We start from the raw sequence: 144179 nt of genomic DNA on the forward strand, positions 1-144179 counted from the left end.
ACAGCAGCAGAAAATGGTATAACAGGTGTAGGATTCGTTATGAATAGGAACGTAGGGCAGAGGCTGTGTTACTGTGAACAGTTCAGTGACCGGGTGGTTCTAATGAGAATCGACAGCAGACCAACACCGACAACGATAGTTCAGGTATACATGCCGACGTCGCAAGCTGAAGATGAACGGATAGAGAAAGTGTATGAGGATATTGAAAGGGCAATGCAGTATGTAAAGGGGGACGAAAATCTAATAGTCATGGGCGACTGGAATGCAGTTGTGGGGGAAGGAGTAGAAGAAAAGGTTACAGGAGAATATGGGCTTGGGACAACGAATGAAAGAGGAGAAAGATTAATTGAGTTCTGTAACACGTTTCAGCTGGTAATAGCGAATACCCTGTTCAAGAATCACAAGAGGAGGAGGTGTACTTGGAAAAGGCCGGGAGATACGGGAAGATTTCAATTAGATTACATCATGGTCAGACAGAGATTCCGAAATCAGATACTGGATTGTAAGGCGTACCCAGGAGCTGATATAGACTCAGATCACAATATAGTAGTGTTGAAGAGCAGGCTGAAGTTCAAGACATTAGTCAGGAAGAATCAATACGCAAAGAAGTGGGATACGGAAGTACTAAGGAATGACAAGATACGTCTGAAGTTCTCTAACGCTATAGATACAGCAATAATGAATAGCGCAGTATGCAGTACAGTGAACAGGAATGGACATCTCTAAACAGGGCCATCACAGAAGTTGGGAAGGAAAACATAGGTACAAAGAAGGTAGCTGCGAAGAAACCATGGGTAACAGAAGAAATACTTCAGTTGATTGATGAAAGGAGGAAGTACAAACATGTTCCGGGAAAATCAGGAATACAGAAATACAAGTCGCTGAGGATGAAATAAATAGGAAGTGCAGGGAAGCTAAGACGAAATGGCTGCAGGAAAAATGTGAAGACATCGAAAAAGATACGATTGCCGGAAGGACAGACTCAGCATACAGGAAAGTCAAAACAACCTTTGGTGACATTAAAAGCAACGGTGGTAACATTAAGAGTGCAACGGGAATTCCACTGTTAAATGCAGAGGAGAGAGCAGATAGGTGGAAAGAATACATTGAAAGCCTCTATGAGGGTGAAGATTTGTCTGATGTGATAGAAGAAGAAACAGGAGTCGATTTAGAAGAGATAGGGGATCCAGTATTAGAATCGGAATTTAAAAGAGCTTTGGAGGACTTACGGTCAAATAAGGCAGAAGGGATAGATAACATTCCATCAGAATTTCTAAAATCATTGGGGGAAGTGGCAACAAAACGACTATTCACGTTGGTGTGTAGAATATATGAGTCTGGCGATATATCATCTGACTTTCGGAAAGGCATCATCTACACAATTCCGAAGACGGCAAGAGCTGACAAGTGCGAGAATTATCGCACAATCAGCTTAACAGCTCATGCATCGAAGCTGCTTACAAGAATAACATACAGAAGAATGGAAAAGAAAATTGAGAATGTGCTAGGTGACGATCAGTTTGGCTTTATGAAAAGTAAAGTGACGAGAGAGGCAATTCTGACGTTACGGCTAATAATGGAAGCAAGGCTAAAGAAAAATCAAGACACTTTCATAGGATTTGTCGACCTGGAAAAAGCGTTCGACAATATAAAATGGTGCAAGCTGTTCGAGATTCTGAAAAAAGTAGGGGTAAGCCATAGGGAGAGACGGGTCATATACAATATGTACAACAACCAAGAGGGAATAATAACAGTGGACGATCAAGAACGAAGTGCTCGTATTAAGAAGGGTGTAAGACAAGGCTGTAGCCTTTCGCTCCTACGGTCGGTTAGTAAATAATGAGTAAAGCACGGCACCGTACTTTCTAAATAATATTCTGCATTCGGGGTCGGTAGGAGGAAGTGCAGAGAAGTTAGTCTTTCGAACTGCGCCGGACGCCTTTTCCTGTTTCCTTTTCTCTGGAATGTCGCAGAAGCGTCATCAGGGCCTCATCAAAGAATCTCTTTCACATTCCGCAGTAATTAAAAGTGTCTCGATTCGCACATTCAAACACAAGGAACGGGAAAGCTGCGCAGGGGAAAAACAGCTGCACTCCCGGCAGCCCAGCATGTTTCTGCGGCGGCGCCTTACTGCCGTGTCGCTCCGGCGCTGTATCGCACCCCGCTTCTCCGCTCACTTGTTGTGCAACCGAAGCGGCTTATGAAGCTTTTTAACAGATGCATATTTCAGCACTCTGGCAGAGAGGTGCTCCCGTCCCAGGCAAGAAAAGGGGCGGGAGGGAGGGAGGAGGAGGTGGGGGAGAGGAGAGAGAGCGGGCGGCGGAGAGGGAGGGGTGGGAGTCATGGAAGTGGAGGGGGGGAGGGAGTTAAGAATGTACGAAGAGAGAGGTGCTGTGTGGTGGCGGAGCGACGACGTGGGTAGCGGAGAGACGACAGCGGCGCCAACTAAGAAATTAATCTTAATGAGTGTGTCTCTGCTTCGCGCGCGGCTAAGACGGCAAATGCGGAGCAAAAATAAGGAACCTTCGGCAAGGGAAGCGTACGACAGAGAGAGAGAGGAGAGTGAGGGGGGTAGACGGAAAAAAATGGAGTGGGGCTTGTATAACGGGATGTATGTATTCAGGGGCACGCAGCGCCGCGCGGCGCCGTGCCACGGAGGGCGGTCGCTAACGAATACCCTAACAACCAGCCCGGCGGCTTTATAATAAAACACAAATATATTTGTGCAAGACGAGCGGGGCGGCTAATGAATTCCACGCCGGCTTCCGACCTCTCCAATTACGCAGCAAAATCACAAGGCGGCCGCCTGGGCGGATCCTGACGGCGTCGAGGGCGTCCTTTAAGGCGCTGCTGGAGGCGTGAGACTCCAGGCGGTCGCTGGAGCCCTGGCCTGGCGCCGGCAGGCGCACACCTGCGGCCCACCGTTGCAGTTACTCCCTCCACCAGCAGAAATGAAATTCTCCACAGCGTAGCGTGTGACAACGATGACACTCTCTCAGAGGATGCAGAAATCGTAAAGGCTAACTACACAGGTTAAAATTTAGAAATTTTTAATATTTTTTTTTTTTTTTTTTTTTTTTTTGTCGATCATAATCTACAAGATTTCCTCTTTCCAACGATATACAAAACACTGCTGACCATTAAAACTGCTACACCAAGAAAGAATGCAGATGATAAACGGGTAATCACTGGACAAATATATTATACTAGAACTGACATGCGATTACATTTCCACGCAATTTGGGTGCATAGATCCTGAGAAATCAGTACCCTGAACAACCACCTCTGGCCGTAATAACGGCCTTGATACGCCTGGCCATTGACTCAAACAGAGCTTGGATGGCGTGTACAGGTACAGCTTCCCAAGCAGCTTCAACACGATACCACAGTTCATCAAGAGTAGTGACTGGCGTATTGTGACGAGCCAGTTGCTCGGCCGCCATTGACCAGACGGTTTCAGTTGGTGAGTGATCTGGAGAATGGGCTGGCCAGGGCAGTAGTCGAACATTTTCTGTATCCAGAAAGACCCGTACAGGACCTGCAACATGCAGTCGTGCATTGTCCTGCTGAAATGCAGGGTTATGCAGGGTTTTGCAGGGAACGAATGAAGGGTAGAGCCACGGGTCGTAACACATCTGAAATGTTGCGTCCACTGCTCAAATTGCCGTCAGTGACCGAGACGTGTAACCAATGGCACCCCACGCCATCACACCGGGTGATACGCCAGTATGGCGATGACGAACACACGCTTCCAACGTGAATTCACCGCGATGTCGCCAAACACGCATGTGACCATCATAATGCTGTAAACAGAACCTGGATTCATCCGAAAAAATGACATTTTTCCATTCGTGCAACCAGGTTCGTCGTTGAGTACACCATCGCAGGTGCTCCTGCCTGTGATGCAGCGTCATGGGTAACCGCAGCCGTGGTCTCCGAGCTGATAGTCCATGCTGCTGCAAACGTCGTCGAACTGTTCTTTCAGATGGTTGTTGTCTTGCAGACGTCCCCATCTGTTGACTCAGGGATCGAGACGTGGCTGCATGATCCGTTACAGCCATGCGGATAAGATGCCTGTCATCTTGACTGCTAGTGATACGAGTTCGTTGGGATCCAGCACGACGTTCCGTATTACACTCCCGAACCCACCGATTCCATATTCTGCTAACAGTCATTGGATCTCGGCCAACGCGAGCAGCAATGCCGCGATACGATAACCGCAATCGCAATAGGCTACAATCCGACCTTTAACAAAGTCGGAAACGTGATGGTACGCATTTCTCCTCCTTACACGAGGCATCACAACAACGTTTCACCAGGCAACGCTGGTCAACTGCTGTTTGTGTATGAGAAATCGGTTGGAAACTTTCCTCATGTCAGCCCGTTGTAGGTGTCGCCACCGGCGCCAATCTTGTATGAATGCTCTGAAAAGCTAATCATTTGCATATCACAGCATCTTCTTTCTGTCGGTTTAATATCGCGTCTGTAGCACGTCATCTTCGTGGTGTAGCAATTTTAATGGCCGGTAGTGTACTTATATACCATTACCTTGTTTTTGGTTTATTCATTCATTTAAACCAAGCACTGTGCGGGCATAACCATGTACATTTGACAGTTCCCAGACAGAAAATTGAGTTTTTAAATCTCCAGCCTTCGAGAGAAATTACTTAGGAGGTGAACATTCGAAAGCTTTCAAAGCAGTTAAGGAGTAGAAACCATATGGAGAAAATATAACTATTGCTAACCAGCAGCGCGTAGGTCGTGTACAAAATCGGCTGTAATGACTGAAAACTGCATACCAGGGAAAGAAATCGGAAGATGTCAGAGGATTCGATGGTAAGAAAACGCATAAAATATGTCATAGAAAAAAACTGAAAATTATTATGCCATGGCCATCAGGCAAAATGTTAGTAGCATGGAAGACATGAGAAAAGCTGTGTGGGCAGGTTTGTTTCACCTCTCTTCAACAGGCAATTAATTGGCCTATTACGTCCATAAAGTCATTCATGATGCAAATACTTTAGATCATAGCAAAACAGCGAGGAATGTATTCACGAACACGCTATTTCTCTGGCCATAGAGGAAATCTTGAAATAAACTTTAAAGAATTTGTGATATGTTAGTCTATTGAAGAAATGTCTTCATCGCCCACCCAGCATCGTAAAGACTCCATCAACAGCATAATCTGGGCCAGAACTCCCAAGCCAGCGCTTGTGGTGATTAGAACACTACATTGCAGCGTTCTTTTAACAAATAAAGAGGAAACTTTAGGATTACGTTAAATGAATGTATGAACCGTTGAATGGATACAGAACTCAAACTATTGGGTAGCGTGCTGTAACTGCAAGTCGCATACTTACTCTGTGTTATTGTTGGCAAAACTTTATACGAATTGATTGGGCAATGCAATTCCCAATACCAATAAGAAATACAGTCACAACAAAATACATTCAGCCTCTTAGGCACTGAATCCTCTGGCCCTGTTCAAAACTAATAGCTTTGGTCCTTGTGCACATAAGAAATTAAATTGTCTTACCTCAAAAGCAGCAACGGAGTAACGCGATATAATCTGGTCTCTCATGACTAACAAAAATATGCTAGCTACAGGCTCAGCAGTGTGCAATGCTTGACATAATACTTTCAAACGCACATGAAACTCTTTTGGCTGATAACCGAGGGCATTTCAAAAAATTCAGCTTGTTTCAAAAATATATGACATGGACAGGGAGGCAGTACTGATTATGGTGAATTTCTAACATCGAGTCTTTTTTTCTTTAAACAAAATTATACTGCAAGTTAACATTGTCTTGTCAAAAACATCAGAAAACTGAAGTTACATTACTCACAATTGATTCACAAAGAATGAGATTTAAACAGCAAGTATTATCTAAACTCACTAATTCAACATAAATGCAGATCACGAACTTACATATAGCTCTGTTAACAAATCTTAGAAGCATTACAAAAACGAAATATGTAACCAGCCTTTTTATCAAAACCGTTTACCTACATTCAGCAATTACAAATTATCAGCCAACTCATCTATGCTAACGTGCTGGCAAAAACAAAAATGATAATTATCGAACATCTTTATCTTACTTGCATGAAGACTGCTGCCGCCAAATTCATCAATACTGACATACCTAAATTAATCTAACACTTGGTGGCTTCACACAGCACACCACAAAAACTGCCTACTCCATCTTCTTTCCCTCACAGACAGCTACCTACAGCTGTGCGCCCAGCGCTCTCTTATGCCAACACTGCTCTCTCAGACCAGAACCAGTATCTTTGGATCTTCGGTCGTGCACAGTCTGCGATCCGCATTGTAGAGACTATCAGAGACATACATCGTTAATAGTACACTAGTTTCATTTTTAATTTATATTAATGTTTTCATCATATTCTGGTGCCACATGCAAGTGTGCTCCAGTAAACTCCTCTCAACATTTCGTTGTCTCTGAAGCAATGGCAAAGCACAATGAAGGAAAAGTTAAAAGGTGTGAAGCCCTGGAAAGATGCTACAAACTGTTTGTCGGTTCACAGTGAAACAAGACTTATGGCATCAGAGAGAGCCGTTAGAGAACTTAAAGCATGGCCAAGACAGCGCAGACAAACAGGAAACAGGATATTGCAAGATGAGAGGGAAGAGGATGCAGACAATCCATCATTTGGAGCTGGGATGCAATGGCAACTTAAATGGCTGTTTCCCGTAAGCTGTATTTTTTAAGGATAAAATATACTTTTTCTCGGTTTCTATGTGCCATAATTTGTTCAAAATTACAAAATATACTCATCGTAGAATCGAGCATAGTTTACCGCAGGAATTTTCTTATCTTGTAAATTTCAAAGACGTTAGAGCATTACATTCATAGAAAAGTGCTGAAAATTTTTAAATTTCAGATCCACTTTTAACAAAAATAAGTATAGTCTTAAAACTATTAATTATTTTTAGGAGTACCTCTGGTAATGTGGTTATAACTATGTAACCCAAAAGTCACAATTTTTTTTAATTTTTTATTCCCAATAGTTTTTGAGGAAAGGTACCTTTTATAGGAATAAATTTTACTTTGCTTAAGACAGGGGTTTTCCAAGCAGTTCGGAGCAGTAACATACAGGAGATGGAGAAAAATACGGTAATTCCAAAAACACAAGACCTTACTATGCATAATGTGGAGCAGCAAAATCGTTGGCGTTCAGAACTGCTTCTAGTCGTATTGTAATGGATAAATATAGGTATCAAGGGAATCTATACCAAACAGTGGCAAGTACAGATAGCGAAGATGGAGGTGGAAAGCCGTCACGAGCCCTTCTTTCGAAAGTAAACCACAGATGGACGATCATGTTGAGGCCCAGTGACTGGCGGCCAGGGTAGATGCGGTAATTCATCCTCGTGCACACAAAAGTAGTCCTGGACGAAGCGAGCTCTGTGAACAGGGGCGTGATCGTCTTCGAACATAACATCAGCACTGGGGAACATTGTACCATAGTAGACCCATTCAGCCAGAATGATCACATAATCCTTGGATGTAATGCAGCCTTGCAGAGAGATCATGGGGCGTATGGAATACGGCGGTATGGATGCCCAAACGATCACCGTACCCCCGCCATTTTTCACTCTTGGGGCGTAAAAATCTGCCAGAATTTGGGAACAGTGTGAAGCAATACTCTCTTCGGTTGCTCCATAATCCAGATTTTAGGGCTTCGACACCAAATTCTCATGTCAGCCATTTGCGTCATTGATGAGTGATTTTGGAATTGGAGCTCGCCCTGCAATTTCTCCCTTATGGAGCATCATTCATGTTGTTTTGGTGCTTGCAGGAGTGCGACATTCAGTTCTGCACAAACTTTTGCAGCTGTCGTCCTCTTATTTTTCGTCATAATCAAGTTCAATGACCTCTTGTCACTATCACTCAACAAACACTTTGGTCTGCGTTGTGACTTAGCGGATAATATTTGTCACCTTTCCCTGTGTGCTGTATAAATCTTCGTTACGGTAACTCCCCAAACACGGAACATTTTGGCGACCTTGTTTACCGATACCCCCTCTGTAAGACATCAACGATTTGCCCATGTTCGAAATTACTTAACTCCAACTGTACAGTTCTGACCGCGACTGAGACTTGCAACGTTTTGAGGACAATGCAGGGGCGCCACTCGTGATGAAATGCAACAAAGCAACCGGCAGGCTTATCTGTCATCTGCATTTATGTTCAAGCATGTATTTCTCGTACTGTTTCCCTATTTTTATCCAATACCCGCCAGTTTAACCGAGAGCACTTATGCGCTGCTTCCTGTACTCGGGTAGACGCACTGGCCCCGGATCGAATCCGCCCAGCGGATTAACGTCGAGGGTCGGTGTGCCAGCCAGCCAGGATGTGGTTTTTAGGTGGTTTTCCACATCCCACTGCGTGAATTCCGAGCTGGCCCCCACGTCCCGCCTCAGCTACACGACTCGCAGACATCTGAAAAAGTTCACACTATTCACGGTTTACACTAGACACAGACAGCTGGGATAGACTACTTCCGTCCCACGGGGTGAGGGGTGGCGATAGGAAGGACATCCGGCCAGCCTCTGACACAAACATCGCCAAATCTATAGTAACAAGGCTGATCCCGCGTTGACGCGGGACAAAGCCCCGAAGAAAATGATGATGTTTCCATATTTTTATCCAGCCTCTCTACCGTCAACAATTACTCGCTTCACACAACTTCGTGGCTTCTCAGCTGTCAGAAATGCATTCTCAGAGAATTTGTAATGATTTATATTACCAGAGCGGTATAGGGTCTTTAGGTATACACCTACATCAGACCAACGTCTTACACATAAAAAAGTTTGGTTTTTCATTTAGATTAGAAGATGATAATTTCGTTTTTTATGGTTTTTCAGTCTGAAAACTGGGCTCTTGCAGCACCGCACGCAAGTCTACCTGTGCAAGTGTTCCTGTCTTTGCTTAACTTCTGGAAGCTTCATCTACTTGAAGTTCAAAAAATGGCTCTGAGCACTAAGGGACTTAACTGCTGAGGTCATCAGTTCCCTAGAACTTAGAACCACTTAAACCTAACTAACCTAAGGACATTACACACATCCACGCCCGAGGCAGGATTCGAACCTGCGACCGTAGCGGTCGCGCGGTTCCAGACTGTAGCGCCTAGAACAGCTCGGCCACCCTGGCCGGCTACTTGAAGTTGCTTACTGTGTCTAAACTTTCGCCTGCCTCAACAATTTTTACTCCCACACATGTCCATCGATTACCAAGCTAATTAGTATTTCAAGTCTTAGGATAGGTCCTGTCTAGAGATGAGTCAGTGGTTTTAAAACGCTTCATTAATATTGGTTAGAAACAAAAAATTGTTTTAAAAATTACAATTGGATGGACTAGAGACAATGTAATATCACAAGAAAAATTACTTCTAGAGATTTCATTGTGTTTTTCGGGCTGAGAATCTACTGTTATCAAGTAAACATTTTAAATCCAAAAGAATTTATTCATGGCAGCACTATTACGTTCGAACTAGAAGAGACATCTGCAACAAATAGTAGATAATACATCTTCCTCGGAGCTTGAACAGAGATCACTAGAGATGTAAAAAAAATCACACATCTATTTCCTCAGTTTGCAGTACATAGACCGCCATACCACTCAGCAGACATCCGGTGGAAGCAAAGTATTTTATGGATAATCTTGTGTATCTTCTCGATTAGAATTGTATCTGATGTTCCGTTGCACTGTCCGTGTTAGAGGCAACCGGTTTCCGACTTCTGTGGGAATCCAACAATGAATGGACCAGTTCCGTTCTTTCGCCCTGATGTTGGTCGTACCTTTCTTAGCCGGGAAGACCACATCGACAAATGTTTCTTCAGAAAAATCATTTTGATGCGTAGGATGCATTTATTTTTTAAATATATACTGTATTTCACGCTTAAGCTATTAGGTAATTTCGCTCCCTTGTGCATTTTCAAGTTCCCTCTCTTATTTGTGTCATAGGCATAAACTGTAGTCACGTAATATCTTAAAGGGTGGAGAAAGCTCCATATAACGGTACCCTAGGAGAAGAAATTAGCTAATAGTAAAATCGTGAAATAGTGTTCATTTCAAAAATGAAACCAGAATACACAGAAAAATAACTTCCCTCAAGAAACTTGTAACCTTCCTGTATAAATAAAAAAATTCTATAATGATGTGTAACCTTCCCGAACTGAATATAAAAAATAAAAATAATTAAATTTCGATAGTTAAATTCTGACGTATGAAAACTGATAAATCTTAACTCATGACACCCTGAAAAATTTTGACGTAAGCAGCGCTACGCCATGGAGCTGTGAAATCAATCTCGATTTGTCCATGAGAAATAAACTGAAAAATTCTTACCTCGTGATGGTGTCGCCAGATAACGCTGTCTATATATCTTCTTGTAAATGGCACAGCTTAGTGCAATGCTGGCCTATCTACTAATACTGGATAACATTTGTCTGAGATCTGAATTACTAGCAAAACTGACTTTACTTAGTGACACAGCTGCACAGCTGGTCGTCTGATTACTAAAGAGCGCATGACTATGATCTGACGAAAATTCTGGAATATTTTAATTTAGATAAATGACTGGAACGGGACTGGAAATGACTTAAGGGGATATTATAATTTTATAGTTGACTAGTAAAAACGATTATATTCTGAAAATTTTTTACGTTATTGATAAAAATCTACAATCCATTACACGGGAAAATTGAATATATTAGAAATCTGGGTCAACTGGTGCTGACGAACGACAAAAGAAAAGATTGAAACAAATTAATATTAACATGGACAAGTGACTTAACTACGCGCATCCCAAAAATAAATAAATAAATAAAAAATAATAATAAAATTTGGTTTACAATAGATGGTTGACTTAATTACACTGTTGATTTTTCATTATATTCCATGGTATCATTTAGCTCTGTGGCTGATCATAATTATTATTCAGTTCCATATAATAAAATTTTACAATTTGTTCTGCACTGTGACTTTAGCAACTACTAACTGGGCTGTACCAGCGACAGACTACACCTACACTGTAGCAGCGAGCGACTGCAACTTCCGCAGAGACTGCTCCGACCTGCGACTCAACGCAGCTCTCTTTTAACAGGGGCAAAGATATTTTGTGTCTCAGTCAGTGCCTGTGAATTGTTGTTCTAGCAAGTGAGCAATACACCGAGATTACATCTGCTTCAGCAGGTTGGTGAACCCCTTACAAACTCGGAGCAGCTGTGGACCCACGTACACCAAAGACTGTTGACACATAAAGACAGTTTACTGCCCCGCTCCAGACGTAAATTCTCAGAAATTTCTTCCTCATATTATTTGATACTAGCAGGCTTCTCTTGGTAAGACACGGTCTCTTTGCCTGTACTAATCTGCTTTTTATGTGCTCCTTGCTCCAAACGCACAGTCACAAAATTTCTTCCTGCGATTAATGACGGTGTTTGATACTATCCGACTTCTCTTGGCCAGAAACGCCTGCCTTTCATATCCTCCTTGCTTCGTTTCTCGTCGCTTCTTTTGCTACCAAAGTAACAAAACTCCTTAACTTCCTCTCCTCTCCTTATCGATTTCAGGCTGACTCGCCCATTCTCAAGCCACACACGTAAACTTACAAAGTACATATTGAACAGAAAATATTTACATACAGTATGGATGTCCACATTACAAATGATTATCTGATTATAAACATACCCTGTTATTAACTGCAACTAGGTGCATGACATGGTGCCACAAGGCAGCAACTGATTCATGCAAGAAAGTCAGACTTCGAGCAACAACGAAGCTCACTGAATGACAGTCGATGTGTCTACTGTTTCACTAGACCAACATAACAAAACTGATAAATGTAATATTTACTGGTTAGCAGCACATCTTATTATAACACTGCCACACCAACTGTAATTTACTGACAGCATTTTCATAAGACTGAAAATAACAGTTTTATATTGCAAGAAACGTTAACTTTTTAAATAACGTATCATCTAAATTAAACATACAAAGCCAGGAGGCGACGACAAGCGCGCCCTCCCATATACAACCCTCCTTCGTCATTATGAAGTAAAATATTACCGTCATATCTCTTGAAATAATAATGCGGTACTAGAATTGTTATGGTCCATACAGAAAGTCAATTACGAAATCCAAAATCTGTTTTTTTGTCACATGTCATTCATATACTGTCTGAAAAAATAACATAAAATGCAAGACATAAAAAAGTTATAGCTCTTTATTTACATTAGTTATTCAGTCTTCGATAACAAACCTCCAGTTGCACACTATCATTATCGATGGTGTGAAGGCCACATTCGAAGCCAAATCTCTATATGTATATTGATCTTACATATGTGAAATTGTAGGAAAAAGAATTAGATAAAATTGACATTAACACAATATTTCTTATGGCCTATATTGCTATAAAACTTGTTACAAACAGCATGTGTTATCACAGCATAAACAGATCAAATGATCGTACACATTTGAAATTATGTATCAAGCGAATACACTTGCACGCAATGTACACATGCTAGATAGATAACAACATTGGCCTTTGAGTTTCGAAGGGAATTACCATAACTATCATTAAAACATTACAGCACAAAGAATTTTATGACCAATGCATACCATATTCCTGTTTTATCACTTTACATATCGCTTGCTAAGTGTTTATTACTAAGCGTAACAAAAATTTAATAATGCTTACAAAAATATAAACGTATTATAGAAGAAAGGTGCACATACATGCATTATGCCAACAAATATCACAATGTGTGACGCCTTTCTAAATTTTAAGGTGTAAACAATTTTTATGTATCCCAATTTATATGGATAAAACTAGTGATATAACGTCACATAAGGGGCGTTCCAAAAGGAAAGATGCATAATTACAGAAACCAGTACCTGTATGTTAGAAGAATTGACCCTGGCTTTTGAGACACTTGTCCCACTGTGACACAAGGCGGTGAATGGCTGTCTCATAAAATTCCCGGGGCTGCGGTGTTAACCATTTCCGCACGTACAGCTGGACGTCGTCGTCCGAGGTGAATCGTTTGCCCCTCAGAGCCTTTTTAAGGGGACCAAAGGTGGCTTAATCACAAGGACAACAGTATACGCCCAGTGTTGCTCGCAAATCTTGCCCACCCTTCGCCAGACGATCACATCAAAACGAATAGGCAATCTCACCCGCGGGGTCATTCTGCTCCACGACAATGGAAAGCCTCATACGGCCAACACAGTCGCGGCACTCTGCAGGAACTCAAAGGGGAGGTTCTCGGCCACCCTCTATACAGTCCGGACATCTCTCCCTGTGATTACGCCATTTTTGCTCCCCTTATAAAGGCTCTGAGGAGCAAACGATTCACCTCTGACGACGACGTCTAGCTGTACGTGCGGAACTGGTTAACATCGCAGCCCAGGGAATTTTAGGAGGCAGCCATTCACCGCCATGTGTCACAATGGGACAAGTGTCTCAACAGCCAGGGTCAGTATTTGTAACATACAGGTACTGATTTCTGTAATTTGGCTCCAGCTCGTTTCTTTTTGAACGCCCCTTATATATTACAGTAAATCACCTTGAAATAAATTATCCGTGTCATTCATAGTATAGTACTGTCTACCGTTTAGTGATCCTGTATCATACGCACCCCTCTCGGTTTGTGTACTCAAACCCCTAACTACATTGTATTTCTGGTACTAGTTACTATGTACCAGGAATATTAGAGGTCACCTGCTGCTAACAAGCCATTGTGAATGAATGTTCTATTGAAAATGGCTGCTGTATTTATTTACCACAACCAAGCAAGAAAAACTGCCTAAATTTATCGTATCTAATCCAGACAATATATATGTGTAAAGCCAAGGGGACAACTAAAAGTTCTAGTGGTGTACTAAGGGCATGAATCTTTCACTCAGGCTAGTCATGTCCATGAGCCCCATGTCACATGAGCATGGTACCTACACAAAAACATCGCATTTATCTTTACCTATCAAGTGAAATGTGCGTACACTATTGTATTGGCAGCCTCACAGTTTTCTATGATGCAGAAATGCGTACGCGTATGGCTGTAACAAACTCTATATTTAACTTAGTGCTAGGCGATTCAAAGAAGTTGACATTTCTTGTAACGTAAAACTGATTTTTCCTATATTACAAAAATGTGATCAATAAATGACCGTGGGTGCAGCAGCACCATAACAAACTAATAGGCAGTCATATGTGGCGCATCTATACGTGAGGGCGACACCTACCAAGATGTCTTAATGACTAATGAATATTATACCATCTTTATTGTGTAGGTCAGGTGAAACAGTAGACATATAGGCTGTCATATCAATGAGTGTAATTGTTGCTCACAAGTTGACTTTCTTTTATGAAGCTTTCGCCACCACATTGTGTATCTAGTTATGGTTAATAACATGATATGGCTGCAATCACATAATCACTAGTAATATGGACTTGCATACTGATACAAGTACTTTCCGTTCAGCACGTACTTTGTAATTTTAGGTGTGTGGTGGGTGAGTCAGCCAGAAATCGGTAACCAATGCAGCAAAAAATTCTACATTCGCGCAACTGAGGCGGACAAAAATAAAATTTATCATGTTTTCCTTAATTACGATCACGATGGGCGTATTTTGAGGGTGCAGCGTAAGTTCAATTCAACCGCTTACCATAATGAGATTCAATGGTGTAAGGTACAGGCTAGATCTGCTGATGTACGTCGGTGGCACTGAACGTTACCTACGTAATACAAGCAACAGGAACGGTTTCTAGCCATGTAAGCGTGAATGATAACGTTTCCTCTCATATGGGTATCGCACGCCCATGCAGTTATAATCAAATTTTTAACGACCAGTTGTCTGTCTGCACGGGGTCTGTTACGTCATTTGCGAATGTTGACCCGCGTTGTTATTCTTTCACTGTTTACTCCGTGTGATAAACACTTTTATTTTGGTGCATTATTTCAAACAGTTGTCTCTTCTACAACTGAAAATGTTACAGAGAAGACGACTATATAAGATGAGGAGGTAAGGGAATTGTTGGAGCAGTTTCCTGATTCTGAAAACCCACCTAGCCGATGTGGATCTTCCAGTGATGGTGATAATGAGATAGATGTCGCTGAAAACTTAGAACTAAACGAAGATGGTGATCATGAAGAATCCCTTTATGAAGCTGGAGAGGAACAATTTAGTGCAAATTCTGTTGAGCGTGATTTATTGTTGTGTCGTAATGGGAACGAAATATGGGCTACATCTCCTCAAGCTGGAATATCTGGTAGGCAGAGCAAAAAGGATGTATTGAAAGAAGACAGGGGACCTACAAGTTATTCGACTAGTAACTGCGATAACGAACCATCTTTCGTGTAGCCCTCAGAGTCTTGGTTTTTGTTGTTCTTTCTTGAACCACTCATTGACGAAGTGTGTACTCGTATGCGGACCAACAAGGGGGGGGGGGGGGGGGGCGTCGAGTCGTTTACGAGGACTGGGTGGATAAAGATGTGCATGAAATGAAAAAGATTCTTGGTATTCTTATCCTGACTGGAACTTACAAGTAAAGAAACGAAAATATCGACCACATTTGGAGTGCTGAGAATGGCCGACCACAGTTCAATGAAATTATGGCTCGCGACCGTTTCCATGCTATTTGGATCGTGTTGCGCTTTGATAATGCAGCAGCCCGACGTGAACATAGGTCAGGTGACAAATTGGAAACAATCAGAACGTTTTTGACAAGTGGGAAGTTACCCTTCGGCGTGGCTACTTTCCAGGATGGTGAAACACCGTGGATGAACAGTCGGTCGTATTAGAGGTCGCTGTCCATTTCTGCAATACATCCCATCAAAACCCGACAGATACAAAATAAAGTTCTGGGCAATTTGTGACAAGGCAACAAGCTAGTGTTGGAAGATAAAGTGTATTTGGGGAAGGAGGAGGAATGCAGAGCTGTGCGACTTGGAGAGATTGTTGTGAAAACCCTGGTGATTGAACTTGAAAAGTGTAGACGTAATACGTCTGTGGAAGATCTGACACTAGTCGGTACTATCCAAAAAACAAAGGTGAACTGCCTGCCGATTTTATTACAAATAAAGGACATGAAGTGTACTCTACATCGTTTGGTTGAACAACCAGATGTGATGAAAGCCTCCTATGTTCCTAAGCAAAGTTTTTACCGTCCATAGTTCTCTTCATGACCAACCAACAGTGACACCATCGCAAGTAAAGAAGCCTGATGTTATAATACCAAAAAGTCAAATTTCGTGTTATAAGTGCATCACACCTATATGCTTGGAAGGTTCTGCTATTATCTGTAGACCCAGCACAAATTTGCAATAAGAATAAAACCCACCAGGAAAAGTATAAAATTTTGTTTTTCAAAACATTAACTTTAAATAAATAGAATCATTTTAAAACAACTGACACCTCAAAAGTCATTCCCATCATAAGTAGTCAAAATAGTGTCATTTTATATCAATTTAAAGAACAGCTGCCTGAGAGGCCCAACTAGTAGGCAATGCTTTATAGATTTTCTGGAAAGCAGAGGGATAAATAGTGATCTGTTGCACGGTCAACTCGGTTTGCTATTCATCCATTCACAGATTAACGCTGACTACTGATGTACCTTGAAAGAGTACACTGCATAGCACAGTTTTGTATTAACGATATATTTTATGTTACGATCTGAGAACAGTGACAAATTCATGCTTGTGTTATCTGACGCCAACGATTTTATTTTTGCCCAATATGCGTGGTGTCACATGAGTAATGCTTCGAACATCAATTCACTCTTCTAGGGAAAGGCAATTCAATCTCAATGTAGACAAGTGTAATGTGCTGCCAATAAATAGAAATAAAGATCGTTTATCATTTAGCTACAATACAGCAGGTCAACAAGTTTAAGCAGTTAACTGCATAAATTATCTCGGGGCAGGCATTAGGAGTGATTTGAAATGGAATGACTATATAAAACTGATCGTCAGTAAAGCAGATGCCAGACAGATTCATTGGAAGAATCCTAAGGCAAAGCAGGACGAAAACAAAGGAAGTAGGTTACAGTACACTTGTTCGCCCGCTGCTTGAATACTGCTCAGCAGTGTGGGATCCGTACCAGATAGGGTTGATAGAAGAGACAGAGAAGATCCAACGGAGAGCAGCGCGCTTCGTTACAGGATCATTTAGTAATCGCGAAAGCGTTACGAAGATGATAGATTAACTCCAGCGGAAGACTCTGCACGAGAGACGCTCTGTAGCTCGGTACGGGTTTTTATTGAAGTTTCGAGAACATACCTTCACCGAAGAGTCAAGCAGTATATTGATCCCTCCTACGTATATTTCGCGAGGAGACCATGAGGATAAAATCAAAGAGATTAGAGCCCAGACAGAGGCATATCGACAATATTTCTTTCCACGAACAATACGAGACTGGAATAGAAGGGAGAATCGACAGAGGTACTCAAGGTACCCTCCGCCACACACCGCCACACACCGTCAGATGTAGATGTAGGTGAAGTAGAAAATTCATGAGTAATGTTTTGAATATCGATTCACTCTTCAGGTAGGGGATTCATGTTTTGAAAATATCACACATCGATATCATTCCATGGGCGTCGCGAAGTTGGCAATGGAACGGCAAGTTTCCGTCTGACGCCAATAGCGATCGCGCCGGATCTGGAGGACCCAGTGATGCGCACCCGCTGGCTACGCATCCAGCAGTTCTAGACTATGAGGGCTCTCTGCCACCTCTATATAGGATGTCCAGCAGCAGCTGGTCAACGCATTTGCACTTGCAGCCTCTTTGCTACGACACTAACTTTTGTGTTGGGTATAGAGAGCCTCATCGTTGTTGCTGTTGTAATAGCTGGACTTATTTCTTGCCGTATCATTTGTAATGAGTCTTTGTACTCTTGGAGAAATGCCAGTTATGTAAATCTCCTGTTTACTGTATTAACTTGTTCGCCAAGCATTTCTTCTCCTGTTCAGCTTTCTTATGACAGCAGGTGCTGCACCTCTCTGTAGCACACCTCATCTTGTCGTTGTGTACAACGATATCATGCTGCAAATTCTTTTAAAAACATGATGATGTCCAGCGGACCGAAACTGGTTGTCGAAATAAAGATATTACGAGCAGCTCAAGGCAGTAATCATGATATCTGTCAGAGAATACCTTATTATAGGTAACTGCATTATCTGCAAAATTTCTAAGATTAATGTTAATATTAGGTGCAGCAGCTGCCGTAGCGTTTTTGGTTTGCATGTTGATATTCCGGTTTCTGCCGGCTTATTTATCGATTGTCAATTATTACTTGCACTTCGCTGTTGCTGTCTGAGTTTACGTACTGTCATTTTGCCGTTTTGACTGGAGCTGCGGACGCTAATCGGTGAAGTGCTAAGAGGAGAATCGTAACATGTACGACATACACCTCTGTTTGAGTTCAATTGAGGGGTGACAGCAATGGAGGCAGCCGGAAACATTTGCGCTGTGTACTGGGATGATGTCATTGGACATGGCATGGCAAGAAAATGGTTTTCTCGTTTTGAGGAGGATCGATTTGACATTAGTGATTCTCCACGTTCAGGAAGACCTTCGAGGTTTGGTGAAGACCGTTTAAGCGCGATAATCCTCAATGATCCACGTCATTGCACGCGAGAACTGGCAAATGTGATGAACTGTGATCATTCCACCTTAGTGCGACATTTGCATGCAGTGGGGAAGTTCAAAAGTAGGGCGTATGGATACCGCATGCTCTAAGCCAAAATCAGGAAAATCAGCCTTATGTGCATCTCTGCTTTCTCGTCCTATCCCGTATCGTTACTGATGACGAGAAATAGTGTCTTTTTGCTAACATAAGGAAAAAAAAGCTATAGTTCAACACAAACAAAGAAGCGATTCCCCGTACAAATACCTGCGCGCATCCACAAAAGATAATGTTATGGATCTGATGAAAGAGCGACGGTGTGGTGTACTAAGAATTGCTTTCCCGAGGTGTAACCGTCACTGCTGGTATTTATTGTCGACAACTGAGACGTCTTACAGATGCAGTCCAAGAACAACGACCAGGAGGAATGTGTGAAATGAGGCTACTCCCCGATAACGCCCGCCAGCATATTGCTACACTGACAGAAAACAGTTGGGTTGGGAAGTCATTACGCACCCACCTTATTTGTCTGATTTTGCGCCCTCAGAGTTTCACTTTTTCCGCTCTCTGTCGAACAACCTTCAAGGAGCTTCATTTCCAGATAAAAATGCCTTCCGAACATGGCTGACGAGTTCTTCGCCTCAAAACTTCGTAATTTCTAGTCGCGAAAACGAAACGTTGCCGCAGCGTCGGCAGACTGTTGTAAATAATGAAGAAGAATATATTATTGATGACTAAAGTTGCTGTTATTTGTATCTGTTGTGTTCGTTAAACTTACGGAAAAACTCTAGGAACTTATCCGCCAAACCAATATTATCTTCCAGGTCCTTAAGGCTTTCAGACCGTCTAGCTACAATTATGTGCATTAAATTTTACTGTGTCTTAGCTGCAACACAAGTATTTTTTCCCATTGTAAATCTGAGTTATACGCTTTTGAATGTTCAACCGTTTCATTATGCGCAAGTGCAACCAACCGTTGAGCATTACTATTAAAATATCAGAGTGTCAGTGTACCAGTGCGCAGCAGCTCGTGGCCGTCAGAATACATGGATGTGGTTGGTTCACCGTGTTCAACTGTTCGGCGAGATATTGTTATTGTTATTTTGTATGATGATTATTTAATGACCATTTAACTATTTATTAAAATAGAGATAATATAGTAATTACTTATTTTAGTCCATAAAATGAAACCTAATGTACAAAAAATGTTTTGAAAATGGGTGTGCATTTTTACATAATTTTTGAGTGTAAAGTCATTAAAAAATCACGTAAGAGCATTACTGTATGGAGAAAAATTTTCCTTTCTCCAGAAAAGTTTCAGGTCTGAAACAGTTAATATAAGTGACCCACTACACTTACCTAGGGCACAGCAGAAGTTATGTCTACTTCTGTCTATGTCCGACCGGCAAAAATAACAAGCTACATTCTGTCTGCGAAGAAATCCTCAGTAAAGTTAAAGAATATGTTTGATAACTAGTGTGATAGTACTGGTTGTTAATAAAATTTGGCATAATAGCGAGTGAAATGCTTCCCGGACGTATAGAAATAATGCATCTACAAGACTACTTTGCTCCGTGGCGTACAGGATGTCATGTGAGAAAATCGCAGATTGGTTTCTGCTTCACTGACGTTTTTGGAATCCAGGCTGGTTATTATCGAAGTGGCCATTGTATTCGTGATACGTACTTATTTTTCAGTTCAGAATATTTGTAGAAACAACAGACGGACGTGATTAAGAAACAAAAAGGTTGTTTTGTGGACCACTTCCGCTACAGTTCTTGTAGACTGATGTGACCTTTGCTTTCTTCCAATCACTGGGTTCAATTGTTTATTCAAGGAATCTACGGCATAGCAAATTCTGTAAAGGTTCTGCACATATCTCGGAGGGGCTTCATCGTGGTCTGGAATCCAGTTTTATTCTAGTTGTTATCCACGTTGTTTCCCAACGCCACTGACCCCCATACCTATATCACTCACTTTTCCAATGATTTGACCATTAAACAGGTCAGTATTTCTCTATCTGCCTTCGTGATTTTGCTTTCCAACGTCAATTGCCATCAATGAGTATCTAGAATGGTTCAAATGGCTCTGAGCACTATGGGACTTACCAGTTGAGGTCATCAGTCCCCTAGAACTTAGAACTACTTAAACCTAACTAACATAAGGACATCACACACATCCATGCCCGAGGCAGGATTCGAACCTGCGATCGTAGCGGTCGCGCGGTTCCAGACTGTAGAACCTAGAACCGCTCGACCACTCCGGCCGGCACTGTCTGGAAAACACGTTTTGTTCCATTTTGAGCCCCTACAGATTACCAGAGTTACTTTAGATTTAGCGAAAGAAGTTTCAATAGAGTGATTGGCTTTATGTGATCCACAGTTGACTGTCAAACACAGAGTGACGAGGTGCAGTGGGTAGCACACTGAATTCCCATTTAAGAAAAGACGGTTTAAATCCCCGACAGCTCATCCAGATTTCGGTTTTCCGTATTTTCCCTAAATCGCTCCAGGAAAATGCTGAGAAAGCTCCTTTGAAAAGGGCACAGCCAATTTCCTTCCTCATCATTTCGTAATCCGAGCTTGTGTTCTGTCTCTAATAACCTCGCTGTCGACAGGGCGTTAAATTCTGGTCATCCTATTTTCCTTCTTGAGTAACGCGTTTTATTCAGCATCTACATGTAGCCACGTCCTTTGTCTCACAGCTATTACGCAATTACGCAGCAGCAGTTTCTTCACAAAGACTATATACCATGGCGAATCACTCCTATCGTGAATGCTATACTATGTATCTGTCCAGTGCTTGGTCAACATTGTCTTAATTGCTCCAGAAAAGGATTAAATGTTTGGAGCTATTCTTTGAGATATGAAACGACTGTCTCATTATTCAATTTACAGAGCATATAAATCATACAACATGTTCGTTTGTACGTTGGTAATCGTTATTACTACTGTTGTTTCATGGTAAGTGATACCAGTATCAATATGAATATTCCGAAAGAGGCCAGGTCTACTTGTTACTATTAGAACTCATATATTTCTAATACATTTGATTCTAATAATTTCCAGAGAATGCATTCAGAATTAGTTCACCGTATGTCGTGTAAAGGCATCGCTCACAAAACTATAAGTATCATAATCGACTGTTGGATGATTAAAGTTTATTTTTGAAACATACGTAATAGCGAATGGTCTTTTCTATCCTTTTGGTTTGCGTCTCGGGTTAGTCTCCTGGTAGGCGGAAAGACACCATTGGAGGTAAGTCTATGGTCAGATTTTGTAGTGAGTGCTGCCCAAACAATTTCGCACTCAGTTTCAATTTCAGCCTCGGTGGATCTGAGTGTCTTGTCTCCTCTAACAAATTACCTTCTCCAGTTAAACTACCCTTTCCAGGTACACTTAGATTAAGCTGAACTACCAATTTCCATTTTTAATCAGCTTTCTGCACCTAGTATTACATAAGATCCGCTGCTTTCTCGGATTGCTTCAGATTACGGAAGAATGTTGCGAGTGCTTCGGAAGTTGATCACCAGATTTTTAATAGTTTCATCCATGGAAGATGCTTGTTTGGGTCTCACACAAATACTTCGGAATTGTATGACTTGTGTGATTACTGCACTAACCATAGAAGCACCTATATTGAACTAAACAAACAGTTATTTGAAAAGATTTTTCTGCCAAAGATTTGCAAAATATACAACTGTAATTCACAATGTACTACGAAATGATTCACTCATATCGCTTGTTAGCGTCGGAAATTCTGAAAGAAATAGCTTTTACCACGTAATATAGAATTAAATTTTGGGAAACGACTAAACGAGGATACTATTATCAACATTTCTATCAAACACAAATATACTGCAGTTTACAATTGACGGTATGCTACGAATTTCGCGCAGCACTCACAAACATTCACAAATACTCAGTATATCGCAATAGTTGCAATCCTTAAGGAAATCAATTGGAGATTACGGTAAAATGACAGAAACAGTAAGGCATTAGTACCTCGAATTCCAGGGTGGACCTATGTAGGACTCGCAGCGTCACGTGAAGGCAGAAACTGGATCCATCTTATACAGGGTGTTACAAAAAGGTACGGCCAAATTTTCAGGAAACATTCCTCACACACAAATAAAGAAAAGATGTTATGTGGACATATCTCCGGAAACGCTTAATTTCCATGTTAGAGCTCATTTTAGTTTCGTCAGTATGTACTGTACTTCCTCGATTCACCGCCAGTTGGCCCAGTTGGAGGAAGGTAATGTTGACTTCGGTGCTTGTGTTGACACGCGACTCATTGCTCTACAGTACTAGCATCAAGCACATCAGTACGTAGCATCAACAGGTTAGTGTTCATCACGAATGTGGATTTGCAGTCAGTGCAATGTTTACAAATTAGAAGTTGGCAGATGCCCAGTTGATGTACGGATTAGCACGGGGCAATAGCCGTGGCGTGGTACGTTTGTATCGAGACAGATTTCCAGAACGAAGGTGTCCCGACAGGAAGACGTTCGAAACAATTGATCAGCGTCTTAGGGAGCACGGAACATTCCAGCCTATGACTCGCGACGCGAGTGGGGAAGACCTAGAACGACAAGGACACCTGCAAAGGACGAGGCAATTCTTCGTGCAGTTGACGATAACCCTAATGTCAGCGTCAGTGAAGTTGCTGCTGTACAAGGTAACGTTGACCTCGTCAATGTATGGAGAGTGCTACGGGAGAACCAGTTGTTTCCGTACCATGTACAGCGTGTGCAGGCACTGTCAGCAGCTCATTGGCCTCCACGGGTACACTTCCGCGAATGGTTCATCCAATAATGTGTCAATCCTCATTTCAGTGCAAATATTCTCTTTACGGATGAGGGTTCATTCCAACGTGATCAAATTGTAAATTTTCACAATCAACATGTGTGAGCTACCGAGAATCCGCACGCAATTGTGCAATCACTTCATCAACACAGATTTTCTGTGAACGTTTGGGCAGGCATTGTTGGTGATGTCTTGATTGGGCCCCATGTTCTACCACCTAAGCTCAATGGAGCACGTTATCATGATTTCATACGGGTTACTCTACCTGTGCTGCTAGAACATGAGCCTTTACAAGTACGACACAATATGTGGTTCATGCACGATGGAGCTCCTGCACATTTCCGTCGAAGTGTTCGTACGCTTCTCAACAACAGATTCGGTGACCGATGGATTGGTAGAGGCGGACCAATTCCATGACCTCCACGCTCTCCTGACCTCAACCCTCTTGACTTTCATTTATGGGGGCATTTGAAAGCTCTTGTCTACGCAACCCCGATACCAAATGTAGAGACTCGTCGTGCTCGTATTGTGGACGGCTACGATACAATACGCCATTCTCCAGGGCTGCATCAGCGCATCAGGGATTCCATGCGACGGAGGGTGGATGCATGTATCCTCGCTAACGGAGGACATTTTGAACATTTCCTGTAACAAAGTGTTTGAAGTCACGCTGGTACGTTCTGTTGCTGTGTGTTTCCATTCCATGATTAATTTGATTTGAAGAGAAGTAATAAAATGAGCTCTAACATGGAAAGTAAGCGTTTCCGGACACATGTCCACATAACATATTTTCTTTCTTTGAGTGTGAGGAATGTTTCCTGAAAGTTTGGCCGTACCTTTTTGTAACACCCTGTATATGTAAATAAACGTCTGAAACAGGGATTTTTTACTTACCCGTTTTTGTGACCCCTTCGACTCTATTTAATGTCCCTACACTCTCATGGTTCATTCACTTGACCATGTGGTCACGTACCTATGGATTTCAGTTCCAAATACTGCCGAATCCAAGTGAGAAAATGTATACAACCCAATGTCGAAAAGGTAATGACAACCTACTCACCTACAATATTTTCAAATGAAGTTTGACAGTTCTCGTGGTCAGTGATCGCTTACCGTAGACGTTGGAGACGACAGGAACACATGAATCGTCCACTAAATACGAGGGCAGTTCAATAAGTAATGCAACACATTTTTTTTCTGAAACAGGGGTTGTTTTATTCAGCATTGAAACACACCAGGTTATTCCCCAATCTTTTAGCTACACAACACTATTTTTCAACGTAATCTCCATTCAATGCTACGGCCTTACGCCACCTTGAAATGAGGGCCTGTATGCCTACACGGTACCATTCCACTGGTCGATGTCGGAACCAACGTCGTACTGCATCAATAACTTCTTCATCATCCGCGTAGTGCCTCCCACGGATTGCGTCCTTCATTGTGCCACACATATGGAAATCCGACGGTGCGAGATCGGGGCTGTAGGGTGCATGAGGAAGAACAGTCCACTGAAGTTTTGTGAGCTCCTCTCGGGTGCGAAGACTTGTGTGAGGTCTTGCGTTGTCATGAAGAAGGAGAAGTTCGTTCAGATTTTTGTGCCTACGAACACGCTGAAGTCGTTTCTTCAATTTCTGAAGAGTAGCACAATACACTTCAGAGTTGATCGTTTGACCATGGGGGAGGACATCGAACAGAATAAGCCCTTCAGCGTCCCAGAAGACTGTAACCATGACTTTACCGGCTGAGGGTATGGCTTTAAACTTTTTCTTGGTAGGGGAGTGGGTGTGGCGCCACTCCATTGATTGCCGCTTTGTTTCAGGTTCGAAGTGATGAACCCATGTTTCATCGCCTGTAACAATCTTTGACAAGAAATTGTCACCCTCAGCCACATGACGAGCAAGCAATTCCGCACAGATGGTTCTCCTTTGCTCTTTATGGTGTTCGGTTAGACAACGAGGGACCCAGCGGGAACAAACCTTTGAATATCCCAACTGGTGAACAATTGTGACAGCAGTACCAACAGAGATGTCAAGTTGAGCACTGAGTTGTTTGATGGTGATTCGTCGATCATCTCGAACGAGTGTGTTCGCACGCTCTGCCATTGCAGGAGTCACAGCTGTGCGCGGCCGGCCCGCACGCGGGAGATCAGACAGTCTTGCTTGACCTTGCGGCGATGATGACACACGCTTTGCCCAACGACTCACCGTGCTTTTGTCCACCGCCAGATCACCGTAGAAATTCTGCAAGCGCCTATGAATATCTGAGATGCCCTGATTTTCCGCCAAAAGAAACTCGATCACTGCCCGTTGTTTGCAACGCACATCCGTTACAGACGCCATTTTAACAGCTCCGTACAGCGCTGCCACCCGTCGGAAGTCAATGAAACTATACGAGACGAAGCGGGAATGTTTGAAAATATTCCACAAGAAATTTCCGGTTTTTTCAACCAAAATTGGCCGAGAAAAAAAAAGTGTTGCATTACTTATTGAACTGCCCTCGTAAGTTCCGTACGGAGGTGTGATAAGCGTCAGCGAAGTTCCGTGTGATTACACCTGGAACTTCTTTGATGACCTCCAAACTGGATTCTCATCATGTAATTCAGGCTTTCACGACTGGTATTTGGGTTCTTGTGATAACTGTTTTATGGGCAGTTGGGTGTGATCCAAGGCATAAATCTCTGCTTAACGTTTCGTCTTCCAATGCTAGAAACGTCATCAGAGGCCAGTTAAAATCTCAAACAGGCTGAGCAAACCCAACTGCTGATCCGTATCTGGGCAACGGACAGTTCGTGTCGTCCTTAGACCACTGCTTGTTGTGAGATTGTACTGCTTCCTGAGTTATTATAGCCCACGATTACGTCTCCAGTACTGGGCGGCGAGCAGGGGAGCACGCCTTGGACCACGCCCCAATGCCCATAACACAAACATCATCGAAAATGTATTGATTCTGGTAAAGCGTACAAGTAAAACGTGATTTTTCTTGATCCACTGAGTGTAGGGCTTCTAGCTGTGTCAGCATTGTGACGATAACCAACACGGAAGCGTGGATTAATCGACTTTTGTCTATGTGGAAACGAGCTATGATTCAACAGCGGAGTTTCCCGACTGTTATTATTCGCTTAGTCCTACATGAAAATTACATTTGTCTATTCTTGGTACTAGTAAACAACAATTATCGCGTAGCACATTCCTATTAACACTTGAAATATTCAGGTAAGACTAGTCTCCATGTCACAAAAACGTTAAATATGAACGTCAATAAATGAATAAACGTTAACTAAAACATGAGCGCAGAGCAGATAAATTGACGTCAAGAATAGAATAAGTGAATCAGTAGATTTTTATAACTATTATCTAATAATACTAATTTTAAACTGTAATTTTTCATCACAACTCAAAAAGTATTCCTTTTTGGGACTTCGTGTGTATCACACCTCACACTTGTTTTGGTAAGACAGAACTACCGCAGATCTGTAAATGTTGTCCCAACGGTGTCAATGATTACTTACGACAGGCTATTATTGTTGTTGCCTGTCAGAATCACCCGAATTATTTCTCCAAAGCTTTCTTATTTTCAATTTTTAATTTTCTGTACTAAACTAACATTATTAGTGGATAAATAAAATATCCTTTATGAAATCCTTCCTTTCTTATTTCCTAGCCTTTTGGTCATTTTGTTAGATACTGACTAATTTTAGTCACTTGTGAGTATAATTTTAGCTGGCCGGTGTAGCCAGGCGTTTCTAGGCGCTTCAGTCTGGATCTGCGCTACCGCTATGGTCGCAGGTTCGAATCCTGCCTCGGGCATGGATGTGTGTCATTTCCTTAGGTTAGTTATGTTTAAGTAGTTTTGACTTCTAGGGGACCGATGACTTCAGATGTTAAGTCCCATAGTGATCAGAGCCATTTGAACCATTTATAATTTTAGTTCAAGAAATTAAGAAAAGGATCATAAATGATCATATTATTATTGAAAAATGGTGCTCTTCGTATAAACTAGACACTATATGTACCATTTAGATATCATAGTAATATACCGACTAAATTCTACGAGGGCAGTTCAATAAGTAATGCAACACATTTTTTTTTCTGAAACAGGGGTTGTTTTATTCAGCATTGAAGTACACCAGGTTATTCCCAAATCTTTTAGCTACACAACACTATTTTTCAACGTAATCTCCATTCAATGCTACAGCCTTACGCCACCTTGAAATGAGGGCCTGTATGCCTGCACGGTACCATTCCACTGGTCGATGTCGGAGCCAACGTCGTACTGCATCAATAACTTGTTCATCATCCGCGTAGTGCCTCCCACGGATTGCGTCCTTCATTGGGCCAAACATACGGAAATCCGACGGTGCGAGATCGGGGCTGTAGGGTGCATGAGGAGAACAGTCCACTGAAGTTTTGTGAGCTCCTCTCGGGTGCGAAGATTTGTGTGAGGTCTTGCGTTGTCATGAAGAAGGAGAAGTTCGTTCAGATTTTTGTGCCTACGAACACGCTGAAGTCGTTTCTTCAATTTCTGAAGAGTAGCACAATACACTTCAGAGTTGATCGTTTGACCATGGGGAAGGACATCGAACAGAATAAGCCCTTCAGCGTCCCAGAAGACTGTAACCATGACTTTACCGGCTGAGGGTATGGCTTTAAACTTTTTCTTGGTAGGGGAGTGTGGCGCCACTCCATTGATTGCCGTTTTGTTTCAGGTTCGAAGTGATGAACCCATGTTTCATCGCCTGTAACAATCTTTGACAAGAAATTGTCACCCTCAGCCACATGACGAGCAAGCAATTCCGCACAGATGGTTCTCCTTTGCTCTTTATGGTGTTGGGTTAGACAACGAGGGACCCAGCGGGAACAAACCTTTGAATATCCCAACTGGTGAACAATTGTGACAGCACTACCAACAGAGATGTCAAGTTGAGCACTGAGTTGTTTGATGGTGATCCGTCGATCATCTCGAACGAGTGTGTTCGCACGCTCCGCCATTGCAGGAGTCACAGCTGTGCACGCGGGAGATCAGACAGTCTTGCTTGACCTTGCGGCGATGATGACACACGCTTTGCCCAACGACTCACCGTGCTTTTGTCCACTGCCAGATCACCGTAGACATTCTGCAAGCGCCTATGAATATCTGAGATGCCCTGGTTTTCCGCCAAAAGAAACTTGATCACTGCCCGTTGTTTGCAACGCACATCCGTTACAGACGCCATTTTAACAGCTCCGTACAGCGCTGCCACCTGTCGGAAGTCAATGAAACTATACGAGACGAAGCGGGAATGTTTGAAAATATTCCACAAGAAATTTCCGGTTTTTTCAACCAAACTTGGCCGAGAAAATAAATTTTGTTGCATTACTTATTGAACTGCCCTCGTATGTGCATAATTCTCAATCTTTTGGGATATAATAAATATTTCATAGGTGTCCTTGAAATTTAGGTTTAGGGCGTGAAACTTCTACAAGCCCATCAACTCGGTTTTATTGAGAAAACTGTATCTCATCCATCCCCTTCGATAAATTTTTGCTGATACCGATGTGTACAAGGCAGATTATACTAACATTTCCTGGAAGACAAAAGGAGGATGGGGCCGCTTTAATATGTTACAGATCAAATATGATTTCAGGTGATTTGCGTACATCATATTACATTACTTTGATTATATCACGTATCACAGTGCTGGTGCTATTATAGGTGACTCAGTGTGCCTAATTACTTTAAATAAGACAGAACCGAGAAGCTGTGTTTTAATTAGTAATGCATAATTAATATAGCTACTTGTTTTCAAATATGGCAGGTGAATGGTGTGCATCCACAATCTTTTGGAGATAATAGCTTTTATTTTTAAGTCACCTCACTGCCGTCTTCATACTAGCTCAGCTAAATGAATATGTAGTCATTCCATATAAAAACAAGTGGACAGTGTGAGAGGGACGCTATTTAAATGTGTAGTTTACTTTAAAATATCTGAATCTACGAGGGTTGGAACTTCAATAGGGGCAACTAGTTATTTACAGGTCGTACAAAATAGATAAGTGTTTCAAAGTATTACTGACCTTCAAAGTATTCGCCAGCATTGTGCATAACACGCTGCCAGCGATTTGGAAGTCGTAGGATACTCTTAGCAGTGCCAGTTGTGTTGACAGTTCGAGCGGCGCGGTCTGTTGCCCGACGAATTTTTAGCAGTTCTGAAGCGAATGCCGTGAAGTGTTTCCTTCGGTTTAGAAACTGAGTTGAACTCACGAGGGCTTAAGTCAGGGGAGTGCAATAGCTGGTATAGCAGTTAGAGGCCCCATCAGTCAAACAAATCAGTAACAGTTTGCACTGTACGTGCTTGAGCATTGTCCTGCAAAATGGTGGTCAGGTCCTGCAGAAAGTGTCATCACTTCTGTCTCTAAGCTGGTCGTAGGCTGTGTTCCAAAAATGAGTAGCATAGAGACAGAAGTGATGACACTTTCTGCAGGACCTGACCATCATTTTGCAGGACAATGCTCAAGCACGTACAGTGCAAACTGTTACTGATTTGTTTGACTGATGGGGCCTCTAACTGCTATACCAGCTATTGCACTCCCCTGACTTAAGCCCTCGTGAGTTCAACTCGATTTCTAAACTGAAGGAAACACTTCACGGCATTCGCTTCAGAACTGCTACAAATTCGTCCGGCAATAGACCGCGTCGCTCGAACTATCAACAAACTAGCACTGCTAAGAGTATTCTACGACTTCCACATCGCTGGCAAACGGGTTATACACAATACTGGTGACTTCTTTGAAAGCTAGTAAAACTTTGAAACACATCCATTTTGTAAGAGCTATAAATAAATAGCAGCCACTAATAACGTTCCAACCCTCGTATCGTCATCAGAGTAGAAAATTACTTAAACCATCTTTTCAGAAATTTCATCACGCTGTTGTTGCCTTTTTAAAGAGTCGGCCTCCCAGAAGCAAATATTTACTTGCACAATGTGTCAGAAGTGTCTGTTCAATTATAAGATGCATTCAAAAAGAAACTATTCGGATGCTGTAAAATAAAAACCACTGAAATGATCATAATGACTTTTCCCTATAGTAGCGCTGGGGCCACAAATTAACTGCTAGAGCGTCGTGGTCGCCCACGTACGTGACTACAGAGTGAGTACACACACGAGTCGCCGGCCACTGCAATCAATAGTGCTGAAAACAGAAAAAATAGAGGCTTCAACAGAGGAGCAAAGGGATGTGGTTTGTCCTCTGACAGCATAAGGAGTACGGGAACGAAAAATAACCAAAGAATGGTACAAGCATGGCCGGCCGGTATGACAGAGTGGTTCTAGGCGCTTCAATCTGGCACCGCGCTACTGCTACGGTCGCAGGTTCGAATACTGCCTCGGGCATGGATTTGTGTGATGTCCTTACATTAGTTAGGTTTAAGTAGTTCTAAGTTCTAGGGGATTGATGACCTCAGATGTTAAGTGCTATAGTGCTCAGAGCCATTTGAACCATTTGGCACAAGCATACAAAAAGCTCCATATATAGGTTGCATGAGTCAAGGCGTGGTATAAGCGATTCAAGGAAGGATGGATGTTGTTGCCCGATGACTCACGATCTGGAACACGAAACAACATTACAGATACTCTTGCCTACAACTTTGTACAGAAGGGTAAGGAGAGGTGGGTTACAGAGTGGTGCGACAACTGTCGTCGTAGGCAAGCTCGACAGGAGCAGAAATGATTAGTGACCAAGTTAAGACAACAAACGGAAGAGTTATTTCACTTGTGTTTCTCCAAGTGCAAGAAGATTCATTACCAGTAGTGTAGCAAGAGTCAGGAGTCCAGCTCAGCCAGTGGTAACTAGGATGAGACTCGCTCTAGTAAGCGTGATTGATGCTGTCGCAGCAATGAGGCTCCAAGCGAAAATGGGCTGAGTGACTGCTGCAGACCGTCCTATATTGTGGCGACAGAGGGCGCTCATAGTATGGAGGCGCTGGAGCCGTGTCTCAGTACGCGCTCACCATTGGGTCCGCCAGATTCTGCATGGCCGCTATCGGCGTCTGACGGAAACTTGAAATTTCGTTGCTGTGACGCCCGTTAGGTTGTATCGATACATGATACCACAGACACCATCGTCCAGCAGATGAATGTTGTCTTTATCGAAGACGAGCGAGTTATGGTGGCAGCCATTGGCCCAGAAGTCGGACTGACCGTAGGAATTTGCAACGGAGGTGTAGTGTTCTTCGTACACTTGTGTCATTCGACAATGAATTTCCATTCCCCTCTCTCCTTCCGCTGTAGGGAAACACACTACACCCCTTTGCTCCTCTTTTGTAACCCCGGTTTCTCTGTTTTTATCACTACTGAATGCAGTAGAGGTCGGCTTTGCACACGCTGGCTCTGTCGTCATGTGGGTGTCCAACCACGTCCCTCCAGTGGCGTGCCTGGGGCATCAGTGCTCTTTATGGGGACCACGTCTTCTTCCGTAGGCTGTGGCGTTACGAACCCTTCAGCGGTTTTCATTTTACAGCTTCCGGTTCGTTTCCTTTTGAATGCACCTTACAGAATGTGAGCAGCAATGACGTCGGTTTGTTAGTTATCTATGCAACACATACCAGCGGCAATATGTTATTCTTCATTAATGAGTTGGTTCCTGCTAAAGCAATCATTTCATCACAACAAACCTGTGGATCTGCACCTACGGACTGCGTAAACGAGTGCAGACAAAGATAAGGTGACCCCGATATCTAAGGAGTGTAAAAGACCATACCTGCAAAATTACAGACCAATATCCTTAAATGGATTTGCTGCAGAATTATTGAAGATATTCTCAGTTCTAATATCGTACATTTCCATGAGATCGAAAAACCTAGGTCCAAGAATCAGCACGGATTTAGAAACCATGATATACTGCAAACTATGGACGAAGGGTAACAGGCGGATTGCATATCTCTAGATTTCTTAAAAGCATTTGACACGGTGCGCCATTGGAGACTTATCGAAGGCACGAGCGTAAGGAATAGGTATTGATGTACGTGAATGGCTGGAAGATTTCTTAACTAATAAGACGCAATACGTTGTCCTCAATGGCGAGTGTTCATCAGAGACAAGGGCATTGTCAGGAGTGTCCCAGAGAAGTGTGACTGAACCGCTTTTATTTTCTATATACATGAATGATATGACAGATGTAGTGGGTAAGAATCTGCTGTTGTTTGTTGATGATGCTGTGGTGTACGGTAAGGACTCGAAGTTGAGTGAAAGTAGGAGAATACAAGACGACTTAGACAACTAGTACATGCGATGAATATCAGCTGGCTCTACATGTAGAGAAATGTAAGTTAATGTGGATGAGTAGGTAAGACAAATCCGTAATATTCGGATACAGCTTTAGTAGTGTCCTGCCTGTCACAGTCACGTCGTTTAAATATCTGAGCGTAGCGTTGCAAAGCGATACGAAATGGATTGAGCGTTGGAGTGTTGTGATACGGAAGGTGAATGGTCGACTTAGGTTTACTGGGAAAATTTTGTTACAGTGTGGTTCACCTGTAAAGTGTGACCTATTCTGGAAAACTGCTCGATTGTTTGGGATCCGCACTCCGTCGGATTAAAGGAAGACATCGAAACAATCAGACGCAGACTGCTAGATTTTCCACCGGTACGTTCGAACAACACACAGGTATTACGAGGATGCTTCGGGAACTCAAATGGAAATCTCTGAAAGGAAGTCAACGTTCATTTCGAGGAACGGTATTGAAAACAATTACGGAACCGGTATTTGAAATTGACTGCAAAACGAATCTACTGCCGCCATTATAGATTTCGCATAAGTACCACGAAGATAAGATACGACAAATTAGGGCTCATACGGAGGCATAGAGACAGTCGCTTTCCCTGGCTCTACTTGCTCGTGGAAGAGGGAAGGAAATGCCTCGTAGTGGAGAAGGGTATCCCTTGCCAAGCACCGTACGATGGCTTCCGGAATATGTATGTAGATGTAGATAAGTGATTACAGCTATTATGCAAGCGGATATTCTTCCAGTTGTGATGTTTCCAGAGTATGTAGGCCAATGAAAGATCGTCGTAGTAACACTTATCTTCTTCTGCACTTGTTTGCCGGCCGGTGTGGCCGAGAGGTTCTAGGTACAACAGTCTGGAACCGCAACGGTTGCAGGTTCGAATCCTGCCTCGGGCATGGATGTGTGTGATGTCCTAGGTTAGTTAGGTTTAAGTAGTTCTAAGTTCTAGGGGACTGATGACCTCAGAAGTTAAGTCCCATAGTGCTCAGAGCCATTTGAACCATCTGCACTTGTTTATCCAGTCCAGAAGTGTAGACACATAGGTTTGTTATTCAGAATTGGCTGTTTCGACAGACTGCTACTCATTCATTACAGCAGTTACGAGAGTCGAAAGACAGAAAGGGAACAGAAAATCTAAACAGTGTGTGGCAGTGGCGTAGCTTCTCCTCCGTGTTATATGTAGATTGACGTATCAGTAAAGAAAATCAAGGAGAAATGTGAATAAAAAATTAAGATTAAAGAGAAGAAATTGAATCATTAAGATCTGTGAAGGCTTCGTCATTCTGTCAAAGGTGAAGTGGATTTGAGGAGGAGGAGATTAGTGTTTAACGTCCCATCGACAACGAGGTCATTAGAGACGGAGCACAAGCTCGGGTTAGGGAAAGATGGGGAAGGAAATCGGCCGTGCCCTTTCAAAGGAACCATCCCGGCATTTGCCTGAAGTGATATAGGGAAATCACGGAAAACCTATATCAGGATGGCCGGACGCGGGATTGAACCGTCGTCCTTCCGAATGCGAGTCCAGTCTGCTAACCACTGCGCCACCTCGCTCGGTAAGTGGATTTGAAGGATTAGTCGAAAGGAATTGATAATAGCCTCCAGTAAAATTCGTGGCAGGTTTATTCAGCTGCACATCACTTGTGCAAGGGTATTGTACATTCCATGGTTTTACACTTTAAGATCAACAGAAATAAAAACAAAAGAACGTAATTGATATACACGGACATATACATGGTTACGGGTGTAGTCTGACATGGATGGAACAAGCCTTGTAGCAGGAACCATCCCGGCATTGGCCTGAAGTGATTTAGGGAAGCCACGAAAAATCTATACCAGGACACACGGATGGAGATTGTATCGTCTATATTCTCGAATACAAGACATCTTCTTAAGACAGCGCAACCTCATTCCGTATCCCCTAGCGTACAATACTCTTTTGCAAAGAAGTTATTCAATAATGTAAATCGTTTCTCACCATTAATCACTGAACACAGTACTCAAAAAACACACACCATATTTCAAAATGTAACATTGCGCACACTATTAGCTGACATTAGCACCGCAGCTACGAAGACTGATTTTCGTTATGAGACGGGCGTCAACAAAACTAAAACATGCATAGTGGCGTAAAATCGGATTAAACTGATTGATGCTGAAGGGCTTAGAACAGGAAAAAAGTCGTTAAATGTGACATGTGACTTTTGCTATATGCATTGCAAAATACTAAAAGTGTGAAAAACTAAACCGTAAATATTATGAAAATGGGTGGACAACACAACACCCAGTCCACGAGCGGAGAAAATCTCAAACAGGGCCGCGAATCGAACGCAGGCCTGCTACATGGAACGCAAGCACGTTACCACTCAGCTAAGCAGGCGGACGTAGATCAGGAGATATGACGTCATAAAGAATGAGATGTGTGAAAAACTGCCGCATCATGTACGACACTTAAATGTATTACTTCTGTGCTACTAACTCTCTTCGCAACAAATTTCGTATCCAAATATGCAGCTAAGTTCACCTAAAATGTTACACTACTGACAATTAAAATTGCTACACCAAGAAGAAATGCAGATGATAAACGGGTATTCAGTGGACAAAAATATTATACTAGAACTGACATGTGATTACATTTTCACGCAATTTGGGGGCATAGAGCCTGAGAAATCAGTACCCAGAACAACCACCTCTGGCCGTAATAACGGCCTTGATACGCCTGGACATTGAGTCAAACAGAGCTTGGATGGCCTGTATAGGTACAGCTGCCGTGCCCATGCAGCTTCAACACGATACCACAGTTCATCAAGAGTAGTGACTGGCGTATTGTGACGAGCCAGTTGCACGGCCACCATTAACCAGACATTTTCAACTTGTGAGAGATCTGGAGAATGTGCTGGCCAGGGCAGCAGTCGAACATTTTCTGTATCCAGAAAGGCCCGTACAGGACCTGCAACACGCGGTCCTGCATTATCCTGCTGAAATGTAGGATTTCGCATGGATCGAATGAAGGGTAGAGCCACGGGTCGTAACACATCTGAAATGTAACGTCCACTGTTCAAAGTGCCGTCAATGCGAACAAGAGCCTTCCATTGTGGCCGTGCGGTTCTAGGCGCTTCAGTCTGGAACCACGTGACAGCTACGGTCGCAGCCTCGGGCATGGATGTGTGTGATGTCCTTAGGCTGCCAGAATGAGATTTTCACTCTGCAGCGGAGTGTGCGCTGATATGAAACATCCTGGCAGATTAAAACTGTGTGCCCGACCGAGACTCGAACTTGGGACCTTTGCCTTTCGTGGGCAAGTGCTCTATCATCTGAGCTACCGAAGCACGACTCACGCCCGGTACTCGCAGCTTTACTTCTGCCAGTATCTCGCGAAAGGCAAAGGTCCCGAGTTCGAGTCTCGGTCGGGCACACAGTTTTAATCTACCAGGAAGTTTCGTCCTTAGGTTAGTTAGGTTTAAGTAGTTCTAAGTTCTAGGGGACTGAGGACCTCAGAAGTTAAGTCCCATAGTGCTCAGAGCCATTTGAACCATTTGAGCCAATGCGAACAAGAGGTGACCGAGACGTGTAACCAATGGCACCCCATACCATCACTCCGGGTGATACGCCGGTATGGCGATGACGAATGCACGCTTCCAATGTGCGTTCATTGCGATGTCGCCAAACACGGATGCGACCATCATGATGCTGTAAACAGAACCAGGATTCTTCCGAAAAAACGACGTTTTGCCACCCGTGAACTCAGGTTCATTGTTGAGTACAACATCGCAGGCGCTCCTGTCTGTGATACAGCGTCAAGGGTAACCGCAGCCATGGTCTCCGAGCTGATAGTCCATGCTGCTGTAAACGTCGTCGAAATGTTCGTGCAGATGGTTGTTGTCTTGCAAATGTCCCCATCTGTTGACTCAGGTATCGAGAAGTGGCTACACGATCCGTTACAGCCATGCGGATAAGGTGCCTGGCATCTCGACTGCTAGTGATACGAGGCCGTTGGGATCCAGCACGGCGTTCCGTATTACCCTCCTGAACCCACCGATTCCATATTCTGCTAACAGCCATTGGATCTCGACCAACGCGGGCAGCAATGTCGCGTTACGATAAACTGCAATCGCGATAGGCTACAATCCGACCTTTATCAAAGTCGGAAAGGTGATGGTACGCGTTTCTCCTCCTTACACGAGGCATCACAACAACGTTTCACCAGGCAACGCCGGTAAACTGCTGTTTATGTATGAGGAATCGGCTGGAAATTTTCCTCATGTCAGCACTTTGTAGGTATCGCCACCGGCGCCAACCTTGTGTGAATGCTCTGAAAAGCAAATCATTTCCATATCACAGCATCTTCTGCCTGTCGGTTAAATTTCGCATCTGTAGTACGTCATCTTCGTGGTGTAGCAATTTTAATGGCCAGTAGTGGATATCATGGCACCTCACATAGTTCAGTAGATGTGGCGTCATAAACACTGAGATGCATGAAAACCTGGCCCATTGTTGGTGAAGCTTAAAATTATTACTTCTTTGTTACCAACTCTATTCGAAACACATTTTGCAGACAGTATCCACATATGCCGCCGAATGTACCTACACAAATGTATTATCGTACTACAATAATTCTGAGATGGGTGAGAAAATGGTGCATCATGCGTAGAGTTTTAATACATTTATTCTTTACTATTAAGATAATCCTACAGACGAGTCAACTTAAGGGAATCCGTGATGAGTGGTAGCGCTTTCGACAGCTTTCAACTGCGAAAGGAGAACAGCTGTAGGCGAAAACACTCGCCCATCTACAGAGTTCGAAAAGATTTTGCCATAGGAATGTTTACAAAATAATGTCGCTGACAAGCGAAGCAATTGCGCTCAGCTTGCGGAAACTCTGCGGAATACTACACTACAAACGCAGATCATTTTCTACTCTCGTTTCTAATAGAAAACATCCAAAACTAATATCCGTTCAATGCCAGGTTTGTCAGCTAGTAGGATATAAAATACAGACTGTCAATACGAAAAGAACGTTTCCGAAAAAATCAGTTTGTTGACATCGATTACAGATTTCAGTATTACCACGTCTTTTCTGACAGTACTTGTTTGGAGCGTAGGCTCAAAGCGAAGTCAAACGTGGGCAATAAAAATTAGTGACAGGAACGGAGTAAAAGCTCCGAAACTTTATGATATAGTTGAATGCTGAAGATTAAATGGTAGCATGAGTAAAGTGGAAAGAAGTAGCGCATCGATTTGGAGATAAAAGATGTTTATGACGCAGCGCGACTATGACAAGAGCCATCAGACAGTAGTTAATTTGATGATGAAGTGTGTAAGTTAAAAACTGTAGAGGGAGACTAAATCTTGACTACAGCAAGCAAACAGACAAAGACTTAGGCTGCAGCAATTATCTTCCGCGTGTGTAAAAGGCCATGTCCCGATTGACTGACTCACTGACTCATTACCGATAAGCCCAAACCACTAAGGACAGAAACTTCAAATTTGGCGAGGGTATTCATCTTATATTCTAGGGGTCGTTAAAGAAGGGATTTTTCGAAATTTCAGCCCCACGTTAGGTGAAATAGGGAACGGAATGTTTTTTGAAAATATGCAGCTATTACGGCAATTTTGAATCTAGAGCTACAGAAACTGATATTTGGTTTCTCGGTGACAAACAAAGAAACACTTTTTTTTGCAAATTTAGGAAATTTAACCCCTTGAGTTGACTAGTGGCTGAATGTTTTTCTTGAAAATAAATCATTATTGAAGAACTACTCAAGTATTTTTAAAGCTATATCTATGAAAGCTGGTACTTGACTTCTGAGTTTTAATTTAAAAAACCATGTGCTCCGTTGTTTTTGGAGATTCACTCACTAAATGGGTGAAATAAGTGATGAAATGTTTTATGAAATATTTCATTTTTAAAGCTAAATCTATGAAAATTCGAATTTGCATTCTCGGTTACGAATGAAATAATAATATGTTTCATTGCTTTTCTAAATTCAGCACCTGTGGGGGTGAAATAAGGAATGAAAATTTTTATAGAAATATTTGATTGTGCGAGCATTTTTAAAGCTAAGTATACGAATATATGTGTTTGGCTTCTCTGCTAGAAACAAAAAAGGGCATTTCACTGTGTTTGGAAATTCAACCCCCAAAGGGGTCTGGAACAGGTGGTGAAAAGTTTTATGAAAGTATTTCATTGTGAAAGGTTTTTAAAAGCTAAATCTTTTAAAATTGAAATCTGGATTCTCTATTGCAAATTAAAAAATACATGTTTCGCTGTTTTTGGAAATTAAACGCCTAACGAGTTAAAATGAGGGATGAAAGATGTTAAGAAAATATTTCTTTCTATCAAAAATTTTTTATTGTTAAACCTATGAAAACTAGTATTTCACTTCTCGGTTAGGAAGAACGAAACGTGTTATGGAATGGAAGGATTCATAGAAATATCACCATAAGAATGCAGAAAGCATTATTAACCAAAACCTTCGACTGCAGCCACCAGAAACGCATTTTGGTCAGAGGTAGATTTGGAACAGACCGTTCTTCTATGTTCTTATTTAACGTGAAAAGCTTAAAAGGTGTTGCAGTTCATGAACAACATACAACTTCAATTACAGAAAAACAGAAACAAAAAAATGGGTGCAGACCATACACTCTATGTGAGCTAAGCAGCGGGCGCTAAGCCAGTCCAGAGATAAAAGCCTTGCACTGGATACGCTAGGGGCGAGACCTACATCAAAGTAGTCTTCGGACTGAGTACCATCACAACGTTAACACGTCGGTAAAAACATGTCGGAACTGAGCGAAGCCGTCACGCGAACGAAACATTATAGGGAATTTGTGGTGGCATTTAGTACAGATATTCCTTGGCAGGATACCTCTTCACAGTCACACATCATCTCTGAAAAGGAAGTATATATGCATCGTATTTAGAACAAAATTCCGACGGAAGCAATTCGCGAGTCGCTTGTATTCATTACGTACCAAATCGCAGCAATACGACAGAATGAAGATGCTCCGCAGCAGTATTATTAGGGTCGCTTACGCGTTCCTGTCATTCCGATAGTCATCTGCCCTACTTCAAGATGCTATGGCGAGTCTCCACGCTGGCGGCTTCCCCCGGGTCCGACCACATCGCCGCCGGCAGTGCAGGAGGGCGTAATTAAAGTCCATTATTTGTGGCGAGGGTAGGCCGGGAGAACTTCCGTTGTTTGTCCACGTTATGGATTCGCCGTCGCTCAGAGCTGCGGCCTCTCTTACCGCCCCCACTCTCCGCCCCCCCCCCCGCCCCCCCTCTCGCTCTCTCTCTCTCCCTCTCGCGACAGATAAGCCGGCCGGCCTTATGACGCCCGCTGCACTTTATGACGCAAAAAGGAAAAGATAACAGGGCAGCGGCAGCAGTCTGGAAGCGGACCGGAGGCAACTTTTCGGAAGGTGATAAAGTTGTGGTCAGTTTGTGCGTCGTGGGAGGTGAGGTACGCTGCTACGCTACCCCAGTAATTTCCACACCCCTTTCCACCTCCGCCCGTACTAATTTCAGTGCATTAAGAGAGCCACCACCTCGCAGTATAGCGTGCAGTTCGCTGGTACTCCTGTGACCATCCTAACCACCCAAACTACTACTCATTGTACGTCTTACAAAGGTAACATACTCCCAGCAGGTCACCAATTTTGCTCATCTTTCGCTCGATTACTTCGTAAGTACTGAGCAGGTCTTCTTTCCAAGTGAACCAAAAAGATACACTACTGGCCATTAAAATTGCTACACAACGAAGATAACGTGCTACAGAAGCGAAATTTAAACGACAGAAAGAAGATGCTGTGATATGCAAATGATGTGCTTTCCAGAGCATCCACACAAGGTTGGCGCCGGTGGCGACATCTACAACGTCGTGACATGAGGAAAGTTTACAACTGATTTCTCTTACACAAACAGCAGTTGACCGGCGTTGCCTGGTGAAACGTTGCTGTGATGCCTCGTGTAAGGAGGAGAAATGCGTACCATCACGTTTCCGACTTTGATAAAGGTCGGATTGTAGCCTATCGCGATTGCGTTTTATCGTATCGCGTTAGCAGAATATGGAATTGGTGGGTTCAGGAGGGCAATACGGAACGCCGTGCTGGATCCCAAGGGCCTCGTATCACTAGCAGTCGAGATGACAGGCATCTTATCCGCATGGCTGTAACGGATCGTGCAGCCACGTCTCGATCCCTCAGTCAACAGATGGGGACGTTCGCAAGACAACAACCATCTGCACGAACAGTTCGACGACGTTTGCAGCAGCATGGACCATCAGCTCGGAGACAATGGCTGCGGTTACCCTTGACGGTGCGCCACAGACAGGAGCGCCTGTGATGGTGTACTCAACGACGAACCTGGGTGCACGAATGGCAAAACGTCATTTTTTCGGATGAATCCAGATTCTGTTTACAGCATCATAATGGTCGCATCCGTGTTTGGCGGCATCGCGGTGAACGTACATTGGAAGCGTGTATTCGTCATCGCCATACTGGCGTATCACCCGGAGTGATGGTATGGGGTGCCATTGGTTACGCGTGTCGGTCACCTCTTGTTCGCATTGACGGCACTTTGAACAGTGGACGTTACATTTCAGATGTGTTACGACCCGTGGCTCTACCCTTCATTAAATCCCTGCGAAACCCTACCTTTCAGCAGTATAATGCACGACCGCGTGTTGCAGGTCCTGTACGACCCTTTCTGGATACAGAAAATGTTCGACTGCTGCCCTGGCCAGCACATTCTCCAGATCTCTCACCAATTGAAAACGTCTGGTCAATGGTGGCCGAGCAACTGGCTCGTCACAATACGCCAGTCACTACTCTTGATAAACTGTGGTATCGTGTTGAAGCTGCATGGGCAGCTGTACCTGTACACGGCATCCAAGCTCTGTTTGACTCAATGCCCAGGCGTATCAAGGCCGTTATTACGGCCAGAGGTCCTCTTAGCCGGCCGCGGTGGCCGATCGGTTCTAGGTGCTTCAGTCCGGAACCGCGTGACTGCTACGTTCGCAGGTTCGAATTCTGCCTGGGGCTTGGATGTGTATAATGCGCCTAGGTTAGTTAGGTTTATGTAGTTCTAAGTTCTAGGGGACTGATGACCTCAGATGTTAAGTCCGATAGTGCTCAGAGCCATTTGAACCATTTGAACGGCCAGAGGTGGTTATTCTGGGTACTGATTTCTCAGGATCTATGCACCCAAATTGCGTGAAAATGTAATCACATGTCAGTTCTAGTATATTTGTCCAATGAATACCCGTTTATCATCTGCATTTCGTTTTGGTGTAGCAATTTTAATGGCCGGTAGTGTAAATTGGGAGCAGAAGAGATCAAATCACCGTTAATCAATGTACTCCACTACGGCAAGCAGAGTAGCTCCTGGCTACAACAGAGCATTATGTGGGAATCTGAAAGTTTTTGTTGGTTAAATGGTTTAATTTGTAACAGTATCAGTATAGGCTGAGACGACAAAGTGATGGGGGTAGCGTTATGCACATATACAGATGGAGGTAGTATTGCGTACACAAGGCGTAAAAGAGCACTGCAATAACGGAGCTGTCATTTGTACTCATGTCATTTATTTGCAAAGGTGTCCGACGTAATTATGGCTGCACGACGGCGATTAACACACTTTGAACGCGGATTGGTAGTTGGAGCTAGATGTATAGGACATTCAGTTTCGGAAATCATTAGGGAATTCAAAATTCCGGGGTCCATAGTGTCAACAGTGTACCGAGTACACCAAATTTCAGGCATAACCTCTCACCAGAGACAACGAATAGCAGTGATCTCTGCGTATAGCTGTCAGTGCTAGCAAACAATCAACACTGCGTGAAATAAGTTGTTTGAATTTTTTGGAAACATAGTCAGCGATCTTAAAATTATTTACAAAAATGGTTCAAATGGCTCTGAGCACTATGGGACATAACATCTTTGGTCATCAGTCCCCTAGAACTTAGAACTACTTAAACCTAACTAACCTAAGGACATCACACATCCATGCCCGAGGCAGGATTCGAACTTGTGACCGTAGCAGTCGTGCGGTTCCGGACTGAGCGCCTGAACCGCTAGACCACCGCGGCCGGCTGTTATTTACAATTAAAATTTAAAACAGTCTTGATCGCAATCTAGTTAAAAATGTTTTTTGTATTGGAGAGAGTGACCAGTTTCGACTCTATGAAAGAGTGATCTTCAGACAGTTACACGAGCGTCGAGGGTCGACGAAACTCATCCACCAGTGTCCATCCACCGCTCCGGAGTCTGAAGATGACTCTTTCATAGAGTCGAAACTGGTCACTCTCTCCAATAAAAAAAACTTTTTTAAGAAGATCGCGATCATGACTGTTTTAAATTTTAATTGTAAGTGCGTGAAAGAATCGCAGAAACCAATCTGGGACGTACAACGGACGTATCTGTTAGGACAATGCGGTGAAATCTGCCGTTATTGGACTACGGCAGCAGACGACTGACGCGAGTGCCTTTGCTAACAGGCTGCACCGCCTCGCCTCGCCTCGGCTCGTACCCTAGACGACTGGAAAACCGTGGCCTGGTCAAATGAGACGCGCTTTCAGCTGTCAAGAACTGATGATAGAGTTAGAGTGTGGCCCACACACCACGAAGCCATGGACCCAAGTTGTCAACAAGCCACTGTGCAAGCTGGTGGCGGTTCCGTACTGTTGTGGGCTGTGTTTACATGCAACGCACTGGGTGCTCTGGTCCAAACGAACCACCTGAGACCATTTGCTGCTATTCATCGACTTCACGTTCGGAAACAACGATGGTATTTTCATGGATGACAAAAAATTGGTTCAAATGGCTCTGAGCACTATGGGACTCAACTTCTGAGGTCATCAGTCCCCTAGAACTTACAACTACTTAAACCTAACTAACGTAAGGACATCACACACATCCAAGCCCGAGGCAGGATTCGAACCTGTGGTCGTAGCGGTCGCGCGGTTCCATACTGTAGCGCCATGGATGACAGTGCGACGTGTCACTGGGCCACTACTGTTCACGACTGGTTTGAAGAACGTTCTGGACAGTACGAGTGAAAGGTTTGTCCACCGAGATCCCCCGATATGAATCCCAACGAAAAATATGTATGGGATATAATCTAAAGGTCAGTTCCTGCATAAAATTCTGCACCGGCAACCCTTTTGCAGTTATGGACGGCTACAGAGGCACCATGGCTCAATGTTCCTGCATGGGGCTTTCAACGACTGGTTGAGTCCATGCGACGTCGAGTTGCTGAACTGTCCAGTGCAAATGGAGGTCCAACTCAGTGTTCTCTCTGACACGCAATACGTTTGGGTGCAACCTTTTAGGCCTACGAGACCTTTTGACAGTCGAGATGATCACACATTGATGTCCGTTTTGGTATCCGCACGAAGTCCGAGAAATAAGGTGAGAGGGGAGAGGGTGACCTCATACTTAGTCCAAAACCGGTACCAGACAGAGAGAGTCAAGTCTAGGTCCGACGCTCCATTGCCTGGTATCAAAAGGTGATTTCTGTCTCACGTTCGCTGTTGGCTGTTCAAAGCGGTGTATGGAGTCTTGCTGGTCAGCACGTGTCATGGAAGCAAACAAGCTCTGCCGAAGCGACGATCCTACTCTGCACCCAAGCCAAAACGAATTTGAAATAACAATAAAATTGCGCAGTAGCCCCTAAATAGCCTAATCGATATGCACAGCACCTTGCAAGGCTACATTTACGTGAAACCTCGGCAAGCCAACTGATGGTGTGTGGCGGAGGGTACTTCTGACACCACTAACCCGTTCCGCGTTCCGCTTCCGAATGGTTCATGGGAACAATCCTCTGTATTAGCTCTAATTCATCAAATTTTCTTGTTGTGGTCTTTTGCGAGACTTATGTGTGAGGAATTAATATGTCGTACGGCTGACACTGCCAAGTACTTGCTCATAATTTCAGAAGTGTTGAAAGGTTACCGTCAAACCTCCTTGCCTAAGGACGCGAGATGAAAGTTGATGTCGTCAAGCCCTGAATGAAAATTGCGCAACGGATAACTGGGGAGGGGAGCTTGAGAGCGCTACCTAGAGAGCGTGCCCTTTCTGTGCGACACTAGGCAAGGGGCTGGAGGGCTCACACGCTGATGTGTGGGCCCTGCATGCTATATCTTTTATTTTAAATGAATTCCTCTAACTTGACTCCTTTGTGATTTTTAGGGTATTTTAAAGATTGATGACAATTGATTACCTATTTATTTTAAACATTACCACTAGAATTTACAGCGACTGCAGCAATTGTTCCAGTTTACAGAAATCCCCATTTTACAACTTTTAGCTCAGGTATATTATATACTAATCTGCACGCACATTTCTACCGGCAAGACGAAATTGCGTTGGCCAAATCTATACCACAAAAGTCTCCCAATATTTTACTTGGGACATCCAGTATGTGAGGAGGATAACGGGCAAACTGGGGAGCAGATACATTAATACAGGGGGTCAAATTTCCGAAATTAAACGAGAAAATTCATTTCCTTAGACAATCCAAAGCTGAAAATAAAAGAATTAGTGCAACTATTCAAATACCTCTCTTCCACGCGTGAACATCGAGACGGACGCACTGAGGGCATGTCTGCTCACTTACCCGTCTTCTGCAACACTCTCGCAGAATATCGCGGGCACCCAGAGGTCTTCCTGGGCCCCGGTGGAGGGGGTGGTCGAACCACTTGGCCGTGACCAGCCTCTCCACCCCAAATATTGTGACACTCGAACGTCTTTGACTTTCACCTGCCTGTGGTGTCTCTCTGATCCCCTAACCAGGAGTAAGGTTGGCACTACTATACTCCAGAACTACTTCCCAACAAAGATTTGGCCACGCTTTATGGATAGGTGTGTGGAGGATTAGGAAGGTTCATGTGCAGATTCACATCGACGTACAAGAAATGCATAATACACGACACATATAAATACGCATTATGAAGCCTGACACATTTTTTTGCACCGGTCCACATGGGTTCTGTTGCAGCTGCGACCGGCCGTGTCGTGCAATATAGTTGGTGGCGGAGAAAACCCGTCACTCATCGTTGGATCTCCTCAATCTCTTCTATTAGTCGTACCTGACATGGTCCCCAGAGTGGTGAACATTACTCAAGAATAGGTCTCTTGTGGATGAGCTACATTCCCTTAAAATTATTCTTATGAATGTAAGTGTGGCGTTTGCTTCTTTCCTACAATTTGTTTTATGTGTTCAGTGCACTGAAGGATGTCCGGATGGTTACTCCTAAATATTTTACGGTAGGTAGTGTTTACAGTAATTTGTCGTCAATGATGTAGTTGTCCAGCAATAGATTTCTTCTCCTATGTATGTGCAATGTGTTGCATTTATTTACGTTACTTGTCAACTGCCGGTCCGTGCACCATTCATCAATCGTCCATAGGTCCTTTCGTAAATCGTTAGGGTCTTCTGGCGTTGCTGCCTTCTACGAACAGCCTTATGGAGCTTCCAATATTTTCTACTAGGTCGTTTACATATACTGTAAGCAGTGACGGCCCTATCAGACTTCCTTGTGGACTCCTGAAATTACGCGCAATCGGTCGATTTTGTTCCTTTAAGTGGAGGTTTACTATCTTTTGGTTCAAAAAATCGATTATTTTTTTTAAATTGCATTTTTGTATCCATAAAAGTGTTTAGAATCCAGCCCTGAAACAGTTTTTCCGAATACGGAACGGAAATTTTTGTTATTCGCGGTTGAACAAAAAATGCACCTTCCTGAAATCGGCCTTTTTCACTCACCAGTTTTTTTTCTTTCGGAGGACGAGTTATTGTATCGTGGCTTGGGAGGAAACTCACAAAATTCAGATGAAAGTTTGAACGCGTGTGTTTTGAAGTTAGCCCCTGTGCATTTGCATTCTGGTGCGAAGACTGTGGAGATTGCGACTTTCCTGGCAGTGAGCAGCTTCAACGAAGGATATTCAGCAATTCTGAAGACCATGACAACGACGGACGTCACTCTGGGACTCTATTCGACGCAGTTCGCCAAGCATTCGGACGATCACCAGATTCAAGCGGCCGAAAACCGCTTGTCACCGGCCGTACGAGCGGCTCTGGAGCAGCGCAGGATGGCCCAGATCGAGCAGAACGGCCTCTATGAGGAAGAGGAAAGACTACTTTATGGACCCGGAATAGCAGATTGAACGTAAGTTGACCGAGCGAGGTGGCGCAGTGGTTAGTACACTGGACTGGCATTCGGGAGGACGACGGTTCAATCCCGTCTCCGGCCATACTGATTTAGGTTTTCCGTGATTTCCCTAAATCGCTTCAGGCAAATGCCGGGATGGTTCCTTTGAAAGGGCAAGGCCGATTTCCTTCCCCATCCTTCCCTCACCCGAGCTTGCGCTCCGTCTCTAATGACCTCGTTGTCGACGGGACGTTAAACACTAATCTCCTCCTCCTGAACGTAAGTTGCATAATATTGAATTTATACGCAGTCAAAACTTCAAACGGTTTTTTCTCGAAATGACATTTTTTATCGCGCGGTATGGTAATTTCAACCTACTGAACCGATTGGCATGATTTTTTATTTCCGACGAAGCTAACTAAATTGTCTAGGAGTTGTAACACTTTTATTCCAATCGATCGACCATAAATATTTTTACTCGACCGACCAATTCGAATAATTGATGAAAGAAGCCCTATTTTTTTCAAATGGCCGTCATTTTGTTTCCTATGGTCCAAGTAACTTAAGCGAGGTACAACTCCTAAAGAATCTAACGTCAACTAAATTTTGATTTCAGACGAGCCGAATGACCTGTGACATGCCGCACGTGGAGGTCTACATCGAAATTTTGTTTTGTTCCGACGGCATTTCCGCCTTTGCTCTTCGACATTTCCGGTCGAAAAAATTCCAGTTTGTAGAGGAAATATCAACAAACATTTTGACAAAATCTGACATTGATATCTACAACACTTCCCAAGAAAAAAATTCTCAAAGAACATGCTTTTTACCTCCTCCTAAGAATGACGTATTGACTTCTATCTGCAAGGAAATCTTGACTCTAGCGCAAATCTGGCCGGTAATCGGTAAGCTTGTGTTTTTCTCACGAGACGGCAGTGAAGGACGGTGTCAAATGTCTTGCTGAAGACTGGGAATATGGCGTCATCGTGAGCGGTGATGTCTTCAGCGCTGTGGCTCTCATGGAGAAACAGAGCGAACTGAGTTACGCAAGATGTCTGTTAGCGAAATCCATGTTGATTTCTATAGAGGAGATTTTGCTTCCCCAAAACCGTCGCAATGAGTGAGCATAAAACAAAAAAAATTACTGTCGGTGATACAGACCTATAATTACAGTACGTGCATTTGTTCTACGACCCCTTTTTAAAAGGGGAATTACCTGTGCTTTTCTCCAGTCTCTAGGTACCCTCCGTTGCTCCAGCGACCTACGATAAACTGCTGCTAGAAGCGGAGCAAGTTATTTCGCGTAATGTCCCCGAAAATCTTACAGGTATCTTGCCTGATCGTGAAGCCTTTCCACTACAACAGCATCATTTGCGAACAACCCTGTGGTCTTGTAGATGATTTTCTGTTCCGCGATCACTTATTCCAATATCTGCCGTTTCGACGTTCGTATGATGATTGAAAGGAAGGACTGTATCATGATAAACTGTGGTGAAACAATGTCGGGAGATCGAATTCGATATTTCAGCCTTTCGTTTTGGTGCTAGTATGATCAATGAGTGAACGAACAGACAATTTCAGTACGCTTACTGATCAGTTCTGTTTGCATTTGTTTTTACTTTCGAAGTCATTGAAATCTTCTCTCATCTCTCCTCTTACGCTTACTCACTTCGTTCATTTTTTGTTTGTCAGCTTGGTTTTCTAACACGGCTGTTAAACCACGGTGGGTCTTTCCAATCCCTTAAGACCTTACTCGGAACATACTTGCTCGTATAAGGCATACTGAACGATAGTGTTGAATTTTCCCCATGTGTGTTCCACATTTTCGTTCTCAGCATTGAATATTTTATGGTAACTATTGAGATACACAGCAATTTTTATCTTGTCGCTCTTGCTAAACAAAAACTTCTCCTTCATTTTTTAACATTCCTGATAATACCCATAGTCTTAGGTGGTGTAACAGCTTTATGATCACTGATACCTTCATCTCCGTTCACTGATCTGAAAAGTTTAGGTTTGCTTGTTGATATGCTGTCTAATATATTATGTTATCAAGTTAGTTCTCTATCTGCTCGAAGTAATTTTTGGCCACGACATTCAGAATAATGTTGCATGAATCCAATGTCTCCAGCACCAGTTTGTACACATGACTCTCCCATTTTATACCCGGCAAAATTGATGTTGCCACCTGTCATAATAGACTGAGCGGGAAAGATATTTAGGAAATTTTGCACGTTCCATATCAAGAATTCTACCATTGCAGCTCATGACGCAGGCGGCCCATGAAAGCATCTGATTACCATTTTTGACCTGCGTTTGGAGCTTAACGTCGTCCAGATTAATTAATATTCGGAATCATTGGCTACCTCACTAGATATTTTCGAATTCTTTACTGTAAAAATTACGCCGCCACCTTTGACGTCTGACCTATCATTGCAATAAGTATTCCAATCCGAATTTAAGATTTCGTTGCTGTTCACTTCCGGTTTCAACCAGCGTTCTGTTCCTGGTATTATCTGGGCATTACAGACTTCAGTAAGCGACGCTAACCCTGGTAATGTGGCTGATGTACCTTCGATTTAGACACGAGAATAGTCTCCGATCCAAAGTGGGGAACGGGCTTCCTCCAAACTAAAACAGGCACACATACTCCGCTACCCTAGTAACCACTTCCCCCATACAGTGCACACCTGAACTGTTAAGGGGAACCCTGCAGTTCCCAACCTGATAACGCAGGCAGAGAAATTCGCATCCGATACCGTCGTAGAATCGTCTGAGCCTCTGATTTCGATCTCCCCCTCTGCTTCTAACCATAGAACTGCAATCGACTCTGACCTGCCAGTTTGCTTTCCGCGGCATTATTCCTCCTTTCAAAGTTGATTCGTCGATTGCAAGAACCCTTAAGTGAGCAACATATAATTCTAGATAACATCATCAAAGTAGATTGTCTAATTTACTGATATTTAGTAGCAATGTTTACCGTGATTATGATCAACTCCATAATAACATTAATGTTTTCCACTTAAAGAAGACCTCAAGAAGTCTAACGACATTTAACAAGTGTAACAATACTTTGTCCTTACTCAGTACATATTTCTTAGCGATGATCTGATTCCATATGCATTTTTTATAGTTCTACACTTCCTAGCAAAAAAAAGTGAAGGACACAGAAGAGGGAGAGAAAAAATACTTCACACATGAGAGGGTATGTGATGCTATTTTAATTATTTCAAAGTCAAGTCACATTTACAAAGAACTTGGCAATATTAGCCCACTCGTTGCACCCACTCTGGCCATGATGCATACGGTGATTCGTGCCATAAGACCGTGTATCCTCTCCTGAGCAAACTGGCCCACATATGTCATAACTAACCCTGGATATTGTGAATACTGGCACTAGAATGGCGCTGAAATACGAGGTGGTCCCACACATTTTCTATTACAGACAAACCTGTGGATCTTGCTGGACATGGGAATACCTCAATAACACTGAAACGTGTCATTGGGTCACGTTCCTTGTGATGACAAGCATTGTTCTGTTGAAAAATGGCACCATAATTTTACAGTAAGAAATGGCGCAGGATGTGAAGTACCATTGTGTCGTAAGAGTTCTCTCTGTCACTACCAGTCGAATCCTGAAGTCATACTTGATGGTGCCCTATTCGATGACATTAGGAGTTGTTATCTTTTTTCTCCCTGTCCCAATTTATGTTAGGGCGTGCCGGTTGCGTGTGGGCCAAGGCATCTCATATACACGCTGCTTACCCTTTTGGTTCAATGCTCGGAAGGATTCATTGAAAGGGGGCCAGCCCGAAGTTAGTATTAATTGATGAGGTGATTATCATTTTAAGATTTCACAACTGATAACACGGGGGGAGGGCTCAAATAACCAATTGGGCAAGTAACTAATTACCACGCCCTAACATGATCTGCATTCTCTATCCTTGGTAATTTTCATTCCTGCCAGATTATCATTACTTCAATTTAGTACCAACATTGTTCTATACACAGGATGGGGGTGTTATGATCAGTTACTGAATCCATTCCGCGCGCGATTAGCCGAGCGGTCTTAGGCGCTGCAGTCACGGACTGTGCGGCTGGTCCCGGCAGAGTTCGAGTCCTCCCTCGGGCATGGATGTGTGTGTTTGTCCTTAGGATAAGTTAGGTTAAGTAGTGTGTAAGCTTAGGGACTGATGACATTAGCAGTTAAGTCCCGTAAGATTTCACACACATTTTGAACTGAATCCATGAAATCAAATTCATATGACATTTTTACTATTTTCCCAGAAACTTTAAAATGTTATAACAATTTTTTACTTGCTACTTAAGCGAACTCATAATTGCAATTAACAAAGCAAAGACGAATAAATTCTATCTAGCACTGAGGGTGCCCATATTATCAGAAATATATTCAGCACTCTCTCGCACTGAAGGTGCTTATACTATCAGAACTCTGGTCTCGTTTATAACATTGTGCACTGGGAAAGGGGAAACATCTACGTTGCTGCATCTGTAGTCCGTCTGCTTGGACAGTAATTGAAATTCGCACCCATGTTGTTACTTGGACTGAATCGTTATGAATTAATGAACCATGCTTCGGTTCCTCAATGGCCACTCTCTCCATTACATCTTAGCACCATTCCCTTGAGAGATTGCAGGGCACTCTCACTTCTGATTCCGTGATATGCTGCTTCATGTTCTTATGGAATATGATCTTTACTGCGATTTGACATCATACATTATCATAAAATGGTGGGCAGTACTTAATGGTGTTGTTTGCATGCTCTAGGGAAGGAATGACGTAAGATTTACCTTCATTCAAAGGAATTGGGTGCCAATTTAAACGAATGCAGTAAAAGCTGCGGCGATGATGGACCCAGCAAAGCGCGTTTTTCCTGTGGAACGTGGGGAGACATTTCTGGACGGCCAAGTTCCGCCGTCTCTTTGTGAAAACACATTTACGAGGGCAGTTCAATAAGTAATGCAACACATTTTTTTTCTGAAACAGGGGTTGTTTTATTCAACATTGAAATACACCAGGCTATTCCCCAATCTTTTAGCTACACAACACTATTTTTCAACGTAATCTCCATTCAATGCTACGGCCTTACGCCGCCTTGAAATGAGGGCCTGTATGCCTGCACGGTACCATTCCACTGGTCGATGTCGGAGCCAACGTCGTACTGCATCAATAAATTCTTCATCATCCGCGTAGTGCCTCCCACGGATTGCGTCCTTCATTGGGCCAAACATATGGAAATCCGACGGTGCGAGATCGGGGCTGTAGGGTGCATGAGGAAGAACAGTCCACTGAAGTTTTGTGAGCTCCTCTCGGGTGCAAAGACTTGTGTGAGGTCTTGCGTTGTCATGAAGAAGGAGAAGTTCGTTCAGATTTTTGTGCCTACGAACACGCTGAAGTCGTTTCTTCAATTTCTGAAGAGTAGCACAATACACTTCAGAGTTGATCGTTTGACCATGGGGAAGGACATCGAACAGAATAACCCCTTCAGCGTCCCAGAAGACTGTAACCATGACTTTACCGGCTGAGGGTATGGCTTTAAACTTTTTCTTGGTAGGGGAGTGGGTGTGGCGCCACTCCATTGATTGCCGTTTTGTTTCAGGTTCGAAGTGATGAACCCATGTTTCATCGCCTGTAACAATCTTTGACAAGAAATTCTCACCCTCAGCCACATGACGAGCAAGCAATTCCGCACAGATGGTTCTCCTTTGCTCTTTATGGTGTTCGGTTAGACAACGAGGGACCCAGCGGGAACAAACCTTTGAATATCCCAACTGGTGAACAATTGTGACAGCACTACCATTAGAGATGTCAAGTTGAGCACTGAGTTGTTTGATGGTGATCCGTCGATCATCTCGAACGAGTGTGTTCGCACGCTCCGCCATTGCAGGAGTCACAGCTGCGCACGGCCGGCCGCACGTGGGAGATCAGACAGTCTTGCTTGACCTTGCGGCGATGATGACACACGCTTTGCCCAAAGACTCACCGTGCTTTTGTCCACTGCCAGATCACCGTAGACATTCTGCAAGCGCCTATGAATATCTGAGATGCCCTGGTTTTCCGCCAAAAGAAACTCGATCACTGCCCGTTGTTTGCAACGCACATCCGTTACAGACGCCATTTTAACAGCTCCGTACAGCGCTGCCACCTGTCGGAAGTCAATGGAACTATACGAGTCGGAGCGGGAATGTTTGAAAATATTCCACAAGAAATTTCCGGTTTTTTCAACCAAAATTGGCCGAGAAAAAAAATGTGTTGCTTTACATATTGAAGTGCCCTCGTAGTTAGCGTCGGACGGGAGGCAGGCACATCCAGGTATACAGACTAGCCCTGAGAAGTCACCACTGCACTGGCCAGCGCATTGTAGACCGGTAATAAAGCAGAGGAGGGGCCCCTGTTAGGGAGGAAGCCGACAAAAGAACTGTGAAAGTTCTGCGAATTTCCGTGGGACAGGGCGACTGGTGCCCATACGTCCAGACTGTGTTTCAAAACATATCGCTGAAAGCACGAGGCTTTTAACGAGTTTATTGCCATTCTTTGGAAACTTTGAAATGGACACAACAGGGGAGATAACAAGCTGTTTATGAAGGGCTGCGCTTCCGTCCTGAGCATTTTGCTAGCAAAAGACATGGCAAACCCGGGGGAAAGAGGCTGCGAAGCTGAATCTTTTTTCCTTTTTCTCGCAATTAACTTTAAAGTCTCTGATTGGTCAAATAAGTGTTTGCAGAGCAAAGGCCGCTCTCTCAGCTAGGAATACTGGGCTCCAGCTCAGCTCGTGATGGGCTTGTGCTTGTGGGGAGTCTATAATATAAAATGTGCTTTTGGTACCCACTGAGAAGGAAGCGAGCAGAAAGGCATTGGCACTTCGCTAGTAAAGAATTGCAGGTATCTACCTAAATGGTGAGACTTGTGTCCTTTGCTAGTGTGTCACTTAGAGCCTGTACCAGTCGCCTTCTGAACCATCAGAGGTACTGCTTATATCATCATGCTTACAATGAGTAAAGCATGGGTCTACTTATTTGTCTTGAGTTGGCCGTCTAAACATTTGACAAATTCTGTCACACACAGTCGAGACACAGAGTGAAATTGGTTTGGCAGACCAGTAAATGGATCCACTTGCACACTGGAATCCACCGGTGTTTCAGAAGCTCATAGGAAAGTACCTGCGTTCCGAATTAACCGAATGCTAGACTGTGTACTTACATTTTTCGGCAACCCGCCATTAATAACAAATTGCCGCCGTCCACGACTTCAGTAGCCGTACGCATCGTGGTGTGCCGCCCTGACCAGCAGAAGGGTAAAGTATTCGATGCTGCGGAGTAGGGCTCTAATATACACTCCTGGAAATTGAAATAAGAACACCGTGAATTCATTGTCCCAGGAAGGGGAAACTTTATTGACACATTCCTGGGGTCAGATACATCACATGATCACACTGACAGAACCACAGGCACATAGACACAGGCAACAGAGCATGCACAATGTCGGCACTAGTACAGTGTATATCCACCTTTCGCAGCAATGCAGGCTGCTATTCTCCCATGGACACGATCGTAGAGATGCTGGATGTAGTCCTGTGGTTGGCTTGGCATGCCATTTCCACCTGGCGCCTCAGTTGGACCAGCGTTCGTGCTGGACGTGCAGACCGCGTGAGGCGACGCTTCATCCAGTCCCAAACATGCTCAATGGGGGACAGATCCGGAGATCTTGCTGGCCAGGGTAGTTGACTTACACCTTCTAGAGCACGTTGGGTGGCACGGGATACATGCGGACGTGCATTGACCTGTTGGAACAGCAAGTTCCCTTGCCGGTCTAGGAATGGTAGAACGATGGGTTCGATGACGGTTTCGATGTACCGTGCACTATTCAGTGTCCCCTCGACGATCACCAGTGGTGTACGGCCAGTGTAGGAGATCGCTCCCCACACCATGATGCCGGGTGTTGGCCCTGTGTGCCTCGGTCGTATGCAGTCCTGATTGTGGCGCTCACCTGCACGGCGCCAAACACGCATACGACCATCATTGGCACCAAGGCAGAAGCGACTCTAATCGCTGAAGACGACACGTCTCCATTCGTCCCTCCATTCACGCCTGTCGCGACACCACTGGAGGCGGGCTGCACGATGTTGGGGCGTGAGCGGAAGACGGCCTAACGGTGTGCGGGACCGTAGCCCAGCTTCATGGAGACGGTTGCGAATGGTCCTCACCGATACCCCAGGAGCAACAGTGTCCCTAATTTGCTGGGAAGTGGCGGTGCGGTCCCCTACGGCACTGCGTGGGATCCTACGGTCTTGGCGTGCATCCGTGCGTCGCTGCGGTCCGGTCCCAGGTCGACGGGCACGTGCACCTAATAAAATAAATAAAATAAATTAAATAAAATAAAATATTAATTATTTTATCTGTATGATTGTCTCTCCTATGAGTCGTCAGGTTTTAATTATTCGGTATCAGACGCTTGACAATGGCTTTTTCGTAAAGGCAATGTTACTCGTAGTTGACCGTGAAATAAAACTGAAATAATCGGACTTCGTAATTAAATCGTTTCCAAAGACTGCTGCGGTAGGTGCGGACTCATAAACTAAATCTCAATATTACAATAATTTGCCAGCCATGCCAAAACGTCGTACAGAGGTGATTGTCTACTAAACAAAAAAAATTACACAGTTAGTTAAATCAGATATATTCAATGAATAAGCCTACAGTTCACAATCCTACTTACTTTTATAAATATAAATTCTTTTCAGAATCGAGTGCCTAGTATGGTTGCAACTCGCAGTAATTTTCTATAACATGAAACATGGCGGTGTGCCAGACAATAAACTAAAATACGTGCTTCTCGCACCACTTCAACCAGAGCTCCCCTCTCTTAATCAAACATACGAGTAACGTAATTGTGCTTTTGTTTTATCAGCGACACAGCGCTGCAGTTGTGTGCCATAGGCTTTATTTATTTGTCACTGATTATTTATTTAATTAATATCTCGCGTTTCCGAGGAAACTCACGCTCGGCATGCAAATGTGCCTTTATATTGCCCCCTGAATTGCGAGGCGAAAGGACACACCTGCAGGCGAGCAATTCACCTAAAGGCACAAGAAAATCTAAGTTATCTACAACTATTTACATGACCTACATTATACACATTATACACACTATATACAAACTTTGAATGACGCGGGTGCGCCGTAAAAGTTCTTATGTTGGCAGATAGAGTGCGCGCATGCGCAGAAGCGTCTGTGTGACTGCCGTTATGTCGTACAGTTAGATCACGCGGCACAGTATTGCAGTTCATATTGTTCGTGTGCGCCCGTTTCTCAGTCGTTGCACAAAGAAAATATTCAACCAAGATTACATATGAAGACTACATTCTATGACAGGTAACTTAGTTTTAAATTTACAATATTCGTTATAACACAATACAACTCAGATTGTTGAATGTTCTTAGTTACATAGTATTGTTTTGAAATACTTCAAAGAAAAATGTCCATATTTTTCAGGTGCGTTGACCTATACACATCGTGTCGTTATTACAGTTCATATTCATCTGCTGCACAATAATTTATTTTTTTTTTACAGGTTAGTATCGTCGTGGTAAAGTTTTTTGATCACAGTAACATCGTTGTATAACAACGTGATTAATACATAAGCGTGTCCATTTCCCATTTCCATTATAGTCGTTGTGATGCAGTTCATTGTGAGTAAAAGCATTGCTTATTACAGATCAGACGTGACCCGTCGAGTAATTGGTCCATGTGCAGTTCGTTTTTTACATTCCGTGGAAGCTTGGTTGCAGAACCTCGGACGGCACATAGCTGGCGTCGATCCTTGGACAGTCCAGGTAAGAGTGTCCGTCACATTTCGAGAACATTTCATTCCCTGAAGTTCCAACCAAAATTCTTCCACCCGTCGTGTTGTTTTCTGGACAGGCACTTTGTGTCCATTTAATCCAGTTAACATCTTGAAGTTGGGTACTGTAGTAATGTCACTAGACGATGCACGAATTATTCACTTCACATTTTCAGTTTTTTGCTGAATATAGCTCACCTAAATGTTCGTAGTTATTAATCAAGGAAATCGTTCATCGCGTTTACATAGGTACGATGCATAATGAATGGCATTAACCGTTTCCTTCACATAGGTTTCTGCGTAGTTGCAGAGTTAGTAATGTTCGTTAATGTCCGTGAACAGAGGTTCACTATGCAATGTCTTTTTGGCACTCGTTTTGTTCAAATTTTTACATGATACATCAGTTAAAAAGAAAATAAGTAATTATACATACACACGTCACATATTTTCTTAGCATAAACATAATACAGTTGCACATAAACATGTTTACATCATCATTACATCGCTATAGGTTGTTACATTGTGTCACATTTGATTACATGAATTGCAGATATTTACATCCTCTTTAGCGGTTTTGCTGGGATATTATCGATGTTTTTTGTGATGTTATCTGAAATTAAGATAGGTTAGACACAACATTCATTACATCAGTAGGCAAGACCAGGCGTTTTCACTACTCAATAAATATTCAAAATAGTAAGAGAGAGAAAAAGTTCGATTCCTCGCGTTTTGTGCGTGTGTGTAGAGTGTCTGTGTGGCCTTGACTACTGATAGATGCTTTTCGTGTTGAGAGATGTGCGTCTAATCTATTTCTCAAAGTAAAAGATCGCTTCTCAAATGACGTCTGTCAGTTCGTCAGGTGTCATACCAAGTCAGTGGTACCTACAATAACAAATGTTCCGTGAAAAATTAACATGTCATTCACTGCTACGTAATCATAAATTTTACTTTAATATTCAGTCTTCTCGGTGGAGCCGCGGCGTTGAAAGAAAAGTTCTTCTGTCTTCAACTGCGACTCTGGAACGCTGAAATGAAAATTTCTATACTACTTATTATCTGTGTTGTAGCAACAGAGTTTTTCGAGTTGCTTAGCAATATTTTGATGGGTATGTCTTTGACATTATTCAGCATGAAATGCTCTAAGATCTCGGTGTGCGTATAGCCCAATAATTTTGTTAGTTCTACGATGTTGTAACAGATACGCACCAGGGTGCGGTATGTTAACAGTTATATAAGGTCCTTCATATAGCAGACGCCACTTAGCGTTGCGTCGTTTGAGTGCAACAGATTTATGATGAGTACGAAGTAGTACAAGCATTCCTACCTCGAATTTTTGTTTTCTTTTTATTATGTTTCTGTGATGTTTGTTTCGTATCTGTGCGTGATGTGTCAGCGTAGTCAATACTTCTTTTATTTTCTGTTCAGGTGTGATTTCCTTGTCTGACAACTTAGGTAATGGTTCTATCCACTGATCGTTCTGTTTGCAATTGAACATGATCTCGTTAGGTGTGTAATTTGTATCGTAAATATTTAAGTTATTGTGTACGTCTTCGAAAAGACTTAGGTAGGACACCCAATTAGTATGTTTCGATGAAATATAGGTCCTCATGAAACGGTTTAATTCTCGGAAAAGTCTCTCGGTCGCGTTACATTGTGGACTAAACCTCGAAATAAATATACTTTTAATGTTATTGTCCTTCAAGAAATTTCTCCATTTGTACCCAGAATAGTATGCTGCATTATCTGATAGAATTGCTTTAGGTTTTCCCACGTGCGTCAGGTAATCACTTGAGAATCTTCGTATTATAGCACTTGCAGTGGCGGATTTTAAAGCATAAAGTTTAACATGTTTAGAAAATATATCGTAAAAAGCTAAGATATATTTGACGCCTCCAGAGCTTGCTGGATGCGGTCCACTGATGTCAGTACACAGAATTTCCAGGGGTTTACTAGGTAAAATAGAATGTAAATCTGTTTTTGTGGATAAATTCTGAGGTTTTGATTTTTGACATATGACACATGTTTTCAGTTCCCTGTAAATTTTTCTCCTCATATTGCTAAAATAACAGTATGTACTGAGCTTCGCTAAACACTTTTTTGTCCCATAATGACCCCATACTAAGTGTGTGTGCCAAATTAAATTACGTTCAGACTCTTTGGGAATGCATACACACCAGTTAGTAGCATTTGGATGTCGGCGGTAAAATAGCACATCATTGTGTAACTTGTAATACTTAGTCAAAGGATGATTGTGTTTTTCTACCAGTAATGTTATTATTTTATACCAGTGAGGATCAGATTTTTGTAATTCAGCCATGTTTCTGCACATATCCATATAATATTGGTGATACTGCTTGTCTTGCATTAAGAGAATCCTGTAGTCATTTATATTTTCTAAGTCACTGTTGGTATCATTCATACCTTGTGGAAGTCTAGACAAAGTGTCTGCAATGGTGTTGTCCTTACCTCTTATGTACTTAATTTCAAAAGAGTAGTTCTGAAGTGTAACTGCCCATCGTGATAGTCTAGGATGTACAAGTTTACAAGTTAACAACAATGTCAGGGCCTGGTGATCGGTGTAAATTACCGTATGTTTTCCAAATAAATAATAATTGAATTTCTTGAATGCCCATACTATGGAAAGTGTTTCTAACTCAGTAGTGGAGTATGTACGCTCACATTCAGTTAGAGTGCGACTCGCAAACCCAATAATTCTTATCTGTTCCTCCTCTTTATTCTTTACAACTTGAAATAAGCAACAGACCAAGCCAGTACGTGAAGCGTCACAAGTCATACAAAAATCTAAATTGAAATCTGGATGGCTCAATATGTTAGCATTCACTAAAGCATGTTTAATTGTATTAAAGTCATTCTGGCACTGTTCCGACCAGATCCAAACTTGATTCTTTCTGAGTAGATTTAGCAGATGTTTACTGTTCAAAAGTGGTTGTGGCAAAAAACGTCTGAAAAATGAACTTAGCCCAAGGAATGATTTTAACTGCTTTTTAGTTCGAGGGCTAGGAAAGTTTCTGATAGCATCTAATTTACTGGGATCCGGACGTATGCCCTGTGAATTAATGATATGTCCTAAATACTTTATCTCACTGCAACCAAACTTCGATTTTCTAAGATTGGCTGTGACTCCAGCTTGTGCAAATTTCTTTAAAATTCTTTGAAGTGTGTCAACGTGTTCATTCCAGGATTGTGTAGCTATCAGTATATCATCTACATAGTGTGTGACTGTCTCAACTAAATCGTCGCCAAGCACGGTATCCAGGGCTGTAATGAATACCCCAGAGCTGACATTCAGTCCGAAGGGTAGAACACAAAACTGATAGGTTCGCCCCCCGAACATAAATGCAGTATATTTCCGAGAATCAGGAGTGATACCCACCTGCCAAAACGAATTAGCGAGATCTATTGTGGAAAAATATTTTGCATCTAGAAATTTCTGTAATTGCTCTTCTAAATTTTCAGGTTTTGTGTGAACCGGTAAAATTATTTCATTAATAGCTCGAGCGTCTAACACTAACCTAATGCTTCCATTTGATTTTTTGACAACAAGTAGAGGACTACAATAAGGTGAGGTGGATGGTTCAATGACCTTCCAGTCTAACATTTGTTTTAATTCTTGCCACACAGCAGGTCGTTGAGATAACGGTACGTTATATGTCTTATGGTAGAAGATCTTGTGAGGCTTAACTTCAATCTTGTACACATACGTGTTGATAACACCTAATCGTTTGGTAAAAACTTGTAAATATTTGGATAACACTTCCTGTAGTTTTATACGTTCATGTACACTGAGAGCTGTAGCTTCACTTATCTTATGATCAAGCAATGTTTTCAAGTCCATTAGCTCTGCGTCAGATGAGCGTGTTTGCATGTCTTGAATGTCTTTGTCAAGTACTAACTGAACCTTGTACCCTGTACAGTGTTTGTCATGCTTTAGAGTTCTCCTGTCCAAATCAATAATAATTACCCTGCTTTTATCATTTAAAATACATTTACCTTTGGAGAAGTCTATAATGCAGTCCTTCTCGCTCATAATATCTATTCCTAATATGCAATTTGTCACAAGGTTTTGTACAACCAGGAATGGCCATTGTACGGTTCCATTACCTATTTTAACGTTTACAAAAACTTGCTTCGTAACCCTACATGACTTATTACCTAGTGCAGTAGTTATTTTACAGTTTTGGGCAGGAAACTCAGGCACAGGTTCCAATTCACACATCTTTTTATAAAAATTAAAAGATAAAACGCTCACAGCTGCACCTGTATCTAGGATAATAGTAGTTGGAATCCCACCTACTACACCAGTAGTGGATGCTAAAACAATTTCATTTGTGTTTAAACGACATTGTGTACTGTCTTGTAAAAGTTCATCTGATATATTGTTATTGTGGTTGTATCTTATAAATAAAACAGGTAGTTTTTGTTTAGAATTACTCGGCATATCATTATTCTGTTGTTCAAGTGTGGTGTCAAATAACTGATTAACATTGAAGCCGCCCCCCAAGGATTCTTCAGCCACGACCTGGGGCAAAGTAGTGACTGTTTCTAGTTTGTTGGATTAGCATTTGTACTAGGTACTGACACAGATTGAGGTTGTGCATCAGGTGTCATTTCTATTATATTCACATTCGGATATTGCCTATTATGATCTCCAAACTTTTGCGGTTGTTGTTGCTGTTGCGCATTATAACTTACCTGTCGGTCGTAAGGTATGCTCCAATTTTGACGTGGTGGCTGCTGTGGTAAAGCAGAGTTTGAATGAAAGTACTGATCGTTACGAGTCCAACCTTGATGCTGTCTTGGCTCGTAGTTATTATTATTTCTATTTCTGTTTGTGTTTTTGTTATTACCTTTGTATCCATTGTTACCGTTGTAGTTATTACCGCGGTGCCTTTTGTATGGATTGCCGCATGAAATGTTATTACTGTTGTAACTATTGTTTGTATTGGAATACGCGTGTTGATTTTGATTTCCGTACTGAGACGGCATGTGAGTTTGCTGTTTTTGTTGTACCGCGTATCCAACTGTGGGCGCGCCAGAATTGTGTTGGCAAGCCTGCATGTTTTGCATACCACTAGTGTATACATTGTGGCTGCTGTTTTGCCGCGCGAAGCGCTGATCTTCAAGTAACATGTCAACCGAATCTAAAGCTGTTAAAAAATAATCTGAATCGTCATCCGGGATATGTAGGAGTTTTTCTTTAATGTTGAAAGGCAATTTGGCCTTCAACGCACGGAGTATATCTCGCGTTGCGACTGGTTCGTCTAAAAAGTGTCCCATGTTCAAGTATTTTTCAAAATATCTGCGTAAGTTACCATTTTTACTGTTAAAAGTTTCAGGTTCTAAAATTTGTCTTCTGAGTCGCTCCTGAACGGATTGCGACCAGAATTTGTTCAGAAAAGCACGCTCAAACTCACTGTACGTGGTACATACGTCAGCTTGACTGTATACCCAGACAGCTGCATCGCCTTGGATGTAACCGACAATATATGAAATCTTTTTCCGGTCACTCCAAGTGCGTGGAAATGCGTTAATAAAAGATTTGAGAAAAATCACCGGATGAATGGTTCGTTTTTCTGGGATAAAAATCTGAAATTGCCTGTGTTTCATTAAGCTTTCGTCTTCATTTGCATTATGATATGGATTTGTCCCACTGTAATTACTGCTATGTCCAGCTGGCGAGTAATTACGATAATGTTGCTGTGGTTTACCATGATAATAGCTTGTGTTTGTGTTTCCACATCGTGGTATGTGTTGTAGTCGTGGTGTGTTTTGTTCTTGTGTATTTGTCGTGTGCGGTATGTGTGTGTCATACTCGAATGTATATTGGTTCCTGAACTGTGCATTTTGACTGATATTTTCGTTACATTCAGACTGTGCTCGATCGGTGAATTGTCTCATGGGTGCAGTGACGGATTGTATTGCGTCACTGATCAGCTGTTTGTTATTAGTAATGTATTGCGCTACGGAGTCGTGCACAATTGTTGGTAAATTTTCACGTAAGCATCTATCAAAATGTTTGTCTTTGTTCACTACCCAATCATGAAATTCTTTATTAATATTTTGAAAATGAGCTGTGGCATCAGATTGTAAGATGTCAGTCAGGTGTTGTTCAACATTGTCAAATTTATTCTGTACGTCAGTAATTCGTTTTTCAAGGTTGTCATGTACTGAAGGATATGTTTGAATTTGTTCAGTAAGAACTTCACACGTGACATTAAGGTTTTTTACTTGTGTCTGTAAAAGTGCTACGTCAGTTGTAGTCTTTTCTTGTCTCGTATTAAGCTGGGAAAATTTAGTACTGAGTTCAGTCATCTGTTTGGTCAGTGTGGCGTCTATAAGTTCCACACGCTTACATAAAGTGTCATTACCTGTCTTGAGTGCTATGAGATCAGATTTGATTTCGTCATTTTGTGTCTTTAACTGTTCATTTTGCGTCTGTAAGGTTGCCATGTTTTCGGCGTTTTGTTTCATTAGCATTTGTAACATGTCGGCAACGTTTACCGTTTGCAAGGTCTCTGCCCCCGCCGCGTCATTAGACGTGACGTCATGCATTAACATGGGCTCTGATTGAGACTTTGAAATTTTTGTGGTGGAAGGCCTATTGTCAAAATTTTCGTCAACACTTGCGTCAATGTTTGATGAATCGTCACTACCGGTTGCTGTCGTAAAGTCATTTTCTAACATTTGTCTCTCGTCCGAGTCGGATTGCGTCTGAATAGTACGTCTTTGCTGTTCCATTTTTGCGTATTGTTTTCTAGTTATTACCATGCCACACGTGATATATGTTTCAAGAAAATATTTGACACTGATTTTAAAATAAAATGCAGTTGAGCATGAATCGGTCATAGCAACAATGGCTGTCTGTTAATTTAAAAATATAAACTGAATTTGAGATTATTGGTAATGGCTGCTGGCCATGTTACATGATATCGTACAGAAGTCGGCCATATTGTACACTCGTGTATTGGTATTGTTGCATACGTTATTGTTTAAGGAAAAATACTGAGAATGGAATTTATCACTGAAACTGTTATGCGGAAAAGAAACACTACAGAATCTACTGAAAAGCTAATACACTGAATTATACGTCTGGTCAAGCCTGCTAATGCAAAGATGCTGCGCCTTACCTTATTTTGCTGGAAGCTTCTTTGCGTCTTCCCGCAAAATTTTATAATTGGCAAATATCTTCTGATTTTTGTTATTTCTCATATAGTCAAGTCCAGGTCCAGAAAGTTGATTTTTCACATGAAACAAAGAGAACAATGTAACAAATGACAAAATAACAAGTCCTGTCACGGTCGCCAATATAAAATAAATAAAATAAAATAAATAAAATATTAATTATTTTATCTGTATGATTGTCTCTCCTATGAGTCGTCAGGTTTTAATTATTCGGTATCAGACGCTTGACAATGGCTTTTTCGTAAAGGCAATGTTACTCATAGTTGACCGTGAAATAAAACTGAAATAATCGGACTTCGTAATTAAATCGTTTCCAAAGACTGCTGCGGTAGGTGCGGACTCATAAACTAAATCTCAATATTACAATAATTTGCCAGCCATGCCAAAACGTCGTACAGAGGTGATTGTCTACTAAACAAAAAAAATTACACAGTTAGTTAAATCAGATATATTCAATGAATAAGCCTACAGTTCACAATCCTACTTACTTTTATAAATATAAATTCTTTTCAGAATCGAGTGCCTAGTATGGTTGCAACTCACAGTAATTTTCTATAACATGAAATATGGCGGTGTGCCAGACAATAAACTAAAATACGTGCTTCTCGCACCACTTCAACCAGAGCTCCCCTATCTTAATCAAACATACGAGTAACGTAATTGTGCTTTTGTTTTATCAGCGACACAGCGCTGCAGTTGTGTGCCATAGGCTTTATTTATTTGTCACTGATTATTTATTTAATTAATATCTCGCGTTTCTGAGGAAACTCACGCTCGGCATGCAAATGTGCCTTTATAACCTTCCGCCGACCACTGGCGACAACATCGATGTACAGTGGAGACCTCACGCCCCACGTGTTGAGCAATTCGGCGGTACGTCCACCCGGCCTCCCGCATGCCCACTATACGCCCTCGCTCAAAGTCCGTCAACTGCACATACGGTTCACGTCCACGCTATCGCGGCATGCTACCAGTGTTAAAGACTGCGATGGAGCTCCATATGCCACGGCAAACTGGCTGACACTGACGGCGGCGGTGCACAAATGCTGCGCAGCTAGCGCCATTCGACGGCCAACACCGCGGTTCCTGGTGTGTCCACTGTGCCGTGCGTGTGATCATTGCTTCTACAGCCCTCTCGCAGTGTCCGGAGCAAGTATGGTGGGTCTGACACACCGGTGTCAATGTGTTCTTTTTTCCATTTCCAGGAGTGTACTATTGTGTTTGCTTTGTATTTGGTTGTTTTGATTTTGAATCTCGTGTACTATTGTCATTGCATTATACTGCGTATATCTTGTGAGTTAGATAATAAGTTGTCCACTTGTTGCACGGATAATTCAAGTTGTTGTTGATAGAGAATTTGAATGATGACGAGAAGTAGGGCTAGACAAGTAGACAGGGAGCGGGAAAATAAAGCAGACATCATTGAGGAAGAGCGCAATGAAACGATTGAGGCACCGTTTGGACGTACAGGAGCGTTGCTGTTGAACAGTGTTAGCAACAACAAGGACGCATAACAAGGGAATCAGGGAGAGATCGCGTGTGATAGAGCATGTGAGCATACCACAACATATCGAGGCAGATGTGCTTATTAGAAAGCCGTACAGAAAAGACAGGGCAATATCAAACCGCAGTGATGCGGAAACTACAACGCAGAAATCATGTATGAGTTTGGCCGATCACGATACTGAGGAAAACGATGAGGACTTCAATCTAGTGCATTTTTAATGGTAATGGAGAAGAAACTTGATAGACTAAAGGGAATGTAGGCTGGACTAAAAGAAATGGAGGAAAAGATTAATGGAGTAAAAGGAATGGAGGAGAAAATTAATGAGACGAGGTCGGACATAAAAAATATCGGGGCTCAGGTAAATCAGATGCGAGAGGAACACAAGTCATGGGCAAATAACCTCCAGGAAAACCTACGGAAAGTAAACACCAAAGCAATGAAAGGTTTATAGATTGCACATGATGCTAAATGGCGTTGATCAATTTGAACAAGAAGGTCGAAAGCGTGAAAAAGCGGCAAAATGACGACTCAGCGGCCATGGACAAATTAGAATGTGAGCTGCGCAAATTAGGGACAGGTTCGGAGGTAACAACTGCAACTCCAGTGAGCGAGACTGAAGACGTCCGGACTCTCCTTTCGTTCAAAGCACAACAGTGAGCGATCAACACCCGCTTGGAGAAGAAATTGGAGGAGGCGCTAAGGAAACAATTTCAAATGCGGCCAAGAGCGAACGCAACAGAACCAGAAACAAATTCAGTCGGGACGGATAACTGTATAGCGTTAGCAGCAAGCAGAGGATATGGTGAGACGAACGTCGCATTTTCTCGATGCCGAGGAGGGAGCACAACTGAGGGGTTGTCGAACGAGGACGTCCAAAGGTCTGATATTTTCCGTAGGACGGAAGCTGACGATGAAACGCCATTTGATTTTCAACACTTCTTACAAGTACGAAAATTTGAAATTTTCTGGGATGAGGGTAGTTTTACGCACCCACACACTTGGATATCACAATTTGACTTTTCTTTACCCCCAAATTGGTCATTAAAATACAAGCTGGACTTTATTTGCGGACACTTGCAAGGGTCAGTTGCGGAGAAAATGCACGGAATATCAGTAACGTGTAGAAGTTACCAGGAGTTCAAGGACAGCTTCCTAAATGTCTACTGGCCCAAGGAGACCCAAGAGCGCATAAAATACGAGATGATTGTTGGCAAATATTTCGAGAGTTCAGGCTACAAAAGCCCGGTCAAGTTCCTTGATGCAATGGTTGACAAGAACCAGTATCTTGATATACCTTGCTCTACTGGTGAAATCATTCGTCATTGGTACACGAAACTTCCGTCAGCATATCAACAAGTATTAGCTGGCAGGTTGTGTGACATCGTGTGATTCTCTCTTCAGCCTCTATAGTTTTATGAAGTTCCGGTAGTTGACGCCGCTATATGTAGCCTTCAAAATGTAACGAGGTGCGTTCCAAGCAGAGAGCTTCGACTGAGTTTCTTTTGGTCGAAAACAAAAGCATTGGAGCTATTCATAGGCACTTGCAGAATCTCAGATATAACAGTGAAGAAAAGCGCGGTGAGTCGTTGAACGAGGCCTCTATTGTCACAACAAGATCGAGCAAACCAGTTCGATCTCCCGCGGGCCGTTCGGCAGCACAAAGCTGTGACTCCTGCCATTTTAGAACGTATGGACATTCTCATTCGAGGTGATCACAACAGAACACCTCTCCACACAACTAGACGTCTCTGTTGGTAGTGCTGACATACTCGTCCACCAGTTCGGGTACTCAAGGGCGTGTGCCCGCTGAGTTCCTCGCTGCGCAACAGAAGATAATAAACAGCAACGAAGCATTATCTGTGTGCAATTGCTTGCCCTTTACGAGGCTGATGTGACAATTTTTTGTCCAACATTGTCACAGGTGATGAAACATGATTTCACTGCTTCGAACAGGAAACAAAACGGCAGTCCTTGGAGTGGCGCCACACTACCTCTCCTGCGAACAACAAATTTAAAACCGGTAATGTCGTGGCAAAGGTTTTCTGTGACGCTGAAGAGGCTATTTCCATTGATGACCTCCGTCATGGTGCAACGATCGACTCAGTGGTGTATTGAGCTACCGTCAAGAGATTGAGGAAACAGCTTCAGCACGTTCGTCGTAACAAACATGGAAACGAACTTCTCCTTCTCCATGACAAAGAAAGGTCTCACACAAGTCTGCGCACCCGAGAGGAGCTCAACAAACTTCATTGGACTCTTCTTCCTCATCCATCCTGCAGCCCCGATCTCGCTCCTTCCAATTTACGTCTGTCTGGCCTAATGAAGGATGCACTCCGCGGACAGCAGTAAGTGGTTAATGAGGGAGGTTATTGATGCAGTAAGCCGATGACTCTGACGTCGATCAGTGGACTGGCAGTATGTGGTCATACAGGCCCTTCCTGTAAGGTGGCGTAATCCCGTTCCATCGGACGGAGATTACATTGAAAAATAGGCTTTTGTAGCCAAGAGGGGGGGAATAATGTGGTGTAGGCTGTAAGTGGGCTGCTTCTGTGTTGGCAGCGCTGTGTAGCGCTTTGCATTGGATCTGTGACTGCGCTTTCTTTGTATGAGACTCTGTGGCTGGTCGGACTCGTTGTTGGAAGTCAGTCGCCAGCAGTGATGGAAGTACTATTGGGCAGTTGGAAGTTAGTCGCCAGCAGTGAGGGAAGTACTGTTGGGCAGTTGGAGGTGAACAGCCAGCAGTGATGGATGTTAGATGTGAGAAGTTAGCATTGATGGAGGATAGAGGTCTACTAAAGTGTTAGCGTAGGCTAACGATCTGTACATGTTCGACTTGGAGATTGAATATTATTCATGATTATATACCTGTGTACTAGATGTCAATGACGATTTATGTTCGTGTTTGAACTGTATGTCACATTATTAAGGTAAAAAATACGTTATTTGGTTTTGCAGCAAAATCTTTCCTTTGCTAACCACATGCCTATTAGTAGTTAGCAGTTTTAGTAGTTAGAATCATTTATTGAGCTGGCAGTATTAACGTTCGCTGTATAGCTGTGGTTCGCATAATGAAGATTTTTGTGAGGTAAGTGCTCAATGAAATGTAAAGGTTATTGTTAAGATTTCTTTTAAGTCAGGGCCATTCTTTTGAATTGATTGTTTGAAATCAGGCTGTAATTTTTTTTTTTATAGCAGTCACATTGCGTTGCGCTAGAACATTGTGGGTCAGTGTTGACATGATAAGAAAAAGTAAAGTGAAAGTAGGCTCAGTACGTTCAGTTTTCCTCTCAGGTGTTTCAGAATCAAATAACGTAGAAGTTTCATCTTCTCAGTCATTCTACAATTTAAGTATCTACAGACGCACTCATTTAAATGTAGAAGTTTCAAGGCGTACGGGAATGCTGAATAAAACCAACATGCTTTCAGAAACAAAAATGAGTTGCGTTACTTATTGAACGCTCCTCATAATATGAGACTGACACAGACCTTTGTTTACTCTTATCGTCTTCCTTCTCTCTGCGACTTGTAGTCAAGTTCATTCTCGTCTGTCATAGTCCACAGCTCGTGGTCTCGCGGTCGCGTTCTCGCTTCCCGAGCACGGGGTCCCGGTTCGATCCCCTTCGGGATCAGGGATTTTCACCTGCTTCGAGATGACTGGGTGTTTGTGTTGTCCTCATTACTTCATCATCATTCCTGAAAGGGGCGGGATCAGACTGAGCAAAGGTTGGGATTTTGTACCGGCGCTGATAACTGCGCAGTTGAGAGCCCGACAAACCAAACATCGTCATGTGTATCATAGTAAGAAATTGTCCTGTTGAGCTTTTGTCTTAGTCACGTGAAGGCTATCTCTGAGATGGATAATATCGCTGAAATACAAACATCCTACTTTATGTGTTGCTTCCTTTGTTGCTTCAATACGGTTACAGTCTACATTCAGTCTTCATCTGACGTTGCCAAATACTCCTTTGTCTTTCACTTTTCACCGCCTGAATTGTTTCAGAATATTAAGTATCTTGTAACATCTTAATAGTAATGATCCAATAAGAGCGTTCTACAGCAGCTACTAATCTTATAGTTAAATTGTAACTGAATTTAAAAGTGAATTGAGGGGCTTATTTCAATAGTGGTACAAGTCCATTACCTTCACTTTTCTGCCTATAATGCTTCTGAAATTAATGATAAAAACAAACAGAAAGAAAGGTTCATCTCTATCAAGAAGCCATATGCTTGAATATTTCTGGTATCTCAACTGCAGGTTTTTCAGCGCTCATTTAACTTTAGGACTCTGTATCTCAGAATGAACAAAAGTGGACTTGTACCACTATTGAAATAAGCCCTTCAATTATGAAAGACAATAGTCATTTCTTGTCCAACAATTGCATATGGAAGAGGTGGTATATTTTGTATCGTCTTATAAATTGACCAACAATAAACACCCGTGAGTGAAAAAGCTATCAAATTTAATTTTTAAAATTTATGTTCTTCGTTTCAACCATGCGGCATAAAGGAATGAATAGTTCTGCACTATCTTGAAAAATAGAGATGTCTAGTTTTGTGAACGTTTACTGCATTCATAAGCCTTTCCAACGGAAAATATTCCGTTTTATAGTATTTTTTGTTAGTCATTGTGTGAGGCTCATATAAAAGTACCAGAAAAATGGGGTTTTTTGAATTTTGTTAAAACGATCCTCAATTGCAAGTGTGGATGACTTTCGAAATACACAGTCTTCAGCGAAGATAAGGTGTTATTTAGAAAGAAGAAAATAAGAGCTTCGAAAGAATGTTTATTAAACCTAAAACAGGTTTTGTTAGCCGAGTCGAATTTTCAAATGTATGCGATTTTTATAAATTGTAAACTTTGATTACTTCTATAAATTACTTATTTATTCATGAAAGATTTACATTTTTACTATCAAGAACCTATGCACTCTAAATTAAATAATAAAGTTTTCACAAAAAGAAATTGGGGTAAGAATTTGGAGATTTCCCACAAGTATACCTATTAAGCTATATGGATAAACTACGAATTGACTCATTAAATTTTGATGCATATAAGCGAGATAAGAATTTTAAGAATGTATGTATGTCCAGCATACGTCTTAAGTACGGAATGGACAGCAGAAAAGAAAAAAAAAGGTATTTATGTTAGGAGTGAGGTTGTAGCAGGTGAAGGTATTCTACCTTGGTACCTTTCAGCATGCCTACAAAAATGCTTTGGCAATGGGGAAACTGATGAATATGATGTACAAATCGTTGGAGTCTTGTTATGAGTTTGCATCTTCTCTCCTCCATCTGTTTCAAATGCTGAAGATACTTGTAGCTGAAAGAGATTTGAGACCGGCTGGGAGTAAATAAGTACGTCACAGAATGTAATGTTTCGCCGTTCAGGGATGCTACATACTCACTAGAAATCGTCACTGACAAAAGGGGGAGAGAGAAAACGTATCGAAGAAAGGCATATTTTTTAAATAAACATCATCTCTTTCGCTATCCTCCCTGGTAATTTGCGCTTTTGCCCTCACGGTAAGTAATCAGTCAGCCAATGAAGACCAGTGTGAAACAAAAATTGTCTTTTATTGAAATATGAGGAGATTATTATATTATATAGTATGTCTTACATATTATGTGTACGCTGACCCGCTTTGAGCAGATTCCTTGGCACCAATAAAGGGGCATTCACGCGTTCAGTATAGTACCTGATGCTAGTTTTTAGGGATCTGGGCACTGAGGTGTCAATATGGAGTGCTTTATTCAACTATTCCCTTGAACCCACTTGTGATAAAGCTAAGCAAATGGACATATCGTCAGATGTTCAACAGTTGTGGTACCATCATAATGTATATTGCGCCCGTTAACGCATAAAAGGCGGTAGATGCAGCTATCGAACTCCAAACTTGTTCCCCAAAAATATAAGAGGTAATTCCACGAAGTTCATTGTATGAAATGTATACAGGCAAAGAGAAAGACAGGCATTTGAATAAATAACTCGTTCGCGAATGTTCCAATTAACAGTTGAAAAATATCTTTGCAACAATGTCGATTTTCATAGTTTCTTTGATGACTCAACACGTAATAAACATTTCGTACATATTTAAACTGGAAGTTATACCTGTAATACATCGGTAGAACACTCACTAATTTCATCAAGGCACTGGACATTGTTTCATAATAAAGTGAGTACATTAACCAATTTTTGGCCTTTTTGCATCCTTTGAAAATTTATGATTTAAAACATTTTCAGTCTTCAGCAGGAATTCTAGTGTAGATAGTAGACTATCGCAAGTGGAGCGTACTCTGACAATTACAAGATATTCGTGCATCAGACAAAAAGTTATTGGGTAAATCATTCTGTAAATATTAGAACTGGGAAATCAACTTCAAATTTTGAAAATTGCTTCACTGCACTTTGATTTACAAATGCACAGGTGAATAGTACACTCCACGTTTTTATTCCTTTCTTGCTTCATTTCGTATTTTCAGCTTCTTTGCTGCTTTTCTTATCTCCTTGGTGGATCGTTCTGCCCCCTTTTTTTTTTGGAAGAGTTTATTCTCCACAAGTTTTCATTCTTCACACATTTTATCATATTTGGTCTCAATGTTATTTTAAGTCTCTCAGTAACTTTTAATCAGCTATCCGCTACATGACCAAAAGTAATCACAGCATCACAAGTCCCTAACTGTACCATTTTTCTTCCAAAAAAGCCATTCTTTCGCTATATCTTCCTAATTTTGTAATTTAATGATCCATTAGTATTTTAAGTGAATTCACCTGCACACCTTATAAAGTAAATCCATAATACATTTCCACAATTTGCTGTAGATTACGCAGGACTGAATTAAGTTTTCACTTTCTTCATCGAACAACTTTGTGGTTATGATTATTAGCATTCCTCTGTAAATTAGTTTGCCTCTTTCTATGAAAGCATGCAATTTTTGTATTATAAGACGCTTTGAACTTTGCAATTTCTAAATAAAAAAAAATCACCTTAGAATTCGCACTGAAACAGCTACAGAAAATTGTCTGCACATTCAGTAACACAACACAGTTCAAGCAACGAACAGTTCTAAGGGGATCAATTGAAGTATTGAACTACGCCTAACAAGTATGAGAAACGTACAGTGCCGTTCTGTAACAAAGAAATATAAGAAATACATGTCAAGTAAAACCGACAGTCATATAATAACAGTTAGGGACCAATAGTTGAAATGGGCGTGAAATGTTCAAACGTCACATGAGCGCCAAAATTCATATTCGTCTATAACTCTGAAAACGATCGAAATTTTGTGTTGAAACCTTCATATATGTAAAGCTAATTTTTTTCTGGATAAATTCTGAGAGCTGAATTTTCTGATTCCATATAACTATATCTGACAGAGGTTCGCACACAAAAAAATTTAAAACAGTCTAACTCTGAACTTTAACCAAATTTACATAGCATTTTGGGCATTAAAATTCAATGAAAAAAGGTGGTCAATAAGTGGTAATCCGTATCATTAACACAGCAGCCATGTTTTTTAAGTCAATACGAGAAGAATATTGTCTGTGAGTTCACCAATCCATAGTAATTTCGTACGTGTTAGCTGAACTGATATCCCCGATAATGACCCTATCACAAAATCAGCAGGCTTAGATTTCTTTAAAATATTATTATAAAAGATGGTATGAGATACGTATGTGTTACTTTTGCTAAAGTGATACTTAAATCATGGTCTGTATGTCGTTGGTGAGTCTCTCTCCGTTTAGTCACGTGTTCTCCGCCCTATGGTTCTACCCTTTAATATGACATTAATAACCCGTATTTGACTCAGAAAGCCAACCAGACTGATTAGGACTCCAGCACACTGACTGGCACAGGTTACGAGGATATCGGTTTACATGAATACTTTAGTGCTGTGGTTGCTGTGGTCTGTCTAAAACTCGGGGAACTATCTATTCGCTTTAAACATAAAAAGCATGAATTCAGTTTCAACGGTGGGGATTAGTGTCTACTTTGAAGGAAACCGTTTTATACTGTTCTTTGCAAGCTACTTCGTTAGTTGGTAAACTGGCTTCAGTTTCAGGGCTACAAATTTCCATGTAGTTTTGAGTTTCGAAACCATGTTAAATGTTAAAATAGGTACAGTTTCTATAACGTCGTGTACTCCGTCTTCTGAACATTTGCGTGAATGTCCGCAATAGTCAGTCTAGACGCAATCGTATGTCACCTGTTATTTGTTTCAAAGATGCTCTTCATGGACGGTCAGCATATAAGAATGAAATGGTCTGTATATCTTGAAAAGCCATACTAATCGAAGTTTTAACTCATAATAGCGCCTTATAATGACATTAATTTGAGAACTCGTTTCTTCTGGCACGTTTCAAAATTAAACCCTTTAATGAAACAATTTTTGTTTCACAGTGTCCTTGCTACCCTTGCTGTGTAGTTCTCTACTATAAGAAATGTGAAGTTTTGTAAATTATAAATTTCAGCTATCACTCGTCCTTTTTAAATTTTATTGGCAGATCTGGATTTCAGCTAGAAGCTAGCCACTCTCAATGCACTATTATTTATGCTCAATGCATGTAATGCCTGTTGGTCGGGCTTCATCCACAGTTCATTGAGTAGTATTCAATGAACTGTGGATGAAGCCCGACCAGAAGCAGTATCTCTGGGTCTGCGGTCTTACACAGTCAGCGATTTAAATTCTATCAAATACACTCATCGTTTATAAAAATCATATTCGGGTGTCACATACGAATGTGCCCCAGTATACTCCTTTCACAACCCTCCAGCGGGGTTTAACAAATCTGACACATATTTCGAAGTACCCTGTCCAACAAATGTGTGGTAAATTTATCTAACTGTATAACACCATTGAATTCCAAAGAACTGATAGTGCTCAGCTGCACTAGTATAAATCATTATCTGGTTACATTATGTATAAATTGTCCCATAAACGAGGCTTCTGACAAATAAATCACGTAAATCAGAATCAGTATACAATCCTAACCGTCAAAATAATGGTATAGGATTGGGCAAGGGAAAGGAACGGCCATAGCTGAAGCCTATGAGCATGTTGAAGTGACTGATTCATAAAGAACATTTCTTTTTGTTTTGTGCAGGTTCGACAACTGTGTAGTGACCAATGTGAATTATTTTCCTCAGTCATGTGCAGAGATACAATAGGTACTCGGCAACAGATTACCAACAACGATAGAAGGCGATTATCATAATATCAGTAGTGTGATGACTAACATCATCTCTGTTCTTCATAGTAGAGATTCTTCTGAGATCCAAAGACATATACTGGGTGACACGAAATTCGCGCACTCGGTCTTCACAGCGCCACTCCTCACAGACCAACGATAAAAAAATATCTGACACAAAATTTCGTCTGGCGAGTACATCTGGCAGAAAAAGGACGTTAAAGAGTGGCAATCTGACAACACTGTAACCACATGTATGGTAACTACCTCTGACAGGATATTTAGTTGTGCACTATAGTTGTAGTGGATACAGTTACGGGTTGGATGCAGGATGTCGATGGTTCGATCCTGGGTCGAAACATATGATTTTTATTTGCTAAATGTAGTCCAGGTGTGTGGTATCCGGCATCTTAATCGTCAACAGCGATTGCAGGGGGTTCTCTATAAAACATTTGTACTTACGTACTGATGGCTTTCCATCTTCCACCATATTAGAGCCCATCAACATGAGGTGGCAAATATGAGGTAGCCAAGGAGGTGGAAACGTGGGTTCTACTATGCCAAGACTGCTTGGTAGCTACAACAGGAAAACAGAATTAATTAGCAGGAGTACAAAATAAGAAAGTATTTATTACTTAACTTTGCTGTAAACTACGATCAGTTGGTTGACAATTGTAGAAGACGCGACTAGACTAAACGTCTGTAGAATGACATAATTTACGAGTCACAGATCTTGCAGTGACGAATTAATCTCTCGTAATCTTGAATGTCGAATGCGGTGAATTTGAAGACTAACTTGGAACGGAGCTACAAAGACTTAATGGCAGCAATGACTGAGCTGCAGACGATGACTAACATCGGCGCTGGCTGACTACTGAGCGCGGCTACGAACTGTAGACTGGCACAACTGCACTATTCTCCTGCTGCACATGAAGTGGCCTAGAGGCGAGCATAAGTACTGCGACTGGCTGTGTACTCTTTGGCTAACACAGCCGTTCTTCTGTTCCGTTTATCGATAGAATCGCATCTGGCGGATCGATCTTTCAGGCGGTGTGGTCATATGATTGATGACATCACACATACTACAATAGTAGAAATGGAAGATTGGTCAGCTTTGAAAGAAGCCCTTTCCACGTCGTGGGCGTGAAGTTATTCACACCACTTCATCTACTAGATGCGAAACCTGTTTTCTTTGTACCCTCCTCCAGTGGTCCCATAGATTAGTACCAATTATTATTCTTGCCTCGTTCAGGTACCTTACATTTCGTTAGGGCCTTACGTTACCAATAGGACTAGCAACGTGCTTTGCGAATAATGTCCAAACTCGGCTACTATTTGTATGTGTTATCAACCATGGTCTCACTGATTATGCCTTTCAACATTCAGTCTGGTAATCGCATGCTGTTCAGTACGTTTCTCAATACATTATTATTATTATTATTATTATTATTATTATTCTATCGATGGAATTGTGGAAACATCACGTCTATTACCATTAGGGAAGCAGTGTAATTCTAAACTGAACGTTTCACAATTAGCGGTGTCGGGATGAATCATACAGAGCATATCTGTCAGAGGGGTATTGCCGTTAGATGGAACAACGCGCAGGACTGACCGCTCGTTTATACTGCATGCGCTGTCCACCAGACAGGGACTAGTTGCGAGCGAAGTAACGCGCCCATGAAAGATTGCAACGTTCGTGCATACACGTATCGAATTTTCTCATTGTAAACATCTAAATCAGTGTGGCACACGTTTGGCATGCACAAACGATGACTATGTGGATATGCTTCTGGTCCTTTGTGTATCTGATAACCGGGCTGGTGTTGACACTCGTGAACATGCTGCTAGATATCCTCTTTGACTCCATACAGATAAAAATGTGTTTCGTCGTCTGGAGCTGCGCCTTCGGGTGTCAGGATCTGTCCTTCCACCATCGTGTGACAGAGGTCATCCATCGACTCGCCATACTCCAGCTACTGACGAAGCTATTCTGGAGGTCATACAGCAAGAACCTCAGCGAAGTACAGGTAGCCCAGCAAGGCAGCTGCGTGTCTCGCAATGCACGGTCGTTAATGTGTTGCACGAGCGTGGGCTGCACCCCAATCATTATGCTCACACGCAACACCTGCATCCTGCAGATCGCCATCAGCGGATTCAATTCTGTGAATGGCTCCAACAACAACAGGAAGCCAACGACAACTTTGTGAACACCGTAATATGGTCGGATGAAGCAACATTCACTCTTCAATATGCACAATGCCCACCATTGGTGTGAGGTTAACCTGCATGTCACCCGCGACCGTGGATATAAAGTTCGATTTGGTATCAACATCTGGGCCTGAATATTTGGGCGATAGGTGTTTGGGCCCCTACATGTTGCCTGACTGGTTGACTGCACGAAGTTATCATGCATTCGTCTCAAACTATCTTTCTGATGCACTGGAAAATGTTACACTGCATGATCGGCAGAGGATCTGGTTCCAACATGATAGTGCACCCCACACTCTGGAATTAATGTGCGACAGTATTTGGACAGAACATTTCCGGGGAAATGGCTCAGACGTGGAGGTCCAATTGTATGGCCACCACGTTCACGTGACCTAAATCCCCTGGGTTTCTTCCTGTGGGGACACCTGAACGAGCACGTGTACTCTACTCCACCTACGAATGCGGAAGAATTGGTAGGGCGTGTTCATGCTGCCCTTGTTACTGTGGACGCAGCTTTGCTGCAAAGGGTCCAGACCTGTACGATCCGCCGGGTTGCGCAATGTTTGGACATGCAGCGAGGTCGCTTTGAGCATCTGCTTGTTGTTCTGAGGACAACGTATTCTGTTGTGAAGGTCATGCGCTCAGTAATATGAACATTATTATTTTCGCTGCATGCTAATGTGCGACATCTGGGAGCTCATATTGCATGTAGTATAAATGACAAGTAGATGTGTTACTGTATTGTGCCATCATCTTTAACATCTCGAATCTGGTGTTGATGTTGTAGTTATTGCGACAGGTTATTTGGCCGGCCGATGCGGCCGAGCGGTTCTAGCCGCTTCAGTCTGGAACCGCGCGACCGCTACGGTCGCAGGTTCGAATACTGCCTTGGGCATGGATGTGTGTGATGTCCTTAGGTTAGTTAGGTTTAAGTAGTTCTGAGTTCTAGGGGACTGATGACCTCAGATGTTAAGCGCCATAGTGCTCAGACCCATATGAACCAATTTTTTTGTTGACAGGTTATTTGTTTCAATTGTCTATTTGTTATTTGTCTAACCACGTATTTGTTGTGTTCAGCGGTACAGAAGTCGTAAATTTAGGATGCATCTGACCTAAGAAACGGTGTATATTACAGCAGGAAACGTCAGAATGAAATTAGCAAATAAAAATATAAGCGCCCCAATGTAGGATCGAACCCTCGACCTCCTGCATCTTAACACAAAGTTGTGTCCACTGCACCAAGTGTACGGCACAACGAACACGTTCCGACAGAGATAATTACCATACATGTGGTTACAGTGTTGCCAGATTGCCACTTTGTAGCGTCCTCTTTCTGCCGGATGTACTCGCGGGACGAAGTTTAGTGAGAGACATTTTTTATCTTTAGCCTGTGAGGAGTCGCACTGCGAAGCCCGAGTGCGCGAATTTCGCTTCACCCTTTATAGTTACTTATGTTGAAGTATGAATACCAGTAGGAAATTGCTCCAATATCATGAACAGAGGTAGGAGACTGGATAATGGATGGTATGAGAAGGTAGTAAAGGTAAAGTAGTGGAACATGACCATTCCTACCTATGGCAACATCGAGTAATCTATCTGTTCAGAAAAAGTTCAGTATCCTAATGAAATTACAGACTAGATGAAGCAACAGTGCTTTACATCAGAGTGAATAGGCAAAAGTGAATGTGAACTCTGAATAAGACAACATAAGACAAAATAAGTGTGGCTTCAGGCTGCCAGTTAGACACAGAATAACTAAACATTACATGGAACATCACTGGTTCACAACATTATACTGTGGCTTTCAGTGACCTTGTATATGCAATACTGACACATAATTACTTAATAAAACACAACAGTAAAATCAAGACTTGTATGACTCCAGGTGGCCTCGTACTTAAAATACGTGCAAATCTTAATAACAAAAACAATTGTAGAGAGACTATCAATCGGAGGCTCCAATTGGCCTTGTGTAACATTCTTTTAAAAATTTGTTTCGTTACATTATGTTGAATGCATGTCTATACTGTGAAATGGATATAAAACTCGAATTGTTGTGTAGTGTGTTGTAACTGCATTTGTGTGCTTACTCTGTGTTATTGTTAACAAAACTTTACACGAACTGATTGGGAAATGCAACACCCAATGCCAATAAAGAAATACAGTCACTGCAAAATAGATTCAGCCCCTTAGGCACTGAATCATCTGGCCCTGTTCAAAACTGATAACTTAGGTCCCTGTGCATATGATAAATAAATTAAATTGTCTTACCTCTAAAGCAGTAACGGAGTAACGCGACGTGTTCTGGTCTCTCACAAAAAAAATATAAATGCTAGCTACAGGCTCAGCGATATGCAATGCCGGCTGTAGTACTTTGAAATGCACATGAAATCGTTTTGGCTGATAAACGAGAACATTTAACAAAATCCAACTTCTTTGAAAAATATATGACCTGGACTGGGAGGCGGTACTGATTATAGTGAATTACTAACACTGAGTTTTTTTTGCAAAATTATATTGCAAGTTAAGTTTGGCTTTTCAAAAACATTTGACAGTTGAAATTACATTACTCACAACTGATTCACAAACAATGACATTTAAACAGGAAGTGTTACCTAACCTCATTAAACCAAACCTCATTGAACAAAATCATCAAATTACGTATAGCTCTGTTAACAAATCTTAGAAGCATTCCAAAAATGAAATATCTAACTAATCTTTTTATCAAAACCGTTTACGTACATTCTGGGGTTTCTCAACAATTACAAATTATCAGCCAACTCATCTATTCTAACGAGCTGGAGAAAACAAAAATCATAGTTATTTAACCTCTTTACCTTGCTTGCACGAAGACTTCTGCTTCCATGTTCAACAATATTGACATATGTACATTAATCTAACACTTGGTGGCTTCACACAGCACACCACAACAACTGCCTACTCCATCGTCTTTCGCTCACAGACAGCTGTCTACAACTGAGCGCCCAGCGCTCTCCTACTCCAACATTATAATAATCTCAGACCAGAAGCAGTATCTCTGTGTCAGCGATGTAAAACCTATCAAAGAACACATCGTTTATAAAAATCATGTTCGGGTTCCACAAAAAACGTACATCAGTACGCTCCTTTCAGTGTAGCAAACAGCCTCTGAGTTAATTCGATGTCTTTCTTCAATCTGATCTGGTGGCGATCCCAAACACTAGGGCAGTACTCAACAATCCGTCGCACTATTGTTCTGTGCGTGGTCAACTCTACTCGCGAGCTACCCTTTCCCATAATTCTCCCAATAAACCAAAGTCGATAATTCGGCTTTCCCACTACCGTCCATAGTGCTCGTTCCTTTTCAGATGGCTTTCAAATATTACACCTAGGTATTTAATTTACGTGACTGTGTCAAGTAGCACACTAATAACTTTATATTCAAACATTAAGGGATTGTTTCTTTTGTCATCTGCATTTACTTCCATTTTTCTACATTTAAAGCTAGTTGTCATTCATCAGACCAAGTAGATACTTTATCTAAGGCATCTTGTACCCTCCTACAGTCACTCAATGACGAAGCCTTCTCGCAAACCACAGTGTCATTAGCAAACAGCCGCAGATTACTGCCCACCCTATGCGTTAGATCATTTGAGTGTCTCGAGAATAAGAGTGATTCTATCTCACTTCCCTGGATTACTCCTGAAGATCCTCTCTGTATCATCAAAGGCATATTTAATGTTTACAGTCTTTGGAGTTGATACCCAGTTTATCATCATGTCCCTACTATCGTAATTTATCACCACCTACTTTCTCTTTTGCTTGCACGTTTCATCTTTCCTGTGTGCAATGTCATCGCTTTTCCTTCTCATTTACCTGTATAAATAAAAACATAAATGTTCTTTTGTTGAAAATGGTGCATCTCCGAAATTTCGTGACTGATTGATTTGGAATTTTGACAAGAAGATGCATTCTACTGCAGGCGTGTTTTCAGGTACCTCTTTCTTTAATATATGATATATAACATGGCTTTTTGAGATTTTTGTAATAACAATCCCCTATTATTAAATTTATAAGAAATTATGTATTACGTATGTTAGAAATATAGGTCTATCAAAACACACACAAACGTATTGCAATGCAACGTTACGTCCAAATTTCAAAGCATTCTTTCAAAAGCTTTCGGAGATTTGTGATTAGGAGCGTTTACATTTTCCATATTAAGTACGAACGTAGATGTTCGTTTCTTCAGAATCTTAAATCTCTGAAAGTTTTATTTTGAAATTTCGATACAACGTTGCAGTCGGATTTTCAGGTGTGTCTATTTACCTACTGGAACGTCATCTGGTAAGTGTGTAATATATATATATATATATATATATATATATATATATATATATATATAATGAAAGGGGGAACGCAATAAAATTGTGAATGTTGGTGTGGTCAGAGTTGTTAATCTATGAAAGATCTTGACCGACTGCTTGCATATTTTGAAACAACGGTGATTACTAATACTGGAGTTTCTTAGGTACATTTAGGTACATTCTTAATTATTGAATACATGTATACTCTTGCATTATATATATCTGTGTGTGCGTGTGTGTGTGTGTGTGTGTGTGTGTGTGTGTGTGTGTGTGCTGTGTGTGTATAAAGAGAGAGAGAGAGAGGAAAACATTGTTATCAAAAACCTGTTAATGTATCATCCACATGAACTTCATCTGTAGTAAACGTATATATATATATATATATATATATATATATATATATATAAAATCTGAATTTTCAATAACAATAAAGAAGGCTCTGCTCAGAGAGATGGGAGGAGGAGATGGACACGGGTGTGAAAGGAAATGGAAATAAAAAAGGGGGAGGAGGAGGTCGGGAGAGATGGGGCAGAAGGAGGTGGAGAACGAATGGGTGGGGAAGCAAAAATGGACAAAGAAAGGGGAGAGGAGATGATCGACTGACAGCTGGGGGGAGAGAGGAGGCAAGAGGAGACAGAGAGAGAAATGATGGGGGGAGAAGATGGGTAGAGACGGGGGAAGAGGTGATGGACAGAGATAGAGGGAACAAAGAGAGGGACAAAGAAAGGGGAAAAGAGAGAGAGAGAGAGAGATATTGATATAGACACAGAAAAGGGAGATTAGGATTTATATCCAATTCTCCTCCATAACAGAAACTTATACCTTCTCTTTTCTTTTCCAGTTAAGTAGACTGAGCTATATCGAAACGTGCCAGGGTACAGCTATACGTCAATATATTTAATGATGTTAGAAACATGCAGAAGCGGCATTACCGCGATCTCTTTCTATGAATGCACTGCGAGATAATAAAGCGACCTACTTTGAACGGTAACCTGGCTGTGGCTGATCACCTGACATACACTACTGGCCATTAAAATTGCTACACCACGAAGAAGACGTGCTACAGACGCGAAATTTAACCGACAGGACGAAGATGCTGTGATATGCAAATGATTAGCTTTTCAGAGCATTCACACAAGTTTGGCGCCGGTGGCGACACCTACAACGTGCTGACATGAGGAAAGTTTCCAACCGATTTCTCATACACAAACAGCAGTTGACCGGCGTTGCCTGGTGAAACGTTGTTGTGATGCATCGTGTAAGGAGGAGAAATGCGTACCATCACGTTTCCGATCGGATTGTAGCCTATCGCGATTGCGGTTTATCGTATCGCGACATTGTTGCTCACGTTAGTCGAGATCCAATGACTGTTAGCAGAATATGGAATCGGTGGGTTCAGGAGGCTAATACGGAACGCCGTGTTGTATGCCAACGGCCTCGTATCACTAGCAGTCGAGATGACAGGCATCTTATCTGCATGGCTGTAAAGGATCGTGCACCCACGTCTCGATTCCTCAGTCAACAGATGGGGACGTTTGCAAGACAACAACCATCTGCACGAACAGTTTGCAGCAGCACGGACTATGAGCTCGGAGACCATGGCTGCGATTACCCTTGACACTGCATCACAGACAGGAGCGCCTGCGATGATGTACTCAACGACGAACCTGGGTGCACGAATGGCAAAACGTCATTTTTTTCGGATGAATCCAAGTTCTGTTTACAGCATCACGATGGTCGCATCCGTGTTTGGCGACATCGCGGTGGACGCACGTTGGAAGCGTGTATCCGGCATCGCCATACTGGCATTTCACCCGGCGTGATGATATGGGGTGCCATTGGTTACACGTCTCGGTCACCTCTTGTTCGCATTGACGGCACTTTGAACAGTTGACGTTACATTTGAGATGTGTTACGACCCGTGGCTCTACCCTTCATTCGATCCCAGCGAAACTCTACATTTCATTAGGATAAAGCACGACCGCATGTTGCAGGTCCTGTACGGGTCTTTCTGAATACAGAAAATGTTCGACTGCTGCCCTGGCCAGCACATTCTTCAGATTTCTCACCAATTGAAAACGGCTGGTCAGTGGTGACCTAGCAATTGGCTCGTCACAATACGCCAGTCACTACTGTTGATGAACTGTGGTATCGTGTTGAAACTGCATGGGCAGCTGTACCTGTACACGCCATCCAAGCTCTGTTTGACTCAATGCGCAGGCGTATCAAGGCCGTTATTACGGCCACAGGTGGTTGTTCTGGGTACTGATTTCTCAGGATCTATGCACCCATATTGCGTGAAAATGTAATCACATGTCAGTTCTAGTATAATATATTTGTCCAATGAATACCCGTTTATCATCTGCATTTCTTCTTGGTGTAGCAATTTTAGTGGCCAGTATTGTAGTTAGTTGCGCGCTACGCCCAGTTCTACGGTTCTGTATGTCGAGAGCAGTACCTCGTGACGTCACAGCGTTCCGGCCTGTGAACAGCGACGGACCGGCCGTGTGTGGGGGCGGGGCGGGCAGTCCATCGTGGGCGGTGGCTGCCGTCGCGGAGGAATGCCGCCAGCAGAAATTCATAAGGGGCGGCTGGCGGCTGCTGCTGCTGTCGCGTTCCGGCTGACAAATTTCGCAGGTGATTTCTCCCGGGAGCGCCGGCTGCGCTCTGCTAAAAGCACGGCCGCTCCCCCGGGCCCGCCGTCTGCTCACAAAGCGAGCGAGCGCACGCACGGTCGCCTGTATGCGTGCCGCTGCCGCCGCCACTGTCTCCGGGAGCTTTTACTCCGCCGATGGTTCACTTGTTACCGGAAAGCGTACCGCTGGCTCCTCGTCTGGCTTTCTCTTTCAGTCATGTCGATTTACGAGGCAACCTGCGAATCATTCAGTTCCTCCGACCAGATTAAACAAATAAGTTAATCCACAAGGCGGAGAAAGAAGAAGAGAAGGAAGAAAGAATGCAAAGAAAGAAAGAATTACAGAAACTACGGCAAGCAATATTAATGTCTTCTGAAAGTGCTCATTTTAAGGTAGTTATTATTATCATACATTCTCGGAAAAAAACACCGAGAAGCAGTAAATGAAATGAAATGGTCGTATGGCAGTGTCGGCCGGGCGGCCCTATTCAGGGAAGTTCGGCCGCCGAATTGCAAGTTCTTTTAGTTGACGCCACATTGGCGACTTGCGCGTCAATGATGATAAAAATGATGATGAAGGACACACAACTGCCAGTCCCCTGCCGGGAGTGGAACCTTTTTTTTTGTTTGTAGCGTAATGAAGTTTTATTTACAAGATAACAATGCAGTGATACATCAGAAGATACCTTTCAATTTCTTGTGTTCATTTTTTTTTCTTTTGCTGACATTGATTTCTGATACATAAATTTGTTTTCAATTGTCTATTTGGTTATATATTGTTCGTTTGAAAACTGCTTTACAATGTTGCCGTGATTTTATTTTAGTTCTAGCCCTGTAGGTGTGTATGTCAGAGGGACATAGAGGTTTTCATTCTTTTCTTCGTTTTTGTTTCGGTTTTTGTTAATTTTATGGGTTGTTAATTCTATCACTTCTGACTTTAGGGAGAGATATTGGTCTGGTGCCACAGTACGGCATGTCATAAAGTATAGTTGTAGTATTATCTTACTGGCTATGGCTTACATCTAAGAAAACAATGGTCAATGATATATATATATATATATATATATATATATATATATATATATATATATATATATATATAAAAGCAGGAAGGTACCATACTCGGTTTACCGAGGTGACCACGGGATGGTGGTTGATAGGAAGAGAGAGAGAGAGAGAGAGAGAGAGAGAGAGAGAGAGAGAGAGAGAGAAAGGGAGGAAAGAACTCATTTGAGACATATATTATAAAAGAGAAGAAAGTAATATTTGTGTAGGTGAGCAAACACATTCTAGATTAGCTTAACGTGATTTTGATACGAGTTGCAGAGAGATGTTTGTTTGGCCCCCTGCGTGCTAGGCGATAACGCTACGCTACGGGAGCGGACACCGAGAAGTAGTTGTGCGGCAGAAACGAAAGGGCGTGCTTCTACATCTGAAATATTATGTCTATTTAAATTTCGGGCCAGTCGCATATTAATGGCGCTATTAGCACCATATGAGGATGGTCGTGGTGAGCTAATGTCAGTCAAGAATTCGTTGAAGGCGACAAAGACCCCATTGTCAGCACTTTACTGAGTTTGAACAGACCATGTAATAGCGCTTCGAGAAGCAGGCTGTTCGTTCTCCGATACTTCAGTAAGACTTGACAGGAAAGTAGGCACTCTAGATAACTGCTGGCAACCACGGTCATTAGAATGTAAGGTCACAAGAACACCAGGCTCCAGATGGCCACGGGGTACCACCGAGAGGGAAGACCATCGTATTCGGCGTATGGCTGGATCTGCAGTAGCAATCTGAGCAGCAGTTGGCAGCACAGTAACACACCGAACTGTTACACGTCGATTAACTCAAGGACAGCTCCGACCCAGATGCCCTGTAGCGTACACTTCACTTTTACAGGGTTATTACAAATGATTGAAGCAATTTCACAGCTCTACAATAACTTCATTATTTGAGATATTTTCACAATGCTTTGCACACACATACAAAAACTCAAAAAGTTTTTTTAGGCCTTCACAAATGTTCGATATGTGCCCCTTTAGTGATTCGGCAGACATCAAGCCGATAATCAAGTTCCTCCCACACTCGGCACAGCATGTCCCCATCAATGGGTTCGAAAGCATCGTTGATGCGAGCTCGCAGTTCTGGCACGTTTCTTGATAGATGAGGTTTAAACACTGAATCTTTCACACAACCCCACAGAAAGAAATCGCATGGGGTTAAGTCGGGAGAGCGTGGAGGCCATGACATGAATTGCTGATCATGATCTCCACCACGATCGATCCATTGGTTTTCCAATCTCCTGTTTAAGAAATGCCGAACATCATGATGGAAGTGCGGTGGAGCACCATCCTGTTGAAAGATGAAGTCGGCGCTGTCGGTCTCCAGTTGTGGCATGAGCCAATTTTCCAGCATGTCCAGATACACGTGCCCTGTAACGTTTTTTTCGCAGAAGAAAAAGGGGCCGTAAATTTTAAACCGTGAGATTGCACAAAACACGTTAACTCTCGGTGAATTGCTAATTTGCTGCACAAATGCGTGAGGATTCTCTACCGCCCAGAGTCGAACATTGTGTCTGTTCACTTCACCATTAAGAGAAAATGTTGCTTCATCACTGAAAACAAGTTTCGCACTGAACTCATCCTCTTCCATGAGCTGTTGCAACCGCGCCGAAAATTCAAAGCGTTTGACTTTGTCATCGGGTGTCAGGGCTTGTAGCAATTGTAAACGGTAAGGCTTCTGCTTTAGCCTTTTCCGTAAGATTTTCCAAACCGTCGGCTGTGGTACGTTTAGCTCCCTGCTTGCTTTATTCGTCGACTTCCGCGGGCTACGCGTGGAACTTGCCCGCACTCGTTCAACCGTTTCTTAGCTCACTGCAGGCCGACCCGTTGATTTCCCCTTACAGAGGCATCCAGAAGCTTTAAACTGCGCATACCATCGCCGAACGGAGTTAGCAGTTGGTGGATCTTTGTTGAACTTCGTCCTGAAGTGTCGTTGCACTGTTATGACTGACTGATGTGAGTGCATTTCAAGTACGACATACCCTTTCTCGGCTCCTGTCGCCATTTTGTCTCACTGCGCTCTCTAGCGCTCTGGCGGCAGAAACCTGATGTGCGGCTTTAGCCGAACAAAACTTTATGAGTTTCTCTACGTATCTGTAGTGTGTCGTGACCATATGTCAATGAATGGAGCTACAGTGAATTTATGAAATCGCTTCAATCATTTGTAATAGCCCTGTATTTATTCGTGTGGCTAGGGCCCCCGTCGGGCAGACCGTTCGCCAGGTGCCAGTATTCCAATTTGACGCCACTTCGACGACCTGCAGTCGATGAGGATGATAGGATGATGATGACAGCACCACACCCAGTCCCTGGGCGGAGAAAATTCCCCAACCCAGCCGGGAATCGAACCCAGGCCCCAGAGGATTGACAATCAGTCACGCTGACCGTTCAGCTACCGGGGGCGGACTACATTCCACTGACTCTAAACCACAGCCATCTGAGACTTCAGGGGTGTCAAGCTAGAGCTCGTTAGAGCGCAGGTTGGAGGTGTCTTTTCTGATGAAACCTGGTTCTGTCTCGGTGCTAGTGATGACCGTATTTTGGATAGCTGGAGGCCAGCTGAGAGCCAGCTACCACACTGTCCGTGTGCTAAACTCACTGGACCTGCACCTGAGATGAGATTTCGCATGACAGCAGGAGCACTCTCATAGTTATCCCACGCACCCTGACAGCAAATTTGTACGTGAGTCTAGGTGTTCGACCTGTTGTGCTGCAATCCACAAAAGCTTTCCACGAGGGTGTTTTCCAACAGGATAACTCTCATCCACATACCGCTGTTGCAGCCTGACCTCCTCTACAGAGTGTTGGAATGTTGCCTTGATCTGCTAGATCACCAAATCTGTCTCCAGTCCAGCACATATGGGACATCGTCCAAAGACAACTCCAGCGCCATCCACAATCAACATTAACTTTCCCTGTATTGAGCGACCAAGAGCAACAGCCATGGAAATCCATTCCATAAATTGACATTTGACACCTGCACTACATAATTTATGCACCTTTGAATGTTTGCATTCAACATTCTGTCGATTACATTGGTTATTAATGTAACGGCTTTCACATTTGCAATGTCTTATCACGCGCTTACATTAACCTGTGAGCTTACGGTGTTAATCACTTAAATATGTACAATCAGTGAAAATACAGCCTAGATCGCGATGGTTATTTTTCTTAAAATGACCTGTTTCGGTCTAGTCTTAGGCCTCGTCAGACAGGACCATCAGCTGAAGCTGGCGATGCCTAGGACAGTCAGTTGATCTCAGTCGCTAGACAAATGTATTTCCGAAATTTCATTATCCTAGATAATTATTTTTCGGAGTAGCGACATTTTTTCCGTCGGTGTTGATAGCCTCTGGCATTGCTTATTTTAAGGTAATTATTGTTTTTAAGTTATTGGAAGTCAGTAGAACTTTGATAAGACTAGAGAGAATGAAATGAGCCGGCCGGGGTGCCCGAGCGGTTCTAGGCGCTTGAGTCTGGAACCGCGCGACCGCTACGGTCGCAGGTACGAATCCTGCCTCGGGCATGGATGTGTGTGATGTCCTTAGGTTAGTTAGGTTTAAGTGGTTCTAAGTTCTAGGGGACTGATGACCTCAACTGGTAAGTCCCATAGTGGTCAGAGCCACTTGAACCATTTGTTGAATGAAATGAGCCAGACATAAAGTAATATGAGAATAGGAAGAATAATGTCTGATTCCGTAGAGAGAGAAAGCTACCCTGGAGAAGGTGGTGAAAGATGAAAACTTTATGGACGGCCTTCCGTACATCATTGCAGATACTGACTTGGGCAAAAGGCATGTATATGCTGTCAAGAACCCGGAAGGTAAGTGGTGAAACATTTATCGCCACTGAACAGTCTTGAAGAAATATGGGGTTAAAAATCAGCAAGCAGAAATTAAAATACATGACCGTCGGAAAGGCACCAAGGCAAACGCGTCGACTTTAATAACAGTGGGAAATCATATCTTCTCGTGAGATAAGGAGTTCAAGTAGCTGGGTTCGCCGATCAAGTACTGAAACGACACTTCCTACAGAATCAAACAAAGACTAATAGCAAGCAATAGAGCCTATTTTGCTTCAACCAGAGTTCTATAAGCATGGTTTCTGATCCGTGTCACCAAGTTATTCATCTACAAAACATTTATAGGACTATTGTTCACATATGCCTCTAAAACTAGGCCCATAGCAGAAATAGAAATCAAAGTGCTGCACGCAAGCGGAAGAAAGATTCTTTGAAAAATACCATCAACCCAGTTTTTGGAAGAGGGGAATGATGGAAAAGGTGCAATCACAAGTTGCTGATCGTTTATAAATATACATCTATCCGAAGAACAGGTAAACCATCGAAACACATATGGGCTCAGTATATAACACATGTGAGATGAGCACTACCCCCCACACCTAACCTGCAAATATATCTCCTGTGCCATATTCCCACACATCCCCCAGTCCTCCCACCAACCCCAAGACAGAGCTACAAAGCAGTACCAACTTCATCACCCATTACGACCCCAGACTGGAAACCTGAGCCACATCCTTCTTCAAGGCTTTGATTATTTATCGTCGGGCCCTGAAATGAGGACATTCAACCCAATATTCTTCCCTCTCCGTCCTAACATGGAATTCTATCACCCACCCAACCTCAAATACACAATCCATATGCCATTCTCAGTCCCAATCCATTGTCACAAGGATCATATCGCTGTGGAAGACCCAGGTGCAAGGCCTCCCCAATCCACTCATCGAGCACTACCTATTACAGTCTTGTCACAGGTTTATCCTCCCACTGGAACCTGAGCCACACATGAAAGTAGCCCTGTCATATTCAAGCTCTGCTGCAATCACTGTTCACATTTTTATATTTCTATGACTACCAACCAGCTGATCCATTAAATTTAGGGCGTGCAGCCGCATAAATTTGGGACTCAGTAGTGAAGGAAGCAATTGAAATTCACTTGGCGACGAATTTAATTAATAGAAATAGCGGCTTCAGCTTTGACAAATCTTGTAATCCGACAATTTCTGTAATAAAATCACAAAGACATTGCGACTGTGCAGCTGGTAGCGATACATCGATATCACCGTGTGGATCGACTGCGCAGCCATAGATCTATTTCCATGCATATGCCATACGTCTTTGCCGCCGATTAACGTCTCTGGCACCTTGTGTATCTGTGGCCGCATGCACAGTGGTGTGGTCCACGGCTTTAAAAGGACGGAGCAAGTGCTCAAGCGTCACTCACCTCGGCTCACTCTGAAGATGGCTGGACGGTATTCAGCCGAAATATTAGAAGAAGAAGTCGAATTTATGCGGCTTCATGCCCGAAATTTTATGTATCAGTATTTGCGTCGAGAAAATATGAAGATGCATGCCAACGAGCTGTCTACCAGGAGAAATGGTCAAACTGTGGCCAAGAGCAGAATGACCCACCTTGTGGCACAACATGCAGATAAACATAACATGCTTGAGTTTTGATGGCTGCTTCACAGCCTGGGCCCTCTGGATCTTCCCCTTCATAAATCAAAATGGTTCAAATGGCTCTGAGCACTATGGGACTCAACTGCTGAGGTCATTAGTCCCCTAGAACTTAGAACTAGTTAAACCTAACTAACCTAAGGACATCACAAACATCCATGCCCGAGGCAGGATTCGAACCTGCGACCGTAGCGGTCCTGCGGTTCCAGACTGCAGCGCCTTTAACCACACGGCCACTTCGGCCGGCACTCTTCCGCTTCACCATCAGCTTCTCCAAACTGCACAGATGGGGGTTATCCTTACAGTACATTGTCCACTCCAAAAATTGTCATGGCCTCAACCTAAGGTAACATGCTGTCCTCACAATCTCCACCCAACAGTTTCCACCCCATCTGTCATGTCACCTCTTCTCAACTCCCCTCCCCCAGCCCCCTCGTGCTTCGCTTTCTGCCAATGTCACTTGTCGTCTCCTCTCTCACCTTCTTTCCTTTTTTGCTCCCCATTCACGCCCCTCCACCTCGCTCCACGCAGCCTCCCTCCACCGTTCCAGGCAGTCTTATCTGGCTACAATCTCATTCCTATACTACAGTGCCTGTTTATTCCAAACTAGAATGCAATGTCCGTTTGCATATGCATGCATGTCCGAAGGAAAAGGCATTGCAGCGACTATAGCCGATATGAAATACATGAAATGTATTCACAACTGCGAATATGGGCAACCAGCAGCTGTATAATGGAATGCCAACAGCAAACTTTCTGCTGGACAGGGACTCAATCCAGATTTTCTGCTCGCGATAAGGGGGAAATCCAGGTTTGAGTCACCGTCCAGCAGAAATTGTACTGTCGCCCTTGCATTATACAACTGATGGTTGTCCATATTCGGAATTGTTAATACATTTCTTGTATCTTTATGGGAGTAGCAATCTATCCTTTTCATAATATTGCTGACCTAAAGGTAACTTGCATTATACATGGTGATTTTAATTAAAGTTAAACTTTCAAAACGCTGTACAAAAAACACCATTGGTCATAATGACGTCAAACTGCAACGGAATATTATCGCAGAAGGGAGAAAACGAATGGCAGAAGAAAAAAATAGTGTGAAAATTGATCAATAGATGGCACTGTATGTGTCAGAATACGTAAATGAAAACATCTGTCATTCACACGACCTATTGAAGTTGGTATAAACACGCCGGGTACACAGCTTTTCCTCCTTTCGCGTCTGCAACGTTCACCATGACTGTCTCAATGCAGGATCACGGTCTACATGTAAAGCTCTATTACAAGAATGATGACTGTGCACACGTCGTTCTGCAAAAGTTCTGGATACTGAAGGGTTGCAGATACAGAATGTATTAAGTAGTTTCTTTTGATACTGGACAAAGAAGTGGAAGTGTCTATTAATAAAATGTTGGTGTCCTTCTGCACTTAACGTTCTGGGCTGCAACTGGCGTTGATGCAAGGAAAGTGGCCAGACATCTATTTTAACACAGCATCAGTTTATAAGTTCATTGGTGTTACATTACAGTCATGTTGTTCTTGTAGTATGAAATATGGTCTCACATGGTCTGGGTACCATTCAGTAAATAATCAAAATGAGGTGGCTCTTGGCAGTTTAAACAGAATTTCTCGTAGAGGCTCCAAGCCTTTAAGAGCAGCCACACATCACAGTGCTGCAGCCTGATGACCCAGTTTTGGTGCGGGTGTGTGGCTCACACCTGCCCATGGTTCAACTCCCATACAGTAACCCATGCCATCTGGATGTGGTTTGTGTGACACCAAAATAAGTTAAAAAGGCAATCATTAGTAATGCAGTTTACGTGGACATAAGCACACACCAATATACAATACTCTCTCATGCATAACCACAACTTCTCCCAGCATATTCAGACTATTACTTTACTGTTCCTTCGTGCTACATCAAGATTAAGCATCCTGAAATTATTACCGAGTCTTTTCCTCTGGTTATGTCAAAGTTTTAATCTTTCAGTTTTATTCAGATATGTCAAGATTTAATCTCATTTATTCGAATTACTAGTCTTGTGTAAAAATTATTTCTAATGAAATTAAGTTCACTAATCGTTCATTTAAAATTCTACTACATAATGTCACATAACTGTCCATTCTGTTTCTTTCTCATTATTTACCTCCTCCACACAGTTACATTAGTCTTAATTTCTCTTTGTACCTTGCTTAGTAATCATTGTCCTTAAAAGTTTTCAAACGTGGTGTAGGACTCAGATGTTTGGTTACTTGGATTTGGTTATGTTAATGTTTAAGTTCTTCATGTAGTTATATTTTTGCTTACATGCGTTACGTTATAACAAAAGATCCGCCCATATTTAGCGGATATCTCCCAACAACGCATGCTTCCCATAAAATATCCCTCACCTCTAAACAGCTGTGGCCACATAAACTATTTCCCCAAAATTTACCCGTTCTGGTCGACGTCATTCAATTTATCATCTCGTCTATAAAATTTGACATTCGTCCTTCTATCACTCCACGTCCTTCTTTACTCACTATAGTTTTTTTTTAATTGGAGATCACAGCTCTGTAACAAAAATATCACAAGAATAGTTTTTTCTCTCAACACATACAAAATTATTCTACATCGATTCATTTTAATTTCTACGTCTTTAGATTACCTCTTCTTTCTGCCTCACCTCTCTTTATACTTTTCTTTTATCCTTTACAACACTGGACTGCTATCCAGTGTCTGTCTATATATTTACTGGCACATACATAATTTAGAAACCCATCTTGTAACTGTAACACCTGTCGCCTTAAACGGCAATCGATATACCTCAGCGAGGAATTTTTGAGAAGTTGTGACCATGAGATAACCTAATGGGAACGGAACAATCAACGTGGGATTCGTTTCCGAAACACTCCAGCAGATTATAACCAACAGTAAATAGGTGGGTCAGAAACAGACGTTCTCCCATCATAAAAGCAAGATGTAACATTACATATTAATATCGGTTGCCAGCCTAATTAGGCATTCTTGTGTCATGCAGTATAATAAAGCAGAAGGCATTGCTAAGGCTAACCTAACCTTCTTTGACACACACACACACACACACACACACACACACACACACACACACTGAACTCTTTCTTTATACCTGTTCACATTACAACACAGCAAACTAACCTTGCAAATAGGCCCGTCTGGTTAGCCGTGCGGTCTAATGCAGGCTCTCCAGACTGGGAAGGAGCATCTGGTCCCCGTCACGAATCCACCCGGCGGACTTGTGTCGAGGTCCGGTGAGCCGGCCAGTCTGTAGATGCTTTTTAGGCGCTTTTCCATCTGCCTCGGCGAATGCAGGCTTGTTCCCCATATCCCGCCTCAGCTACACCATGTCGGCGACTGCTGCGCAAACAAGTTCTCCACTTACGCATACACCACCGTTACTCTACCACGCAAACATAGTGGTTACACTCGTCTGATGTGTGACGTTACCTGGGGGGGGGGGGGGGGGGGTCCACCGTGGGCCGAATCGCACAATAATCCAGAAAGAGTGGTTCGGAGTGGGGCGGCGGACGGGTGAAGTGGACTGCGGTAGTCGTCGTGGGGTTGTGGACCACTGCGGCTGCGGCGGGGACGGAGCCTCTCCGTCGTTTCTAGGCCCTCGGTTAACATACAATACAAACCTTGCAGATAAATGTACTGCTAACTTAGAAGTCTGACAAACAAATGGCCAATGAGATAGCAAACAGTAACATATGCCTCTCAACAACACTTACCTTAATGAACTAGATGCAGCTGTTTATAGAACCCATCACAACACACATGAAACTAATAGTAATACTAAGCAGGGAAAAGCCTGAGAAGATTCCGATGTAAATCAGGGGGTCTGTTAATTATCATACTCTATAATTTCATTGCTTAGTATAGGGTTTCTACAGCTGCGGATTAACCAACTTGCGTTAGAATAGCTAACACAGTCAACCTTTCTTTCTTAAACAGAAGGCAAATCTACTACCCTGGCTCTGAAGAGGCCTCTGAATTGCTTCATTAACTAACTAGCCTAGTATGTGAGGGCCCTTAATGTCTCATGGTTTGAAGAACCATGCTCATTAACAACACTACACCAGCACATATTCTTATCAGTAATTATTAATTAAGTAAAGAACAACAAACGATAACTCTTTAAATAGCAAAGTGCGTTCATAAGTAGTGTTTTAACCTACTCAAAATTTAATGGGTATGCAGATGCCAACACAACATTTAATTCAAGTTCAACCACTTTCTCATGAAACTAACACTGATAAAACTTTGAAATTCTGATCAATTTGAAATTCTGATCAATCTCTTTCGTTTTAGATTAATTATACTATTTTCTAGCAGCTTTTCAAGTAAGGCAAGTTATTTAAGGAAATGACTACAGATTGGTCCAAAAATGCACTGGAAGTGGAGTTTTCTGAAACTACAAAACGGAATTTTAAACACTATAACTCCACACATTAGAAAGCAACCATAAATAGTTTTACAGCTGCCGAATAAGTCTTACCGTAATAAATTAGAACACTCGGAATTAAATTCACTAGGATAGGATTCCTGTCCAGGTTTGCGATTTGGGATAATCCCTGGTGTAAAATAGAGTTTTCAGCAACACCACAGATGTTATTAAAATCAATCAAATTTCAAAAATACCTGGTTCATTTACATAATGCCAAATATAAACAATTTCGTGGAAGACTGTCGGTATTGGTGGCGTAATTTGAAGTGGCTGTTACCATGGCGGTGATGCAGTCACGGCAGTACTGTTGACCTTGCCCTATTACTAACATTCTTGGCGTCGGAACTATATTTTTATAGGGCCAAACACCATGCCACAATAATATTAGCTCCAAATACAGAATCCGAGGGCCATAAATACTGCTCTTAAGCACTTCTGGCCTCGAAATTCCAAGAATATGAGCCACAGTTATCCGCTACTACTAGCGAGATGTTATCACAGCTCTGTTCCGTCCAGACTCCTTACCCGTCACAACGGACGAGTTGCCACTTGCGCGCCATCCACACCTTTTCCACTCCGCCAGACTACTTCCGTAGCTGCGAAGCTTCCCCTCATCTTTTACACTCAACCGTACGTTCCCTAACTACAGACCAAGTCATTTATAGTACATTATATAACAATCATTCCAATAGTTAATTAAATCCAAAGCACAATTTAAACAACATCGTTCAGAAGTTTACATAAATTAAATGTGTATACATACTCAAAGAATTTCCATGATAGATACAGCACTCTAAATAAGCAACACTACAAATTGACACATAAATACCGATACAGATGCAAAATAGGTCTAAAATAGGCGTTATAACCTTCTTTGGATATGTCATTGTACTGTTTTACCTTCTAGTCTGTTTCAACTAAGTTACATGGGTATCCTTTTCGTTAGTTTTTTGTCACGGCAATAGAACCAGGAGGTACATAGATCACTACATCATAATGTCGTTAACTCAACAAATACTCATCTAAATCATATTGAACTCACATTAATCATCAACATAAAACCACATACAACTGGCAGTCTACTAAAACCCTAACTGCATTGTGGTTTCAGCTCTCTGAGACTACAGACATGTGTGCAAGTTGCGTTTGCGTGAGTGTGTGTCTGTGTGTGTGTGTGTGTGTGTGTGTGTGTGTGTGTCCACTGCTGACAAAGGCGTTAATGACCAAAAGCTATAATTGTGTGAATCTTTTTGTTGTCCCCGCCGCGACTCAGCATCTCCGCTATATGGTGAGTAGCAACTTTCCTTCTCTGGTATTGTTACAAAACCCTAACTGTGCAGCATCTCTTTGCGTCTGCAGAAACTAAGTGTCCCTTCACGTCTGCTAAAAACTCATTAAGCACCATGGCTTCTTGCTCAGTGCATTATCGTATCTGGCGTACGTCCAATAGTTAACCTTCAAAACGCGTCACTCCATTAGGGCAACTACGGCTAAATATCAAGCCAATGTTCTTCTTCTCTGTATCTCCCGTACCATCTTCTTGACCCGTCATGACACCGACCTCGCTTATCCCATGCACATTTTCTTCTTGAATTGGATGCTTATTTTACTTCATAGAACCACCTCACGTTAATGTTATTGCTTCTTCTTTATGATACACAGGAAACTAGATATTACTTCTCGGTTCTATTTTTTTTTTTTTACACTTCTTTTCCCTCAAATACTTGATGTGCAACATGTGGTGGTTCTCTACTGATTTATCGCTCTGTACAGTTTCCAATTTCACGACGTGATGGTGGACAATTCTTCGTAGTGCAAAACATATAGAAAAACTTGCTTTTCAAATATTAGTTCTTCTCTGATGTTTTCCTGGATGTCAATATAACTCCATCTCCCACAGTGAGCGTCATTTCCCTTACTGACCCCTTCTGATATTCTCACCTCTTTTGTACAACCGATGGATCGTTTTTCTGACAGTTCTTCTTCTCTCACATTATACAAGTTCATAACTGTTGCAACAACGCTACAGTCTCCATCTTGCTAATATTTTCACCTCGCATTCCCTATTTAGTTCTTCTTTACTTAGTCCACGTCTGCTCTTGTATACATGTTGCATTATCGTTTCCTGATTCTCCCTGATGGTAAACTCTTCCTCGTTCCTCTTATCACAAGTATCACACACATGCTGATCTAAATTGGAAAGTCGGCTATCTGTGCTAGGTGCACACTGGACTAGCCCATATTTACAACGGGATACTCGCATATCTCTACCTTCTCTTCGTCTCCTAACAACATAATCCTAATTTATGTTACATCAAACCGTTCGTTCAGGTGTGGATCTGTCCAGTCAATTTTTTACGTAGTTGCTCGTCATTCCTAGGGTTCTGTCGGGAATCGGTCCCTCTGACTTAGACGATATCCACGCTTCCCTCTTGTCTACCATTTATCCAGACATTGTTTCTTCTGTCGTCACTTCTCCAATTGTTTCTGCAGTCATCTGGCCTAAATGTGGTCCCCAGCGATGGCTGTCATTTTTTCTCTCCCATTCATTGCCGTTTTCTCTTTGTGGGTGGCGCATTTCCCAGTTCTTGTTATTTACTGGCTGATGCACTGCTGGAAAATTTGCCTCTGCAGAATGCACTGGTGCCTTTTCTTCTCCACCCCTACCATATCTTAACTCGTGCAGTAGCTGCTGGAAGGCTTTAACGTCACGCATGTTGCTGCCAGGGATCCGTTTTACTTTCTGAATCTGATGTAGGGGTCCCATCAGGTAAAGCTGTATGATTTCAGATGGTTTATACAGCACATATATAAATCTTTACCTCCCTACCATGTCTTCGAAAAATTTCATTGGATCCTGCCATCTCGATTCCACGTAGTTCTCCGACATCATGCCTTCTAATTTTACTTGTTCTTCTTTTCTCTTAGACCAGAATTCTTTTAAAAATACACAGATAAATTCTTCGTGTGTCCTGCCGTATCCTGTGATCTCCCGCTTCTTCTCTGAAATGAGAACACACAAACCTAATTTTCAAAACAGGCGGATAAGATTTTGGTAACGACCTACAGAATACTTAGTACCGCGGCTTCGGGTATAGACGGTTGGTGGTATTCAGAAGCTGTGAAAATTTCCGTACTGACACGAACTGCTTCCTAAGCTTCTCTTGCTCCATGTCGTAAGATATCGTATTGGTAGACACGGTTTTGCAGTTACTGATGGATCAGAACACGTCTGCTCGCTTCTGATGTGACATAATTTTTCAGTCAAATAGCGAATCTCTTTTTCTCCCCTGATGCGTTCTGTTTGACTTGTCATTTTCACCACGCGTTATTGCTTGTTGAAAATCTACTACTCCCTTCTCCTTATGTGACAGATTCCAGCGCCTCCCTGTTGCTGCGGTTTATGGTTCCTCTGGCATTCTTGAAATGTACCAAATCTCTTACATCGGTGTGTTCACTAAAGTTTGTTGATACCTTTCTATCATATGCTGTTCCTCGGCAGTTTGGTAACTACGCTGCAGTTGCGGTTAATAATTTCACTTGTTCCACTACATTCTCTGAAGTCTCTCTCTCCATGATTTTACTTCATATCCTTGGTATTAGCATTCAAATCTTTTTCTTAATTCGTTGGTCATGGTTTTGGTATCCTGTGTTAATGTATCCATTCTTCAGTTTTCCTCTTGTGCCTTGCGTGTATCTTCTTATCAAAGGTGTTTCCCTGTGCTTCGCATTTGTTGATGCGATCACCTAATTTCTGGTTTATGGCTCCTAAACTTTTTGCTTGATTCTTGCATTGTTGCTTGTTTTCCTCAAATTGTGCATTTCATTTTGCTCGCATTCCGTATATGTCACATCATTCTTTACGTCGTTGTTTTGGAGTCGTTCACTTAATTGTCTGAATTGCGCTTCACTCTTATCCACGTTTTCCTTAAGTAATTATGCCTGAATTTTAAATTGTTCATTCGACTTCTTAAACTGTTCGATCAGAAAGCCTCGTAGTTCCATTGCTGCAGGTAGTGTCGGTGTGGGTTCACGGTCGGCATCAGTCTGTGCTGCATCTCCTTGGCCTGTTATCCCCCAGTTCTCCATTTCGGGAGAAGTTGCAAGCTCTTCTAATTTCTACCTATGATATCTTGTCACTGCCTCGTCCCTGACCTCTTATTTCATCAGGTTGGTTTCGTTCTGCCACATTGCTTTGTATGGTTCGCTACTGTCTATTCCCTGAATGCATTTCTGTTAAGCGTTTCTGAATTGTTTGAAATTTCCCTCTCTGCCTCAGACTTCTCGCCTTTGGCATTCAATAACATAAATATTAAATTCTGAACGTACCTGACATTCAAAGCAAATCTGATCAACCTAAGACGAAATTCTTCATCCTTCACGCACACATACTAAATTCGTTCCCCACCCCTCAACAGACAAGTACACAAAATACATAAAATACCTTCCAAAACTTCACCGACAAATCTTCAGCTTGAAAGCGACAGACGAATTCTAACACACCTCACTGAAGAAAAGTACATAAGTGGTTACAAGGCTGCGCTTAAACCTTATATCTATTTTGTGAATTTATTTATTTTTGAGGTTGTGACATATAACCGTCCGTTAAATTTTAAGTTCTGCAAATCTAACTGCTACATCAGGACATCGCAGGTCAATGAATCCTAACAGGTACGGCAAAGTGCGAGGTAGCTTGGACTTAAAACTGCAAAGCAAGTCTAGCACGTGTCCAATAATATCAGAGTGCCCCCCCCCCCCAAATAATGGCTGGGGAAACTTTTGACTGCTAATTAAGACACAAATCAAAATTACTTTTTCGTTAGCAGAAGAGCCAACACCGTGTTACGAGTGGAATCCGCAATGCACGCGTTTTAGCTCACGCAGGCTGGCGTGAGGAGGGAAGAACTATACTGACGTGAGGTCTGGAACATGACAAGGAATGAGAATTCAGAAAGCGGACGTAATTAGTTTGATACTTAACTTTAATCAATTAATGATGAACGTCGCTCTTGACGGTACATGATTCACAATGTTATCTGTTCAGAATACATTCTTGAAGATAGTAATTATAGTAACTTAATATGGCGCCTTGGTAGGCAAATGAGGTAGATGAAGGATATGCTAAACAGTCGTCTCTGCAAATGAGAGCGTATGTAGACAGTGAACCATCGCTAGCAAAGTCGGCTGTACAACTGGGGCGAGTGCTAGGGAGTCTCTCTAGGCTAGACCTGCCGTGTGGCGGTCCTCGGTCTGCAATCACTGATAGTGGCGACACGCGGGTCCGACGTATACTAACGGACCGCGGCCGATTTAAAAGCTACCACATAGCAAGTGTGGTGTCTGGCGGTGATACCACAATTACCTTTACTTATTACGACAAAATCTGTGGTAAAACAAATGACAAATAGTGGCAGTATTAATATAATAAGGCCTTTGCATATATGACATAGAGTAGAGGGGGAAGGATGCTAATGACTGTGCAACTCAATTAATTGTAGTCACAAAGTGCCTATTGATTGTCGTGATGCTACTGTAAACAGACAGTATTACACAAGGAACTACGAGTATATCACATCTGTGGTTGTAATTGAAAGCAGATTGTTCATACACATTAAAATGCAACTCTTCTGAGTGAATCTTGAAGTAACTGAACTACTACAAAATGAGTTTATTGGCCCTACACATCGTGTCACAGCTATGGCTCACTTAGTATTGCAGGTGGTGGCTGAAACTGGTTCAGATAAATCATTAGTGGAACCAACGTCCTTCGCCAGCAGCTATCCGCAGATCAGCCGAGAATCTTTCTAAGCTCTCAATACATCAGCTCAGGGAGGTAGGCAGGCTTACGGTGTCGACCGCACCTCTAACCATGGAAGTCTGTCAGCGAAGGCTCCCAAGGATCAAGTGATTTCCGATTCAATGCTAATTCAAAGGAAACCTTGCATTAACACATTTTGCATCTCTCATTAAATTCAAATTGCCTGGGCTCCGTATCTTCTGTGTGCCAACCGATAAAAATGCTCCTTAGAAAACACTAGTCCCTTTTCTCTATCTGGTTAACCAATAACCATAACCCTACAACCTTCCACAGAAAAAAGTCGCTTCAGTCGCTCTCTATCTCTGTGACCGCTCAGGTGGTCTTCCTCGTGACCGCTATGTATCTCCCTATAACCTGTAGTTTATTTACTTTAGCCAATGCTGACAGTTCTTACCTTGTGTCAAAATTTGTTTCCTGCAGAATCAATACGTTCAGAAGTGTCACACGTTTTCAAAGCATCTAAACAACTTGACCCTAATCCGCGTTCGAGATGTTTATCTCTGGCGTCTGATGCTTTCAGGAGAAACAGTCATCTTTCTACATTTGGGCACAATAGTGCCTTCCGCTAAAAAGCGAAGCTTTTGCTAGGAATCAGCGCCGTAGGAGATCCTCTCTGTGTTCCTTCAGAACAGGAGTAAGGCCGATGGACGGTGGGCTATTGATCCTCACCTCTCTTTCGGCAAGCCTCCTGCGAATTGGGTTTAGGGCTGGCACCCGAGTCTATTGTCACTGGCGATCCGCGCGCTTTTTTCACCGCTACGAAAGCTTTCAACGTTCTCCCAGTTCTATAAGACATGTAAATTCGAATCAAGAGTAACAGAAGAGTAAGGTTGTGTTAGACAGTTGTTTACAATCTCAGTGTCAGTTAAATATTCCGATCAAATGGGTCTTTCAGTTTTGATCTGCCTATGTCACGTGACGTCTCGGGAATAATGGTCACTTAAAAGGAGCACTATCGTGTTTACGCCAGAGACAGGCTGGTAAGGTTGGGGGGGGGGGGGGGAGTCTTGAACTAACAGTGTACACACCAGTACTGTTACAAGTGAAGTGCCGTGCTACATGTCTGTACACGCCACTAAATGAAGTGCCCAATTCGAATGAGAACAGAAATAGAATGTGCAATACATCTCACACTGGCTGCTCACAACGTCTCCATGGCAGTATCCATAAGATAAGCTGCCCATGGTGCCGAGTTTTTTTTCCGCAATTCTGTATGTTAATTTTCCGTGTGTTGTTTAAATAGCAAACGATCCTTGTTCGAATCTATACTGAATGATTTTATTCAATTTTGATGTTTCTTCTCCATGAAAGTATTTCTCGTCTCGTAATAATCACACACTTTGAAACGTCCCCTTAGAAAAATTACTGACACACAATATTTTTTTTTTTTTTTTTTTTTGCGCAACGCAATCTGACTTTCAAAAATCCCTACAAAAGAATGGCCCTGACTAACAATAACCCATACGTTTCACAAATTACTTACCTCGCAAAAATCTTCGTTGCACGAACTACTGCAATAGAGCGAGCGCCACTACTGCCAGCTAAATAAAAGATTCAAACTACGGAAGGCACTAACTACTGATAGGCATAGTTAGCAAATGAAAGATTTTAATAGAGAACAAACAATGTATTTACCTTAATAGTCATCAAAAGTCATAATATATATAGCAGTTCATGGCATCCAGTCTTACAAATTTCAAAATTCCGCCATTTCTCTTCCCACATCCACCACTGCTGGCGGCTCACCTCCAACTGTGCAACGCTACGCACTGTTAACATCCAGCTGCCCAACACTACAATGGCGAGTATTACAACAATGCCAACCAGCCACAGACTGCACACAGCATAGCCAGTGATTTTCATACAGAGCGCTACGTAACATTGCCAATAAGAAAACATAAACAGCCTACTTAAAACTTCTTTGGTTTGATACCCAGATTTCCAGTTTTCTAGAGTCAAAACAGCTAAAGCAGGTTGCCCGTGAGGTCTAACTGTTAGCGGCTTTGGCTACAAACGCCAAGGTCCGGCGTTTGGTTCCTGCTGATCAGTTTCCTCTGGTCAAAATCTCTGTCAGCCTTGAGAGACCAAGAGAAAAACTGCATGACTGTAAAAACAGCGAAATTGACGCGCAAGCTGCTAAAATGGCGCTTTACGTCAAAATGATTGAAACAGCTGGGCGACGCAACACGTATATTTATTAGCAGTAAGAAGCATCAGGAGCTATTTCTTCGGGTTAGAGATTGTGATGCTTTCTCCTGTATCCTCCCTCTATTTCTTTCTTTTTATAGTTGTGCCTGCAGTTGTAATATGACATTTTACATTGAATCTTTCAAGTTAGACGTTACTAGATACGTTTCGTGCAGTACGCCTATTTAGGCAGTATTGGTATTATCAAGTACACCATTACGGTTGGTAAATTTCATTAGCTTTAAGATATTTGTGTATGGACCTAATTGTGCACGTATACTTACGTCTAGCTTAGCGAAACATTCTTGTTACATCATTCATGAATCTTTTTGTCAGTCGTCGCTGTTTTTTCACGTTGTAATTTCACAGCTAGTTGATAGTTCTCAATGATTATGTGTGTTTAGGAAGTGCTTATAGCTATCAGTGCTATTGTTTGAGTTACAGATAATTTAGATATTTGTCTAATCTTTAGTTGTGTATTTTGTACCAGTTGCCATGTTCCAGAACGTCACTTAAATTTTCTATGTAATATTTTTCGAAGTCCATCTGTTCATTCAACATGTCGTGCGAATAATTTTTCATTGTATATAAATTTCCATTTTTTCCAGTAGGCGTTCATGGCAGGTCATTTTAATATTATGTGTAAGATTTTAAGTGCAGTTATGGATTTGGTTTTTTAAATACAAGAATTGACTCGATTCATTACTATCTCTACAGATAGTGACAGTAGTCAGTCGAGTATCTTCTTATATTTAAAGAAATAAAAAGAAAAAGAAAAAACAAATCCATGAAGTCGACAGAGTCTAAACTACACTTCAAATCATACACGTATTATGAAAACAAGTTGTCAAGAACATTTTCTGAAAAAATTGGAAATTTATATGCACACGACGTATTAAATGAGCAGATCGACTTCAAACATAAATATTACATAGCAAATTTTATTAACATTCCGGAACATGACAGTACATGAAAAATAATCAACTAATGATTGCACAGACATCCAAATCTGATGTTAAAATTTCGTCCTGTTTCTTCAACGTAAAATTTGTTACAATTATCATATGTAATTTTTATACCTGGATTAGCGTATTCTGTTTCTAACAGAGCTGAGTTTCGTGTTTATTTTGTTGGTAGCTCTGAACGCTAGTTCTCTGTGTGTGTGTGTGTGTGTTTTCTAAATATAGACTTCATTTTGTTTGACAGTTTATCGATGTAGACCGCTTGTAAGTATGTGGTTTTTCGTTTGGTTGGGATTTCTCTTGTTAGTGTTGTATTATTGTGTACTGGTTGGTATGTGGGTTCTGTTCCTTCTTTGTATAAATTTTGTACCATTTTTGGGTTGAAATTGTTTTTTAGGCCATGTGTTGTGGTAAAGTTATTTATTTCTGCATTGCTGGTTGTCTTAGCAATAGATTTGTAATCCGATTAATCACTACGTGGAAATATGCATATTTCTGGAATTTTGGATAACAAGAGCTGCAATTGATTATGGTGTTGTTGTAGTTGTCCAAAAGTCTGTTGTTTCTACTGTTTCTACTAGGAGTTTATAGATTTATTTGTCTCCTATTTGCACTGTATATTTAATTTTTGGATGCAAGCTACTCAGTGCTTGGGGGATTATTTTGAAATCTAAATCGCTTTTGTCCAAAAGTAATACAGTGTCGTCGACAGATATATTATAGAATATAATTTTGCTTGGGAGGATCGACTGGAATTAGAAAAGTTTTTCTTCGAGTGTGTTGAGGAAAGTGTATGCTTTTTTGCTGGCTAAGCTGTCGCCTGTTCCCACTCCATCAGCCTATGTATAGATTTTTTGATTGAATTCAAAATAGTTTTGAGATAGAGTAAGTTTGAGAAGATCTGTTTATTTCGTAAACTCCAGTGATTGGTATTTTCCTACATTGTAGGAGGTTGTTTTCAATAATCTGTGTTGTTTCTTGCATGGGAACGTTACTGTATCAGTTCGTGATATCAAAAGAAACGAGTTTTGCATTGTGTGGAACTGCTGTGCCTTTTACAGTATTTGCCAATGTTCTAAAATTATTTATTCTTTATTTCTTATTGTAGGTATATGTTTTCCTTAGAAATGTGTTGCGTTTTTTGCTCATTAGGCAAGTAGAGATGTTTATGCGGTTCACAATTGGGCATATTGCAATTAATGGTATATCATCTTTGGTTGACTTCATAGTGTTGGTGTACTTTGTTTCAATGATATCTGAATTCTCTTCGTGGTCTGTTATAGCTCTTTTGTCTGTACAATTTTGGTAAACATTTTTGGAATTCAGTGATCAATTAATTGTTATATTTAGATTAAAGTTCAGTCTTGATCACGTTATGTCTGTTTTAATGAGTAACCGGTTTCGGTTCTTTCTATAAAACCATCATCAGACCCATTGGCTCCCTTGGGTTGGTAGGTGGAGCTCTCCTTGCTGCTGTGCAGTCAACTGATCAGTTGACTGCACAGCAGCAAGGAGAGCTCCACCTACCAACCCAAGGGAGCCAATGGGTCTGATGATCTTTTGTCTGTGCTTCATAGCTGTTGGTGGGATTATGTGGTAATTCGCCAATGTTATCGGCTTCGGAAAAGCTTTTTGCTTTATTTCTGTGTCCATTATGGTCTACTATAACCATTATATTGCCCTTGTCAGATATTATTGCCAGTACATTTTCTTTATTAATTAAGCTTCATTTTAGTGTTCTGATTTAGTTTGTTGGTATACGCTTTTCTCTTTCGTAAATTTTTTCTTTAATGTTAGCAGTTTTAACTGTTAATTCATTCTGTATTTTTATTGATAGCCTAAAGTAGGAAATTCCGTGAAAACTTGGAAAGTGTGTGTTTGTTAAGAGACACTCTGAATTTTAAAAATATGTCAGACAGTGATATGAACTAGTTTTTGCATTACATTTACGTTGAGAATCAGCAAACCAATGTTAAGTGCGTGGCAGAGGCTGCTTCCCATTGTCGCACATGTTATAATTTCTTCCCGTTTCAATCGTGAATGGAGCGCGGGAAGGAGCTACTGTGCGCGCTATGATAATACTAATCCTGTCTTTGCGGTACCCTCTGGAATAATACGTAGGGCGCCGTAATATATTCCTATACTGCGCACTTAATAGTGGTTGTTAAATCTTTGTCGCGAGTGAAACAAATCTGTGAGCACTCGTGCTGATTTTCGTATCGAACGTTCAGTATAAAATGTTATTGTTTTTCGATATGTGTTCCACACAGTGGAGAGAAATTTTGTAAGATGGATCCCACCAATGTTTTGTAGGCAATATACATTATGGTCCACTGCATCTCCCCAGTATTCTACCAATAAATCTCTCCATTAACTACGATTGAGCCTATGTGATCATTCCATTTCATACTCCCAATTAACTGTTCCATCCAGATATTTGTAGTCATAGGATGCTTCGCATTTGCGGTTTGCAATTCACAATTATGTATTTCTCAACATTTGAAATAAATTTTCAGTCTCTGCATCACTTTTAAATCCCGTAAAGATCTAATGACATATTTTTGTAGCTTTATCAAATAGTTCTTCGTTACAAACGACTGTATTATCTGTAATAATACCTAGGTTACTAGTTAATGTGGCTGGCAGATCGTGAATGCAAAACGCGAAATGTAGTTGTCCCAATACACTTCCCTTGACGTGGTCGAAAGCATTTCTTAGGTGCCCATGGTGGCCTTTTAGAACATCTTATTTAAAGGTGATCTCATCACATCATGTCGTGCATGCATTGCACTGTAAAGGTATGAGTTAATAAATACGCTGCACCACAGTATAACACATTTCCCGGCATATGTCCACATGCCCTTTTTCTTGATCCTCCAAGGAACATTTTGCTACGGTTTGTCCCAATTTAGCAAAATCACTCTGTACAAGAGTAAAGTATAGTCAGAATTCAAAAATCTGGTACGAATGCGTAGAGTTCAGAAATCCAAAGATAGTGACAGGGAACATACCGGACGCTGAGCCTAGATTTAATGTTCATTACTGGACTGAATTTAGCAATCGTACCATCTGTCGGCTCAAGAGTTATCTGACAAGTCCGGGTGAAAGTCCAAAAAAATGTGAACGTGGATATCGTTTCTGATGAGGTGGGGAATCTAATTGTGGTAAGCGTGGACCAGTTAGTTTTTTCTTTTCTCCACAGAGATGACGCCTAAGGCAGGACAGACGCGTGCAAAACGTGCCTCAAAACGTCTGCGTGACTTGCAGATATGAAACTCAAATGAGCACTGAGTGACACGTGATGCAGTACTGAAAGAGCGAGCGAACGGACGGACCGATGGCAGATACGATAGGCGAGTGGAAAGAACACCAGCAGGGGCAGAGGAAGATAATGTGGAAGATACGCCACATAAAAGCGACGGTATCGAAGCACATGCGACGAGAAGGATAATGCAAACCATGAGGCGGATAAAAGCGAAGCGGCTACGTTAAAAGTGCAGTCACAGGGGCAGATAACTAAGCTGACATAGTGCGTAAAAGAGATGATATCTAAACAAAGTCTTGGGCCACTATAATGGTTGTGGAACTGCCCATGTTCGGAGAGAGGATAATAATAAAATGACTAGAACTAAGGAAACCTGATTACATAAATTTTGTGAAAAATAAAATTGCTGGCAGTTTCAGGAGAATGATGATGGCGATTATGATAGGAAGCGTTACGACAGCAAGAAACATGCGTGGGACGTCAGAGATTAATCTAATCAAGTGCAACCCATCGAGACAAACTCAGATCTGCAAACGACAAACGCACAAGTTACGTTCAAGTTCCATTAGCGATACATTCACTCGAAGTAACATAATTATATTAAGGCATAGTTTTCCATTAAGCTATTTCTGATTGTGCCGCAAGCTCAAAGGAAGAAACACTAAAATAATCAATGTTCATGACGTATTGTAACGGCTTTCCTCGAAGTCTAAATTGATCAGGCTGTAGAAGACAGGTACTCAAATATTTTGAGCCTCAACAGGTGGCTTAATCCCAAATGACATCAGAATACTCAATTATTATTGGCGTGAAAATATCACTAAATTGCCACGAGTAGAGGAAGTCGCTATATTTCCCTTCCATACATTTCTAAACTTCATACTAATTGTGATTTAATCGCTAATTATTGTGTACCCAAGGAAACCATCGAGGACATGGAAGTATACAATAACTCAGAAGATTTATGTATCTACTTGTAGAATTACGCAGAGAAACGAGAAGGTTACGTTAACCTTATAGACACTGAACGATGCAAGACGCAACGTTGAAGAAGATATTATTATATGCAGAAGGTAAAACTTCATTAATTGTTGTTGTTGTTGTGGTCGTCAGTCCTGAGACTGGTTTGATGCAGCTCTCCATGCTACTCTATCCTGTGCAAGCTTCTTCATCTCCCAGTACTCACTGCAACCTACATCCTTCTGAATCTGCTTAGTGTATTCATCTCTTGGTCTCCCTCTACGATTTTTACCCTCCACGCTGCCCTCCAATGCTAAATTTGTGATCCCTTGATGCCTCAGAACATGTCCTACCAACCGGTCCCTTCTTCTTGTCAAGTTGTGCCACAAACTCCTCTTCTCCTCAATTCTATTCAATACCTCCTAATTAGTTATGTGATCTACCCATCTAATCTTCAGCATTCTTCAGTAGCAACACATTTCGAAAGCTTCTATTCCCTTCTTGTCTAACTTATTTATCGTCCATGTTTCGCTTAACTCCTTTGCTACTTCAAGTGTCTCATTTCCTAATCAAATTCCCTCAGCATAACCCGACTTAATTCGACTACATTCCATTATCCTCGTTTTGTTTTTGTTGATGTTCATCTTATATCCTCCTTTCAAGACACTGTCCATTCCGTTCAACTGCTCTTCCAAGTCCTTTGCTGTCTCTGACAGAATTACAATGTCATCGGCGAACCTCAAAGTTTTTATTTCTTCTCCATGGATTTTAATACCTACTCCGAATTTTTCTTTTGTTTCCTTTACTGCTTGCTCAATATACAGATTGAATAACATCGGGGAAAGGCTACAACCCTGTCTCGCTCCCTTCCCAATCACTGATTCCCTTTCATGTTCCTCGACTCTTATAACTGCTATCTGGTTTCTGTACAAATTATAATTAGCCTTTAGCTCGCTGTATTTTACCCCTACCACCTTTAGAATTTGAAAGATAGTATTCCAGTCAACACTGTCAAAAGCTTTCTCTAAGTCTACAAATGCAAGAAACGTAGATTTGCCTTTCCTTAATCTTTCTTCTAAGATAAGTCGTAAGGTCAGTATTGCCTCACATGTTCCAACATTTCTACGGAATCCAAACTGATCTTCCCCGAGGTCGGCTTCTATCAGTTTTACCAATCGTCTGTAAAGAATTCGCGTTAGTATTTTGCAGCCGTGACTTATTAAACTGATAGTTCGGTAATTTTCACATCTGTTAACACCTGCTTTCTTTGGGATTGGAATTATTATATTCTTCTTGACGTCTGAGGGTATTTCGCCTGTTTCATACATCTTGCTCACCAGATGGTAGTGTTTTGTCAGGACTGGCTCTCCCAAGGCCGGCAGTAGTTCTAATGGAATGTTGTCTACCCCCGGGGCCTTGTTTCGACTCAGGTCTTTCAGTGCTCTGTCAAACTCTCCACGCAGTATCGTATCTACCATTTCATCTTCATCTACATCCTCTTCCATTTGCGTAATATTGTCCTCAAGTACATCGCCCTTGTATAGACGCTTTCCCTTCTTTGCTTAGGGGATAAGAAAAGAACTATCATTGGGACGAAACAGGAAAAGTTCCTCCATCTGGTGTTATACGTACTAAGACGATTGAAACACTGGCGCTTTTGTCTTAATTCCGAGACATAATGTGAAGACAGAAAAATCATCTTTTGAAATTATAAAACTTTACCCAAAGTAGTAAGGAAACTCACTGCTGTTCTTTGCTGAAAGATTTTACAGCACGCATGTGCCAAAGCCTCTTGTTAGTTAGGGCGAGGGATAACAAAAACTGTCATTAGGATGAAACAGGGGAAGTTCCTACGTCTCGTGACATACGTACTAAGCCTATTGAAAGACTGGCACTTTTGTTCTGATACCAAGAGATATAGTGTGGAGAGAGCAAAAGATATCTTTTAAAGACACAATAAATAAATTTATTTTTCAGAATATTGACGAAACTCACTGCTGTTCTTCACTGGAAGATTCAGAGGCGTAAATCTGCTCTGCAGGATATTTACATCTGCATGTTTACTCTGCAGTTTGAAACTAACTTTTTGGTAGGAGATTCCTAGAATCACTTTGAGACTATTTCTCTGCCGTTCTATTCTCGAATAGCATGTTGGAAAAATAAACACAGAAGGCTTTCTCTGTAATCTCTGACTTATCACGGTGTTCAATTCTACCTGTGTAGGTGGGATTCAACAAAATGTTTTGGCTTTCGGAAGAGAAAGTTAGTGACTGCAATTTCGTGGAAAAACCTTACCGCAAACTGAAACGTCTTCATTTCAAGGTTGCTGCGATTCAAACGTACATTCTCAGAATTTCTTCTTCAAATTACGGCCTTTGTGTGATACCAATAGACTTCTATTTGCCCGGAATGTCCTCTTTGGCTGTGCTAGTCTGCTTTTTATGCCCTCCCTGCTCTGTTCATCACGGGTTATTTTACTTGCAAGGTAGCAGAACTTTGCCATTTCGTGACAACTAATTTTGATTACTATTTTGGATCTGTGTTTATAGACTGATGGATGAAATGATGAGGACAGCAAAGACACCCAGTCCCTGGGCAGTATGTTTATAAACTGATTGTATATGTGTCCTGAATATGGAAGCTGAGTTTGTCTGATGCTTGGTAAAGAGGAGCATATTTAATATTTATAGCCCAGATGGTGCACATATTGTTACTAAAGTAACTTTATCAGATAATGAAGCTGGAATTATTACACAGATATTTGAGGAGCAGGGTGACGATTTACTCATTGTGATTCAAGGGGCAACTTTGTAAGTTAACATCTCATCCGAAAACACTAGTGATGTGTCAGTACACTGCATTATAGTTCACCGATTGCTTCTTCGTAGTCTACAGGAATGAATAGTTTTTATAAGGCCAGTCACGTTTCACCAGTCGATTTTCAGACGAGTCGAAATTTTTTTGTGTTTTTGTACCTGGACTATGTCGGACCAGTTGGAGTACTTCCTTCGATGCAAGATATCTTCTGCGGCACAGAAATAATTACAACAGGAAAGGTCTTTAATACATTTTGAAAGTTGTTGCATATCGACAGATGGATACCGAAATGGCTTTTTGGTTGTGTGATATACACTTTCCTGAGCCATAGCTACATTCCATGCAACACAGCAAACAAATTTTCAGCAACAAAACTAATCGGAAAGCAATTTTAGTATTTAGCGTCAGAAAACTGTCAGACAAATTGAAAGCCAGGATATAACTCTTTTGTTGCTCTAGCATTAATTCCCGATTTTGTCCCAGCCTGAAGACGATATGAGTTTTTCATTCTACTAAATATGACGTCTAATGACAGGATGTACAGCTGTTGGTTCTCTGCTTGTCAGGCGGGAAAGTTGTCTCTGTCACAGAAGTTGGCGCTGTTATAGAGGAGAAGGCTGACTGACTGATCAAGATCGCATTATTTCATCATCATCAACAAAACTGACTTCAGTGTACAGGTACTCGTCACAGGCGCCTACAGCAAACAGAAATAACTTCGCCCCAAGTCTCGCTTAATCGTGGAGTCATATTTCCAGAAGACTTTTAACGCTGTTCCTAACAAGAGGTTTCTAATAAAACTGCGACATTGAGTTTCATATGGCTTGTGCTGTAATTATAGCAGAATTTCTGCTTTGAGAGTGCTTTTGCAGTGTAAAATTCATTAAAATGCCACGAAAATGTGTAAATAAGGTGAATAATTTTGATACATTTGTGGTGAAGTAAGATTTTCCTAACAGAAACGCAATGTGGCACCTCTTGTGAAGACTGCTCGTCAGCATAATTTCGGTATTAAAGTAGGAGACCAGGATAAATCTTGGGCTCCATATATATTTTGCAACGCATGTTCAGTTACACTACGAGAATGGCTCAACAATAAGAAACGATTTATGGCTTTTGCTGCGCCTAGGGTTTGGTGAAAGTCTACAAACCATACAGATGACTCCTGCTTGATTCGACCTTTAAAGGCAGGTTTGTCAATGAAGAAAAGAACAACAGTCCAGTATCTGAATCTTCGATCTGCTACTAGATCCATTCGGCATTCAGATACTTTACCAGTTCCTACTCCACCCGAAAATTTTGTGTTTGGAGTAGAAGATGAAGACAGCGTGGAAGAAGAAGAAGAAGAGCCGGCCGCAGTGGCCGAGCGGTTCTAGGCGCTACAGTCTGGAACCGCGTGACCGCTACGGTCGCGGGTTCGATTCCTACCTAGGGCATGGATGTGTGTGATGTCTTTAGGTTAGGTTTAAGTAGTTCTAAGTTCTAGGGGACTGATGACCTCAGCAGTTAAGTCCCATAGTGCTCATAGCCATTTGAACCATATGAAGAAGAAGAAGAACCAAACAAGCCCTCCACATCCGGTGCCCTGATTTTGAGGGAAAAGACGATAAACCGCACAGACTGAGTCAGCAGAATTGAGTGAGCTCATTAGAGACATTGATTGACCTGTCAAAGGAAAAGGCAGAAATTCTTGGGTCTCGACTGCAGCAGTGGAATCTTCTCGAAAGTGATGTCACAGTCTCACAGTACAGAAAACGTCACATGCACTGCTTCCCTTTTTGGAGAACAGAAACAATCTTGTTGTTTCCTGCGACATTAATGACTCGACGAAATCTTTGAATCTGAACCATGATTCAACTGAATTGAAGCTATTCATACACTCCTTCAAGCTTAGTTTGAAAGCTGTATTACTTCAGAATGGCAACCGTCTTCCTTGTATTGCTGTTGCTCATGCAGTTCACGTAAAGGAGACATATGCAAATATGACAGCCCTCTTGGACAAAATCAGGTATCATCAAAACAAATGAAAAGTCTGCGGTGATCTAAAAGTCACTGCCATACTCTTAGGAATGCAACTGGGGTCCACAAAACATTCTTGCTTCTTATGTATGTGGTACAGTAGAGATAGGAAGTCGCATTATATTAAAGCAGTCTGGTCTGCAAGAAATCCTAACCCTAGCGAGAAAATATATCGCTGTCGAGCTTCCTGTGGACCCAAACGATATTCTTTTCCCACCTCTGCATATCAAGCTGGATTTCATGAAAAATTTTGTCAAAACTATGTACCAAAACGGGCGAGCCTTCAAGTACATAAGAGAGAAATTTCCGAAATTTAATGATTCAAAAATTAAGAAAGATATTTTTATCGGACCACAAATTCGAGAATTTGTAAATGATGCTGCATTTGACGAAGTTTTGGAGGGGAAAGAAAAGGAAGCTCCGGAAGGTTTCAAAGCGAGTTGTTCGTGGATTTTTAGGCAACAAAAGAGATGACAACTACACTGAGTTGGTGACAGTGCTCCTGCAAAAATACATAACCTTGGATGCAATACGTCCCTTAAAATCCATTTTCTCCGCTCCCACTTAGACTTTTTCCCTCCTAGTTCTGGAGCTGTCAGTGATGAGCGTGGAGAAAGATTCCATCAGGACATTTCTGTTATATAACAAAGATATCAGGGCCATTGGAGTGAAGCAAGGCTTGCGGATTATTGTTGGTCTGTATGTACGGAAGCTCCGGGACTCCGTTACAAGAAGTAAGCTGAAAGACGACTATCTAAAGCAGCCACCACATGATTCTGTTTAGACTCAAACTCATAAAATGTAACTACCATTAAAAAAAATTCAAATACACTTTCAGCGTTGTCAGAATATGTAATTAAAATGTATCTTTTTCTTTTAATCCTTTAATATGAAATACTTCCACCTAGTGCGTATCACAGAACCTAGAGCTAAGGAAAATTTTTTTATATCACATTCATCTTTCTCGACACAAAATTGCTGAGGATTGACTGAAGAAGTGCAGGGACATTAACTTTTTTTTTGCCATTGTAATTGAGGACGTATGGTGCAAGTGCTATTTCGAGTGAAGAGGTTGGCGCAAGAAACGAATTCGTGGCTGGCCGGATCAAATCAATCAGAAGACTGACGACTCGAAAATAAAGAAGAAGATCCAAATGATCACTGTGATATTCGAACAAAATCTGCATTTCATGCTACACCCTGGGTTCGTGCTATGTTATTAAGCCAATCAACCTTAAAACTTGTCTCAGGTGCCTCATTTTTTCTGCGGATATTTGTTTGGTCACGTACACTCCTCAGATATGCGTCCTAAGAACGTACTTTCCTGGCGAAGTGTGGTGACGTTTCGTAGCATGGAGACGATGTGACCCAAGGATCCATCTGCTCCTCTGTGAAGAAAAACGTGAATCTAAATCTTTCATCGACAGCGTGCAAGTTAAGATGTTGCAGGAATTCTTGTATTTTGATCATTCCATGCGGCCAGATCAAAATACGACTTCTGTATACCGACTGCAAATTTTTTTATGTTTCAGTTAACAGTCTTCTGGCCATAGAAATCTCTACAGCCTGAAGTTGGCTACAGTTCGTAGTAATTGGTGGGAAGCTATCTAGTGAAACCAAAGTTATGTCTGGCTTTTCCCATGTAAGTTGTTATAAGCCTTGTGATCTCCTTTATACAAGTGAATTAAGACACAATCTCAGCAATGCTCTTAGACTGTTTGCGGATGGTGCTGTTGTTTATTGTTGAGTAAAGTCATAAGAAGATCAAAACGAATTACAAAATGATTTAGATAAGATATCTCATGATGCAAAAATTGGTAGTTGATCTGGAACAAGGAAAAAGCTATGAGGTTCTCCCAACATTAATACAAAAAAACTTAAGAAATAATCTGGTGACATTTCGTTAGGCGATAAATCACACGAACTTAACTGGAGTCGATTCAACTAATCACTTGGGGTTTAGGATTACAGATACCAACAACTTAAACTGAAGCCACGTCATAGAAAATCTTGTGAGGAAGGCGAACAAAAGACGGCGATTTATTGGGTGAACACTTAGAATAAGCAAGAAATCTACTGAAAAGGTTGCCCTCTTCTGGAGTGTTATTTGGTGGTATTCGATCCTTACCAGAAACGATTGACCAAGGAAATGAAAAATGTTCAAAGAAAGGCAGCCTGTATTATGACTAAACAATGGAGGGACTCTCATGGATGTGATGCGCAACAGCCGACCATGTTTGCCGTTTCTGAGACGGTGGTTCCCCGGCGCTGCACCATAACAGTCTATCTTTCGTCAGTGTCACTTAAGTCGGTGCACCTCACCATTTGCCGACCGTATCGTCGTTAGAATGATTTCCCATTCGCCTCTACTCAGCTCTCTCTGACTCTCTCTACATCCTCTTACCGCATCACTTGCTGCAATGCCACCAGATAGCCCTCAACCGCACCGTGGGCTGTGGTCATCGGTGTATATACACAGATCAGCCAGAACATTATTATCACCGATCTACTATTGATATAAAAAGTACAGGCGATGGTAACGTCACCTGGCGAGGAACACAGACACCAGGCATGTAGTATCAGTCAGTGTGCTGAGTTTGACCAGCCGGCCGCTGGGACCGAGCGGTTTTAGGCGTTTCAGTCACGAATTGCGCTGCTGCTACGGTCGCAGGTTCGAATCCTGCCTCGGGCATGGATGTGTGTGTTATCCTTAGGTTAGTTAGGTTTAAGTAGTTCAAAGTCTAGGGGACTGATGACCTCAGATGTTAAGTCCCATAGTGCTTAGAGCCATTTGAGTTTGACCGAGGGCAGATTTTGATGGCCTGGAGGCTAGGCACGAGCATTTAGGAAACTGCACTACTTGTAGGGCGTTTGAGGAGTGACGAAACCAGGGTGAAATCACAAGTGAGGGTAGGCCCTGATTGCAGATGTCAGACGTCGTCGACATAAAGCAGGACAGTCAGAAAAAACTGTGTTGGGAGAAACATCAGACTTCACTGCTGGACAGAGTACAAGTGTGTCTGAACATCCTAATGATTGGCCTCCACACATGAATGAGCCAACATTATCCCACAAGACATCGGCAACTACGACTGAAATGGGCATGTAACCATTGGCACTGGACACTGGTGTAGCGGCAGGGTGTAGCATGGTCTAATGAACCCCCATGCCTTCTTCATCATGCCGATGGGAGGGTGCGGAAAGGGGAACAGCATTACGACACATGCACTGTTGGGCAGAGAGAAGCTGGCGACATCTCCATTATGCTCTGGGGAACAATCACGTGAGCGTCCATGGGTCCTGTGGAGTTCGTGCATGGCACAATGACGACCAAAGGGTATCGTCCACAGATTGCAGACTGTTGTGGAAAGGCACGCGTTTAAGCTCACGCAGGATGGCGTGAGGTCTGGAACAGGTAAAGTAATTGTACTATCAAGAAAAGTACGTAGCTGCTGGAATACTTAACTTTAATCCATAATTGGTGAACTTCGGTCTGACGTTACATGCATCACAAGCTAAATAGCAATTGATATTGGCGCCTTGCTAGGTCGTAGCAAATGACGTAGCTGAAGGCTATGCTAACTATCGTCTCGGCAAATGAGAGCGTAACTTGTCAGTGAACCATCGCTAGCAAAGTCGGCTGTACAACTGGGGCGAGTGCTAGGAAGTCTCTCTAGACCTGCCGTGTGGCGGCGCTCGGTCTGCAATCACTGACAGTGGCGACACGCGGGTCCGACGTATACTAACGGACCGCGGCCGATTTAAAGGCTACCACCTAGCAAGTGTGGTGTCTGGCGGTGACACCACACAGACCATGTACACTCTTTGATGACGATCATGTTTGGCGACGGCAGTGCCATTTTTAGCGAGATAATTCGCCATGTCACAAGGCCAGGAGTATGATAGAGCGGTTGGAGGAACACTGTGGCTTGTTCCAGTTGATGTGCTGCCCCCCCCCTCCCCCCAACTCGCCAGATCTGAACCCAATCTAGCACATCTGGGCTGTGACTGAAGATGGCGTGAGAGCTCATTGCCCCCCTCCCCGGAATTTATGGGAAGTAAGTGACTTGTATGTGCAGATGTGGTGCCAACTCCCTACATCTACCTACCAAGGCGTCATTGCTTAAATACCTTGACGTGTCTCCGCTGTTGCCCGTACCAAAGGTGGACATACCGACTATCAGGGAGGCGGTTATACTGTTCTGGCTGATCAGTGTATGGTGATGGAAACTGAAATGAATTACACCACGAATACCTTGATCAATCGGTATCGGACGGGTATGCTGGTATTTCCACGACCATTTTCAGTCAGAAAGAAGCCTTGCTACCGGCGGAGAACAGTGCGAATAGATGTTGGCTATTGTGTGTGTCTAACTTCACTGGAAATTTTCAGGTGGACATCGGAACACAGTACGCCCAAAGAACGTGACTCTTTCAACCTATGAGAAAGCCAAATCATTGGCATAAGAAACATGAAAGCATCGAACCGACGCTGGGGCCAGACTTGGCTGTCGTGCGATTGAAACATGCGTGTGGTCTTGTTACAGTACAGTTCTTCTGTGCATACCGTTTACTGCAAAAAAGCGAACGAAAGATGATCCTACCCCGCCATGTGCTGTTGTCTTTGACTTAACACTCGGGGCAGCGACAGTAGTGTCTTGGCGAGTTACTTGCGCGACCACAGAGTAAGTGCGGTGGGCGAACTTGTCAGTCTGGGTGCAAGCCGATAACTTCATGCGTGTCGTTATTATGACGTGTATACGCTGTATCAAAAACAACAGAGGCAGTGTGTTGACATTTGTGATCGTTCGATTCGCTAAAATGCGGTAGATATTTGTGTCGGACAACACATCAATAAATAATTGAACGCTGCGTCGCGCAAATTTATCAGCGCACACGACAGCGCAAAGCAGCCTGCCCCTCTCAGATTCGGAGGAGGTGGGTCCAGAAAAAGCAAATAATCGTGGCAAAGCCCAGCCGAATTAGCTCAGGCAAAAACGTGTTCGGGCTAGCCGGGCGTAGATGGTTAGGCCAGGGGACGCTGAAGGGCCAGGGCCCCGGCAACGGCCGGGAAGCCCGCGTCGCTCCAGGCCAAGCAAGGCCAGATGGACGACAGATCACACTCGCGAGTAGGACAAGAAGCCAGGACAACAAACCAACAATGCCCACAGCACAACCCAATGACACATCACCACATGCCCATCACAAATGAAAACAGAAGACACAGATAAAATAGCACTCGAACTAGCAGCACAACAAATCGTCTGAATATAAAGATAAAGAAATTAAGAGCCAGGAGGAAGACAAACATTACACGAACTCAGATTCGGAAGAGGTCGCCATAAACCAAGGTGCGACATGTGTACAACAGGATGTACTCGAGAGCGAGGACACTGACTTTCAAGTAGTCACTCCGAAAAGAAACGGAAAAACACACAGGCCCAACAAGACAAAATGAAAAACAAAAAAACAAAAAAAAAAAACAGCCAATGAATTTGAACCACTTATAGTGGCACTAGAGCAAATGGAAACAGGCGGAGGTTCGAGTCCTCCCTCGGGCATGGGTCTGTGTGTTTGTCTTTAGGATAATTTAGGTTCAATAGTGCGTAAGCTTAGGGACTGATGACCTTAGCAGTGAAGTCCTATAAGATTTCACACACATTTGAACATTTTTTTTTGGAAACAGGCGAAAACAAAATGCAAGACAAATGGTTCAAATGGCTCTGAGCACTATGGGACTTAATAAATGAGATCATAAGCCCCATAGAACTTAAAACTACTTAAACCTAACTAACCTAAGGACATCACATATATCCATGACCGAGGCAGGATTCGAACCTGCGACCGTAGCAGTCGCCCGGTTCCGGACTGAAGCGCCTAGAACCGCTCGGCCACCGCGGCCGGCAATCCAAGACACAAATAACACACGCCAAGAGGAGACGAGAGCAAACCACAAACAAAGAGAACCAACAAAAAGAGTCCCAGTAATAAAGATTGCGTACACCGGTCACTACATAACCATTAACACAGAAACGGTCCAATAAAAGCAATTTTTAAAGGTGATCATGAAAAACATCATTTTGAAACAATGAGAGATCAAAAAACTGCCCTTCAGTTTTTTCAAACAAATAAAATCCCGTTTTATACCGACTAGTGTCCAGCTGACAGAGCCTTAAAGGTTGTGTTCAAATATCTACCAGATGAAATCCCCCAGAAAGACATCTAAGACGAACTCAGGACACTGATTTCAAAATGCTTCAGTGTACCAGTTTATATCACGAGACAAACATGAACAAGTTAATACCATAACCGGTATACTGTGTGTCGCTCCCACCAGGATAAGGCAAGGAAACCATCTACGATGTAAAACACATTATGGATACGAGGACAACGGTAGAAACATACCGGAACAAAGAGGGTCCTCCACAGTGCAAACGATTCCAACAATTTTTTCACACAGCTAATTATCGTTCCTTACCGGCACGCTGCGTTAAATGTGCAGGACACCACACTTCAGACAAATGTCACATGCCACGAGGACAAAATCCAACATGTGCAAACTGCGAAGAACAACACCCGGCCTCCTTCAGAGGTTGCAGTGCTTTCCAAAATTCCCTCACAATTTACAATGCACAAGCGCAAACCGTCAGAAACAGAGTAACCCAAGCAACGGCAGCGTCACGACCTATGAACACACAAAACCCGCGTGAATTTCTCGGACTGCCAAGAAGAAATACAGAGCTTTCTCAACAACAAAACATACGCCACCAGCACCAGAATGTATGGACACCAAGACACCTACAAACCTAAACCCAGAGCCAACAATCAACTTCCGGCCGGAGTGGCCGAGCGGTTCTAGGTCCTTCAGTCTGGAACGGCGCGACCGCTACGGTCGCAGGTTCGAATCCTGCCTCGGGCATGGATGTGTGTAATGTCCTTAGGTTAGTTAGGTTTAAGTAGTTCTAAGTTCTACGGGACGGATGACCTCAGATGTTAAGCCCCATAGTGCTCAGAGCCATTTGAGCCAACAATCAACTGCAACATTTGGATTTGCAAAAATTCTAAACATCCTCACTGGGGTCTCCGACTACACGGCAAACAACCAACATTTGAACGTACTGGAACTCATCACAGAAACGTTTAAAAAATTTATTAATGCGCCAGACATAACATCAAAAATTACGGCCATAATAGAAGGAACATTAAAATGTTTCACACCTCGAAATAGCCAATACGCATGTCACCCCCCAAGACCTTGCATTTTGTATGTGGAATGAAAATGGAATTAACAATGAAAAAACGGACCCCGAAGATTTTATAACAAGACACAAGATCGGCATACTTTTTAGAACGGAAACCCATCTGAGGCCAACGCAAAGGTTTAAATTAAATTAACATGGTAGCTTATAGGACACATGGGGCAAATAGACGGGGAGGGGGAACTGCGGTGTTCTTACGACACACACTTACATACCATAGAAAAATCCTACCGCACTTAACGAACTTAGAAGCAACAGCAGTTTGGACTGAAGCAGCACATGGATGAATAACATTTGTTGCTGCATATCTCAGCCCCAATCAACAACTACTCAAAGAAGACTTATTTCACATTTTTGATGCATATGACAAAATTCTGTTAGGGTGAGGGGGACCTAAACGCTAAAGAATTATGCCTGGAACTCGCGGAGGACGAACCCAAGGGAAACAAAATTACATGAAATGATAGAAAAACTCCAGTGTATTACTCTTGGCCTGGAAGAACCGACTCAGTTCCCGACAGTACACAACCATAGAACAGATATCCCTGACATAATTATGATAAAAAACATACGAATAAACCCAAGACTAACCACAATCAACGATTTAACATCACACCACGATCCAGTTAAAGGTGTACTGACGAAAGCAGTTGAACCACAATTCCAGCACCGAAAAACACATACAAACTGCGACCAATATAAAGCGTGCCTCAATAATAATGTACGACCAACACTGCCATTAAATAATAGACAATAGAGAGACGAAGCCATAACCACGCTCAGAAATAAAATACAAACAGCGCACAGACGAGCCACGATAACATGGACAAGCGAGAACCAGCACCATGAAAAATTTTCTTTTCTCTTTCAAGACTTGAAGACCTTAAAGGACAGATTGCCAAAAAGACGGCACATATTTCGAAACCCTGCCGACCACAGAGAATTACAATTATCCCGAGAACAAATCGTCGAGCAGTTGATTGGAGAATCGAAAAGTGGGAAGACCGAATGGACCAGTTCCTCCCACAAAGCAGAGAAGACTGGAACATTGTACAATGTTTTAGCGTACAAAAACCACCAAAGACTGCCATCGAAGGACAAACTACCTTAGTTTATCATCCTTTACTTAAAGCGGAAATATTTCCAGAGACTTATGAAGCGCAAAACACTATTGACAGCCCCAACTAGAAAAATCCAGACGGCGAAAACAGTAGAACAAGGCAAAGAGCGAAAAACATAAGAAACACACCGAGCGAACAAGCGCTACTACTAACGACCCCGACTGAGGTCTGAAAAATGATTAGGAATTTGGTGTAAAATCAGTCCCAGGCCCAGACGGCGAACGAATGAACAATTAAAACAGCTACCGAGAAAACCGATAGTGGTGCTGACACGAATTTTCAATGGATGTCTCAGACAATAATATCTCCCGAAGCAATGGAAAACATCTAGAACTGTACCAATACCAAAACCTGGTAAAGATTTAAAACTGCCCCAGAACCTCCGACCTATCAGTCTCCTTCCATCCACCTTTTCGAACGAGTAATCCCACAAAGGCTAAAACAACCACAGCTTGAGTATGAGATCATTCGACCGGAACAGTTAGCATTTCAGACTGCAATATCGGCTGAGATGCAACACTTATGCAAATCCGAAAACATCGCATATAACGTGAATAGGGGATATTGCACGGCAGCAGCTTTCCTAAGTGTAGAGAAAACTTATGATAACGTTTGGAAAGATCGCCTTATCGTAAAAGTACAAAATCTAAGTTGCATCCCAGACTCCAACATAAAAATCATAGATGACTTTCTCTCACACAGGAAATTCTTTGTAAAAATTGACAACCAACAATCAAGCATGAAATCATTGGAACAAGGAAACCCTCAAAGGTCGGTATTATCGCCGACACTGATCATAATTTATGTTAACGACATACCTCCGTTATCCAACGTAGTACTGGCTCAATTTGCAGACGACACCACCTTACTTGCAAGTAGTACTAGAATGATCGCTGCGATGACGAGGATGCAAAGACAGCGAAACACCGTAGAAGAGTAGGCACGCAAAAACCATATCAAATTAAACGCACCGAAAACACAAGCAATCATGTTTACGAGAAGAGGCCAGAACTACGCGACAGTTACTAATACATGGAACACAGATAAATCGGACAAATCAGGTCAAATATTTTGGAGTAATGTTGGACAATAATCTGGCCTTTAAAATATATGTTGTATATAAAAAAGAGAAAATGATACAAACTGGTACATACACTATTCGGCCAGCAGAGATGTGGGGGTCCAAACAAAATTAATACTGTATAAAACAACAATATTACCAGCTCTATTATACGGTTGTTCAATTTGTGGGACAACTTGTAACGCAGTCCAGCAAGTGCTGTAAAGAGTCCAAAACCAATGTACCATAATAATGATCAAAGCCCCTCCGTGGACTAGAATAAAGGACTTACATGTTGAACTCAATATGCCAACAATCACAAAACAAATACAGGAAAAACTCGAAAACTGTTGGAAAAAATGGACCGATTGAGAAATACAACCTTGACGCCTAGAATACTGTATGTTGGAACAGTCGAACCTCTAGAATAGCACACAGTGAGAGCTCCCAGAGCCATCATAAGGAATTAACAGACTAAATAAAAACCAGTAGCAATCACCATATTAGGCTTAAAGGGTGACAACGGCCCAAATGCCCTAATAAAGAGAAAGAAATAAAATTATTTGAAATACTCTAAATGAAGGAAGTCCTGCCGTCAAAGGCGGAAGCACTTCTAAGCAACCAAAAAGAAAAAAAAAAGTTTAGCAGCTCATTATATCTTCAGTTCGTATATTCATTGCAGTTTTGGAAGCTATTGGTGTTTTAGAGTGTGAACCTGCCAACTTTACGGAAATAGCCTGACAATATGGTTTGTAAAGGGTAAATTATAACTGTCAGATGTAATGTCATTGTGGCTGAATAGCCAGCACGGTAGGTCAGCGTATTCAGTCAGGGTAGTGGCGACCCTGTGTAATAAAAAAGATGTTAAGTGAAGTTTCCCATCGATATATGTCATGTGTAATCTGTGCCAGAAGCACACACGAAGAAACAGATAGAAAGAACGAAGACCAAAGGTGAGAAAAAAGAAAGGAAAAAGACTGTTAGTGAAATGCGGTAGAATTTGAAAGATGTCATGCGCTTCCACACAGAATTACAAACGAAGAAACAGATCGAAAGAACGGAGATAAAGAAAGTCAGTTAAATGCAATAGAGTTTGAAAGATGTCATGCGACATTCGCACAGAATCACAAACGAAAAAACAACACAGAAACACGTCTAAAAGTGGAAAACAAAAAAAAAAATCAGTTACATACGATAGGAGTCCAAAGATATCATGTGAAATAAGATTAAATCACAGACGAAAAGCCCGACAAAGAAACAGATCGAATGAACAAGGACAAAAAAAGCCGGTAAAATGTTGTTGTAAACTGGCAGAGGTGCTGTGTTCAAACGTACTATGCACTTTGTTTTTATTTTCTTTGTGAGAAAAATGCTGCCTAGTAGCAGTGTGATACGTAGTCGAAGTTAAGTTCCATGAGGAAAAACTGCAGGTACCAGATTAGCGAGCGGGTATATGCATTACCATATTCTGACATGTCCGACGTCCGAAATCAACACAGTACTCCTATGTGTCTGTTTACCACCAAAACTAGAAATAAAATGCGTTGGATCTTAACACAAATATTACACTGACCTTGTAAAAATTACAGTATACACATGTCTCAAAAATGTCTACTTGTCTGCAAATGGCTCTTTATATCAGTAAACTGTAAAGTTTTTTTTTAGCATTGATGATTTGACACTTACTTTCCACACATTTTAAAGTTTTCACGGTACTTTCATTGCTGTGGCCAAATGATGAAGAACACTGCATTGAAGAATTTTACACATGTTGACTGTCAAGCAAAACAGAAAGGAAAATATTAAATTCCATAGAAAAATGATCTCCATCGCTGGCCACATCGTTCTGCGTCTAAGAGCAGTATGTTACGTTTTTAGTGTTACGGCAGACTAATGTGCTCATAAATATTGTCACTAGCTATGCCCTAAATATTTTGGGATAGTGATAAACCTACCTTCATAATGTAGTAATGAGTAATAAACATCACAAAAACGGTAAAAGTGTTAAATGCATTGCACTGCTTGACATGACAGGCATTTTGATTTTCTTTTGAGAGTAATTTTAAAAAAAAGTATTCGTAATTATGTTAACAGTAACACATTTTGAGTGGAAGAACTTGAACATTACGACAACTTAATTACGTTGGTAATGTGTGTTGCGTGGTTTTTTAAAAGGTCAGTATAGTATTTGTATTACGACCAGTTCATTTTATTTTCAGTTTTCGTGAAAAACAGACATACCGTGATACTGTTCATTTTGGATGTCAGAATACGTTGTTGCGTCGCTTCATAAGTGGTATCCATAGTTCTTCCTCATCGAGTTTAACGTGAACCCCTTACTGTCCTGCTACTTTGTGGCATTTTTTGCGTCTAGAAAAAAAATCACGTTCTCAATAGTTTCGAACACAGCAGCTGTATTACGGTACAACAGCATCTAACGGACATTTTCTTTTGTCATCGTTCTTCCGATCTGTTTCTTCAGCGATCTTTCGTCTTTGGTTCTGCGCAGATGTCACATGACATCTTTCAAATTGTATCGATGAGAAACTTCACTCAGTCTTCTAATGATTGCCGGCAACTGAGTCATAAAGACATTACATCTGACATTTCTGATTTACCCTTTAGAAACGATATTGTCAGATCATTTTTTTTTTTTTTTAAGTTGACAAGTTCACACTTTCAAAGGAAGGAGAGGCATCAGCAGCTTCCAAAACAGCAATAAATATACGAACTGAAGATGCAATTAACTGCTTTAATTCGTCAGCTTCAATGGCTACCACAGTTGAGTGTTTCACACGATACAAATTTCAATACACGTTCTCTGTCGGCTTCGATGGAGCTTGTACACGTCATAATGACGTCAGGCCTGATATTGGCTGGGCGCAAAGAGAGACATCCTGCGCGAGTACGTCCGCAGCTCGTGGTCGTGCGGTAGCGTTGTCGCTTCCCACGCCCGGGTTCCCGGGTCCGATTCCCGGCGGGGTCTGGGATTTTCTCTGCCTCGTGATGACTGGGTGTTGTGTGACGTCCTTATGTTAGTTAGGTTTAAGTAGTTCTAAGTTCTAGGGGACTGATGACCATAGATGTTAAGTCCCATAGTGCTCAGAGCCATTTGAACCATTTTTTTTGCGCGAGTACATAGTAGTAATAGCGTCTAGAGACCAGGGACTTGTGGATTCTCGGAATGGTTTTCTTGCTTCAGCCAAACAGACCAGCGTTCCCATTCAATACATACGAGCTCCTAAATCTAGTCTCACTAGCCTCTTTCAAATGAAAATGATGGATATGATATTAAACTCTCGCTTGCAGACAATATGTTGTTAGGGTAGTTGCTTTTTTTTGTCAGAATGGTCTGTGAATTCCTTGCTTAGATGTGGTCAGGAACCAGGCATATTGCCTGTTAGTTTGTTTTTGTGTACTACCCAATGCGTTTGTTGAAAAGGGCTGATAGATACTTGCCGAGGAGGCAAATTTATTTATTTCGTTTTTTTAAATTTGTCTATGAGAGACCGAATGTTGATCAGCAGACTAATTTGAAGGTAATGATTTCCTTTGTTGGGTAGTAAGAGCACGATCAGTGCTCGCATTTGTAACCTCTTTTTTAAAATACGAATTAACTGAATGCAATGTGCAAATTAATGTCGGCCTCACAAGTGACTTTCCTGGATTCATAGTATCATGTTCTCATTATTCCTGACCAGAAACCTAGTCTATGCCAGACGCTGAGTATTCTACGAGCTTAATTTTATACCGCCTTCCTCCCTCTGTTACAACATCCCGCAGCAGTAAAGTGATGTTTACCTTTTTTGTAGTTTTCAGCGTCACTAAGATGAGTTCAGCGAACTGTGACGAAGGGTAGAACATTTTTTCTTGAATCAGGATTGGAACTCAGTTGGGATGTGTGGAGGCCGTGAAATGTTTATCAATGATTCAATTTCTCTTTGGCGTTGTGGACAAATCAGTGGGAATATTATTATAGTCAGATGAGTGTATACTTTCTCAGTTATTCTTTCATATAATTTCTGAAATAATGCAGTATTATACGGTATTAAATCATACGTTGTGTTAATGCATTTTTTCCAGGTATTGGTCAGGAGCACCACATAACGATGTTAAGCATAATATAATTATGTTTAGAATTTATAATTAGTCAGAGTTCTGGAACTTTAAGCACAATTTCTATATAACACCCATGGTACAGTGTAACTAACCCCCATATGTAACAACGAAACTTGTTATAAATGAGACATATAACTCTCGACCTTGAGACATTTCAGAACAAACATAAACTTTACTCGGGTTGACCCTACAAGGAAAGATCTATTTGCGCTAAGGTACAGTCAAATACTGTCTTTTTCCATGTCTGGGCGTTCAGATTAATTATTTTGCTCAGTCTCCACTCTGCCTACCACAAGGCCAATTCATTAATTAATTCAGACATCAGTTTTGAACATGTAACTTTTATTTGTCAGTTCCTGCCAAAATTACTTGAACTAGTAGAGTATAAGCAAACATCCTAAAAATGGTGACACCTCCCATGGCTTTAATATCCTTTATTATTTTACTGATAATTCATAAAATATACTGATCCGTTATTAATCAGTTTAGGCGATCTACATTGTTTAGCCTGTTCTATGAATAAAAGTGATTCGTAACTTCCGTTATAAATGTTTAAGTCGTTGGCATCATGTGGTAGTCATTGATGAGTTAGTGGAATCTCTTTCTTGTGTGTACGAAGTTTTCTTATGAGCGGATATTAACATTATCTCCGAGACACGGTGCAGTGTTCGTATGCAACATTTGAGTATTTCCTTCACTTTTCGCGAAAACCTAGGTTTCTATGGATTTTTTTATTTGCTGTATGTTCAATTTGCATGTAATCAATACCTGCTGCCAATGGACAGAGCCTGTGAGAACTGGAAGCTGTTTTGTGAATATTAGCGTAAATCCGAAGTTTCTGAGAAAATTATCTAAGTTCTAGAGTTCATTTATACGTTCAAGTGATCAAGTGATCAGTTAGATGCTGTGACGTTTGTGTACATGAAAGGTGAAGAGTGAAGCCATTACATTCATCCAGAAACGTGTTAAGTAACTTCATTTCTTTTACGATGCATGTGAGAGAATGAATTTCATTTCTTTGTGGTGACTGGTATTTCGACTGTGTGCAGATTGAAAGGTAACAGTTTCTCAGCACTTTCATTTCCTCGAGGGTATTTTTACCTTGATTTGCCATAATCCATGAGATCTCGCTCTAAGCGTTTTCGGTGTGTCGATGCAAGTTCTGTCACAATTTCTTCGCTCAGCCACCGTGTCAATATGAAGTTTTTGACGAGTTGGTTTGCTCTAGTTGAATAGCAATTATTGTTCGCAAGTTACAAGCCATGTGGCTTCCTCGTTTGATGGGAGTTAGCCACTACTATTTGTAGTTTGGTTTCGGCTGTGAGTTGGACAGTACATTCGAGACTATGCAGTGTTGAGGAGGAATCTGCCTTAACAAAGGCACACTGTTGAACAGGCATTATAGTGTGGAAGGAATCTGTTAAGAGCAGTTCAATATATATTCATTGGAGAAGTTTAGTTTTGCGTGTGATGTTGACTGGCAGTGTTCATTTGAGTTATTTCGTTCGTAAGTATTCAGTCATGCTTCCGTGCAGTATAATGGTTGCTGATAATTTGCTAGTTCGAATTTGCTGGAAAGCTGGATATAACCTCACATTTTGCTTGATTCACTTCTTGCAAACATAAATTAATTTTCTTAAAATATTTGTAATTATGTATTTCATGATAGATATTATGTCTTCTTGTGACCCACTACTTGGAAATGTACCAGGTGATCAAAAAGTCAGTATAAATTTGAAAACTTAATAAACCACGGAAAATGTAGATAGAGAGGTAAAAATTGACACACATGCTTGGAATGACATGGGGTCTTATTAGAACAAAAAAAAAAAAAAAAAAACACAGTTCACAAAATGTCCGACAAATGGCGCTGGACAGCAAAACGTCAGTGACTGCTACCGTGACGGGTGAGAGGTACGTCGATATGTTACAGAATCGCATCATCCCCAGCCTGGTTGATAAACACCTGCTGGAACGTACGATGTTTATGCAGGATGGTGCTCCACCCCATATTGCTAGACGCGTGAAAGATCTCTTGCGCGTCGTTTGGTGATGATCGTGTGCTCAGCCACCACTATCGTCATGCTTGGCCTCCCAGGTCCCCAGACCTCAGTCCGTGCGATTATTGGCTTTGGGGTTGCCTGAAGTCGCAAGTGTATCGTGATCGACCGACATCTCTAGGGATGCTGAAAGACAACATCCGACGCCAATGCCTCATCATAACTCCGGACATGCTTTACAGTGCTGTTCACAACATTGTTCCTCGACTACAGCTATTGTTGAGGAATGATGGTGGACATATTGAGCATTTACTGTAAAGAACATCATCTTTATTTTGTCTTATTTTGTTGTGCTAATTATTGCTAATTATCTGCTGATCAGATGAAGCGCTATCCGTCGGACAGTTTTTGAACTTTTGTATGTTTTTGGTTCTAATAAAACCCCATGTCATTACAAGCATGTGTGTCAATTTGTACCTCTCCATCCACATTACTCCGTGATTTATTCAGTTTACAAATTTATACTGAATTTTTGATCACCCGGTATGTTGAAGCATCGTTACAGGGTCGTAAAATTTGCTCTTGTATGTTTCTAATACTGCAGTGTTGGTTAAACTGAGTCCCCACGACTTTATTTTACCGAGGAACCCATCAGTGGAACTTTCTGGAAGACTGACAAAACTTGCGGGCTAGCACTCCTAGAGGAAAAGATAATGCGGAGACAAGGCTTAGCCAGAACGAAGTTTAATCTGCCAAATATGGTATCTTGTGTTAATGCGTCTTTGTCCGGGTATTGTTCAGGAGCAACACAGAACTGTGTTAAATGTCATTACGTTTAGAATTTACATCAGTCGGAATTCTGTAATCTTGCAAAATACTTTAAGCATATGGTACAGCTAAAGCAATTCCTGTATAATACCTATGCTACAGCGTGAATAATCCTCATACATATAACGAAACTGGTTATAAATGAGACATATTATTCTAGAGCGTGAGACACTAGTGTCTAATTTATGTACGGAAATATGATACTGTAGCAGAGCAACTATTACCCGAGGCTGTGGTCGATATAGATGGTAAAGAAATCACAAGTCTGGGCAGAGTGATGCGTGCCACCATTTGCAAAGGCCAGACAACTGGCAGAGGTGGGGTGGTTTGAGGTTCATTGAATCGGAGAAGATTTGGAAATCACGAACACAACGGAAACGGCCCAGACAGAGTTGTGCCACTGTGTAGAGAAGTCTACAGCCCCTAGGAACAATGAAAAGGGCTGACAGCGTTTCCAGTACGCAGCGATCAATGCGAGCACTAAAGGAAGGATTAGTTAGGAAGCTTAGTTGATTGTGTGAATTTTATAAGCTAGGTGCACATATGGGACATTCTGATAGAAGAGGACAATAGAGAAGCAGAGTTCTGTGGCAGAACCGTGTTATCTGTAAGTAGAGTGAAGTTATCATGTATTTTAGACTCAGGCTGCCATGTTAGGGTGCTTGGTAAATCAGCATTCGGGCAATGTAAAGAGATAGAATCATGGCTAGTACTGTTACTGCAAAAGACCAAGATGAAATGAATGATGCATTGGAAGTGTGTGGAAGTAGAAAGACAAGCTATGACTGATTATGAGTCACATTTGAAATGTGAATTCTGTGACGGTGCCTTTTCTGTCAATGGAAGTGATTTGGAGATCAACTTTATGTATTCCTAACTATCTATCAGGATCTTGGTAGGAGAGGGGTGGAGAAATGTGTTTACCCATCCCAGTGTGTATTTGTAGTTTGATGAGAATCATCTTAAAATGGATCTGAGATGCAAGTGGATGCAGAACCCTTTGAGGAATGTATTTGGTTTTCTGATCTCATCCGATGTGCTGACCTTGCAAAAGTCATGTAAGATGAGGACAATGTTGCCGAAGGTTTCTCTGAGAAGGATAGGACAGAGTTTTTGAAAATTCTTCAGTGCCACCCCATCATATTTCTTGATCCCCTGAAATGGTGAAATATTTTAAGTATAAGTTCTGTGTGAAGGAATACAATAAATTTTTGTACCTGTTCTTTTAATTGATAGGGAAAGGATGAATCAGAAATTGAGTAATTCTTAAAGTAAGATGTAATAGTAATAAGTGTCAGTTCTTTAACAGTCCCGTTCTAGTTCTGGAGAAGAAAGGTAACTCCATTTGGTTTGTGTTAAATTCCTAACAAACGAAGACATTTTAACCAAAACCTACAGACCTGAGAGCCTGAATGAATTATTGTAGTTATTTCATAGTTTAGTTTTGTCGTCAGTAGATTTACATGTGCGTTGCTGGTAAACTGAGCTGCACCCATTTCCCTAGTACACTGCATTCATTCATTCTCAATAGTTCTTAATAGTTTCATAAGCTTCATTTTGGTACCTAACCGAATTGCGGACAGGCTGTTAAATATTTTCAGAGAAATTTTGAAAAATTTAAGTTTGGTAAACAAAGATCAAATTTTGGGATGTATTATATTGTCAGGTAGAATTCAGTCTGATCTGAATAATTTACTACTAATTAAGGAATATCTAATGCTCACAATTAAACAGAAAGTACAAGCTTCTTTAGGTCTGATAAATTTCTATAAAATATTTATTGATTTAAATACTATCACAACACCCAAAATTTGAACACTGACTGGAAACAGAACAGCATGAAGCTGTGATGAGCGAGCACAAGGTTAGTTGCAAATTATTAAAGATGTGCTGCATGATTTTCCTCTTGATCCGCAATCTAATTTAGATAAAGAATTTTTTACTAGAAAGACAGGTCCATAGTTGATTTCTGTATAGGAATGTTCCAAAAGGTAGAGGAAGATAATATTATGGTATGTAGGACAACTGCTTTTGCAAGCCATGAGTTATTAAGATAAAAGTTTAAGTATTATTTGTTGAAAAAATCGGCAGCCAGGAACACAAAACAGATTTAATTTCTTTACCAATTCCAGGCACTTAGTGCCCTTCTTCAGAAGATAAACGCTGTAACTAGAATTGATAGTGAGGGTGAAAAACAAGCAGGTGTATGCTGCATATTACTGTAGTCATATGGGTCATAGTGGTGTAAGGAACCCACTAAGTGCAGATATCAGGCTAGAGCTTGAGCTGATTACTTACGGTCGGTGAAGATGGAGCAAGTGCTAAGTAATATTGTTATAGAACTTGAAGCTGATGACGTTGTTCGGGCATTTATCAAGTGCAGATATTTGTTGTACAGATGAGTCTTGAAGGTGTACATGGATCATAATGCACTTCGGTTCTTAATGAGTCGCAAGTTGACTCAACGCCGATTAGCCTGCTGGGTGCTATATTTAGGAGTATATCAGTATCGTCCTTTTATTATTCACGTACCTGGCGAAGAAAGTTTGTTACAGACACATCGTTGAGAGCTCATGTCGAATTCTGAGCACCACGTATGACTGTCATGTGCGTAGTTTCTGTGTATTTTGTTAAAGCATCTCTTGATAATATTATACATGAGCAGGATAAGAAATCTGTCCCCTGAGAGGTGAAACAACGTTGGACAGACAAATAAAATGTTGCTTTGAGCTAATAAGTATAAGCATATAACTTTCGAAATCAGCGTAGAGTGAGTGGTAATGAGATGGACTCAAGTCACCAGTGTAGCAAGGTGAGCATACATGGGTCTTACAGAAGAACTGCTTCATGAGAATTGCTCGACTACCTCTGACAAACATACGGTTAACAGTGGTTGAAATCCAGGCAGAATATACAGCAGAATGTCACCACGAACCATTGCGAACAGATTGCCAGGAACTGGGTTGAGAATTCCATTTGCAGTGGATCATTTACTATTGACACTATACCATATAGACGACTGAGACTAGCACAGTGCAGAATCACAATCAACTGGGAAACTGAGAGACATTCTGTGAAGTTCAGCAGTCAAACTTACTTTGCGCAGTTCCAACATTGTGATAGCAGGAAGACTCTGTGATGAACGAGCACAAGGTTAATATTAAAATTTTACGTTTTGGCTAATGATTTACTTTTATCAGTGCTGAAAAAGCGTTTACTTGCTTAAATACGAATTTTACAGTCTGACTAATGGTGTGTGTGTGTGTGTGTGTGTGTGTGAGAGAGAGAGAGAGAGAGAGAGAGAGAGAGAGAGAGAAAGAGAGATGGACACGTTTAACATATTACTGATATTTAATGATTAAACTTCCATTCCATTTGGAACTAACGTCCATGTATGTATGTCCAGCATCTCCTCCTAAACCACTGGATTGACATAAACCAAAGTTAGTGCACATACTGCTTGTTATTGATAATCATGGTTGTGGGGTTAAGAACCTCCTGGATAGGGACGAGAGGTGTTTTCTACCCCTGATATGCAGGCTGCCTGTGCAGGTATGTCAGCATGCATTGTGGGGCAACACGTCTGGGTGGCCACAGCTGAACAGAGAGAGGGGCGAGGAGTGAATGGACAGAGAAAGGGGGATGGTAGGATGGAATCGAGAGTGAGAGGGAGAATATGGACAGAGAAAGAGAGAGGAGTTGTGTTGTGCAGGTACGAGCATCAGCACACCTTGCAAGAGCAACTTATGTAGTTTGTTAAGCAGAGGGAGAGGAGGGTAGCGTATTTTTAGTCTGAGGGAGTAGATGAGGTGGTAGAGAAAGGATTGAGGAGGTGATGGAGAGAAAGAAAGAGGGGAGCAGGAGAAAGATAGAGAAAGGAGAGGTGTAATGGAAAGGGAAGAGGTAACAGATGGAGGGAGGGAGGAGGAGTTATGGCCAGAAAGAGGGCGTGGAGGATAATGGGAAAGAGTGGGGACAGGAGGAGATGGAGAGAGATAGTGAGGATGAGAAAATGGATAGATAAGAGTTGGGAGGAAGAGGCAGACGGAGAGTGGGAGAGGAAGAGATGTACGTAGAGAGAAGGAGATGTGTGCAATATATGTGTTGATCCATGTTGACAGAGATGTTGAATGCACATTATTTGTGTGTGATACCCTGTAAATGGGTAAGGGCTATTATGTCCTGTTTTCTGTTGCTTTTATTTGAGCTAGGTCCTGTAGAAACTTTCATTGTTAACTCTGAGTCGTGTAATTTATAAATAAGTTGTTGTCCTTTTCTGAAAAATGTATAGTGAAAAATATTTAACACCATACTTCAGATCCATCATGATGATGACTGAAGTCAAAACTTCTTTTCATTAAAACATGATGATGCAATAGAAATATTTTACTAAATTTTTAATAACTTTTGTAGCTGTCCTAGAAGCTATTGTATTTCTGCTGCAGCTAGACACCTGATTCGTGGAAGACGTTTCTGCGGGGAATGTGTATGGAGGAGATGGAAACGGGAGGACTGCTAGGGAGTGCGGACGAAGCCACAGGGCCCGTAAGCCGAAACGACACCCAGCTCGCCGCTCGCTGCCAGCCGAGCACAAAACACCAGAAAAACAATTCCGACCATTGGCTACGCAAGAGCGCCCTTTTAATTAAAGCTCACGTTACAATAAATTAACGGCGAGCGATAGCCGCTCGCAGTCCGACCGGCCGCAAATTTCACTGAACTCTGAACAGGCAAGTCTGCCGGAGCTGTAACACCGCGCCGTGGGGCAGCACGCGGAAGGGGGGGGGGGAGGGAGGGAGGGAGGTGAAAGGAACGCGGAATTCACGAACCGATGGCGCTGGGGTGTATTTCCGTTTATATGTATTTCTTCCACTCGCTGCAAAGCGTGCTTTCCGAAGCCATCTTAGCGTTGTAGACTACATAATCGAAAATTAGTTTGGATTTGGTTATATCATACTAGCTGAGAAATCTGGCTTTGTCCGGGAATTTACTAATCCCTGTCTTGTATTAATCCATTTCCTCTCTTTATCGATCTCGTTCATCTCCCTCTTTCTGTCCCCCTCCTCTTCCCCCATCTCTTTGTCCATCTCTGCCTCTTCCCTTCCTCTGTCTATTCTCTTCTTCCCATCTGTCTATTCGTCTCATCCTCTCCCATCTCTCTGCCTGTCTCTTCCTCTTCCTGTCCCTGCCCATCTCCTCCTCTTTCTTTTCCCTGCCAACTCCTCCTCATCCCTCTCTCTGTCCATTTCCCCCTCCCCTTCTCGTCCATCTACTCCTTTTCATATCTGTGGCTATCTCTTCCTTTCGCCTCGCCGTCTGTCCATCTCCTCATCCTCTCTTCTCTCTCCATGTTATCACACACAAATAGTAGGCTGCTTGATCTTACCCCTACAGTATTTCTATCCAGAATGTTATTAACATCGATTCACAGATGCAAAATGAGCCTTTTATCCGTGGATTTTGTTGCATAAGCACATGTGAAATATATTTCACACACACTGAACATATTTCACGTGCATTTTCACACATATTTCGCCTGTATGTCTAACGAATTTTGCCCTGCAGTTCCATTTTCAAGCAACTTAGTGTTTGTGACGTACTATTTCCAAAACTATGTGCTGTACGATCTATAAATCTGCAGGTACATCCAATGGTATATGTGCCTACTGTCTGAAAAGTGTGTTGTGAATATATATTTTTTAGTAACTAAACCAAGAGACACAATCAAAATCCAAGTATACATGCCAACTACGGGACACGAGGATGATGAAATCGACATAATGTATGACCACCTTGAAGAAGTAATTGACAGAATTAAAAGAGCTGAAAATCTTGTCATCATGGCAGATATGAATGCCGTTGTTGGGGAAGGTACAGAAAAGGGTGTGGCGGGGAATTTTGAATTAGGATTAGGAAATGAAAGAGGGGATAAACATTTAGAATTCTGCCAAAGAAATAAACTTTGCATTACAAATACCTTCTTTAATCTTCATCCAAGAAGAAGATATACTTGAAAAATGCCTGGTGACATTAACAGGTATCAAACTGACTTCATATTAGTGAAGCAAAGATTTAAAAACCAAGTTAAGGACAGCAGAACATATCTGGGCTGTGATGTGGAATACTCGTTATGATGAAGACTGAACTAAGATTCAAATGGTTCAAATAGCGCTGAGCACTATGGGACTTAACATCTGAGGTTATCAGTCCCCTAGAACTTAGAACTATTTAAACCTAACTAACCTAAGGACATCACACACATCCATGCCCGAGGCAGGATTCGAACCTGCGACCGTAGCAATCGCGCGGTTCCGGACTGAGCGCCTAGAACCGCTAGACCACCGCGGCCGGCAACTAAGATTCAAGAATATTAAAAAAAGAAGTACATGTAAATGGGATTTGACAAACCTGAAAAATGAAAATACACTGAACCACTATCAACTATAAACAGAGACGAAAACAAATTCAGAGGGCTGCGATGATATCCAAAGCAGCTGGGAAAAAATAAAAACTTGTATTTTCGAAGCAGCAGAAGAAGTAATAGGAAAAGAAAGGACAGAGAAAAGGAAGGAATGGATCACTAATGACCTACTAAATATGATGGAAGAAAGAAGGAAATTAAAAAATTCTGTGAAGAGGGAAGACCAAGAGAAATACAAGAGTCTGAAAAACAGAATCAACAGAGAGGCAAAACAAGCAAGAGAAAAATAGCTTGATGATATCTCTATTTCAGTTGAGGACAACATGAGAAAGGGAAATATTGACAAGGCCTATAAATGTGTGAGACATTTCTTTGGAGACAGAAGAAACATGTGTAGGGCTGTGATGGATGAAAATGGCAATATGTTGGATGACGATGATGAAGTTGCAAGAAGATGGATACAATATATAGGAAAACTGTACAGCGCACCAGAACTGTCTGAAAACATCATGGAAGAAGAAACAGAAGCAGATGCACACAACATAGGTGAACCTATATTAAAGGAAGAGTTTGAACTAGGTCTGAAAAAATTCAAAAACAACAAAATGCCTGGTATAGACAATATCCCAGCAGAACTTCTGAAATCTGGAGAAGCAAAACTGAATCAGGTGTTGTATAATCTTGTGTTCAACATGTACGAACAGGGTAAAATTCCTACAGACTTTGAGAAACACATTTTGATCCCCATTCCAAAAAGGGCAAATGCTACAAGATGTGAAAATTATAAGACGCTCAGCCTAGTTACTCATGCCTCTAAAATAGTAACCTCAATTATCCTAAAATGCATAGAACAAAAAGTCGAAGCTACACTCTCCGAAGACCAGTTTGGATTCCAGAAAGATAGAGGAACCAGAGAAGCAATATTTGCTCTAAAACTAATAATAGAGAAACGACTAGATAAGAACCTGACAACATACATAGCTTTCGTAGATGTAGAGAAAGCCTTTGATAATGTTAAATGGGATAAGATGTTTGAAGTGCTCAAAAAAGTAGGAATAGACCATAAAGATAGAAAAATGATATGGAACCCGTACAAAAACGAGACAGCAGTTATCCGTGGACGGACAAAACAAGAAGAAGTGCAGATACGGAAAGGCGTCCGACAAGGTTGCGCACTATCCCCTGTTATCTTTTACCTATACATTGAAGAGGCGCTGAAAAAAGTAAGGGAAAATTCACAGATAGTTGTAGTAATTCATGGCCAACGAATAGATATGATAAGATATGCCGATGATATAGCTGTCCTAGCTGAAAGTGAAGAAGATCTTGAAGTCCTACTGAATGGAATGGATAAAGTTATCGGGGAAGAATATAATATGAGAACTAATAAAGCAAAAACAAAAGTAATGGCATGCGACAAAAAAGATCAATTGAAAGTCCAAGTTCATGTAGGCAATGAACTGCTTGAAGAAGTTGATAAATTTACTTATCTGGGCAGTAAAATTACCAGGGATGGAAGGAGAAAGGTAGAAGTGAGATGTAGAATTGCTCAAGCAAAGGCTGCTTTTAACAAGAAGAAAAACAGAATGAGATTTTCACTCTGCAGCGGAGTGTGCGCTGATATGAAACTTCCTGGCAGATTAAAACTGTGTGCCCGACCGAGACTCGAACTCGGGACCTTTGCCTTTCGCGGGCAAGTGGTAGAGCACTTGCCCGCGAAAGGCAAAGGTCCCGAGTTCGAGTCTCGGTCGGGCACACAGTTTTAATCTGCCAGGAAGTTTCAAGAAGAAAAACATCTTAATATCTAAGAGCATCAGCCTTGAAATCAGGAAAAGATTTTTGAAATCGTATGTGTGGAGTGTGGCATGCTATGGGTGTGAAACATGGACTCTCGGGACAGAGGAAGACCAGAACCTAAATTCTTTTGAAATATGGTGCTATATACGCATGTTGAAAGTAAAATGTATCGACAAGGTCACAAACGAAGTGGTTCTGGAAAGAGCAGGTGAGAAGAGAAGCTTCTAGAGTTTCATTGTTAAAAGAAGTGTGCAATTTACAGGCCATCTATTAAGACATAAAGGATTCCTGAACACAATCATAGAGGGATATGTCGAGGGAAAAAGACCAAGAGGAAGACCACAGCTGAGGTACATGGATCAAATCGTGGAAAGTGTGGGATATAACACCTATAAAAATAGAAGAGAAAAGCTGAAAGATGCACAGAATGGAGACAAGCTGCCATTGCAGCAGTTGCAAACCGATCCTTGGATTGACCACTACAGAAGAAGAAGACGTAACGAAGTAATAAATTAAAACGTCATGCATGACGCGGCAGTTAATCACGGGTTGCAGCGTTTATGATGTCATACCTCCTGAACTATGTGTCGTCCAATATATATTTTTAGCCACATTTAGCGTATGTGGATACTGTCCGCGAAGTGTGCTGCGAGTAGGGTTAGTAGCAACTACACTACGTGATCAAAAGTATCCGGACACCCCCAAAAACAAAAATTTTCAGATTAGGTGCATTGTGCAGCCACCTACCGCCAGGTACTCTGTATCGGCGACCTCAGTAGTCATTAGACATCGTGAGACAACAGAATGGGGCGCTCCGCAGAAATCACGGACTTCGAACGTGGTCAGGTGTGGTAATTTGTGTCATACGTCTGTACGCGAGGTTTCCACACTCCTAAACATCCCTGAGTCCATTGTTTCCGGTGTGATAGTGAAGTGGAAACGTGAAGGGACACGTACACCACAAAAACGTACAGGCCGACCTCGTCTGTTGACTGACAGAGACAGCCGAAAGTTGAAGAGGGTCCTAACGTGTAATAGGCAGACATCTACCCAGACCGTAACACAGGAACTCCAAACTGCATCATGATTCACTGCAAGTACTATGACAGTTAGGCGGGAGGTGAGAAAACTAGGATTTCATGGTCGAGCGGTTGCCACACATCACGCCGGTAAAAGTCAAACTGCGCCTCGCTCGGTGTAAAAAGCGCAAACATTGGACGATTGAACAGTGCAAAAACGTTGTGTGGAGTGACGAATCACGGTACACAATGTGGCGATCCGATGGCAGAGTGTGTGGATATGGCGACTGCCCGGTAAAAGTCTTCTGCCAGCGTGTGTAGTTCCAACAGTAAAATTTTGAGGTGGTGGTGTTATGGCGTGGTAGTGTTTTTCATGAAGGGGGATTGCAGCCCTTGTTGTTTTGCGTGGCACTCTCACAGCACATTTCTACGTTAATGTTTTAAGCACCTTCTTGCTTCCCACTGTTGAAGAGCAATTCGGGGATGGCGATTGCATCTTTCAACACGATCGAGCACCTTTTCATAATGCACGGCCTGGTTACATGACAATAACATACGGGTATTGGACTAGCCTGCACTGAGTTCTGACCTGAATCCTATAGAACGCCTTTGGGATGTTTTGGAACGCCGACTTCTTGCCAGCCCTCACCGACCAACATCGATATCTCTCCTCAGTGCAGCACTCCCTGAAGAATGGGCTGCCATTCCCCAAGTGACCTTCCAGTACCTGGTTGAACGTATGCCTGAGAGAGTGGAAGCTGTCATCAAGGCTATGGGTGCCCAACATCATATTGAATTCCAGCATTACCGATGGATGGTGCCACGTACTTGTAAGTCATTTCAGCCAGGTGTCCGGATATTTTTGATCACATAGTGTATGCAATAAATTCAAACGTCTTGCATGACGCTATAGTTCCTAAAGTATTCAAGGTTTATGACGCCGTATCTCCTGAACAAAGTGTTGTACAATGATGTAATTTTTCTGGTACATTCAGAGGTACATGTAAGTACCATCCGCAAAATGTAGCGAAGAAGTAATAATTTAAAACTGATGCTTCATGTGGCAGTTTTACTGCATGAACAGCGAAAATGTAGAAAGCCACAAAGTTTTTTCCTTTCATAATTTTCTGGAGGTCGTCAGCAAGAAAAAGTTTCGTAGAGGACTTATATTACGTGTAAAGTTGGTTGCAAGTCTCTAAGCGCTCTCATTCTGAAATACTGTATTACTGCAATATAGGTATTCTCACACTGTGGGCTACACTGCTTTTCCAATCCCACCACCATTTCTTTGAGAATCTTCGTGCATCCATAGTTCAAAAATGGCTCTGAGCACTATGGGACTCAACTGCTGAGGCCATTAGTCCCCTAGAACTTAGAACTAGTTAAACTTAACTAACCTAAGGACATCACAAACATCCATGCCCGAGGCAGGATTCGAACCTGCGACCGGAGCGGTCTTGCGGTTCCAGACTGCAGCGCCTTTAACCGCACGGCCACTTCGGCCGGCGCATCCATAGTTGAAATGGAGGACAGTGGGATGTCAGTTGGTATAAATTCATGTTAAAAATGAAGAAATTCCTCCAGCTGTATGGTGACGATTTTATTTTGGCAACCAGTTTCAACGTTGTAACAACGTCATCTTCAGGCCCATACACTTGTTGATGTCAACTGCGTGCGGCTGATACTAGAAGTCAGTGGTGAGAGATGGACCAACTTCCACACGGAGCACGTAGATATCTCTCACCACTGACTTCCAGTATCAGGCACGCTCAGTTGACGTCAAAAACTGTATGGGCCTGAAGATGACGTTGTTACAACGTTGAAACTAATTGCCAAAATAAAATCAAAATGGTTCAAATGGCTCTGAGCACTATGGGACTTAACTTCTAAGGTCATCAGTCCCCTAGAACGTAGAACTACTTAAACCTAACTGACCTAAGGACATCACACACATCCATGCCCGAGGCAGGATTCGAACCTGCGGCCGTAGCGGTCGCGCGGTTCCAGACTGTAGCGCCTTTAACCGCTTGACCACCCCGGCCGGCCAAAATAAAATCGACACCTTAAATACAGCTGGAGGAATTTCTTCATTTTTAATGTAAATTCCTTTGAGAGGTGGGCAGTGTTTACCCCACAGTGATTCTTTCCAGACAGTAAATCATATGTCTACTGACTATCAAGTTTTATTGATTTAGACCCACTAGGTTTAGGAGGAGATGTGCAACATACATTCCTAAGCACAAACATATATTCTCCGATCAGCCAGAATATTATGACCACAGATCCACTACCGATATGAACCCGTCCAGGCGATATCAGCGTCACCTAGCGAGGAGTAACCGCTATTCAGACACACGCACAGTGCATGTAGTATCAATGAGCGTTCTGTCCGTGTGTAGAATGGGAAAGAGCGCGATCTCTCTGAGTTTGACCCGGAGGGCCGTCCGCGGTGGCCGAGCGGTTCTAGGCGCTACAGTCTGGAACCGCGCGACCTCTACAGTCGCAGGTTCGAATCCTGCCTCGGGCATGGATGTGTGTGATGTCCTTAGGTCAGTTAGGTTTAAGTAGTTCTAAGTTCTAGGGGACTGATGACCTCAGAAGTTAAGTCCCATAGTGCTCAGAGCCATTTGAACCATTTTGACGCGGGGGCTGGGCATAAGCATTTTGGGAACTGCACGACTTGTCGGGTGTCCAAGGAGTGCTTTTTTGAGTGTCTTCAACATTTGGCGAAACCAAGGAGAAACCACGTCCAGACATCGTGGGAATGGGCGGCCACCTGTCGTTACATATGTCGGACGTCGCAAGCTGGGGAGACTGTAAAACAGGGCAGACGGCGAACTGTGGTGGCACTAACAGCACATTTAACAGCACATTTAAAAGAGAGGGGAGAGTACAGGTGTGTCTGAACACACAGTGCACCGAACGCTCCTGAAGATGGGCCTCGGCAGCCAACGACGGATGCATGTGCTAATGTTAACTCCACGACATCGGCAACTACGATTGAAACACGTGACCCTCGGAACTGGACGTTGGCGCAGTGGCAGAGCGTTGCACGATCTGATGAATCCCGATACCTTCCTCATCATGCCGATGCGAAAGCCAGAATCCGTCGTCCTCCAGGGGAGCAGCTCCTTGACACCTGTACTGCGAAACGGAGACAGGCCGGCGGCGGCTCCATTAGGCTCTGGGGAGCTTCCACGTGGGCATCTTTGGGGCAAGTGCAGCTCGTGCAAGGCACAATGACGGCCAAGGAGTATCGCACACAGGTTGCAGACCACGCACACTCCTTCATGACGATCATGTTCCCCGACAGCAGTGGCATTTTTCAATAAGATAATGCACCATCCCACAAGGCCCCGAGAGTGATACAGTAGCAGAATTATTCCTTCACCAAAGAAGACGAAGTACAAGGGTGAGTAAAATGAAAATTTTAAATATTTTTTTTAAATATTATTTATTGCGCAGAAGTGGTACGAAGCTGTATCACTTTTCAACATAATCTCCCCCATGAACAATGCAAGTCTTCCAGTGCTTACGAAGTGCATTAATTCCTTTAGAAAAAATTATTTTGGTAGCCGGAGCAACCACTCATGCACCCCGTGGCGTACCTCTTCATCAGAAGGGAACTTTTTCCCTCCCATTGCGTCTTTGAGTGGTCCAAACATATGGAAATCTCTTGGGGCAAGGTCCGGTGAGTATTGTGTATGAGGAAGACACTGAAAATGCAGGTCTGTGATTGTTGCAACAGTTGTACGGGCAGTGTGGGGCCTTTCATTGTCGTGTTGCAAAAGGACGCAACGACACCTGTTGACACCGAGCGAGGTGGCGCAGTGGTTAGACACTGGACTCGCATTCGGGAGGACGACGGTTCAATCCCGCGTCCGGTCATCCTGATTTAGGTTTTCCGTGATTTCCCTAAATCGCTCCAGGCAAATGCCGGGATGGTTCCTTTCAAGGGGCACGGCCGACTTCCTTCCCCGTCCTTCCCCAATCCGATGAGACCGATGACCTCGCTGTCTGGTCTCCTTCCCCAAACAACCCAACCCAACCCCAACACCTGTTGACAGCAATCCACGTCGCTTTGATTTGATTGCAGGCTGCAGATAATTTTTTTAGGAGATCTGTGTATGATGAACTGGTGACAATGGTCCCTCTAGGCATGTAATGCTCCAAAATGACGCTTTTTTCGTCCCAAAAGAGAGTCAGCATAACCTTCCCTGCTGATGGGTCTGTTAGAAACTTCCTTGGTTTTGGTGATGAGGAATGGCGCCATTCCTTGCTCGCTCTCTTCGTTTCCGTTTGGTAGAAGTGAACCCAGGTTTCGTCCCCAGTAACGATTCTTGCAAGGAAGCCATCACCTTCTCCTTCAAAGTGCTGAAGAAGTTCTTCACAAGCATCAACACGTCGTTCTCTCATTTCAGGAGTCAGCTGCCGTGGCACCCATCTTGCAGACACTTTGTGAAACTGGAGCACATCATGCACAATGTGGTGTGCTGACCCATGACTAATCTTTAAACAAGCTGCAATGTCATTCAGTGTCACTCGGCGGTTTTCCTTCACTATGGCTTCAACTGCTGCAATGTTGTGTGGAGTCAAAACTCGTTGTGCCTGACCTGAACTTCCTACTCCATTCGTAGACTTGCTGCAGTGAAAGACGTGTATCACCGTACTGAACCTTGTCGATGAATTTCAACAGGTTTCACACCTTCACTACGCAAAAACAGAATAACAGAACGCTGGTGCAAGTCGCAAGTGGGGCGGCTATCTTCATACTGATACTGAGACGGTATGTGAGCATCTGCACTATGCTGCCACCTACAGGCCATTCTGCACGCTGTGTGTAGCACTCTTACCAACTTACAGGATAACGGCGCGAAATTTCGAGTTGATATTACAAATTTAAGGTTTCAATTGACTCACCCTCGTAATTATTCCTAAATTCCAATCAAGAACAACTGCCAAGTTGAGAAACATAGAAGTAGATACCCTCGGCATAGCAAAGCAGCTTAAATCACTTAATAAAGGCAAGGCCTCCGGTCCAGATTGTAAATCAGTCAGGTTCATTTCAGAATATACTGATACAATACCTCCATATTTAACAGTTACATAGAACCGATCGCTCACAGAAAAATCCGTGCCTAAAGTCACACCAATACAAAAAAAGAGAAATCGGATTATTCCGCTGCATTACAGGCCCATATCACTAACGTCGATTTGCAATAGGGTTTTGAAACATTAACTGTGTTCGAAATTGTGAATTATCTCGAAGAAAACTGTTTATTGACAGACAGTCAGCACGGATTCAGAAAATATCGTTCTTTTGAAACACAACTAGTTCTGAGAGCTATCGACAGGAGACGTCAAATTTATTCCATATTTTTAGATTTCCAGAAGGCTTTCGACACCGTTCCTCACAAGCGTCTTCTAACCAAACTGCGTGCCTACCGAATATCCCCTCAGTTGTGAGACTGCATTCGCGATTTCCTGCCAGAAGGTCACAGTTCGTAGTATTAGACAGAAAGTCATGGAGTACAACAAAAGTAACATCCGACGTTCCCCAAGGAGGTGTTATCGGCCTTCTATAGTTCCTGATCTATTTTAAGGACGTAGGAGACAATCTAAGTAGCCGTCTTAGATTGTTTGCAGATTATGCTGTCATTTACCATCGCGTAAAGTCATCAGATAAGCAAAACGAATTG

This window comes from Schistocerca americana, chromosome 6 (assembly GCF_021461395.2).
Source record: "Schistocerca americana isolate TAMUIC-IGC-003095 chromosome 6, iqSchAmer2.1, whole genome shotgun sequence".
NCBI lineage: Eukaryota > Metazoa > Arthropoda > Insecta > Orthoptera > Acrididae > Schistocerca > Schistocerca americana.